We start from the raw sequence: 144,179 nt of genomic DNA on the forward strand, positions 1-144,179 counted from the left end.
GGAAGGGAGAGAAGTGGACCCTATCCTTGGACCCTCCCCTGGTGGGGCCCACTATTATTGCCCGGTCCTCTTCTACTCATGGCTACTGTGGAAAGAGCGTGGGACCCTCTGTAGTGTGTCTCTGTAGGCTTGCTGACCTATAGCATTACTTTCTGTCCTTGCCTTTCATTTTAGGGGATAATCTCCCTCTTGGACTTGTGCCGGAGTCCTTTTATCATCCCTCCCCCTTCCCACACTGCTGCCTGAGCAATCTCTACAACTTGGTGCTTTGGGAAGGGCCCGATTCTCCATTTTCCCTTTATAAGACTGGCTGAAACCCCTTTGGTTACCAATCCTCACCTGTGGTCACACTGAACAACGAGCGTTTGATATTTGACTGTTCCAGAGCTTTCCGTAAACCAAGTAAGTTGGCCCCAAGCTCTGCCAGCCCCGTGAACCCTTTCTCCTGCTTGTATCATCAACACCTTCTGCTAGGGGCCTTCAGTTGGGAGAAGGAAGGTGGCTTATCTGGACCTGCCTCTTCCATCGTCCCTCCTGGCCCCTACTGATACCGGCCAAGTTCCCTGGTCGGGCGGCAACGCTTTCTGTGATGTCTGGCTTAGGCCACGGCACTGGGCCTTACCGAATGCTGCTCCTCAAGCTTCGGATGCGCTGCCGGAGCTTGAGCAGCCGTGGAGTCTTTATCGCAGACAACCTGCGTGCTGCAAGCTGAGATCCAGGCTGTGCTGCGCTGAGGCTCGCAGCTCTGGCCGTCGGGAGGTCGCAGACACGGCTAAAATTGTTCTCCAATGAGCAAGGGAAATTAAGGAGGTAATCAAGATGCATCTGCACATTGCAACCAGTCCTGCCATCCCTTTCTGGTTTTTACCTCCATTGTGAGGAGGGAAAAAAAACCCAAAACCAACAAACCTGTTTCAGAAGCTGGACTTGGACACAGTGGCTGCTCACTTACAGACTTCTTTAGGATGCAGCTGCAGAAGTAGAAGCCTTCTTGCATTTAGGAGCTCTCGGCATGATCAGAAAAATAGGAATATTGTGTACAGAAGGGGTAAATTTGGGGGAATCGGTAAAAACACTTGAACAGAATGGAATCCCTTTAATGTAATAATTTTCAGTAAAAGGCAGGAGGAAGCTAGAGTAAGATTGCCTTTCAGTGAATACCCTTTGAGGTCATTTAGCTTTTCTATTGTCATTGTAAAAAAAAAAAAAAAAAAAAATATCTGAAGAGCATCAAAATGTGACATTAACTAAATGAGAGAGACCTTTGTCCTTGATTTCTTACTGTGAAAATTTCCAAAGAATGCAGTCCAGGTTTCATCCTTTCTGGATCTAAGTCAGCCAGAGTTGCATTTATTTTCTTAGCACTGTTTTCATTCCCAAAATGAGTGTTTATTAGAAATAGGTAACAGAAAGCAAGGTCATCTTGTGCCAAAAGATTCTTCTAAATCTGATGTGTTTTTGCTTCAGGAACTTTAGATGTACAAATATTTCTGTGGGTTTGGGAAGGGAACTATCTGTTTCCTTTGAGGTATGAATACGAGCATTTTGGGGCTAAATCCTTGTCTCTGCTGGGACACTGGAACAGGTTTCTAAGGCCCTTATGTAATTTAGGGCTTACGCCAGTGTTGATGAATGGACTCTAAAAACTGTCAGGCTTTGTAGAAAGCCTGGCTAGGATATTGGTGAGCTTGGCACTTGAAGCCCAGTTCCTGACCATATAGACTGCACATAGGGAGACCAGGCCAGGCGAACAGCGGAACAAATTACTAATGACACCTAAAGGGGGAAAAAGAATTTGGAAAACATTGAGGATTTGGTGTTCATGGTTCGACTGCCACAATTATAAAACTCCATCAGTTTTCATCAGGTTTTCACTGACTGTGTGACTAAGCTGGATCCTATCCTAAAGTATAGGGACTGTGCTTTTGATCATTGGTATTGCAGTGAATTGAGGGGGAGAGGTAAGGAAAAAAAGACAGAAACTTAATTCTAACTAATAAGTGAGAGATTTTTATCACAGGAAAAAAAAAAAAGAACTTGCTCTGCAGAAGGGTGACCTCTTTTTGGTTCACCTGTTTTCATGTTGGGCCCTGAGCCTGTAGAAATTGAACTTTTCCAGCGAGGAGTGAGTGTGGCTAAGAGATGAGCACTCACTCTTCTCCTGAGAGCCCTGGGTTGGTAATAAATAACACTGCTTTTTCTTGCCCTATGCAAGCCAATGTTAACGGACCAGATTCTTCCCCTGGGGAGAAACGTGGTCTGCAGAACCATCAGAAAGCTGGTGACGTGGCTAGCAAAGACATACGATTTCCCAGTAAGATTTGTGGAACAATCCCACAGCATACAGCAAGGGTCTACAAGCAAGCGTGTGTGTCATCTTTGGCACCTACTCCCAGAGGATTTCCAGTTGTTTATTTGTTTGTTTTTCCTCCCTCTTCTCTTTCAAACTACCACATATCCCTCACATGTAAAAGGCGGCTTCCAGACTGATGGGAGATATAAATCCGACAGAAGGTAGATATTTATATAGTTAACCTTCCCTGTGTAGTAGCGCTTATCTTCATGTTGTTTGCTTTCAAAGAACTCATCAGAGAGTGGTTACAGTGATGGAAGGCTGGCTAGCCAAAGCTTTTTTCACAGGGAATTAAAAAAAAATATCCTCAGCACTGCAGCTGGATGGACTATGATGTTTAGAAGTAGGTATCTTTCCCTATGAGTTACCAATTCAAACTATATCTGAATGAACAGGGCCCATGGCTGATTAATGATCTACAGGAAATGGATCGATATTCTAGTTCAAGGGCGAATTCACATCCCAGCTGAAGCTCAGTAGTTTAGCTGTCAACAATCCCAGGAAAATGAAGCAAAAGAGTTTTATTCTGCTTGAGGACTGGGATACATGGGTAAGGGAATCTGAAGAAAATATTGCAACCAGCAGTGTTTCACTTCATTCACATACAAAAAAGAGGGTTTATTTCAGTGCTACCAAAACTGGCAATACAACAATTAGCTTTGCTAATATACAAGCTCCACACAAAAAAATCGTGTGCTTGCCTGTGAAACGTTTTGTGTCGTAATCCATCATTTTTGGCCGATATCTCTCCCTTGTACCGTTTTGTGACGTGATCTGATAGTCTTTGTTATGAACACATTACAGAAAACACGGACGCATAAAAGAACAAACCAACCAAGTAGGAAGACGCCAATCATATGGGATTTATAGATGGAAGAAAATGTTGCCCTTATTCGATCTGTTTCACGTGGTGCATATTTGTGGCCTTGAATAAGTATATAAACTCAGCTGTTTGCATCTGAAACAGATAAAAACTGTATGTGTTGATTTATGGTTTAAAAAGTCTTTTGAGAGGCATATATCAGATTGAATGCTTGGATTCTATTTTTAAATCAATTTAATGCTATGCCTGCATTGCAATAAATGTTTCACAGCAGAGCTCCTGATGTCATTCATGTGTAAGGTACCCAGTTTGGCACCTTATATAAGAGTTGCAATTATTCTCCTTGTTAGAGAAGCAGTAAGAACCGAGAAAGCTTTGCCATTGTAGCTGAATGCACAAATGGTCCTAGTTCATTTCAGGGAGTAAATTAAACAGTTTGGTTAAGTCTACCACAGAAAAAATTATTTGAGATGACCTGTAATTTTACTCTCCAAAATGAGGTAGAAGTAATGCTCTTATTTGTTAAAATTAAATCTTCTATATCATTTCAAAACCTTTCAAGGTCTATATGTAGAGGGAAGATACAAATTTATTTCAGGGAGGGAGAAAGGGGGTGTGTGGTTCTAGCTATAGGAAGAACTATGGAGAGTTGTATTCATATCAGGTCATTACTACTACATCCAAAACAAAACCTCCCAGCAAATATGGAAAGAATCCACACCAGTTCTTGTTAAGGGAAGCTACACGCCTCTCTGGCACTTCATTTTCATCCATTTATTTTCATGATACAAGTAAGAATTTGAAGCAGTAAATAATAGTTACATTGCATGTCCATGCTGAGGTGCTAAAAAGCAATTTTCTTTAAAAGCGTTGTGTGTATGATCTACCCCTTAGATTGCCAAAAATAGGAATGCACGCCCATGAGATGGGAAGACAGAAGTAGGACTAGGGACTGATAGTCCTGAGGCTTTTGGGCATGTCTGGTTTCACGGGATAAAGATCACTCCTCCATTGCCAAACCAAGAAAGCCAACCTATGCAGTTAGGAGAAGGAGCTGAGGTAAGTTCAATATAACATTTAAAAAATGTAAAATTTGGTCCTGCTTGGTTTTCAGAAGGGGAAAGACACTGGCAGATAAAGGGAAAGCTACAAAGTTGGTAATAAGAATTTCAAATTCTTGTGGCAACTGAACTACCTAAGGGTTTACAATTTTGGAAAAAAGATTGATGCATTGGTAGACTAAACATGCAGATTTTTGGATGCTGTTGAAGGAGGTCATGTGTGTCTCAGTGACATGTGACCACATTAAGGAACAGAATATATTTAAATGTTGCTGAAAAGGACCAAGATTTCTACACGGAGTAGGGTCACTAAACCATTTCCAAACAAAACAGAAGTGGGTCAAATAATCTACTGCTTCACTGCAAGAAAATTACTAACATTTTCTCTGATCTCTGAAGTTACAGAGAAATCATCACCACTGTGGCTAATTTTTCCGTAACAGTAGAACACTGACCAAGCTTGACTTTCGATGAGCCAGGGCCATCTGTCAGCAATGAGTAACAATGAACGAATCATCCACCCAGAGAGAGCGAGCAGGTCTTTCCAATGACTGCCAGTAACAAGGGATAGGAGGTCATTTTGGCCCAACACCTTTTATTTCAGATCTGAAGAACTTAGTTGTGATAGCTTTGAAGTTAGCTCCTATGTCCCTACTTTCAAACTTTTTACTCTTAGGGTTGCTCCAGTCAACACACTGGACTAACCATTAAGCAATTCCATTTTGGACTATATCCTTTAAGTGAAAAGAGAAGTGCTGCACTTTTTTCAACTCTAGTCATGGAGCTTTGTATGCATGGCAGTGTTGGCTCTGTAACTGAATGATAGCAGTGTTCCTATTATCTGAAGTACTGCTGTGCTTTGGGGAAAAAGCTATTTTACATTCCACTCAGATTGGTGTGTAAACCATCAGTGTTAGCAAAATTTTCTTCTCACAGAGGAAAGAAATATTGATTTGTATCACATAGCGTTATACTGGTAAGGGCACTTAAATCAAGTGGTGGTCTCCAGAGGTTTCTTTTCCTCATTCTGTTTCCTTTTTTTTATTGTTACTTTTCCTTTTTTAAAAGTGTCTAATTCTGAAAAACTAACGCACTAAATTAATCATTAATTCACAAAATATCCATCTAAATATTCTAAAACCTTTGAATTAAAACAAGCAAGCAAAGGGTTATTGTTTCAAACTGTGAATTAATTCTTAAGTGACAAGTATATGCAACCATTTGTAAGATTTGCCTACACTTCCTGAAAGACGGATGTTCCAGTTTTCCACAGATGAAGACCAAATTGCTTATTTTCTTCCTGAGAACAAGTACAGCACTTGAAACTCAGCCTTGTGCTGCTTTTACTTGCCTAAAGGGGAAGGTAGATTGCAATGAAGAATTGCCAGTCCAGAGGCAGGGAAGCTGGAGCTGCTGTGCCGGAGGCGCTGCCCCGCCAGCCAGCCCTGCCTGAGGCTTATTAACAAACAAGAGGCTAGAACAGTTCCAAAACTCCCTGGTCCTCCACGCAGCCACCTAAAACATTGATTAGCAACATGAATGCTGCTGGTACTATTTTACTTAAAAGACTCACTGAGCCAGGCATAACCTTTCCTTTAAGCACAGGCCTTTGAGGGACCTTTGCGGATGTGAAGGGCACAGTGACAGGCTATAAATTAAGCCTGCCAAAGAGCCAGCTTACTTTCAACATTGTTTGCCTCTAGATTAACCATGGAGACTTCTTGTACAACCTTCTACATTCCAAATTCCACAAGAGGTATTCAGGGAAAAGGGCCGTCTAACAAAAAGCAGCATGCCATAACTCGGGTTGTGTCAGAAGGGGAAGAAGTGCGATGATGAGCACGCTGTTACAGAGATAGAGAGGTAAATCTAAGGTTTTAATGGTAACAGAGAGCTTAGGACTGCCAGTATAACAAAGCCAGAAAACTAGCTTGGAGAGGAAAGAGAAGAATGTTTAAAGTACTAAACCCCTGTATTTACTAATTTTTTTAAAAAAACCAAACCCCAAATTGACCAGTGCATGTTCACACAACAGACCTGAAGATCCAGCTATAAAGCTGGGCACAAATGAAACCCGTCTCCAGAGGCAGTGTAAAGACTGCAAATTGAGTTTCTGAACACAGCCACCAAAGTAATTTCTGGTATCTTTACACAGTTTACTGAAACAGTAAATTCTGTAAGCTGTGCTCCTGGTTTAAATGGGCAGGGTCCATCGTATCACAGGCTCCCACAAGATCCAGACAGAAAGCAGTCAGCAGGTTTTTCAGAAGTCGATTGTCAGCTGCAAGGCTAAAACTCTTCACATAGGTAGCACAGTTTTCCTGGGGATGGATTACTTCAAGCTCCTGGAACAAACTCCCACAGGAAGCAATAAACACTTTAAATGTGATTTTCTTTTCCAAAAGCACTTTGACCTTGTTTTTACTAACAAATATAGTGTGTGTATATATAGGGAATTAGAATAATAAACTGCATTTGACACAGTGAGTCCTTGCTGACTGAAGTATGGGGCAGTGCTTGCATACAACTATAATTAATATTGCAATAAAGAAGTTTATTGACTTGGCAAAGTTAGAAGTTTATAGTAGTAGTGTGGAGTAGCTTACAACACTCAGCTGAGATAATTAAATAACATTATTACTTTTTGATAACATGGTCTAGATTATGTATATTTTTATTGTGATACTTTTAAGGAATGGATCAACTGCATTTCTTGTATAGATGTTCTGGAAAAAATCTAGAGAGGACGTTTCTAGAGACAGAGACCTACAGCTATGAAGAAATTTTGTTAGCTTCCTCAACTCCCATACGCACTCTCCAGAGCTATCATTACTGGCAAAATTTAATTATATAATGAGATTCTTTTAACTACTAAACTGCCCCTACCTAATGCAGTTGTTAGAAACTGTATTGTAAATATGTGCTTATAAACCAGTTTAGAGCTGCTCTGTGAGTATGACTTGGTTTCTTCCCAAACGTAACAGTCAAAGCAGTTACACTATAAAGTGCAGGAGAAAATTATTACAGATTTCACAGTTTTACAGTTTGAAACTGTGGCTGTGTAGGCAAACAAATTTTCTCTTAAGAGAAAAGCTAAATTACTGTATCAGAAACTTGTACTGAAGGTATCTTCAAGTACATCTTTGGACCATGAAGCAAAGACGGCACAAATCTAAGCACAAGTATAATGACTTTGGTAAAATAAAAGGTAAGAACTAGTAGTTCTCTTGCTCTAAGGCTGTTTGTCTGTGGTCCTAAAAGGCAGTTTTGTCCTTTTCAATTTTGTTAAATAGTCTGGCTTTCAAGAACACATTTCCTAAAGACAGAGTTGACCTCTTCTTCAAGGTATTGCTTTGTTTACTGCAACAGAAACTATACATAAGAACTTGAAAATGCTATGCTTTTCAGCCAGCTCTGTCACATGCTATAGCTAATACTGCATTTAGAATGTAATAATGTGAAACTGACCCCCACCAAAAATGTAGCAGGTTTTAAGGTTTATTTCTGAAATGTTGATATACACTGTATTAATTACAGATCTTTTTTAAAAGGTTATAATATTAATGAAATGGGTTTAAGTTTTAATATAATGACAAAATTATAGATATGAAGATATCCGAATATTGTAACAATTCTTTGTTGTCACGTTGCCATCCAGGTAATGGTGTTTCAGTCTTATTTCTGGCCAAGTTGGGACAGCTAAATGTGAAGAGACAGAAAACTATTAGGTTGTTCATCTTATTCTTTCAGTCCAACTAATATCCAGTTCATATGGTAAATATTTCTGTCCTATAAGCTTTGTTTGTCTCTTGCAACCAAAAGTATGCTGGTAATAGAATATTTAATGCATACCCTCACAGGAGAGGATCTGAGCTTCAAATCTTAAGATTTGGATAAATCTCAGAGGTGAAGGTGCAGTGTGCACAGTCAAGTCAACAAAAAAGTTAATTAAGCTGACTGAAGAGTTTTAAACTGCTAAGTACCATTTGTCTCTTTCAAATGCAACAAGAATTAATTCAGTTCTTTAAAATGTAGTTTTGAATAACAATTTATTCTCATCTGAGTAGGAAGCAAAACCATAGGTGGTGACAGTTACTGAAGGGCTGCTATTGGCTGACCACCATGAATAATTTTTATTTTGCATTTGTATTGGAATGAGGCATAGAGAAGTAATGGTGATGATGTTTTTAACAGCACTAAAAGATTGATTTTAGTACTGGTATGGACAACATCAAGCTCCCACTAGGCCAGCATTTATAAATAGCAAAATTTAGGACAAAGGTTTAAAGATCACAGTTCAATAGCAGTTTTAAACGTGTAAAAGTCGCTAGAATAGCCTGGAAAGACATGCTATTTGTGAAAGTATCAAGAACTGAGTCATTTTTTTCATTAGGATTTATGTTAAGGCAATTATTATGAAGTTGTTCACCTGCTTTACCTGTGAACTCGCATTGGCAATACAGGCCTTCAAAAGTTAATTAAAAATAATGACTCCAAACCCCCATTTCCATCAAGTGAAAACAGATAACAAGAACATGTATTAATCTTTCACAAATAGTTTTTCTCCATGGAGAGATGTAAAGGTAAGTAAGTCAACACACAATTACAGAAGTAATTAATATTATAGAGGTTATCAAAGGTACCTACCTGTTTTATAAACTGTGTAGCATTAAAAAGTTCACTGCAACCATACAGGACATGTTTGCCTTGTTTACCCTAAAAAAAAAAAAAAAAAAAAAAAGGGACAGGAAGAAATCAAGTGTTTAACAGGACAGAATAGCAGAATTGGCTTAAACTAATTGTATACAAAAAAAATAATCTTGATGATGTTGAAGTCTTACACTTTTGGCTGGAAAAAGAATAGCTGTTCCACCAGAGCAAAAAAACCTGTAATTAAATTGAAGTGGAAAATGCAAGACCAGAGGCAGAATGTGGAAATTATGGGGCATTTTACACATTTAAACTCACTAGAATGCTAAGTTCTCTGATGAATCTATGAATGGCTTGGGAAGTTAACAACCTTACTTGAGCAAATCCTAAAATAATGGCACTGCGCTAAGAATAACAACATATTTACCATTTCTGTTGTGTCAGAGCCAGAAAACTTCAATCTGTAATTCATTTCCATGTGATGTTGTAAAAAACAGCACTTTTTTTGGTAAAGGGATTCTGAAACAGTTATGTTGATTTCAATTGGCTGTATGTGAAACCTAGTTTGCAATTTAACTGCATTTGCTTGATAGGCTACCAAAGTGCTATGTTAGCAGTTTGGAAGTGAAAATTAGTTTAAGTAATACATAGTTTCAGACTGAGTTTATTTCCAGTTTTGGGCTAATAATCCCATGGTTCCTCAAAGTTCAAGCATAGGCTTGAGAAATCTGTTTTACTGTTAAATTATTTTGCATTTTCCTGTATTAGTTAGGTAAAACTTGCTTATCAAAGAGCAATATAGGAACACAAGCCTTGAAAAAATGATTTTGTTTCATATGTATTACTAATTGTGCTGTTTCAGCAGAAAGTAACAGAAGCAGATTCGAACAGTTCTTAGCTGGTGGTCACATGCTAATTGGGCAGATGGTAATACTGGTTCAAGTCCTCATCTTTATTAATTTTGAGTGGTTTGTGGCAATAAGTGATTCTTGTCACTGAGCAGGATCTTGAGCTTGCATCTTCCCACTTTTCAGGCCCGTTTTTTTAGTCTTGATGCCTGAACAGGTCTGGTTTTGATCTAAACTGGTATTTTGAAAGATCCGCTTCCGTAGCGTGACTGAACAGCATTTGTTTCTGCCTAGTACGCCCCAAAGTTTTAAACGATACAAATATTTGTGAAATGGGACTGTTGCCTTTCAGGCAGCTCTAAAATTCATGAACATACACTTCCAGTCTGTCATATATATTCTTCTAAAAAAAGTAATTTTTAAAATTTTTTTTTGAAGTTAAAGCTTATTTAAAGTTAATTACTTAGTCCATTAAAACAAAGAGCTACATCTCCAAGTAATTATTGGAGTCAAGTTGAAACTGCTTAACATCTAAAAAACACCCCAAACCTCAGTACTCTTCCAAAGTCCAGTGTCATTTAATGACTGAGAAACTTATGCTGAGAAACTTCTTGTGATAAATGATAACGTCTATCCCAGGTAGATTGGAACAGATTATCAAGCAGTATCTTTCTAACCATCTACAAAAGAAAATTAAAGGACATGCTAAATTCTTTTGCACAAAACAGTATGCTAGTCTCCTCTTGGAGGCTCCCTATGGCTTGCAATTTTGATTACACATTTTCAGCATGTTGAACTGAACTTGGCCAATGTATTTATTTTAAGGCACAATCTGCCTTACTGACATTGTAAATATTTGCTTTTTGACAATATGAAATAGTCTATTCTAGCATAGAACTGCTAATAATTGGATTTGAGGGCTCCTCTTAATTGTCCTACAGAAAAAACGCAGAATGTCAAAGCTGAATGAACATTGCTTCCTGTTTTAGAAAATTTTAAATACTTTCCCTGTGCTTTCCAAGGCAAACTGGCAAAACAGATAGTACTTAGAAAAATAAAGCAGTGAATAAAAGCTTTGTGGTATCTGCTTGCAAGAACAGAGCTGTTGATTTTTCTCTTTTTATTCTGGAGGAAGACTGATTGAATATTAGAATAATTAATAAGCTACATCTGTTGAAACAACAGATGCTGGAAGTGTACCACATGGAAAAGCAAATTTTATTGGATAAGCCTGTAAGTCACCTGGGAGAGGCAGACAAGTCTCTGGGGGGTGGGAGGTGGAATTAAGGCTTTCATTGACCTTTCTTGTTTTTTCAAGAGCGAGCAGCTAAATGGAATAAAGGTGAGGGAGTCTTCCCCCTTGGGGAGGTCATCTCCCACTGACTAAGTATGCAGTCTGAAGAAACATACAGCACCCTTCAGCCGTGACAACTGATGAAGAAACCTCTGTCCATGGGTTCCAGAAGAATAACTATGTCCAACTCCTGACTCTCCGTAAGATCTAACACTATGGTTCCTGTAGTTTTCAGCTCCTTCTGTCCTCTCCATCTACCAAATGACCTGCTGATTGCCCTCTTATTCCTCATAAACTTCAGCTTCCTGTCACACTGTATGAAGTGCTGAGTGTTTAACTTGTCCTTATTCAAAGGCTCTGTGTATATACCTATAAGCATACACCACAAACCTTGGCTCTGTCAGTATGCAGCTACATATCAGAGAAATGTATTAGCCTCTAGGGGATTCAGACTTTGATTTTAGTAGGAAGTGATGAATATGTGTCACTAATACACATGTTGCTGGGCATTCTTTTGAATTGATATGGCATCTGAAGCGGCTTTGGGTAAACTGAGGAGCAAGCCAAAAGTTTGACAGTGCACTCTGCTCCAGGCAGATGCCCCAACAATGAATGCTACAATTCGTTATCCAGAATAGTGGAAAGTGCTAAGCTGAGCCTGAACAATTTCTTTAACTTACATTCCCCTTCCTCTCCCTTCCCCTATCCAGACCAGCTCTGTTCCAAAATGGCTGCCTGTTGGGGGTGGGGGGAAACAACTCTGCGCACACGATCTGACTTTACGTTCTTCAAGGTTTACCTGGACATAAAACTTTCATGTACTTGTTTTGTGGAAGAAGTGTTTTTCAGTGACTAATGCTCCATATTTGTTCTTTTGTGTGAAAAGCCTCAATCCAGTCCACCACAGGACAGGACGATCGTACCATGAACAAGGTCATGATCTGGAAGGAGGAATGGTATGCTGCTGCTCTTAAATAATTTATTACCTACTTCAAAATTTTATCAAGGTTCCTTTTGTATTTTTTTTATGCCTGGAAAGTGCTTGAGTCCCACACCCCTGCCTTCCAAGAACTGTAATGATGTAGTTACTTTTCTCCATCCGCTGATTTTTGGTATACGTGTGTTCTGCTAGGCTGGCCAGCTGGAACCAGAGAACTTAAATCTGTTACACCAGCATTACATAGTTGGTTATGTATTTTCTGCTTTGTGCATATGACACCTCTTATGATTTCTACACAGAATCAAATGATGCAGCATATCAAGAATAAGCTTCTGTTAACTCATTAGCAAAAACTTCTAAATGTGGATAAATAATAAATGCTCAGATATTGATGTTGATCTGATCTTTGCTCTGACAGATAGCATAGTATTTGCATTATGTTGGCTTCTGAAACAAACATTATGCTCAAGTAAGATTGTTGTAAAATAAGATACTGTTATCTGTAGGCCTTGTTTTGAGCTGACTTCATGTTGTGAAGTTGCATATGAAAAAGCACTGTAGTATCTCTTCTGTGGTATTCATGAAAACTAGAGAATTCTGAGCAGTTCCTTACTTTCAAGGCTATGATATGCTACAGCAGCAAATGAAAACTAGTAACAGGACTCCAAAACACTATGAACAACCAAACTGACAGCATTTGCTGTGCCGGTACAGAAGACAGGTTAATTCAGTTAGCTACATCTGCTGACAGTTTCCAACCATGTTAGTGTGTATGAAGACAAAATAAAGCAGAACGCAGTTTTACTCAATTAAAAACTGCAACATGAGCAAAAATACTGGAAACAGTAACTCTTTGTTGGTCTGAATTAATACTCCACATTTTCTACTGATTTTGTACATACTTTTTTCCCACAGTCTGTAATAAGGATGCTAAGGCTAGTTTCATAGACTTAATCTTCTAAATACTAAATGTTACACAAACCCTGCTAAAACTGGTTTCTATCAGTAAGTTATGGACTACAACCGACAGAAGTGCACATACCTTTATGTAGTCAATAAGATTTTGATATTCAATATAGTTGCCTCCTCCAACTACAAACACTATTGCCTAAAAGGCAACACACATATAATCAGAGTACGCATTCAAATTCTTAACATTTCAGTGGTAAAATATACAACAAATCATTAAACCTACAGTAAAAATCATCCTAATCATGCTGCAGTCTAATAAGAACTGGGTACAGAACCACTAGCTTCCTGCCCTAAAGAAGATAATAGAAGAGTTTTTAGTAGGATGCAGAACAGCAAGCTGAGAGCTTTTAACATGTCACTATCTTCTACTAAGAAATATTTGAAAGATATGCAGTTTCAACATGTTACTTCTTTGAGTGGAGATGTCTCCAGTGGCCATAGGAACAGTTAAAATATTTCCATGGATGCTTAAGAATTGATTTGGGACACAAATAAAATACTTCTGTTTTATAAAGGAATATACTTTTTCATTATTTCCCCCCCCTCCCACTTACCACTGGTAGTAATCTATAACATTACAGACCACCAGTATTTTCTGGGCTATGTTTAAAAAAGAACACTTAATGAACAGAAAAAGGAGACTTAAGAGTTGCATCATTTTTGTTAACATTCACTATCCAAAATTGTTTGACTACACTATATGAATTTTATATAGACATTTTTGCTAGCCATATATATATATATGACATCACGTCTATTTCTTTTGTTCAGGAGGATAACGAAGACATTTCAAGAGAAATCTGAGACATTTGTATATTGCCAAGGCAAAGATTTTGCTTATGAAACTTGGTAGTAAGATCATCAGGTAAGACTTTTACTATTTGCAAATGCTTATGTTGAAAATTACTGAAAGTTACTGGCATTAGTATAAAATTACATTTGTTGTTTTGCTTTTTTCCTTTAATTGCAGAGACTGTTTAAATTACTGTCACTTAAATCAGTGGTCAACACTGCTGTTTAAAGCCAGGCAAAGGATTAAATCTAGAGAACATTCTAAAGATCTGGTATAAAAATGAGGGTTTTAAATTGCTGAGTACCCAATTATGATATTAATAAATCCCTGTAATTACCTCCAGAAGAATTTTCTATATTTTTTTTTTCCTCTGGTATTAGTTAATGTTTGCATAGTCCTTTGAAGATGAAAAGACTTCTTTAGAATAACAGCTAATTATAATTAATACTAGGTATAATTAGTCTAAGTGGTTTTTGCAAACAAGACCTCTTGTTTTCTTAATTGTGATCATCAAAAATGACTGGTACATCAGGATTTATTTTTTTTTTTTAACACATGAACATTGAAAAAAAATTTCTATGTGACTTACCTCCTGGAATGGATTTTTGTTTCTTGGAACTGAGCTAAAAAAAGAAACACAAACTACAATTTAAATTTTATTAGACATTAATATAAATACGCAAAATAAGTATCATGCACGCATCATGTTTATGGAATACTATGTAATATTAGACATATAAAATAGAACAATAATTGCCTTTCTGCATTCATTCTGTAAGTATTTTATTTAAATGATTTGTTACGGAAAATCATTCATTCTACATGAGTAGAATACATGAGTAAACAGGAGTTTTACTTCATCAGTTTAAAGGTTGCTGTTTGAATCATAAGCTTTGTGTCAACACTTCTTGTCGAGCTTAAAAGCTCTAACTATAGTGCTGCTAGCTAGAAGCAAATACAATGAGCAAAAAATTTCATCAGTATTAGCACTGTTCATGACACTTACAACTAGGTAAGCCAGTCAGTGTGCAGTGCCTGCATGTGTACTTATTGATGCTTCAGAAATCTCAAAAACTACTATAGGCAGCAGGAATGTGTTCTGCTGTCAGGTGTCACAGCAACAACATTAGGATTAAAATGATTTAAGGAGGAAGATGTAAGTTACAGTTTGGCTGGTATAGACTCTTCTTCTCCATTTGAATAGACAGTCCCAGCCACAGGGAAGTAGCAGGGAGAGGGGGAGAAACTTCTTTTCCTGCATCACTTCGCATCTTCAGGAGGAAGGGAAAAAGCTCTGAAGGGTCAGTCTGCTCTCCTGCCCTTTGCTCACTACCTTCCTGCCCTGTACGGGCCTGCAGCCCCAGGTAGTCAAATACATCTTCTGTTCTAAGACAGATTAAAAGCATTGCATTTTGCCCTTCAACTTACCTTTTGCCTTATTTCGAGAAGTTTTCTCTGAGTGACCAACAACAATTGACCCAACACGGAGTCCAGTGTACCAGAAAAATAGGTTTTGAGAGGGAATGGCTATCTCTAACGTGTTGTTTTGATCTGGCATGAGTACTACAGACTGCCCATAAGTGGAACCGTTAGCCCAATTCTCTCGTCGTTTGAATATGATATGACAAATCCACATATATTTTATGTTATCCTTTCAGAGGGCAAGGCCTGTTTATACTTGATGTAGGCTTTACACAGGATATAAAGATACTGTTTTGTTAAGACTAAACTGCAGTAATATAGATCCTACTCTATTAAAAAATAATAGGTAGAAATGCCAGTATTAAAACAGGAGTATGTTAGAAAAAATTAGTCACTTTTTAATATCATTCCATTAATGATACTAATTGATATTGTTATTTTAAACTAGTAATATTTTGTCAAGCCAGCCAAGCTATGGTTTTTTTATCATCTACATAAATAGTTGAAGGGAGAATTAGAAGAAACCCTTATATAGCTATACTAGAGTTTTGTTGTCATGCTCAAATATGATTTAAGGAATATAACTTCAGTTTATGTACAAAACCCAAACAAACCCCAAACTAGAAATTAAGTTTTTCCCCATGATGATTATTGTAGCTATACAGAATGGCACATTAATGAACTGGTGTAAATGCATATCTTTACATTGTTTAAAGCAATGTAAGAACTACATGGAGTGGGTAAAAATGCACATTTACATGAGAAAAACCCTTCAGCTTTAATAAAACAAATCTTTGCACTTCTGCACAAAATCCTCCAAAAATGCTATAAAAAGCATAACAAAACAACGAAAGTTGCAATTAAAATGAAACCTAAAATACTGGCAATTTTCTTTTTTGATGCTTTGAAAATCTGCTTATCTTTGAAATTATATAGTCTGTAATAATACTTTCTAATGAAACATACACATTATCTGAAATGTGTTTCCTATTACTACTTATGCTGTCAGAAATATACTTTCCATGTTTCAAGAATAGAGGAGGCAGAGACAGATTTTTATGTAAATAACTAAAACCAATTCTGGACCTATTTTATCCATAGTCATCCTGTAATAAATCCCTGCAATTAAACAAGCTGATTGTTTTCCCACAGGTTTGGTGAAAACTATTTTTAGAAGGTATGTTAAAATTAAGTATCTTCTCTGTTTCTAGGGTATTAGAGGTGAGATTATCAGCCACAGTTATTGGTCAAAGAGATAAAGCAAAAGATACAAATTTATAAACTTCTAGTGTAATTCCACTTCCTCTCTTTTATTGGCAAAATAAACTATATCCACCTCTCCCTTGACATGCACATGAATATAAAATGTGCATCAGCCTATACAAGAGCAAATGCAGTCAATTTTTTGTGATTTTTTTGCAAGTTTATTAACAAATTACTAAATAAGAGTTGTATTCAAATGAAAATTTTAACTGTTTAAAAAGTGATAAAGAATTTTGTGCACTATCCAATGACTTTTTAATTTAACAGTGAAAACCTACAAATTTTCAAAGAAACCAAGCAGTACACCTATAAAGAATTCTAACATTTATTATTGCTAAATATTAGTACACATTCCTGTGACTAAACCAATGTACATGTTAGCAGCATGTTCAGTCACTGGAACAAAAGATTTTTTTTTTTTTGCAGAGTTATAAAAATTTATCTGGTTGATCCACTTCCTGTTGTGAATTCTTTCAACAGCAACTGTTGTAACTTAGAATTAATGACTACAAGTAGTTAATTGTAGTCAGCATGTAAAATAAACTTGGATTTCTTAAGTTAGCCTTTTCACAGGGTATGAGGAAAGAAGCAAAACTCATAGTAAACTCACCTGTCACTGCCTCGTAGCATCTTGGGGTCAAAATACCGGTAGTCATCTGTCTCCTATTAAAAACATACTTTTTATCTCACAAGATTGGAATTTTGGCTTATGAATTTCTGCTTGTATCTATTACATTAAACATCATTCAAACCAATGTCATTTTGCACTTAGCAGTCACATCTCTCAAAATTAATTGTGGTGTCTACTAATACTTATGGTGTTTGTACATAACTGAACCAGTACAGAATAAACAACAGTGAGAGAGCTGTGAAGGGTGCTATTGAGATTTTTGTTTCTGGTTCATCTAAAATTGACTATTACACACTTTCCAAAAAATACACTGGTTGCATAATAAATCCCAATAGAAAGGCAGTAGGCAGAAAGAAAAATTAAGGTGCTACCAGCTTTAGAGGAACATCACAGGGTTAGTTATAAATGCTAAAATTTTCCAGGTTAGAGATCTGCTATTGATTTAATATTATAAAACAAAACACTTCTGTGGCAATGAATGCTAAATACAAGATAGATCAAAATCTGCTACTGTTATGTAACTTACCCTTTTCATTTCATGATTTATGACTACTATTAAACCAAAATTAAGCTCTTGAAGAAATGAGTTCCACAAGAATTTGACAACTCTGACTGTCTAAACTATATAAAAAAAAAATGTTCTTCACACAAAACACTGAGGCACTTCCAATATTTTTGTTGGCAACAAGCAGGATTTTTGCCAATTATTACGGATGAAAAACAAAACTTCTTAGTAACTCCTTCTGACAACTACTTGGCTTTCTTCTGTTTCTATACTACATTTTCATCCAGGTACTGTGAAGTTTAGTTTGTGGATAAACTGCGGGCAGGACTACAGTTGATTTCATCTGGGTGCTTACATGCAAAATCTGTGTGTTTTGATGATTCTGTAGAGCAGAAATAATTCTTCTTGAGCAGTAGCCATTTTCTGGGGAGTTTATTGGAGCTCACAAAGCATAACTACCTCTAATACTACAAAATATTTAGCATATGTGTGGTGGTTACACACACAGAAAAAAAATCTATTTGATATTAAGGACTTAGATGTAATTATATAAAATATGTCTCTCATCCTCTTTTTTTTAAAAAAAATTAATTTAGATCTAATTTCACACTGAAGCCCTGTAAAATGCTTTTATATGCTCCACCAGGAATTTCAACTGCATTTGTAAAGGCTGCCAGCTTTATGATTTTGGCAGCCTTGTACATAAAGATGGTATAGTAGCAACTTGGAAGTAATGAGAGAGCTGGGAAAGGATAGATATTGCTACTAAAACTGAGAGGTATTTGAGAAACCTTTAACTTGGATAAAGAGCTGCAGCTTCCCCGCTTGTTAGAATGAATTACAGATCAATGCCAGAACTAAAATCAGAGTTAAAAAACCAGTATTACAAACATTTCCTCCTGAATGTGTTACTGCTGTGTTTCACTGTGGGCTTGTGTAAGTAGACACACAAAAAGTGGTAAAGTAATAGAAATGTGATAAGCTAGTTTATTTTTTTGTTGTTGTTTTAAATACACCATTCCTGCTGAAATCAGTTCTGAGGGTGCAGGGAAAGAAACCCTACTAGACTTTGTTTACTTTAAGAAATAGCTAGTCTGCCAATAAAAACAACTGTATAGCAGTTTCCTTAGAACAAACTGAATCTGTGACTTCCTAAGCAATTCCAGACTAAAATTCATAGTTTTGAAATTATAAACTTAATTTTCAAGATTTCAAATAAAAATGGAAAAAGACCCATGGCAATATGCTTGACTTTCAGTCTGTACTGGTCTTCTGCAGAAGCTAACATGACTAGTTTGGATTAAGGAAGTCCTCCATTTTTAGAGGAGGACTTTTTTGTTGTAATGCATGAAAGGTAATCATACGGTAGGTATAACCTAAGCCTGAAAGATGCTATATTCACTGGAAGGGATGATATTAACCAAAATGCAGCTCCATTCACAAATAAGATTTACCTACCTCTTAAGTGAATACAAATGCACATACTATATTGGCAGAGGCTAAACCCCTTTGGGACTTTGTCATAAAAATATTAAAGGTTTACTTATCAAAGATAAGAATCAAAGCATTTTGTGGAAGATACTTAAAAGAATCTCGATAATTCTGTAGTAAGTGGTGGTCAATTTCACAACTATGGGTTAAAATTTATGCATACTTGACAATACGATTTATTATTTTTTTTGTTAGGACGATTTAAAGTTTTAATCAATCCTCATTTAGCGATACCAAAACAAAGCAACTATGTTAGATTTATGAAAAGAACATTCCTTTATGAAAACATAATCCAAAAGCAATTGCTTAAAAACCTGTTTCAACCAATAAATGCTAATACTACATAAAAAACCCCAAGTAACGGATTCCTTTAAGGTCATCAATGAATGTTTCTGAATAAGTATTTCAAGAAAAAGTGTAACTATAGTTAAACAATCTAGACAAATTAAAAAAAATTACAGGATGGTATTATTGCCCATAAGAACTGTTCTATCTGTTCCTGCTTTTGAAAAACTTGGAAAACACAGGTGTAGACTCATTTGTGCTTCCTGGCAGCTGTGAAACAAAACAAGCAGCAGGGACAAGTAATACACAGTGATTTACAGATAACCCTACAGAGCTTTGCACAACATATCATTCTAAATAGGTTTAAAATTGCAACTGACAGTAATACTTGCAGATGTTGGCGATACAAGTTGTATATTTCATATATTTACTTTATTGTTGCATTTTATACTTAGAAAGTAATTTATTTACCTTCTTTGTAATAATTGTTGGACTTCTCAATAATCTGTTCTAATTTTGCATTACAACTTTTATCTGTATGTACATTTCATACAGTGATCACTGTAGTTAGTAAGATTCAATTAATTATAAAGGGATTTTTTTTCTATTTTGTAAAAAAAAAAACCAAACAACCACACCCAACCCCCCCCCCCACTTAAGCTTCCCCCCCCCCCCCCCCCTTTGTATTTTGCCTGCAGTGCAAAAAATTCTGGGAAATAGAAAAGGACCTCAAACATCAGAAGATGAAGAGAGGCCACAGTGGTGTATTTCTACACATTGACCTTTTCCAGATACAATTTCATTTCTGCTGATGGTATAGCAAGTCTAAACATATTCCAGAATGACTCTCTGGCTTGCTTCTGTTAGCTGAAACTTACTCAAAAAGTTGCTGTCAAATTTCCTGCAGGTTAGCAGAATCATTCTTTAGGGCTTGCCTGGTCTCTTATGACTTGAAAAGTAGGACTCCCTGTTTTGGGCCATGAATATCAGTCTCTGACATGGCAGTGAAACATGAAGCTGCTGTCTGACTGGCTCAATCTCTGCGTTTTCAAGTGAGAAGATCAATGTTTTCTCCAAATTATCAAAGTGATCATAGCTGTTTTCTACTAAGTGAACTGTAACAATATCACATCAGCAAAAAAACCCCGTGTGATGTGTGCACTTTTCCAAATCAATTCCTAAACTTGTAGCCTGAGAAAGCTAGTGTTTATCTAAGAAAAATTGTTTTCTTTTTTCCACCTGCTTGTAGGTTATCTGTAGTTTTTAATTTTGGATTTCTGTATTAAGTGTTCTGAGTGACCTCTACTGGTTGACTAGATAAAAGTAGCTGCGCACCTATTTTCTAGGTCTTGCAAATAGGGACAACAATCCACTGCCACTGAAAAGAAGTGTCAATTTCTTTGTTTAAGAGAGAGCGAATTTTCTGCTAACAATCATGACAATATACTATCTATGAAATACAGTTTAAGAAAAGACAGGATTACTTGCATGTTGATCATTTTCATATTTTACCATTATTTATCTCCGTTTACATATAGTTAATACCTGAAGTTGAAAGTGGACTAAGAAGAATGTTTTAAACCTACTAACCAGTGTGAAATATAACAATTGCATCTCTCTGACACTGATGACATTAAAACAGGACGACTGATAAAATGTGGCAAACATATTAAAGCTGTCTAAATTACTTTTAACAGGTGATTTTTTCAGAACAAGTTTGTGCACAGGATGGTTTTCTGTAAGAGTGCTGAAGGAACGAAGTACATAGTAAGAAAAGATTGTTTTGACTATACACTACGTATAAAAAGACAGGGCTATTTTTAGCTGTAAATTCTAGCAAATGTCTTGACTATCTAGCTAACATTTAAGCATTTCAAAAGTTTGTAACTTATGTAAGCCTGAACAAATTTTCACAGAAACAAAGGGAAAAGAGGACTTTTCTGACAGAAAACCAACTCTGATTGCAAACTGAAACACTGCATGAGTACTAAAATATTTTCCTCTGAATAGTAAAGCTTTAAAGATGTGGGAAACAAAATTTTCTTTAACATACCTCTCTGTAACTACTTTGCTTCTGAAATAGTACTCTTAAAAAAAAATAAAAAAAATCCTCTTGTTGCAAAGAAAATTTCGGCCCACTGTTCAACTTTTAGAAATTTCAGAGCAGCAGAAACTCAGTATAGCACAAGAGTAACAGAAGCTCAGAATTGGAAAAAAACCCTCAAAAACATTAGTTCCAATGAGACACAATAAGTAGTCATTATTTAGAAACTATTTTTATGCAAAAAATCTTATGAAATAGTTATGAAAATGGATCTATTCTTGAGATACAGCATGATTAGATTTAACTGCATTACCATAAAAAAAATAGCCATGGCATATTACATCTCACAGCCTCAAGATTTCATTTGTTCCACCTCTTTCCATCTGAAGGCATTTATACTCACGGGGTTTGACTTCATCTCCATAAGGTTGTCCAATATACGTGTGACTGGTAGATTCTGTAAAACATAATATGAAATTAATGGAATGCTGAAATGCTTACTAACAATTATTCACAGGCATGCTATTATTTACAGAATAGTTTACAGAGCATTTGAAACACTACTTTAAACAGGTTTTTTTCTTATATTTTGTAAAGGTTGAGCATTTTTATCATCACCTAAATTAACTTTCTGTACAGAAAATGCACATCTGAGGAGCATCTAGCTAGGGGATGAACAGAAAGTGTAAAAAGAAGTGTGAAGACAAGAACGGAGTTGTATTTAGGTATTACCAATATATGCAGACATGTGATGATGTATGCATTCTTATTAAAAAAATACTTGCAGTTTAAGGAACGAATTTTAAAGCTGAAGATGAGAGTTAAGGCTGTGATTCTAAAAAAGAACTAATGTTGTCAAAGAAATGGGTAAAAAAAAGCAATCCTGGCAACAAATGTTTGGATGAACTGGAAAGGAATGAACTGTGAGATTCAAGATGATTTTTCCTTATTTAAGATGGGAAATGTTAGCTTGGACAAAGGATCTGAAGTACTAAACAGTCAAACCACTTTAGTTATAATAAACTGAGGGAGAGTTTACATAGCAACAGAATTGGAAAAGTGTCTTGTTGACAGAATATATCAAAAAAGGATATTCCAAAAGATGATCTACAAATAGCACTGAAAAATGCTTAGTAAAAACCCAATATAAATCCCCAAATGACTGAATGAGGAATAAAAAGTTAACTTTAATAGAAATACCACAGACCTACATCAGGCTAAAAAATATGAGGAAGAATAGTGTTTTATTTGGCTACCCCAAAACACCTGGAGAAGGAATTAAAAGCCAGAAAAAATTATCCTGAAAACATTGGCATCGTGGCTTCTTACTCACTCAGAACCCCCCAAAAAAGTTAGCCATTTTGTCAAGAATGCTACTAACTTTTTAAAGCCACACGTTAGAAGAAATGACAAAATGTTTAATTCACAAAAAACAGGAAGTCTTATTTAGAATTATTATTTATTGTTACAAGTAACAGTTTATCTGAATAGCTCTATAAAATACAATATATAGGCAAGCTGCATATTTATAAGAGTTTTCTCAACTATATTTCATGACATGCCACTGATTTGTAACTGTGCAATGTGACATCATACCTAGTCATAGTGAAGTTCCCACAGAATAAATTTCATTGACTTCCCTACAAAAGCCACGGGCACAATCTTTTAAAACCTTTATGTGATAGCTGACATTTTTCATGCATTAATTATGGTATAATAGGACAACTAAACAAACAACTGCTATGATAAGATTAACTATGTCAAAAAGATGCATCTTTAATTAGAGGTAAGATTTCATTTTATTTAGTTCTGATATGCTGTATTTCTCAGTTAAATTCTGATTCTTCCACTAAGAATTATAATACGACGAATGATCTTTTTCTTGGAAATCTTGATGTCAAAATATTACAGAATTAAGATTTTTAACAGTAAATATTTATTTATTGCCACATGATGAAAGTGCAGTTTGGAGAAAATAATGTGTCCTCTACAGGCAAGCAGGGTTCTGGGAACCACAATTCAAAATTTCAGCTACAACAAGTTATACAACCAATGTGTCTTTTTTTTTGTTGTTTGTTTTCTTTTGGGGGGATGTACATTGGAATCTAATTCCTTACAAATGGAGGTATTAAAAGAAAATTTGAACGTTAGTTGTTACTTCTCTAAAAATGAGAAGCTACAAAGTGATAGACCTATCCACCAGCAGAGGTTGATGTTTGTTTTTTACTGTACAACTAATTTTATTAATATGACAGAGGTACTGAAAGTTGTTTTTCTACGTGTTCACAATGCTCATGTGATACTTTTCTTTTAATTGGTTTTTAAACTTACTTGTTGCTTCAGTACCAAGTTCTTCACTCCTTCCATTACAAACTGTGATCCTGTATTCATAACACGTGAAAACAGACTAAAAAACAAAATAACAATGATGTGTAAGATTCTTAAGTTTTATGCTGACATCCAATTCCCATTAAAGTTAATGGGACTTATGTATCAAGTCATTCAATCTGTCATGAAATATAGTCTTCAAACCACATGGCACCAAGTATATGGGAATACACCTATAATCTAGCAGTTAGATCCTCACCTATCACAATAGGAGTCTTGAATTCTAGTCTATAATCCATTGAACAGTTTGTTTTACAACTTCAGTAATGCAAGGATTTGAGTGCTCCTTTCAAGTGGGTGTCCTAATGACCAGAGTTAACAGAGATGCTCAGTGTCTCCAACCAACCAACCAGTAATTTTTCTAAGTGAGACAGCACTGGAATTCTCTCTAACCATACTGCACCACAGCTTCCTTATGTCAGTGTCAGTGCATTTCTGAAAGTAAAGTTGGTAATGAGGATTCAAATCCTCTCAAGCACGGGAGGACCCAAGTCCCATATCCTGTATCCTGTATGGGATATATGTACCCTTAGCCCAGTCATTATCTTTTCTTTTCATGTCTTGAAATAAATAATTACACCTTTCAACAAGCAGACAGATACCCAGTCCAGGACATCGTAATGAAAAAGCAGTGTGTTCTTGCATCCCTGACAGTCTCCAAGCCCTGGAGAGAACCAGTTTCGAATACACAGGGCTGTTCTTATCTTCTGCCATTGATTAAATAAGGTTCAAAATGATGGCTGTCATAGATCCATTTCCTGGTGCTTAATTCTTCTCCTGTGAGAGTACATTTAATGTGCAGGTGCAGATATCACTATATTAAGTTACTTTGTGGATTTAGTCACAGATGCTTTTATTTTCTTGTGTGTAAGTCCTATGCACTGTTAAGGGGAGATGAGTGCTTGTAATTGTCTGTAACTTAAAACTTTTTACAAATAGAGAAATGTTTTATTCTGGGCCTTGTATAGCACTAATCACACTTTCAGTACTACTAAAGTAGGTTAAAAGAACCCAAAGGCTTACAGAAAAATAATCAGAAGCATACCCCAAAGGTTTAGGTGTAGTGTTTCCATAGCTGGTTGGAGCTGAAGCCATCTTAGTAAAAGCCCTGTGAAAGCAGGGATAGAAATCAAATGCTTATCTCATGGCACATACTGCTGTAAAATGTTCCATTCTGGTCATCTGAAAGTGAAAAAACTTCTGCTTCTCAAACTCTTTCAGGAAGTAACTATTTATTACATGCACCCCACTTGTCTAGAAAGACAATAGTTAAGGAACTGTAAGGAATTAGATTTTATACTTAAAAGACAAAGAATTTATTTTGATACCACATATAACTAGAATAACTGAAAGGCAGCATGGCCTTCTGGTATGAACCAAAAAAATTTGGAGTCTGAGCTAGCACAACTTTTCATTTAATTCAGTAAGTTGTTTCTGTCTTGGCTGATTAAGTACGCTATTATGTGTCATGTTCAGTAGTGTTCTGGCATTACTGGAGTTTAGTTTTAAAATAAGATTTGCATGTATTACCATAACAGTGACAGCAAAAAATTATGCCAGAGTAAATGTTTAAGGATAATTTACGATGTATGAGAAGTAACACATAATTCTTTGGTAACAATGCCGAGTTCTGTAAAATTACCCAGTTATAGCCTCATGTAGGAGAAAAAAGAAATTACTTACTTCCATTGTTTTATGTAGCTCAAAGGAGCAAGATTACAACCTGCATCCATCAACGCTTTTTTATACTGCTCCAAATCAATCTGAAATTATGAAGTGGAGAATTGCAAAAGGTTGAAACTACTCTTAACTCTCTTTACGCAGAAAGACAAGATATCCTTATCTAAATATTAAATAAGCAGTGTAAAGTTATAGCATTAACCAAAGTTAAGAAGTAATTATGAGTCTTAATCCCATTTCCTACCAACTATGAAAACAGAACTTAGAATGCAATTTGCTCTAAGCAGCTCTCATTAAACTGAACAGTATTTGTGGAATTAAATCCTGTGCACTTTCAGATATGGGAACAGTCTTTTATATCAGCATCTTTAAAAAACTTATCAGAATAGTGGTTTCTGTAAAATGTCACAACAGCAAATAATAAAAATGAAGAGGAGTTAATATACATTTATGAGAATACTTTCTTTTTGCCTAACCCAATGTATTTTTTCTACCACATAATGTTTCTACAGTATAATAAAAATCTTCCTTGAAATTAATCAGCATAAGTTCAAAAGAAATATTAAGAAATAGTTTCCCAAATTCAGATATTGGCACAAGAAGCATTTCTCCTTTATTCTTCTGCTAGTCAACTGACCCAATTATGCTTGAATATACAAGGATAGAGTGAAGAGAGTCATATTAATATTTTGTTTTATCTGCTTCTATTGAGCAGTAGAGCAGAATAATAGAAAGCATGCCAAGATGTGTCTTGCAGTAACTCTGAACTAAATATTTCAAAAGATAATCTTCCTTCTTACTACTCATTCATATCCTTTGAAATGGTGGCTAAAGCTTTGTGAGCAGATTCCCTGATAATACTACAAAATTTATTTGAAGTTTTAATATTTCCTGGGCATTTCATACGTTGCTTCAAAAAGAAGTAGAAATACCTATTCAGTGCTAAAAAGACACAGAAAAATCCTGTGTGGTAGAATTTGGTGTTCAAAGCTGTAAGGAACATACATACCTCTGAAGGTGCCTGAGCTGAGCTTATGTAATAGATAAGAAATAATCGCATTTTGTCTTCTGGAGTTCCCGCTGCAGTGAAAAAAAAAACCCCAAACCCAAAAAACAAAAAAACAAAGAAAAAAAAATTAGAAAACTACAATTGTAAATACGCTGTTATGTTAATTGCTCTTTAGTAATAATATATATGTACATTCAGACCTTCAGTTATGACAATAATTGTTATCTATTACCATGGCTGCCTTCAGTGTATAAAAAGATAGACATTTAGCACTTTTAATAAAAGTTGGGTTAGACTGGCTCACTGTTCCTGAAAGTTTACTTACACTTCCCCCTTTTGCTTGTAGCAAATATTAATCTTCAAATAACATATTAAAAAAATTATGTAGTGGCATTATGTCTTATTTTATGCAGGGATTAGCAGGGAGTAGATCCATGAAAGAGAAGACTAAAGAAAAATCACAAAAGTAAAAGCCACAACACATTATTTTTTAGCTCTACAATTTGTTTATGCAGCCTTATGGTTGACTGTACTGAAACACTTGAGAGCTGCAAAAGCACTTATGTGAACTTTTGTTCAGGAACAAAATCCTGAACTTCCAACTTGCCTTCAGGAAGGATTTAACTTCCTGAATCATCTTCTGTCACACCACTCGTTAGAAAAAAAAACCCCACTGCTACAAACTCTTGTTAAGCATTACCAATGGCAATCAAAATTCTTCTCTACCAGATCAAAACAATGGTGTGGCCAACCCTGTGTTACTTGGACTATAACCTACTACAGCAGATTTGGAATGCCATCTATTTTTTTCTAAAAGACAATCACTATTAGTAAAGACCATAGTGTCAAATGGAGATTTCAGAAGTATAGCTTTTCAAAACATTTCAAATTTGTAATCCAATACTTCGTTAAAAAAGCTTGCTACCTTTAGATATAGTACAACATTTTATAAAAAGGCACTTTATTGTACTCGTGGGTAAGAAAATAGATTTTTTCTGGGTTTTTGTTTCACCGCCCCCGCCCCCCGGCCCCGGCCCTCGGAATGTGGATCATGTCAGCAGGGGATCATCTAATCTAATGTGCAACTTTTGTTTATATGTGAGCACGTATTTAGCTTGGCAGAATTTAAGAGTAAGAGCTGTCATAATGATCATTTATGACCTGGTAGAATTTTTTCTGCGAAATAAGTTTTATTAAACTTTACTAAATACCAGTAAACCAGAAGATCCAAGAACTGAAGAAACGTACTATCAATCTAAACCAAAAGCCAGTTTTCAAGGTAGACACCCACTTGGAGTTCATTTGGGTAAAAAAACCACTTTAAACATTCTAAATATACAGTGTAACTGACTTGAAAACTTGTTTCTAGCTTGACAGTTATAACTCGTTTCAGTAGTTTGCTGATCACTACGTTTTAGTTTCAACTGGAATACACTGGCACTCAATATTATATTATTTCCTCGCTGGGCCTATTTACCATGTCTACAAAACTAGAAGAGTGTAAGTGGTCTCACACATTAGTGTAAGTGATATTTTGTCTTACTAAAAGATAATAATTTTTTTAAAAAATCTGTGATTGTATTGTGTACACTTTACTAAATCTTAGGAAAACCACTTTGTTTGGCAAAAGTACTTTACTCTTGACATACTACTGATGTAAATCATAGCTGTGATAAACAGCTATAAAACCCAGGTCAGCTGCCTGTAAAATGTTCACTATTTTTTTCTAGGCTATGCTCTGTAACAGCATAGAGCGGGGGAGTACTAAACGTTTTGAACAAAACTTACCTTTGTAAACCTAGAACAGAACAATTTTATTTTCCACTCAAAAACTAGCAGGCAGCCTTTAGCGCTACGGATTAACTACTAGAGGAAAGCAAAACCAGTAACTCTCATTTTATCACCACTCTAGGATATAATATCCACTGAAGTGGGAGACAGCTAATAGCCCTGAGTGGTAGATTAGTACAACATAGTAAGAAATGGGAGGCTGAAGCCTGAAGCTGTTAATTGTGTTTTCATTAAGACCTCTGCAGATATCATTGTCCACAAGACAAGTATCCCCACAGATAATGCAAACAAATTGTTTACCACTAAAGGCATTAGAAGACTTGATGCATCACTCCTTCAAAATGTTTTCTGCTGGTATTTCTCAGTGAAACACACAACAGGAAGCTGGCCAGTTTTACAATATAGCATGCCCAGAAATCCTTTTGTTATATAAACTTATCTTAAACCCAGGGAATGCATAGGAAATGCTAATGTGCTACTGTGAACACCTGAATACTTAGCTTATGAAGGAAAACTCCAGCTTGGAAATCTAATCTTTCTCTTGTGTAAAACCCAAGAACTTTGCTAATAGGAATGCTGATATGATACATCAGGCTTGGAAAACAATTTGCTTTATACTGCTATCTAAAAACGCATAGAAAATGTGGATTCAGGTAAAAAGTAATTGACCCGGTAGGAAATACTAGCAAGCATAATAATTTCTGTTTTCATATCTAAGTTCACACAAACATAAAAGCTGAAATCAAAATAGTACACGAACAATTAATTCTGAACATGGAAAAGGACTAGTTTGGATTAAGGCTGAATAGAAGTACAGATTACACATTCTTATTAGCTTCATATTAACAAAGATAGCCCGTACTGAATTACTGATTGATGCCTGACATCAGATTTCCTGAAAGTCTGTTAGTTTCTAGACCTGATCCAATATGGGATCTGTAAAATTTTAACTCAGACTTCTACTACCCATATACTATTCCTTCTACTACCTTTTGATTCCATAGCACAGACACTAATAAAAGATTTTTTAAAAATTTCAGCAGGATTTACATATACTCTTTCTATAAATATGAATCATTATACAAACTCTAAGCAGACATTATGTCCAGTATGTAGCTACAAGACTACACATATAAGCATGCAGTAACAAAACACTGCCTTAAAGAGCATACTGGGAAAAGATCAGGAACCCTCAGTCTGTAAATGCTTGAGGTTTGCAATATACTTGCCAATACGCAGACAAGCCAGTGGTCATAACTTAAGTTTTACAATCTTGCTCTGCAGGTTATTTTGTTCCAGCCAACTGGTATCAGATCATATTGAAATCTGTCAGAGGGTTGTGACATACCTCAGGTTGTGAGAGGCTGAAATGAGAGTTGATGCTATGATACTATGAAAAGCTGAGAACCCATTCTGGACTCAGCCTCCTACAGAAAGATCTGTAGTGACTACTGCTAACAGAGACTCTGAGTATCACCCAGTGTGTAAAGCTTTGTTATGCATGAACCATGTATGAACGAGAAACTGGGATGCATTGCTCTCACAGCGATGAAAACAGACATTCCACAGCTGGGTCAATGCATGCAAAATTTCAGGCATGTCTCTCAGTGAACTGGCCAATTTATGTCTTGCTTCCCTTCTCCCATCCATTTTTTCTTCCTCACACAAGCAAGAGCTACCTACATTACAACCCCTTGATCTAACCAAATTCTATGAAATGCCTTTTTTCATTCTGTTTGTGAGGTCTGTATGCGTTATAAAACATGCAGTAGGATTTTAAAGAATCAGTATTGTTCAGACCACACACAATTCCATGCTCTACTAATAAACACTGGAGAAGTACAAGAGTTAAAATATTTTGACCTTCAGAAACAAGGAGTTAGGAAAGGATTTTAGGGGATCTTCAAAAGTTGCCAATATTTTGGATATTACTCAACCGAAATACTAAACTCTCTAGACTGCTACTAAAAATCAATAAAAAGCTGTTTTCTTTACAAGTATTGCACAGCCTGCACATAAGCTCTTTACCAATGCCCTGAAGACTCAGCAGGTACAGATTTATTGTACATCTCAACAAATTTTATACCAAGTTCATATTTAAAGTACTTACCATCTGGGTCAGAAATCATGTCCAGAAGTGATTTATCCAGAGTGGATTTACTCATTATTTTTTCCTCATATTCAAAATACACATCCAGCTTTCGACTCTGTTTAAAAGTAATAAGTGTTAGGGTTAACATCTATAACACTGTGAAAGAGTATTTATTTCCTCTTTAAAAAGGTACATAGATTTAGTTATCTAGACTGTTTTTAAAAATTTATTTTAAAATAAATTTTCAGTAAAAATAACTAAAGCTGTAATATACTTTTATTAACTCTCAGAAAACTGATGGTTATGTAATTCTCATATTAGAAGTGAAAATGCAAGTTAAGTAAGGGATGTCTGACATGCATATATTAAACCAGAAGAGGAGCTTTTGTTTTCAACTATGGTTTTGCCATAGCTGAACACTACATGCTATCATACATAATGTTATGCTGTAACAGGAAAAAATAATGGTCAAGTGAATACTATGTCAAATTTATGCTAAACCTCAAGTCTCTCAGTCAACAAGGCAATTACTCAATGCAGATAAATGTGGTAAATTCCTAAATATGACAAGGCATCATCCCAGAGAAAAGTTGGCAACTGCCGACTTGAGCTAGTACTGAAGTAACTACGTCAGATCAAAAGCTTGCAGTAATTCATTCACACCAAAGATGGAGAAGACTTCATAATTAGATTATCTTGCTAACACTGGAAAAGAAGTCTCTCGTTATACAATGACACATGTAGATGAAATTGTGAAAACCATTTTTTGAGGAGGATGGCACAGGGACTGCACAAAATTAATGAGGCACAAGCTTTATGGAAGACATCACATGGCCATGCAACTCATGTCTGCATTGCAATGCATCTGCACCAATACCCAAGCTTTGCACTTCTCGACCATCATATCATGAACTTACAATCTAAAGACAGACAAATGCATTCCAAAACTTACTTAAAAAACTTCTGTTACATCACAGATCTTTATGACCATTTGAACATTAAAATGTAGCATCACAACAAATGTTACAACTCCCCAGCTTACAAAACCTTAATATCTGGTAACTAACTAAATCCTGGTGTTTGGACACATTCAGCTATGTATTGGCTCAAAGAGGAGGCTGGCAGAGTGGATCTCCATCTTGTTGCCTTGGAAGTGTTTCAGCTCCATATCGTACCCATTGGGAGACTGAAATTATATCGCCAGAGTGAGGCAAGAGCCACTGGGGCTTTTCTTGGGTTAAGAGATTCAGGTAATTTTGCCTGACAATGCCAAGGCATGCAAAAGTGCTATGGCACCTTCTAACCCAGTGCAGCGGTGGTTGTAACAACAGCAACGTAAAAACTTCCTAAGTCTGGTTTTCACATGGTTTTTAATTTTATTAAAATTATTCCTGAGATCACAAATAAGGAAATGGAATTTTAAACCCCAGTTATTTCACCACCACCCCAAAAAAAAAGGAAAAAAAAAAAAAGGTACTTCTCTAGCCTAAGGTTATTAGGATATTTCACCTTTTGAGTATTGCAAGTTCATCAAAAAAAGAGCTGGAGATGAGAATACAAAATAAAAGAAGAGGTACGTCACAAGAATATTTTAATATTGAAAGCCTTTGGCAATCAGCTTATGATGCAGTTAGCTATATAACACTTGCATTTCTCATTCACCATCTACTGAACTTATTGAGAGGAGCAGTTGCTTGCAGAACAGCAACTTAACTTAAAGCCTTTGTGGAAGATTGCAATTACAGCTTAGAAAGTAAATTACCACAAAGAGTGCTCAAAAAATGACCACTTGGTACTTCGAGGGGCAGAAGGATGTCTTCTGCTGTTTGTCATAGCAACTACAACTACGTATAAGGTGTATGAAGTGACCAAAAAAAACCCCAAAAGGGCTAAAGCTTCTTTCAAGCTATATTTACCTTGAGCTCATGTCAGAAGAGTAGTCACAGCCAAATTTTGGTAGTTACGCTACTGTAAAACCTTGGATTAATCTTGTATTTAGCCAAAGTTAAAGGGATTATCAGTGGTTATGTTATACTAGTTTACAGTCTGAATAGAACTGAACTACCAGCCTTTTTCCAAGTCCTTACTTCAGATGCAATTTGGTATCCGGCACGTCAGACGTTCTGTGACTTCAATTCTACAGCATCTTGGAGACTATCTGTGTTATAGTTTCCTTAATTCTCTCTAGAGAGAGAAAACTATTGCAAAGAAACTACTACAATTTTTCTAGTTTTTTCCATTACATTCGCTTGGTTTTTGTATTTTAACTACATTTGTATCTCCTTACATGGAGCTAAATTCAATGGTTTTAAGTTTAAAATATTTTTCCCAGACAAAAGGCATCCAACAAACAAAGGATTGTCTTGAAATGTGGAAACTTAATCCTATTAAGATAAATATATTATTGTTGAATTTGGCAATGCCCGTATTATCTTAGCTGGTGATCTGTTTAAGACAAATTTATTCGGATGGCATCTAAAAATGTACTACATAAAAAAAAATTCATTAATTCATTATATTTGTCTATAGATCAATTTTTAAATAAAATTATGTAATTCAAACATGAGATACTTTCAATTGTAAGAACAGATTTACAGTTGTTAACTTATTTGGAGCACAAACTAGATAAAATTCTTCTCAACCACGTGCAACTTTATGACTCTGACTAAGACTGCTGAGCAAAACAGGCTAACTGCAGCAAAGAAAACTCACTGGTTGCATATACTTGCTATATACTTTGAGCCTAAACTGAAACATTAATGGTACATGTACACTCACCCTCTTAAAAAATTTTGGACAATTACTTTTCAAGTGTGAACTTGACACTCTTTGGCGGAAAAAAGAAACCCAAACTGAAAATCCTAAAACTCCAGGTCCTTTATTTCTATCCACAATACAGACATCAAAGGTAAGCAGCAATGTAAAATTTTTGAGACTCTTTTTGACGCAACAAAAGCACGAACTAAAGATGGATCAATACGGTGAGTCTATTCAGCTGCTTCTTCACTAGATAACTAATGAAGGCCACTAGCAAAGATCTTAATTGGGGCAATATTTTTCTAATACTAGTTCACTAGGAATTAGATGGACATCTCATAAAATTTAATACAGATTACTGAATACCCTTAAACACTACTAGTTACCTTTTCACAGATTTCCCAGATATGTCACATCAATGAGACAGTTACTTGCCGAAGAGCCAGCTTGTCTAAGAAGTGCTGATAAGAAGCAGATGTCCCATTTAATTTAAGTAAGTACAATTTTTCTCACTCAATTGCAAACTCACAGACAAGCCAAGAGGAAAAGCTGGGGAATAGGAGCTAAACAATCCTGTAGATTCATAAAAAAAGACAGCAAAGAAGAGGTTCTTATGGGTGCTAGACTGGCAAGCAAGGTGAAAAAAAAAATAATAAAAACAATAATAAAATCAAGATGCATTTACAGTTATTCCCTTTCTGCCTCCTGCTCTTGATTTTCTAGTATGATATCTTGTTCTACAACAACCTCATTCAGATCTTTCTAGCTGCCAATTCAGGGACAGGAACTGTATTGCAGTTGAAGTGCTACACTTCAGCTTGCTTTGTCTTTTTTTTAAAATATATTTGTGAAAGCTTTCAACTTAGTATCTTTAGAAACAGGCTGTTTGTAAGCCAAAACAAATTTGGGAAATTTGGGAAAATTTTAGGAAATTTTAGGGAAATTACTGAAGTGCTTGGGAGTCTCTCCCTGAGCACTGTACTTCAAGATGAACACAAAATTCCTTCTTTTTTAAGCAGAGAAGTGGAAGCAGGACCCGTTGAAATCTCTTACAGGGTCATTTTTGTAAGGACTTGTTGGAGACTCTCCTATTGTCTTTACAGTACAAAGGCTCTTCCTTTTAGAGAGAGAGAGAACATGCAGAAGAGAAAAGAAATTTTCTAAGAATTTACTGGGAGGAATTTCTCAAAGATACTGACAGAAAGCAACCAGAAATAACAGCCCCCAAAATAACAGCCCCCAGAATGAGTGAGGTTGGTCAGGTAATTATAGTGTGCTCCTATCAAGAGGAAGAGAAACTCTGGGAGAAGGCTGAAAGTGGCAGCTACAGCCAGCTCCCTTCGACTGAACTGCACAGAATGATGCCAGAAAGGTCACTGTAACTGAACTCAGAAAAAGCTGTTGTTTACTGGAAAGTCACTCAGTTATCAGTTCCCAACTACAGAAAAACAGCCTGGACCACTGTGACATACACATTTCACAAACACATACCACTTCTGTTCACACGGTAAGACAAAAATGTAACCTCATTTAAAACAGAGTAGTTAAAACAGTGGAATTCCTTTACAAAACACAAATTTAATAATTTGAAAGACTACTGGAAATCCCAATAATGGAGTCAATCAAAGTATCAGGCCTTGAGATCAAGCAAAATGGGAGATACATGATAAAAAAAACTATGTAGGAATTAAAAAATAAAACCTTAAACCAAACAAGTGTAAGTAATCTAAGACAGATAATAATTCACGTCTGCCACTTAAATTCCTGTATAGAATTCTAGCAAGATGTTATCTAATCTATCCCCTTCTCCAATTAATCATTTTAGAAAAGTGTATGTGTACACCTTTTCATATGCCATGATTTAACATTCTTCAGTAATCCTAGTATTCATATTAGAATGACATGCAAAGATGAGCATTACTTGAAGCTCTAAAGCAGTTAGAAAGACACATAGAATTCTAGTCCTAAATCTGTTATTTGTGGGGTACAGTCCTTCAGTCACCAGCTTCTTCAGAGAAAAACAATCAATGCAAAATAAGCATGCATTTGTTCTAAGCACTGACAATAAATACTTGATGGTTCACTTGGTGAAAAAAGTGATGCATTCTTTCCATTATTTCACTAAACACTTAGATATGCCAGAAAACTGCCAGGACCCCTGAGTATGTGATTAATTTCTGGTTTCCTCTTGCTGTGTCTTAGAAAATGATCCAAGAGAATGTGGAAAGCAGCTGTAAACTGAACACTAAAATATGACCGCAAGAAAAATTAAATTCACTTAGTATATCTAAAGCAGGTGTCGTAGCATTGCTTGTACTGATTCTCATATATGTATCGAAGAAAAATGCTCTAATACTTCATGTAACAAAAAAACCCATAATGGACAATGCAAACAGTCTATTTTAAAGTACAAATGTGCCTCCAGATTATTTTAAAAATGAAAATACAGTAACCTGAAGAAGAGCATGGTGTCTCACTAGCTCCTCAGGACCAGGCATGTGCCAAAAAAAATTCTCTTTTACCCTAATCTGGTTTAATTATTTAACTGTATAAAAACCCCTATTAACCACAGCCTCATGGTGCCATCAGAATGCCTTTAAAAAGTACTGGCTGAGATATTGGCCTTTTTGAGGGTATTTTTGAGAAATCCATTAGGTATCATATCATCCTGCATGTTAAAATTCCACAGCTCCAGATAGAAAGATACTTTTTGTAACACTGGAGAGTGAAAAGAAGGGGGAAAATGGACAGGACAAAGCAGTTGGAAGAAACTTTACATTCATTCAGTGAAATGTTTTTAACGTAGGTAAATTCCAACAGAAAAGTATGTGCTTCTCCATTAGTTTGAGTTTAAGATATTTTCCTAAATATCTGGAGATGAAGGAAGTTACTCGTTCTAAATTAAAAGATGATACAGATGCACATATCATTGATATATTGAAGAAACTCCATGCCCATTTGTCTCACAATCTTCTTTTACAGCTGTACAATATGAAGGTAAGGAGCCTGAGCACTGCACAATACCAGAATTCAGAATCATTTATGGAGAAATGGATCACCACTCCCCTGGGAACTCTCTAATAGCAGGCTCCCTGTCAGAGGAAAGAGCCTAAGGGCTAGTAGAGTGCTATAGCAGAGGGACCCTAAGGTAATCCCTTCCACCTCGAAGTAAGAGAAGACTGTGTCACTATCACCTAGCGGACAACGAACAAGTGCATATGACTCCAGTCCATTGCCAAGAGGACACTGGCAATCAAAACTGATGTTATTGCCATTCCACATCCTGCTCTGAAACCTGGCATCCGTCCAACAAATAATATATAAACTACTACTGCTGTAGGCCTGCCATTACTGTCTCAGTATCTTTTTCAGAAAAGTGAATTTGCAGACAAGGCATCAAATAAAATATTGACGTTGTCAGCTTCTATTTTTTTTTCAATGGTATTAATGCACTACTTTTAAATTGCCAGATACAAAAATTGACATGCCTAATGCTGCAAAAGCGCATAAACTAGCCCCTACAGTAATGAGCCAAACAGACACACTTATAAATCTGCCCCAATTTTATACATATGCAAAATTGATTTATTAATCAAAATTCAGAATGAATCCTTTGTTCATTTATAATACTTAGTTTAAAAAAATTCAGTAGCAGTAATAACTGAGGACAGATCTTATGCACTTTACAAATGTTAGCTTCAAAACACATTGCCTTCCATGAGTAATAAATAGCATGGGGTAAAATTTTCTACCTGCTGATTTTCAGTGAGACTTGGTGCTTGAATCACTTTCAAAAACAGAACTTCAGTGTTTCTGAAAGTCTCATCTATAATTTCTGTTCTCATACTGTGAAAGCAGATCCATCTTCCAAGTTATCCTAGTAGTAACCACAGTCTTTACTTGATACTGAAACTGTTTGCAAGTTCTCTGATACAAGAGCAGCAGACTTAAGCTGAAAAGGGCACAAGCATCCTTCTGAAGTGCTTGAATTATGCACAAGACATCTAACACTGGCCCTGCAAAAAAGACCAGTTTAGTAACTTGCATCATTATTGCCACACCTGTGGGTATCATTTTCGTTGCTGAACAGTAAACAGTACCCTTCCGATAAACACACACAGAACAGAAAATTGCTTAGACTGAAGTCACAGCATTTTCTGTAAAAGGTAGCACAACTGAGAAGGCTCACTTTCTTATCTTACTTCATGTGCTCAAATATATTTCTCCAGGTAAGGAGCATTACTGATAGAAAACTGAAGTTGGATAGCAATCATACCTTTATATGCTCCAAAACGGCTGTTGCAACATTTGTATGAAGATCAATGAGCCTCTTCTTTTCCAGAAGTTCTGGAAGAGAGCTGAAGAGATTAAATACAAACTAACCTGCTGAGTTGCAGTTAGTTGAATTGTGTATTGTATACAGTCGGCACAAAAAAATTACAGAATCATAGAACAGTTTGGGTTGGAAGGGACCTTTAAAGATTATTAAAATCTAAGATTATAGAATACAATAGGACTGGAACTAAATATTAAGTATAGATGTAATGATTCTCATAACAGAAGGATGTTATCCACATGTAATAAAATAGGTTTTTACCTTGACTAGCAAAAAATACACATAATGTGGGTAATTTCATATTCTTATTGAAAGCTTGTGATCAACAACAGATATATGCCCTGCTTACCTAAACAAATAATCTACTAGAATTATGGCTTATATAAGCAACATTTAGTTAATGTCTGATACATATAAAAGTGTCAATATCTGCTAAATAATAGTATCTGTCAAATAATATAAAATAATACTAAATAATAATATCTGTCAAATAAAAACAGAACATCTGGATGTCCTGGAATTTGTCACAGGTGCTTCTGCATAGAACACAATTCTCTATGCAGGATTCATGATGGAAATCTTTTCTTTTGTAAAATGGGAAACTGAATGGTTAAGTTTACTTCGTAGAAAATGTGTTACTTAAGGTGTTGTGATCTACATGATTTTCATTGCTGGCACTTGGGCATCACATGTATAGAAGACTGCTCAGGGTCTATACACTTTCACTTTCAAAAGCACTCCAAACAGTCAGTGTCTTACTCAGTTGAATAATAAGCAGATGAGAAGGCACTTAATGACATTGACTACATGGCCTGAAGAACCATGCAGTTAGGTAACCATACTTTCTTTCCTCCTTTAAGCAATTATAAAATCAATGTTACCTATGATGATTGGCCATTAATGACCTTATAGCTGGAAGGTGATTAGTACTGACTTTGTAAAAGACTGCATTTAAAAAAAAGAATGAAAAAAAAAGACAGGAGATCCTCTATGTTAGAACCTCCGTTTTTTAATTGCTAATAGATTTCCCAAAGTTTTCTAGAAATTGTAAAGCCTAAGACAACTCTGAAGGGTATCTTAATCCTGCTAGCAGATGATGGACAACAAAACAGCAAAGCCTAGTTTAATTCTTCCAAATCCAGATCTTCTAAATGGAAGATCTTAACAGTATTTGGACTTCTCAGCATAATTCTAAAGCTTAGAGCTGAAATGTTTCAAGAGTTTACTGTGTTACACACTTTTCTGAAGAGGGACAAGATCTTCCTTAATAATGCCAGATTACAGAAAACAGTCATATAGAGACTAACTGAACAGTAAAATTTCCTGATGAAGCTTTAGTCATATGATTTTATTTTTTTGTCTATCAGTTTAAAGCTTTTGATGCTTGTCACTTTCATACCTTGCTGCCTTAACCTGAAAACCAGCATCTTGAGAATATCTACAGAACTTTAAAACTTTGTAGGGGGAGCTTGGAAACATCTGCTCACTTTTTTTAAACTGTCTGATCCATCACACATCCTTTCTAAATCCAGTTAAATTCTAACCAGGGCACAGCATACAGAACAACTTTTGAAACTCATAGAGACAACTAACTAATGCAGACACATGCTAGATTTCACAAGACACTGGGCATATCACCCCATTTATCCTCAGCATAATTATTGTTCCTTCTTTCTTCTGATTGGGGTGTTAGTGAAAAGCAGCAAACTGAACAACTCCCTTCTCCAAGGCATCAGTGGAATGAAAAACAGATTTATAATGAGGAACAAATCTAAATCTCAGACTTGCAGTTTCATCCATGGTGGCTAGGTCTCCAAAAGCAGGAGCGTAAATTTCCCATGCAGAGTTCTTGATGACTATAACCTTGCCAACAGATGTTACAATAACTACATTAATCAAAATGTAATTAATTACACACTGTACAAAGCAAGCAGATGCCTGAGGAAGTGGATTTCACTAACAATTTTTTTAAGGAAGGAATGCAGAGGTAGGTAGTTGGGTTTTTCTGGTGGAAGCATGTAAGCAAATCTATGATGCACTCAGATTATTCAGGTTTGCTGAGGAAACACTCCAAAGCCATGTACAGAAGGCTCACGGACACATGCTGTGGAAGTCACAAGTGCAAGTACTTGTCTAGGACATTGCATTAAACTCTACCAGAATTATGAAGCATTTAAACTCTACTATTGAGCTGAATAGCTTACTTTAAAGCTATTTATTTCAAAGGATATTAGAAGTGAAATGACAGAAAGAATTAGAAATGGTTCCCAGTTAAACAATAATGCATTATTGATTACTTACCTGACAGCTGATGTTAGCTTAGCTGTATTATCAGAAAGCATACTTATTGCTCCTTCATCCTCACCTTCTATACCCTGTGTTTTGGGGAAGCGTTTGGAAAGAAGAATAAAAACAGTCATAATAAATACAAAGATCACACATGCAAATACAGTCAGTGCATTTAGAACCTATTTTCTCATAATGACATTAATGCCTGGATCGTGCTTTACAGTTATTATGGAAGTTATATAAATGTAATGCCAATAAACACAAGAAATTGAACCTTCTCATGAAATAGGGTACTCCTATTATGCCTAAAATTCAGCATATGCTGATAATTTTTGTGTGTGGGGTGACAGAGTGCGCTAAGCATCTCTACAAGTCCTATTATATTTTACATAAAGCACATATAGGTGATAAAACTTACCATGATACTTTTAAGTCTTTTGACTTCATCTTCTTGGGCTCTGTAGGATTCCAGTTCTTGCTGAACAGACTCAGCTACCTCTGGAAAAGGACTAACACAATACTCTGCATTAGGCTCAGTCAAATCAAGAAATAGAAACACTAGAACCAGATAGCTTGCATGATCAAGAAGATCATGAAATATCAACATACAAATCATGCAGGAGTATCAAATCAGTGAAAATAATGACATCTTACTGTAGGTTTATTTAAACTTTCTAAGATATATTCACTGTTTTCGATATTTTTATATCATTTTAATAAGAACAATTTTGTGCTCTGTAACAAAAAGCTAATATACAATTAACATGGACAACGAATATTGAGAATGATCATTCCTTAAAAAAAACCCCAAACTTCAAAAATATTTTCGAAGAAGCTTAAAAATAGAACTACTATAATATGAAGAATACTTAGAATTTATATTGACTAAATTAATATAAACTCTGTACCTATACAGCTTACCTGCCCTTATGCTTTTGCCAGAATTTATCAGAGGCAGTTAAATCATAGGACTTCTTATTTTTTTTCTTAGGTCTAGCACCTGCTGGAGAACTTTCCATTCCTGGTGATTCTTCCAAGTTAACTCTATTCAAATGGAAATCCTAAAAAAAGAGGAATCATGTAAATATTTGACAGTTTTTAATTATTTAATCAGTCTTTTATAGTCAAGCAAATATCTTCCAGAATATTTTCTAAAAAATATTAACACAGCTATTTATCAGAACTTCATAGGAGGGCAGGAAAAAATTTACTAACTAACTAGAAAACAACAGCAGCAATATAAGAACTCCAAAATTACTCACACTTACTGAAAAAATACCAAAAAACCCAACAAATGTTAAGCAAAGACACCTGACTGTCTCACATGCAAGCAATCTTCTGACACTGAACTCTGAACACCGTTTTCTGTACAAAAAATAAATTCTTTAGGAATAACTGAGGTTTAACAACTGACCAAAACTTTAAAGTAACAGAAGTGTCTGTGTTGCAGACAAAAAGTGTTTCTAAGGCTGAATTTCACTTCCACAACTACAGCACATGTATCAAAGCTGCAAAGAAGCTCATGACATCAGCAACAGGTATATGCACTGCGAGGACTATTTAGCTACACCTTCACGGCTCTTACACTATTTTTTCCAAACACTAGTAAAATAGTGAGTGCATGATAAAGCAACAGTTTGCAACAAAGCTGCTATTTCTCCATATAGCTTTTCTTCCTCCAGAAATGCATGAACCTAGCAACTACAGCTTTTTGCTAGATGTCACAGTTATGGTCACGTAATATGTCACCGCACTGCTCCCTATATGTCTTCTGGCTGTTTCCCCCATTACTTTTGCCAAGCACAGCTCTGTATTTTCTGCAGCACACATATTCCCTCCGGTTTTCAACAAAGATTAACAAGTACTCCACTTGCTGACTGTGTTCTAACCCTCTTCAAGAACATTTAAAATTTCAAAGGTGCTCTCTGCTTGGCAAATAATGATAGTCAAATCTTCAACTATACAGAATCTGCCACGAATTTTTTAGACTAGATTTTTTTTCCAGAAATAAAACTCCACTTTATTATGTTCATTTCAATATACAGAACTAGATCACCGTAAGTGAAATAGTCAAACAAAATTTTTTAATGTTTCTAGTTACCCCTTGGCAGAGTTTACATTTAAAATGAAATACTATAAATGATCCATGCCAGAATAGAAACAAAATCAAGTAGCTACTCAAAGGAACCACATGCAGTCAATGAGCACAAACTTCATCTTACAAGACATGTTTAATGTTTCAGCAAAGATTTTTCAAGTACATATGTACAATAAAAAATGAAAACAAAATCATTTGATTGCAAATTCAGCTGTAATTTTTAATGGAGATCTATGTTTTGCCTCAATGTAACTCACCAGTGACCTGAGTTTCCATGTCAGTTCTGGCATTAACAGGGAGTTTTACCAAAATGATCCTTATTGATTAGTGTTCTTCCTTTCACCTTCCCATTTTGTCTTTATAAGGCTTTCCATCCATGCCTCCCATTTTTCTGTATCTACTCCTGAAAGGTTTTTTATTCAGAAATGGGAATCTCCTCACACAAGCCTGTTTATGTGTAGAAAGACCATGATTATAATCCAAACGGATGCAGCACACAACTTTGTGGCTGGGTTAGCATTTAGTTCAGCACCCCACAGAATTCCTGGACTATTGTAACTGACAGCTTAAATGAAAAACAATTGATTTGAAAGTACAGTTTACATAATCATCAACTTGGTAACACATTCAGAGTTAAAGTTTATGGCCTTTTAAAAGGCTACTGTGGTTATTTCATGAAATATTATGCTCAGTACATGAAGAACCTGGCATGCTTGCCTTTAAGGTGAATAACTTGACTGTTTTGGAAATTAAACTTTTGCCCTTGACATGGAATCACAGGCCACTAGGTTGCAATTTCACCAGACAAATTCATAATCCTATCAACTCAGTCAAAAATTAGATGCAACATGCAACATTTAACAAGTAGTTCCAGAGAAACTACTGAAGCCTGATGCAGTACAGATAAATATCCAATGATCCTCAAGTCATTCTTCTAGTGTTATTCTAATACCCCTACATATTTGTACCACTAGTTGCCCTCAGGTTCCACTACATCTTTGATCCTTCTGCATCTTGACGCACCAAAGTCCTACCCCAACACATGCCTGAGGCCACCAGACACTACCTTCTCTACCTGGCAGCTGAGTAGGAGGCAAGTACATGGAGCTTTGCATAGATTTACTTTCTAGTAAGTGAGCATTTGCTGATTAAATGGTTAGCAGGTAACAAACTGAAACAGGTGTAGACCTTGTGCAATTGCATTTACACCTGTAAAAATTCTAATTTAGGTTCCCATCCCCTACTCTTTCAGTGATTTTCAAAAGAAACCTGTAGAAATTCAGTACTTCTATTTGCAAGTCTCTAGCCGGTTTGACAGTTATTGGAGAAAACACAATGCAAGCTGTGTTGTTTTCATATATGCCTTTCCTAAAGAAACCAGGCCAAAAATTGTTTACTTGTAAAAAGCACCCTTTAAACTTAAGAGGAAGGGACTTCTCATAAGGAACAAATTACATAAAAGTAATGAAGTGTCCTAAAACAATCCATTAGTGGTAAAATATTTTCATCCTAGCAATGCCAAGTTTCTGGACAACACTGTATGTATGACTATACAGTTCACGGTCAACTTTGTATATACATACATGTGTGCATGAGCATGTTTTACATATTCCTCTAACAGTCTCAACAATAAAACCAAAATATTTCTCAAAGCTAGATATTGAAATGATTTGCTTGACTAACTCTACAGTATAAAAAAGCCTCCAGATAGTAATTATTCTTACTCATATTATCTTTTATTATTTGCTCTGTAACTATATATGAAATGCATAAATCTTAAGTAAATAGTATCTAGTTTCATTCAAGTACATATCTACTACTGGTTTTATAAAATAAACTTGAGGAAATAAAAGTGGTTTAAGGCTAACTGAAAAAAATTTAACAAATCGATTTTAGATTCCTCACAGTAGGGTCATATACCACTCTCTATCTCTATACTGAACACCTACGCCACCTTGTGGAGAAAACCAGAAACAGGTATTTTTAGAAATTCAAATATACTAAAATTGGATTAAAAACTCATTAAAATAATCTATTTTTCAAAACTGAATTGTGCTTAATCGAGTTTGGAGTTTACATAACACAAAAGATCATGAACTACTGAATAAAAAACTAGGACTGCTGAATCATCTATCTTTTGCTAATATCAAGATTTCAACTTTTTAACCATTTTAGAAGTTATTGCTAAATAAACCTTCTAGAGAAAGTCTTCCAAGTTGTTTTTTACTAAACAACTTCCAAATAAAACAGACAAAACAGACTTTGGATTAAGAGAGAATCTGGCATCAAGTTTAATAACAAACTAAGTGAAAAAATAGTTTTGGTAACAAAATCAGATTTATTCTTACCAGAACATCATGCACTAAAGCTTGGTATGTCCAAGTATGATGTAGAGGAGTTGCTAAATCTATGTTTCTGTCAACAAGGACTAATAGGGGCCTTTGGAAGCTGGAAAAGATGACACTGTATTAGTATTTCTTTAAACATGTTTAGAACACCTCAGTAACATCCTGAGTGGTATAAGCCACCTTCTACATCGTATTTTAAGTTAAAAGCCAAACTGCCTACTGCAGAGTTCTTCCAGCCTTCCCCAAAGCATCTGGGGCTGATCACTGCCAGAAATTCCATGAACCGCTGTCTTAGTAATGATAAAAAGATTATTTTATTTTGTACTAAGTGAAATTACCAATGCATACATACTGAGCAGAAGTCAAAACCCTAAACAGTAACTAGTCTTCCAGATATTAACTAATACCTCCTTGTGTGGATGCACATTTGAGTTCCAAGCAACTGTTTGAGTGGGTAATATCCCATGTTAATCCCCATTATGAACCTCAAATATAAAATCTCTCTTTCAAGGGTTTTTAATTTCATTTTTCTCTTTGCTTGTATATGAAGTCCATAAAGAAAAATTAAGAACTTTTGAGATGCATTGTGGTAATTCCATCAATAGTCAATTTTGTAGAAAAAGAATGCAGACATGCCTAAATGTCTTGGTTTATAGCTACAGGAAAAATTTATAGTGAAGATAGGAAGGCTGTGAATTGACAGAACATTACTGCAACCATTTCCCTCAAGCATATTAACCCTACAGTAAATGTGATGGCTAAATTACAGTGTATTTGAACAGAGTAAAAGGATGTTAATTCCATGCTCTGGATTTCCTTACAGTAAGTATTTTCACATATATATATAATCTCAAGAGCCTTAGTCACCTGATTCTGAAAACCAAACTAAAGATCTGAAGCCATTTAACTGGTTACAGGTTCCCATGTTTCCTTTTCCCTGCATTTTGATTTTCTGAGGGTAACGATGCTATACTGTCAGGAGAACAAGCCACCTCCTGAAGGAAAAACAATGGTTGCAGTTCCGTTCCCATGAAAATGAGGGAACCGGTATTTCACAGCTATTCTCTCTCTTAATACCTTTCAATCTTATTCCATTTTGCCACCTTTAATGTTTTTTGTGTCTTTTATCCAAGATATGCTCTTAATTTGAGATAAAAATATGACTATTTTATATCCAGTTAGGAGATCATAACTGTTTCCTTCAGCTACAGTCTTTCTAATACGTCTCCTCACCTTTTCCATGTACAGTGTGAACTCCTGTAATAGTTTCCTAAGGCAGCCTGTGGAGTATTCCAACTATCTGGGGGCAATGGTATACACCAGAGGCTACTGAGCAGACATCAGATGCATACAAACATCCACAAACTCTTTTCTCACCTCTCTTTCCCCTCAAAGGATTCAAATGGTCATGACTTAAAAGTCCTTAACTATCTAATTATCCAAGTGGTAGTCCTTAAGCAGTCCTTTTCTGGCAGATATAGGGATCAGCTGACAAACACTTGCTTTTGACATAACTGCAACTGGTAACAGTGCTCACAAGTGAGAACACAGGTATTTCTTTTTAATGGACTAACGTTGTGAAGATACGTTCAGACATCCAACTGCATATCGTGGTCCTGTCAACTGAGTGTATTTGCAGGAGCATGGTTCTTGCCAGGTTTAGAGGGTTAACAAAATCACCTGGTTCGTTAAATAATTTTTGTCTCACTGTTGTAGGACTGCACACTTATTAGCTAGAAAAGTTTTCAAACTGGTTATGCTAAGAGATTGGAAAACTCCCTTAAGAGAACATAAATTCTTTTAATATAGAATTTGAACCAAATTCTTGTAAATACAGTTTTCAGTACAGTGGTGACTTATCCTAATGAAATATTTCAGACAACTGAAATATGAAAAATAAAAATACATAGTTATTACTAACACCATACCTGAACTGGCCAGCTCCAAGCGTGTCACCTGTAAAAAGACTGTTTCTGGCATCTCTTAGATTCTCTCTGAGCTTCTTATCCAATTTCTAAGCAGGGGGGGGAAACAAAACAGCTTTTAACAAACAAACGGTTTCCAAACCTCTTTATATGGTCAACATTTAAAGATTTATTGTACTGATTTTGTAGTTTATAAATGTGACAGCTGCAGGAAATCTAGGTCCACTGCACGTGGGAAAGGAAGAAATCTCTTCCTTCTATTTTCTTCCTGCAGCATTTATATCTTTATGCAGGACTACAGAGAAGGTGTTTCCTTTATGTCCACTAATCCCCTCCAGGCAATTAGCACCCTCTCCCTAAACATGCAAATAGAAAATACCAGTAGGAAGCACCAAGAGGGAACCACAGCAGAAGCAGCAAATTGGGCTGTCAGACACTACCCACACTAAGTGTTTCATAAAAATGAGATTACTCTCAACATGAATGTATGCGTACTGAATGCTTAGGTTTAGTCAGTATTAAGGCTTCACTGACAAACAAAATGTGAGGAAGATGGAAGAAATGAAGCACAGTGCCTCCCAATGAAGACAGTGCTGTAGAGATTTTTAATTGTGATTTAGTTTGGTAATTTCATCCCTACTTAATGATCAAGTTGAATGTCAGTTTAGTTTGATATCATAAAAATGTCTTGTACTTACAGGGTCTCCCAGTAAGACAGATAAACATTTCTTACTAAGACATACAGAAAAACCCAGGCCAGACAGCCACTTTTTAAACAGTGTAGATGTAGCTTAATGGTTGTAATTATGCCTGTCAGAAAATCTTGATAAACTCTAGATTAGGAATGATTGTTCATGTTCAAGTTTCTCATAGCTGATTCCATAATATAATAATTTCTATAGATGAGTTGCATGGACCTGAAGTCAGAAAGGAGAACCAGTGTATCTCCTTTCCAGTTTTATTTCCTTCATAAGGGAAAGGATACAATGACACTAGATCTCTGCCTAGTATTGAGAAAAGGAAACAAGGTGTTAGGAAAGTTTTAAAACAATGGTACTTGTTTAGAAAATAGTTTCTTACCACTGCCACCATTTCAGCTGCAGTTCCTCTTGAGCATCTGATTATAGGAATAGCTCCTAATAAAAGATATATTGACTTCTACTCGCATTATAATTTTCAGATTATAAATTAGTGTACTTTTCATGAAACAAATTTTTAAGTAACATTCTGCAATTAAATTTTTCAAGTGGACAATACAAACTTATATTAAATTTGTCTCCTGCAGTCTTCATCTATAAAACAAAAATACTATACAGAATATTAAATAACATTTCACAAAAGTGAATACCTCACACAGGAATTTGTGAGAAGTATAGTGTACACTAGAAAGATAGCTAATGTACTGTGAAGGGGACAAACAATCTCATATAGAAGCATTAAAAGTTAGTTTCAAAAGGTTATAAGTCCCTTGAAAACAATAATAATAAGTGCTATAACACCACCACCACCACAATATACCAGTTACAACTCACTGAAGGGTAATGTTATCTTCAAAAGCACATTTTCCATTGGCTTTCAGGTTTCAAAATCTTTAGCTACAGTTTCTCACTTACCCATATAAATATGAAAATTCCAATACCATAGAGTTTAAGTGACTGAGTAAAAGAGAATTAATTTGTATCAAACTAACACTTGAAAGAACTCAATAGGTCCAAGGGAATCTCTCTTGAATACTGTCCCATAGCGATCCCCAGCTCCCCTTGTAGGAATGCTATCTCAGACTGACTGACTTCAGTGAGAACTTAGATGAAATGTCATCACTATGAAAAATGTATGAGCTAAGAATCAAGAAAACTCACTGTAAAATAAGTAAATTTCATATACCTTCCTAATTCTTGAGTTATTTCAGTTAGATCTTTGCAGGGTTTGTGTGTTTTTGAGAACTACAAATCCAAACTCAAAGCACTATTGATCTTCATTGCAAACTAGGATTTTCTAAAAACAGTGAATCCAAACCTGTGCATTTCACTATTCTTCTCCCATTGATACTGAAGACTAAGACTCAACTCCCACATAGGACAACCTTTATTGTCTTTTGCAGTGATGTACAGCAATGATTTGAGCAAGATCATTAACCCATCCAGCGAACTATTAAGATTTTTGTCACAGATCTAATTCTGCCTTTAATTTGCTATATGAAGACGCTAAAGTTCTAGGTATCTCACTGAATATTGATCTTCTCTAAAAGGAAAGCACAAAGAAAATATGCTAGAATTTGAACACTTACCAAGTGTAACAAAAAAACAGAAGAGACTATCAACAATAGTATCCATTATAGTTTCCATTTCTGTGTCCGTTATATCTGGTCGGTTAATGGCTAAAACAGTGTGGAAAAGAGTTAAGAATAGGGTTAAAGAAGTTTATGCCACTTTAATACTGAGAAAGGGATCCTTTTCTTACCTAATGGCTGTTAATATCCAACAGCTTTTGTTGCAGAAGAGATCAAATCATGAAATGCCCCTCTTAGCACATCCATTCCCACCCCACCCTTTTTTTGAGAAAAAGAATGGGAGAACTTCAATTATTGCTCACTGTATAAGGTCAAACACTACACAATCTTTTCCAATTATCTCTGACAATGTATACTGTAACTTCTGGATTGTGTTAATATGACATTATTACAAACCTCTTATGAAACCACGTTATGAAACAAAAATGGCCATCCACTTGGAAACCATTTTTCAGATATAAAATCTCCAAGTATTACTTGTGTAATTTAAAGAGAATTACAGTATGCAGTTATCTATATTTAAAGATTCTAAATCCCACCTCTTGTAATGGAGATTCCTTTTCCTTTTTCCCTTTTTTAAAAAAAATAAATAAATTTACTGTCAATCTCTAGGTTAGGGATAATTCCCAAGTTCTAAAACATTTCACACTACAGATAGAAAGATTTCTTTCACATATTTAGATCAGAACAAGACACATGTAGCAACATTTCCATTAAATAACTAACATTGACAAGAATATAATAGCAAACAGGAAACATCAAACCTAATCTTATCACAGGTCTCAAGTCAAGCACTGTCTCAGGACTCATGCCATAGATCCCATCCTTGTTTGTTTTATTTTACTTTAAAAAATTTCTCACATAATTACTTGTCTGATATTCTTTCTTAAAAAATGAACTTCAAAGCTCTGAACATTAATAAGCCTTCCATCCCAAATTTGTGCATGGCCATCCATAATCATTCTCTAACTTTAAAGGTGCTTTTTTTCCCCAGCTTTTGTCCTCTAAGAACTTTAGAGAGATGGATTATATTAGCAATTTCTACCAGCAGCTATACTTAGTAAGTCCAACTTTTTACTAGGCTGCTAGGATAACAGCAGCAACAGAAGCACCCCCATCAGCACTTTTAAATTCTGAGTTCAAGTTTCTGAAATATCAGCACCAAGAAAGGCAGACTGTTCCCAATATCTGTATTCTTCTGTAATGACAAAGCTTTGAAATTAACTGGGGATATCGTTCTGCAGTTATCTCGAACTAATGGTCTCCCAGTTTACAGGGGGGGAAATAATCTTATTTTTTACTCCCTTGCTTTTCTCAATTTTAAAATTTAATTCCCCCCCCTTTTATTATGTTTAAGGTCCTCATTTATGATGTTCCAGTAATCTGCATACTGTCAGTGCCTACTAATTTTGCATAACATGCACATTTTATGAGCACACTCCTTTTTTTGTACCATAGCACTCAACACAAACATTCAATATTACTGCTCCTTAGGTCAACCTTTGAGAAACTTCATTAATAATCTTTCAGTAAAATGTTCTATCATGTTTTCTATATAATCCTTTCTCTCCACTGTAACAAGCTTATGGGGAATGCATCTATTACAGAAAAGTAAGCTTAGGTCTCCTACGTTTTCTTGCTGTTTTACAAAATTGATCCAAATTTGGTAAAGAAGCATTCAAATAGCATCAAACAGGATGCCAGGAAGATCGACTTTATACCAATATTAACTATTTACTCTTCCTTCTACAGAGTCATAGAATAACAGAACCAGAGGGAGCCTGGGGAATTATCTAGCCAGTCCTCTTGCCCAAAGATGAGTTAAACCCTTGTTATTTTGGTGTCTAAACCAATTCCCAAAGCCTCCCAGTCATGAAAATGCCATAATCTTTATAGGTAATCTATTCTAGTATTTCACTATCTTTAATGTTAGAAAGTGCTTCTAATATCTGTTAAGAAACATTTTTGTTGCAATTTATGCTCATCACTTCTTGTCCATTACTACATGGACCAAGAGAATGTCTTATCACTGTTCTGTCTGTGAAAACCTTTTATATAATTGAAGAATGTTATCAAGCTTATTTGTCCTGACATTACCTCTCTGTAAACGCAGTCATACAGCCAGGAAATCAGGAAACTGAAATTTAACCTTTTTTTGTTATATTTGTTCTTAGTTCACTCATTCAGCTATATGTGTGGCCATACATGGCAGTGCTGCTGCAAGAATAGCAGCAGTCTTTCATCACTATCAGACTTACACTGACTTATGTAGATTATGAAACTATACACAAACTGGCAGTTTCCTGCTAGTGTAACTCTCTAAAGGCAAAAAAGACCACTTCTTCTTTGCCCCTGTACTCCTACTGCCTGCCTGTGTCAGATCTAGAACTCACACAGCGAGATGGATTGGCTCAGTGCTCTAATGGAAAACCAATCACTCTCTATGGGAGATTAGATTTCTGTTCGATCAGCTTTTGGAAACAGCCCACTTCTAGATTGGTTTAAACATAGTGTGAAGCCACATGTCATGTGGCAAATGTCAGGGGCCCAAGAGAGGAAAAAAACCAACGTAGAAACTGATGGGTGCAAAACGGTTTCAGTCATTTTAATTCAAATTCCTTGTTAGCTAGCAGGAATCTTATGAGAGCCGGTCAAGTATCTCTACATACACACAAACACATCACAAAACAATTATTACTAAAACTCTTAACAGCAAGTTTTTAAAAAAAGGAAAAAGTCTGCTTTTGAAACAAAAATGCCCTTCATTCTGACAATGGAATCGATCCCTAGTGTGAGACAGAACTCAGTATTATGCATCCAGTTTCAAAGAAAGGTACTGACTTTGGAATAGGGCAAATGAGGAGAAAAATCTCAGTGCTAAATGTTAGGCATATGGAGACTTCTCATCTCCATCTGGTCACTAGTTAGTGTTCTGTGCATCCAAATAAATTGGGAATTAACTGTGTGACACTGCACGTAGACACTGTGACTACACTAAAGTAATGAGGAGCTGCTGCTAAAACAGGGCTATCTTGCCTCTGACTTACACACTTGTGCTGACTCCCTTGCATTGGATTTGTAGATCACACAAATGAGCTGGTATTTTCTACAGAGCGAGTCAAATGAACAAACACTCTGCAGCTCCAAGATTACTGGTTCTGATGTAAAAGGAGGAGAAGATGAGGGAAACTACAGTGGGGGAACAAGACAACCCACCCTGTAATAGCCATTTGAGTAAGAGGAGTAGGAGAGGTCGAGTGATAGTCTCTGTTGATTTAGCATATTGAATGGGTCAGGGAAGCACAGAAATCAGATCAAAGGAGGGAGGAAAACCACGTGGACAATTATGACAACTAGTATATATATTGACTTGAGCTGCTGTAGCACCATAGCTGTAGAGGTAACTGACCTAAGGCAGCCACTTGGTTTTCCTGCTAGGTTCCAAAACAGGTCCAACAGAAGTCCCAATAAAAATAAAAAGAGTTCCATGTGGCTGACTTCACTTGCAACTCTTGAGACTTTATGGAGAAGCTGACATGCTTGGCTCACATGCTTGCAGAAGCAATCAGCATTTCTTATTTTCTAGAATGCACTTTCCCAGATTATTCCCTGTGCTACTCCAGCCCCTGATCCTAATCATTTCCCCTTGCACAGCCCCACGTTTTCATGTCTTGCATAAGAAAAGCAGGTACTGACTGCTCACTATCTAGAAGATACAAGAAACTCTATCAGTTAGTCATCTTTCTTGCTTTGCATTCCTTACAGTAACTTTCCAACTGACCATTCACACAGAAACAAAATATTTAATTCCTTAAGAACTGCAGAAATGGTTATGACTAAATAGTGGTGCCTAAACACAGCAGCCACCCAGTGTCTACCTACATGTGTAAACAATATGAAATTTTTCCTGTATTATTCCATATATAAACCCCCCTACTATCCATGTCTATACTGCAGTTTTGCTTTATTAAATTTGTTATTTAAAAATACATGATTATTTTTCAATATTACAGTATCTGTGTAGTCAAGATGCTGAAATTAGTATCTAAGAACTGCTTCCTTCATGAATTTAAACTACACATCTAACAGATTATCCTGAATTCCAAGCAGATCAAAGCAAAATAAAATCAAACTTCAAAAGTAAATTTCAACTTTAGATGTTCCAGTATAATTTCTATACAAATTTTACTTACCACGATATGAAACAAGTTCTTTGTTTTGATTACACAATACGAACATGTCATCTTCTAAAGTAATAAAATTAAGATATTGATCGAACACCTAGAAATCAAGGAATATTGGTCAGAGCAGTGCAGAATGAAGCATAAAAAACCCTCTGTGATTTATTGCTACTTCTTTTTGAATCTTTTACAGAACTATCTATTAAAAGAAAGAAACGCAAGATATAATGTATGAATTAAAAAGCCTGTATAAGGATTGAGTGATAATACAAAAAATTAGAGCACCTGTAAAGTGCTAAAAGAAAACAGTCCAACTTGGAAGTATTCTGTGGACAAATTTTTAGTAGCCAACTGTCAATGAAAAAAACACATATAGAGGACATTATAATACTACAGTTTTTTTTTTTATTAATAAATAAAGGACTACAACATGAACAGTGCTCAGCACTCAGGCAGAATAGAGGAAAGAGGGCACTTTTTACACAAAGAGAGAATATAGCTCATGAATTCCAATTTTTCTGTAACATACCTGTACATTCAGGAAAAAAAATAAACCTCTCTATAGCATAAACTTTTAATGGGACATCACAACAGAAAAATAGATTTAAGAAAGTTAGTTCACAGTGCTACACCAACTTACTCCTGCTGAAGACCTAAGGCTTAAACAATACTAGTAGTTTTCATTTCATTTCACAACAGCTTCTTTCTCTCATACCAGTAGTACTCCCTAACAGGAGTGAGAAAAAGTGAATGTATTTACATATATATGAAAATAATTAGTTAAAAATTTGCAGGTTTTGGTACATGCATTCAACAAAAATAAGAGGGTACATACCTGATACCTGCCTTTAAATCATAAGGGTATAGGAGTATACTGAATAATAGTGTGTATGTAAGAAACATCCACCTCTACAGTACACTTCCTAGTTAAAACGACAACTGCACTCATACTGCACTTTTTGTGTATTTAGGAGCTAAAATCTCCACCCCATTATATATGCACTGCATGCACTTATCGAACTTATGAGATCAGGAATACTCTGAAACCACTGTATTTCCCCTCTTACCATTTAGCACAAAGGTCTTGCAGTGCTTGGACTTTTGACTAAGTTGAAGTATAGTATTAAGCTGCATTACTGAGATGACTGTAAATTTCCTTCTCCCTTCCCAGTAAATCTATGCCTGAGATTGAATCTAGCTAAATGATTCAGTCAGAAAAGCTGTGTATGGCACTGAAGTAGCCACGTAAGAATGCAATAACAACTGTAACAGTAGTATCTCTTAACATTAGAGACTGGAGGATTTTCTTACCTTAGCCACTTGAGTTACTGCATTAGCACCTATGGCAGCATTTGCAATATCTTCCAGTTTACTTCTTGAAATGGCAGAAATAAAGTTTAAATAATAAGATTCATAAAGCTGGTTTCGAAGATCCTAAAAGGTAGGAAAATCACATTTTTCCTGGATATGTACTAATATATTTCTGACTAATTAAAAAACATTCTTAATTCTACTATGACTGTAGATAATTGGAACATCACAAACTAAACTTTTGAAACTGCTTAGCTGTCTATTCATATGGCCCTGTATGCAGTGTTTTGACTACATTACTAGATATAATTAACCTAACACAGAACTGCCAAAACCAGGAAATGAAATTTAAGCTACCAGACAGCAACTACTACTCCATACCTTACCACTGACCAAAAGTACCCTTTGGTCTGATGTCAACCTTCCATCAATTCCTGCCAGAGAATGTGAAAAACTGAGGTTAGCCTAGTCCAACCCCCTCCCCACTCAAAGCAGAGTCATAGAGAACAGATGGCTCAAGATTGTGTCCAGCCGAGTTTTTAACATCTCCAAGGATGGAGACTCCACAAACTCTCCAGGTAATCTGTTCCAGCATTCAGCCACCCTCATTAAAATAGCTTTTTGTTATGTTTAAATGGAATTGTCTGATTTCCATTTGTGCCCACTGCCTCTTGTCTTTTCACTCTCTGAATTCTCTCTCCGAAACACAGAGGACATATTTACCCTTTGACTTCCTGGGAAACTGAAGGTTTTTGTGTAAAAATGTTGGGTAATGTTTTTATGACAAATATGTGCTAATACAGAAAAAATGCAAGCAAAGGTGTCCAGACACACACAAGAACTAGATACAGAATGGTCACACTCTGGTGAGTGAGTGCTTCACACACACTGCCTCTGTTGTGTCCACTCATTTGAAACATTAAGCATGCAAGTCACCTGGCACATTCTGTCAATATTTTCTTCTGTTGGCATTACAAAGTAAACAGCTGGAACATCTGGAATAGCATCCCGATCTGAATGCAAAAGCCTGAAAGGAATCAAAAATAGATCTCTAATGTGTTCCTCCTCTGATTTATGTAAAATTATAAAAATTAAAGAAATTATTTATTTATACAGACACATTAAATTTCCTACAATTTCTCCCTATATTTAGCTAGATTTTAGCAAGAACAAAACATGAAAAAATAGCAAAATCGTATTTGTATAATTTTTGGCTGAATATATTAATAGAGGGCTCAGAATGTTACTCAAAGCTTGAGAAAAGGCTTTGCAAATCTTCAAAAATAGATTAATCCATTCAGAGGAAGGTAAAATACTGCATCCATGAAGTTCATATACCAATTATTAATTGTTGACATGATAACAAAAACCCCTGCCTATCTCATATTATTAAACTTGCCTTTCCTGCTCATTACAATAAAGACAGGCAAGGTGCTTACACGTTTCTCTCACATTTCTGCTGATACGTCAACATGTTAAACTGTGCTTCCATTTCTAGCCCTCACTTAGTAAAAGTTAACAAACTTTTGGAAAAAAAAAAAAAAGTATCTTCAAAGATCCTCCGTGACTATTACCACAGCTAAGGAATGACACTGAACTAAATAAATGTAATCTGGAGAAAGAGAAATAGAAATCTCTTAAAATAGTATCTTTGACAAGAGACAATTAAAATCTATGTGCAAAAGAGACAAGCAGACAATATGCACAGTCCCATGAAACAGCTTGTGCCAAAAAAATTTGAAGATATATGAATACAAAGGGAATTGTACAGACAGATTCTCCCCAAAACACCTACTGGATAATTCTTATTTTTGAGCAGGGGCCTCCTCTACTTAGTAAGAAATCCTACTGAACAGTGTTTGGAATGACCTTTCCACTCCCCTATTCTGAGTAATACCACCTGATTTTAGAAACAAGTTAGGGTATAATCTTTATTTTAGTAGTTATTCATCAAATGATTTTCAATGTTTTGTTTGTAATTTTGGGGGAATATTAAATAAAGTTCCTTTTAGAAAAAAAAACCCAACCAAACTGCTTTTTTACTTACAGATGCAAAGTGATCCCCATATCTCTCAGCTCTTTCACTGACAGCAAAGGTGAGATTATATCTTGTCCAAATCTGTCATAAATGAGAACCTGAAAGAGATACACATCTTTGTAAAAAGTGGTGTAAAAAGTGGATACAGTAGAATACAGGATACAGCGTATACAGGAATTCAGGTTTAAGGAACTACTGTCCTAACCTGAAAAGTGCTAAACATTTACCAATTTATAATTCATCATTAATTTGCCATGGACTTCCATTTGTGCTTATTAATTTAAAAAAAAAAAAAAAAAAGAAATGAAACTCAGTGATAAAGGAAAATAAATTAATCACTTCCATCTCTTGAAAAGTGTCAGTCAAACAGGAATCTGCTGTCAGAAATTTGTTACGGTAAGTGCAGAATTTCTCTGAGTGCCTTTGGAAGGAAATAAAAGGAGACGCAAAGAGGATAAAAAAGGAAATGGCAAAAAAAAAAAAAGACAACTGAATAGACGAAGAGACATAATATATGCTTTGTAGTAGCAAAAACTTCTCACAAATTACTTACTTTTTAAAGCTAATAAAGGTAGCCTTGAGCTCAGTTGTCCTAAATTTAAGGCTATCAATAGCTCTTCCCTTTCTATGGACTTCTTTCTGACTTTGTGAGTTCACCTGTAAGGTATCATGTAAGTTTCTCCAACAGGTATCAATGAGACCCAAGTATATTTAAAAAATGTCCTTCCCAGTTGCTTATTAAAATCTTGCTTAAAGAATCAGTCATTGGGTCTTCAACGAGCCAATATCTCAGATAAATATTTTTCTCAGCAATTCTGATATTCAAGTCTGTATATTCACACCACACAGGAAAAATTATTTTGCACAAGTTGAGAAGATATTCGAGTTAGTTACCACTTGAAAATCTGAACTTTTTTGAACACTCTAAAATTCTCCTATTCCTGTTCAAATGGTTCTTACCTTCCATACTGGTTCTCCTGTGCTGTTTTTAACAGGAGGAACATTGAAGTTCAGCATACGTTTCAAAGCCACTGGAAAATAAAGCAGAATAATGCTTTGCTCTCTTTACACTTCAACAACAGAGATTAAACCAGGGTTTTATTACACATTTCATTTGAGAGGAAAACCATCATAAAATATAAATGCAACAAGTCACATTTTCATTATTTTTGTGCAGCTTTGACTGACAAGTGGCACACTTCAGCTAGAATTTATGGGCTCTGGAAGATGCTGCAAAAGGAAAAGAAGCATGTCCTAAAACACGAAGAAAGAATCTCTCTCCTTAGTTATATGGACTATATTCTATTGCAGTTTGCCTTAAAAATAATTCCAGTATGTTCCTGAAGGGGCATTCTGTACAGCAGGAACTAGTTTTGTTTTATTTCCCTGATCTGCTTTTCCTACCCCACAGGAACAACAGCATACACACAAGCAAAAAATACCTTTTCACCTGACTAAAACTGACACGCATTTTGAAACGTTTTTAGAACTCACAGGAAGAAATTGCTGCTTTAAGGGGTACAAAACCCACCCCTAATTTGCAGCAGAAAAACGCTTTGAAACAGGAATGAGCTTTCATTTAACTTCACATGCAACACAGAAAGCAAAGCAGATTCCTTCACCTACCTCTAAGTTATAAATCTATTAAGTAAGGAGTCCTTCCTCATTTATCTGATTAAACAATACACTATGTGCTGTTCTCTCATCTTTGACTAGCAGCAGAAGCCTATTTGCATCAGTAGAAGTTAGTGGCTATTCTCTTCAAACTCATAAACAAAGTCATCACAAAGCTTTGCAGAGAGGAAAAACTTCCAGAAATCAAAGCAATGTATACCACTTTGCTCACATAAATGGAAAGCAGCAGAAACAGTTAACTTCTGGCTCTTCAGCTGAACAAAGCTTGTGAGCATACTCAAGTGCTGTTCCCTGGGGTTTACAGTATCACAGGACAGCTCAGGCTGGAAAGGACCTCGGGAGATCTCTACTCCAACCTCCTGCTCAGGCACGGTCAGCTGTGAGTCCAGGCCAGGCTGCTCAGGGCTTTATCCAGTCAGGCCTCCAGGGATGGAGATGCCACAACCACACTGCGCAACGTGTGGCACTGACCATCCTTGAGATGAAAAAGTTTTTCCTTATATCCAGTTTGAACACCTTGTTTCAATGTATGTCTGTTGTCCCTCACGCTCCTGCTCCACACCACCACAAGGAGCCTGGCTCCATCTTCTCAATGCCCCCTCCATAGCTACTGGGGAGCTGCTGTTAGGTCCCCCTTCAAGCGTCCTTTTCTCCCCGCAGAACAAGCCCTAGTCCTGCAGCCTCACCTCATAGTGCTTCAGCCCCTGACCGTCTTGGTAGTCCTTTGCTGAACTCCCTCCAACATGAACACGTTTCCTGTACTGGTAGCCACAAACTGGACATGGTATCTAGATGTGGTCTCCTGAGGCTGAGTGGGGGGGATAGTCACTCCCCTTGATCTACTGGCTGTGCTCCTGTGAATATGGCCCGGGATGCTGCTATGTGGGGGCACACTGTGGGCTCACGTTCAGCTTGCTGTCTACTGAGAGCCCTCGCAGGCCTTTTCGGCAGAGCTGCTCTTCAGTCTGCCAGTCCCCTGCACTGTCGCCTGTACATTGCAAGGGGTTCTTCCTTTCCAGGTGCAGGAATTTATATTTGCCGTTGCTGAATTTCAAGAGATCCCTGTTGGCCCATTCCTCTTGCCCATCTAAGTCCCTCTGAGTGGCAGCTCTGCTCTCGAGTACATTAACTGATTCCCCTAGTTCGCTGTCACCCACACCCTTAATGAGAGTGCACTTTGACACTTCCTCAACGTCACTGATAGAGATTTTAAACAGGACAGGTGACAGGATAGACCCACGTGGTGCTCCAGTTGTTACCAGCCTCCACGTATAGTGTGTCTGATTAACTGCAATCCCCTGAGCCTGACCATCCAACCATTTTTTTACTTATCTAGCTGTCCATCCCTCCAGCCCATACCATCCTCACTTGGATATAAGAATACAATGCCAAAAGCCTTGCTAAAGTCAAAGTAAATGACGTACTCTGCTCCCCTGTTACCTACAAATCCAGTCATTTTATCACTGAAGGCAATCAGGCTGGTCAGGCGTGATTTACCACACATAAATTCATGCTTGCCTTCTCCTTCACGTAATGATGGAAAATATTTTCCAAGAAGATTCACTCCATGATTGACTCCAAAGTGACACAAAGGCCTGCAAGAATTTGTTGGTGAAGACTGAGGCAAAGAAGGCATTGGGTACCTCAGCCTTATCTGTGTCCATCACCACTAAATGACCGGCTCCATTTAGCAATGATCAAACATTTTTCCTTATTCATATTTTCACTACTAATGTCGCAGCAGAAGCTCTTCTCATTGCTTTTGACACCCGCTGCAAGTCTCAACTCCAGTTGAACTTCGGCTTTCCATCCATGCCCAGGCAATGTTTCTGACAGTCCTCCTTCACAGTCTGTCCCTGCTTCCTCCTCCTGTGTACTGCCTTTTCAAATCACATTACCAGAAGTGAAACTTGACCATGGGAGGAAGAAAGCTAGCAGTGAGTGCTGGGTCTCCCTGGAATCCAGTGTTCCACTTGCTTAACACTTTTTTCCTCTTTTTTTTTTTTTTTTTTCCTCTTTTTTTTTTTATTAAACACCACAGAACAATCCTGAAAGCTAATTACAGACCGCTCCTGGAGCCTTCACTCCCTCACTGCCAGTGACACCTTCCATACATTTCAGCCATATGAACAATTTTGTATAAAGCTACAAGGTTATGTATTTTGGTACTATTGGATCTGAAGCAGCTGCTTTGTAGAGTTCACCATTTAAATTAAAACTCGGCATAAGCTCTCTACTAAAGGAAGACACCAATCAGACTAGTGGTGTGTTATAACAATCATGACAAACATTCAGCATGTCTCTGGGTTTCTTTTTGGTATTTATATCACCATTTCATTTACTTTCAGGCTGAATACTCTCTGGGGCAAGGATCAGGTTTTTACTGTGCTTGCACAACAATATGCTTTGACTGGTTATGAACCTGGATAAAGGTCACAACAACAGATGGTGCACATACATGGTAATACAAATACTAAATGATAATAAATCTTTTCCTTTTTCTGAGTATCTTTCAATTATTCAATCTACCTCCTTGCAAATGACCTCCCCAGTGGAAGACAACATGGGTTCAGTGCTAAAGGTTGACTGAAATAATCAAGTAACAAGATGAAGCACAGTAGGAAAGAATAAAGCTGTATGGAATAGGGGCTCAAAGACAATGAGCTCTATCAGAAAGGTAGCAAAGAGAAAAAAAGTGAAGGATTGCAAAGGAACATCAAACAGCACTATTAATGGTAGACAGCCACAGGAACGAGGTTACGGAAAGTAGACTTCTGGTACAAAAAGAAGATGGAGAATACTAGTAAATATTTAAGGCCCACACAGAGACTCAGACTGAGATTTTTCAGCAGATGACTTTAGACATTTCTTGTTAAATAAACGCACCCAGAATCCTCTAAACCACCAGAAAGATACTGCAGTTGTCAAGGAGAAGGTTAGAAGATTACAGCTCAAAACTACTTGACAAAAACTTCGGCAAGCAAGGGAAGTAAAGGACTATGGAGTTGACACGCTCTACGCTTTAGGAGTGTGTTCAAATGGGTGGTTCAACGCTCCACAAAGCAACATCAAGCCAGAGAAGAAAAGAGGGACTGAATAACTAACCTCCTACATAATTACTCGTAGTCGTTAATCTCGCATTCTCAATTTCTTGAGGGTCAGTATGCGCTCCGAGACCTCTGTATTGTCTTAACAGGAGCACCACAACAGCAGCTTTATTTCCACAGCATTAAACGATACTTCCCATTGATCCTTGCTAGGGGTAGAAAGGAAGCCGAAACGGAGGGAAAGCACACCCGCTCCCCACGGCCACGGGAGAAGGGCACCGCTCAAGCCCCGGGCCCAGGCAAGCCCCTCCCTGGGAGCCCGGGCCCGCCGCCGCCCGGGCAGAGCGCACGCCCGGCCCTGTGCCCCACAGCGGGGCCGGGCCCCCTCGGCAAGAGCAGCGGCCAGAGGGCCCCGGAGCCCCGGGCCCGCCGCTGCAGAGGCAGCTGAGGAGGAAGAGAGGGAGGAGGAGGAGGAGGAGGAGGAGGAGGGAGGCCGCCGTCCCACTGCCGGGAGACCCAAGCCGGGTGCGAGGGCGCGAATCCCCCGGGGGAGGCTAAGGGGCTCGCAGACGCCCACGTCCCGCCCCGCGGCGGGGGAAAGGACGGGGGGGACGGCAGGCAGGAGCCCCCGGCCGCAGCGCGAGGCTGACCTCGGTCCCTCCCTCCCCGGAGCCCCGGGGAAGGCAGCTGCGCCGCCGCGGCGACGGACACCGCGGGAAGCCGCTTACCTGTCTGCTTCTCCCGGATACCGGCCGCCATCTTCCCGACCCGCCAGCCCGGCCGCGCCGCGGCGCCCCGCCCACCGCCGCGTACGCAGCCGCCGCCGGACGACGTGGCGGCCCGCAGGGCTCCCGCCGCCCCTCCTCCGCCGCAGCCCGGGCGCCGGCAGGTGCCGTGCCCCCCCCGGCGGCTGGAGGGGCCGGGCCGGGCCGGGCCGTACCCCACCGCCGACCCCCGACCCCCTCCCCCGGCGGCAGCCGCGGCACAGCTGTGCGCTCTCCCCGCCCCGGCGGGCCGCAGCGCGGGGGAAGGTGGTGCCTCCCGCCCGGAGGCAGCCCCCGGGAGCCCCTGAACCAGCCCCCGTTCGTGATGGAGCTGTAATTAAGAAAGTGCATCTCGGGATTTAAGATTCGGGCCTCTGCTTTGCCTCAGCTGCGAACAAAAGAACAGGTTGAGTTCTTTCGGACAACAGGCTGGTGCTCTTTCCCACCTTTTTTTTTTTTTTTTTCCCGAGTAAAAAGTCGCATTAACCGTTTTCGCTCTACTCGCAGACCGAATGAAAGAAGAGCTAACAGAAACGCTCTCTGGAAAATAGCTTAAATGCAACCAGGGCAGGTTAACTACATGAAAAGGACTGATGTTTCAAAAACAGGCAGCTGGCTACGAGTAAAGTCGTCAAGTTTTAGTGAGCCATTGAAAAGGAAAATAGTTACAGTGTGCCTGTCTCTGCCTCAGGTAGCACACGCCAACCCGCCGCCTTCCTTCTGGGTTCTCCATGCCCTTGCAGCTGTGCCCTTCCTTACACAAATCCTACAGCGGCAGGAGTCCCACTCACCCCAACTCAGTCACAAAGGTATCCATCTGGGTAAACATGCTACAGACGTATGTACAGCTGGATGTAGGTACACCCAATGAAGCTACAGAAAATAGCGATAATGCTTCTACAGCTACACCCCATTAAATCACCAAAATAAAAAGACTTAAGTTACATATTTATTCCAACAGAAATTTAACCCTTTATTGCACTTTGAACATACACGACAGTTATTTCCCACAATTACCTATTATTTCAACACTGATGCTACACCTGTCAAGTATAATGTTGCTTGAAGATGCAACATTTTAGACACTGATCCTGAAGTTCAAGTTAGAGCTAAAATTATTCACAAAATTATACTTTCCTGCATGATAGTCTAATTACCATAAGTTTAAAATGAACATTGTTTATGCAATACAAAATCAGGTGCATCGGGTTTTTTTACAAACATTAATATTTTGACAATGATTTTCTGTATACATGATTTGACATTTCAGAAGTTTTTGCATTTTAATTTTTCTTTCAGCAATTCCCTTAAGTAAAAAAGAGTAAAGCTTGAGCTTTAAAATGCTTTGCTGTACTACAGAATCAAGATAAACTTTAAAAGCGTATTTTGTAGCCTCCAGAATTGGATTTCCTTCTATTTGAATGAGAATCTTTTAATGTTATTTTCAAAATACACACACAGAATGTGTGAATTAATGACCAATACTCTACATTTTAAATATACCTCTCAAAATCCTCAAGTCTTCCAATCCCAAGACTGAACATCTTCATAAAAAAGTCAAATACTTTTGACTAGATACTAATAATAGACACTAATTTATTCTCCTTTTGAGTATATTTCACTCATAAACCAGTTAAAAATGCCAACACCTTTTTCTAGTAAGCTTCCTTTGCGTGGGTGAAAGCAAGCCACAGAACTTTCTTATCCCCTGGTTTTTCAAACAGAGACCTAAAATATTTGAGTTTGGGTTTTGTTGGGTTTTTTTTTCCTAAATTATATGTGCTTTAAGGACACCATACTAAACCCACTAATACTAATCTACTATCATTTACTAGAAAATGATCATTCTAGAAAATAAACAGCTTATTTGATGTGCTAATTACAGCTCAGGATTTGATGCAGAAACTGTGGGGTGAAGTTCTTTGGCCAAACACAAAGAGGACTGCAACAGTTCTCTTGTGGCCCTGGCAAATGTTGTAAAAGATGCAACTTCTATAAAAATATATTTAATACACAACAGCTAATGCATATGCAGTTATTCTCCCTGTGTTACAGAAATACTGAAAGTAAGCAATGTCCCTAATTTCCAGATGTACCTCAGGTTAAAGTTTATGTAAAATGAAAACTACCCAATAATATTGCACTTCAGTGACCTACTATAGCAATTAAAAACCTGATGGTCATTATAGCTACAGAAATTGCTCTTATGGTTTCCAGACAGAAGAGACCTTTCTGTGTTTTGATGGATTGGAAGTCAGCTTATTCAATGGAATTTTAATGAACAGGTAGAGTAAATTTAAGATTGGTCTATATAAATAAATGCTGAAAATGAGCAGGAGAGAGGAAGTTCCTCTCTGTAGTAGCATTTAGGAATACAACCTACATGTATCAACGATTGTATTAGAATGTCTAGATAGTGCTGATCAAACTGACAAGAAAGGAAAGACAACTTGTCCTGAACGTGCACACATCAGTATTAGAAAATGGGGACAAGTTCTGTGTAAGAAAAATCTTTTCAAGCAATATTAGAGACTAGAGGATTTTACAAATACCATGCCTTGATATAGCATTGTGTAGCACTTTTAAAGTAACTTAAGATTTCTTAAAGCTGACAGACAGGTTAGTTCTACCTTTATATAAAACATACCAACTGCTGAATTCAAAACTAATAAGCAATAAAAGGTGTGAACACTATTTTTATCTCAGATACTTTTTGAAGCCTTATATTCACATTACCTTATTATTTCTTTCTCCATTGAAGGTTTTAAAATGCAGTTCATTTAGTTCCAAGTTCTAAACCATCTCCCTTGGCACTGCAAGTACCAAAAGTCCAAGAACTGTCCTTTAAAATTATCCACGCTCTGCTTGCTACTTCTGTAAGTTCTGTACTCCCCATACAGAAAAATAACATAATATTACAGAAGACATTTATCTCTAACTAGGTAAGAAAAAGGAATACTGCAGTGGGTACACCACTCATTTTTAAAGTATAATATTCTCTCTGCAGGAGACTGCTATATTTTAAAAATATGAACATGCAACATGAATCCTTATTAAACAAATAAATTTGCAACAAACCAATTTCCTTATAATGGTAACAGACCATTCTGAAGGATAAGAATATGAACAAGTTATTGGCAGTATGACCTTCAAAAATTATGCAAAGACAAACATGGAATATTATTGGAGAAAACAATCAGAAGATAATGAGAAATTGCTTCTTATATAAACAAGTCAAATGACATTCTTCAAGAGTACATACATTTAATTTTAAAGGGGACTTTAATATGCTTTTGGCTCAGAACCAGAAAAACACCACTAGCCCTATCTTAATTTCAAATATTCTTAAATTTATAATGACAGGACTTTGATGAGATTAGATTGTTTTAGCTATTTGAAAGTAGTGAGAAATGACTGATCTAAGCCTTGTAGCAATCTACTTAGACTCTGAAATAAACCAACATTTTTTAAGTGGCATGCACACTTTTGTTACCCAGTGATGGAAATAGGTCTGTATAAAAAAAGATTAGTGATGTCTCCCAAGATCAGGAGAGAAGCTGTAGCGGTTTAAGAAAAATTTCAAAATACCTGCATATTGTTAATTGAACTGTGTAATTTAAATACCCACCTGCCTCTTTAACACTTTATAGCATGGTCTCAAATTTAGTGAGTCTTGACTACCACTTCCACAGTTCTTGAATTGCAATACAGTGCTATGTAATTAGCATTTAGTAATACAATTTGTTAATAAGAACCTGAAACCAGATTAGTTTGCCTTTTTTTTCGAAGCACCTATCCATTTATAGTTTACTGTGGACGTACTTCCTTGACAAGGCATTCAAAAGTAAAGCAATCTTGCTTGTATTTTCAATTAAAACCAAGCTATATTAATAAAAAAAGTGTATGATTACTTTGCAATATTTTGAAGAATGTGGATATATATAGATAGATACATTTCTATATACATCTATAGCACAACCTATGTTTGGGACATAATATAAGTGTTCAAACTTACAGGGGGGAAAATAGTAATTTTAAGAGACACCTGCATACATTTAAAAACCTGTACTTAAAAACGCCCTTTTAGTTTCATAGTTTTAGTATTAGTAATATTAAAGTGTTACCATGTAGGAATTTCACTACTTTTATGGCTTAATACAAATACTGCAGAATTGAAGTATATTTTATGCAGTTGAAGTTGCTCAGAATGCACCTACAATTGAACAGAAAGAGTTTAGACTAAAAGGTAGAAAAGTGTCAGGCACTGACAAGCTTGATGTTAGATTAACAAATAGTTTTAGTGCATATTCCTATGAAAATACTGACTTCCACAGAAGACGAAGTAACATGTTCTAACAAGCAACAAGTTCTTATACTTTCATACTCAACAACATTAAGTCTAACTCTTATATTTCATTTTGAAAGACCACTTATTGTTGCATATTTAAGGTTTACTTCTAGTTTTTACTATTTTGGCTATATGTGTAATTAAAAACTAATGTATAACAGTAGAATGCAGAAATGTGTGCAAATGTCAAAGATTTTGTTTAACAACAGACACTCAAGTTCAACCAGATATTGTTCTTGTGCCTTATTATTTTGCCTAGTTTTCTCCAGACCTTAATATTTTAATGCACTAACCACAATGACCTTAAAATTACCAAGTTTCTAACTTTCATAGGTTTTTATCAATCATCAAGATGTAAATGAATCATCAATATAAAAACAATTACTGAAAAAATATACATGGAACAACTGAAGAACTGCATCACAGTTTTACTTGAGACAAAGCTCTACAGCAGTTATCTTCTAAATGTACCTGATTTGACTTTGATAAGTAAGTTACTGAAGTATGTAATACAATCAACATACTTACCTGTGGGAAATAGCTAGAATGTTACAGTTTGGTAACATTTCATACATGCCTACAGCAAAAGTAGACATTTAAAGTACTTCTGCAAGAGATTTCTGACTCAAAGCCAACTTCAAACAGGAAGATGATTCAAGAGATAAAGTGTATTTTCATTTGAAAATTGTCTTCCATCTTACAAGATTACTACTATTAGCATATCTTTGGGGGAAAAGTGGGAAAAGGCTGAGAGCATGCTGTCCAAATATACAGTAGCGATTTGCAAGCAGACGTTCCTGCAGAAAATTGAAGTTTCCAACATCCAGTTTAGTAGGAAAAATATTATTCTCTTTCGACTCTTAGGGTGTTTCTGATGGTGAACTCCATTTTATTTTTAAACTGCTCGTATGTCTTTGTTATAGGGAGTTCTAAGCAATGAAGGAGTCTGTTTCTAACAGGATACACTATATGCAAAAATTTAATAGTAGGTTCAGGATCAAAACCAACAGGCGGTATAGAAAAAGAGCCTGTTACAAAGAACAGAATATCCTCCAATGTCACTACAGACTCGCCACCTAAAAAATAGGATTAGATTGTATCGTTTATTGCTTATTACCCATAAACCACTACCCTGCATGTTAAGTGTTAGAGGAAGAAAACCCTAAAATCAGGAAACCCCAGATCAATATGAATGAACATGCAGTTATATGGCCAAATAAGAAAAATTTTAACAAGAAAATCCCACTTGGGTTAGTTCCAAAAAATCTTAATTAAAAAAACTAACCAAACAAAAACAAACCCAACAACTATTCTGCAAGAAAAGACCACTTTTTTCTAATTTTTTTGAGACATACACTAAGAAGAGTAAGTTCACAGCAAAACTGACAAGAGGGGCTTAAAGGATTTTTCTGTACCACTCAGGTTGTTTTTTTGTTGGGTTGTTTTTGTTTTTTAAAACTCACAGGAGTTCTAGCACCAATATTTACCTTCTCAAGTTTGATCCTGATTGGGCAACAGTTTCAGAAATTATAATTAGTAAGGAAGAGGGGGGAGAAGGAACAATTAGGAAGTGACAGTGACCTCAAAACCTTCATTTATTTACCCCACTGAACTCTAAAAACCAAACCCTGTATGTATACCAGTGACTAAATACCCTGAACGGGGCGGGGGGGAAGGGGAGAAAAAAAATATTACTTACTTTCCACATCTTGTAAATAACTCATCCAATAATCAGCACCTTCAACTTTATTTACATCTGATGAGGAATGGATTGCAAAGAGATCACAAATAGTTTCTGCTGAAAGTCTTTCAGGTTTGTGGCACAATATACTAGAGAACGCATCCGGATGCATTTGCATTTTCTCTAGCACACCAAGAGTTTTCAAACCTTGCCTAAAACTAGCAGGTGGGGAAAAAAAAAAAAGCAAGCATGCAATCAGAAAGCCAGTAACTAATTGTGCTCTATATTTTATAAAGCTGTAAGTCTGGACATAATAAAGTTTCCCCACCTGTGGCCTCCAAGTCTTGTCAATAAGGTACATATAGTAGTCCCATTTTGTTTTCACCTTGGAAAATGTGTTTAATTCTCATTTTAACAATCTACATGGTTCTGTGGAGCTTTTGGGGCAGATGAAAGAAATACCAGTGATATGCAGAAATTAACTTTATTTCCTGGTACTTGACTATTTACTTTGCATAGTTTACTTAATTTTATGTAAGAACATACTGAATTTCTTTGTTACAAATATCTCTTTAGAAAGCACAGTTTAAATTCCTTGTTCCTAGGCAAAATGAGGTGTTTTAAGAGATAGTCTTCACTTGGCTTCTGCAGTCTGCATGTGTTTACATGCTATTTCTCCCTAGGGCAAATGCATATAACAGTATCCTAGGCTGCCTTAGGAACCATGGTGCCAGCAGGCCAAGGGAGATGATCCTTTCCCTCCGCTCAGCACTCAAAGCCACACTTGGAGTGCTGTGTCCAGTTCTGGGCTCCCCAGTACAAGAGAGATATGGACATACTGGAGAGAATCCAGCAGAGGGCCATTAGGATGATTAAGGAACTGGAATGTAACCCTACAAAGTAAGGCTGAAAGGGCTGGGACTGTTCAGTCTGGAGAAGTCTCAGGTAGAATCTCAATCTGTAGAAGTATCTGAAGGGAGCATGCAAAGAAGTCAGAGCCAGGCTCTCTTCAGCAGTGCCCAGTGACAGGACCGGAGGCAGTGGGCACAAACTAAAACACAGGAGGTTCTGCCTGAACATCAGGAAACACTTTTTTTACTGCGAGGGTGACCGAGCACTGGTGTAGGTTGCCCACAGAGGATGTAGAGTCTCCCATTGATGGAGATATTCAAAAGCTGTCTGGACAAAGTCCTGGGCAACTGATTCTAGGAGACCCGGCTTGAGTAGGGGGTGGTAGACAAGATGACTTCCAGAAGTCCCTTCCAACCTACACACCAATTTGATTCTGTGATTTAACCAATTTTTTATTATTGTTTTTTTGTTTTTTTAAACAGCTCTGCAGGTTGAAAAAATTTCACTAGTTACTATGTACTGGGTAAGAACATTTCAAGCAACTGGCTTTACAATTTAACCGCTACGATAAATCAGAAATAAAATTTTACTTGTTTACTTACTACTTAGATATCGATAAGCTCAATCAGTAAAATTCAGAACAAACATGTTGAAAGTGCTCAGTCAGTGGTGTAGAACATTAACAGCTAAAGTAACTAATTCTTCACTCACTCTCAGTCCTTGATATTGACAAGCAAAATCTTGCTTTACTCATATTTTTCTCATTTTAAGCCCATCTCCAAAAATGCACAAACCCACATTTTCCCATAACCAAACCAGCTACTTAGTACCTTTCACTTTTTAACTAACTAGTGTGAAAATATGATATAGATTGATCAAATATGCTACAGAGGGCCTTGACTGAAACACTTAATTACTCTCAACTTCGTTAAAAAAACTGTCACATTCAAAATTAGTTTTCATAAATCTTGGAGATTCAGTTGATTCAAATTTGTCAAAGATAACACCATAAACGTGTTAAGTATAAATCCAGCTATATTTGTTGGAAAAATTAACATCCAATGCCTTTTTGCTGATCAGATAAAGAATGCAAATTGGAAGCAAAGTCGGAGACCAATCAAAAAAGTCAACAGCTGCAACTTTCCCAGCTATTTGAAGTCATCACTAACTCATGGAAACACCAATACAATGCTTACATTCTAAGCAGGCCAACTTATGCTTATGCACATTGTCCTCCTAATGGCACACACAAACTCCCTAATTAGAACTTTGGAAAACTCATTTAAACTCTAAACATATGTTTAACACTCCTAAAATTTAAAAGATTCTAAATTCAAACAATTCTGAATTAAAAATGAACATAAGCTAGAGAAATTTTGTAGTGCAAAGGTCTTTGTCATGCTATAGTTTACAACTGTGAATCTGCCCTCTTCATAAGCCTAAAAAAGGGATATGACTAAGGAGAAGTGGAATGGAGTGGATATGTAGAAAAATAAATTCAGTCTTTCAGTTTAACTAACTAGTTAACAGTTGCTACTTAATCCACTGAAAATTACAGCACATTTCATTGGTTTAAATAGAGAATAAGTAAGAACATTATGAAAGTTAGTTTTAGCAACATGTTATTTAGTATTTCAGTAAGGAAAAAAATTCCAGGAAGTTTGAAAATTCAAATAAAACAAACCTTTCTAAGGGTGAAGTAATTCTCTTGATTACATGATGGATCAATATGTCATTCACCAGCATATTCTTATCACACAAAGCTGTTATAGGTCTTAAACATCCAGCAGCAGCAAGGAATTCATAACAGTCATGTATTGTAGACTGTAGGCTGGACAGACTATCTGCATATTTTATCTGTATCAGAAGATAAAAGTTAGGAATTTGATCACTACGTGTGTGTATATATATAAAATAAGCTTTTTAATTTGAACTAAAGTTATATTCAATAAGCCCTTCTTTAACTCCAAATATAGTCTTGAACAAGAATTTGCCAATAAGTTTAGTTTTATTTACCATTTTTATTGTTTGTGCTACATCAACATCAGCAACATCTTCCAAAGCTGGCTTCACATTCTCTGGACCATAGACAAGACAATTGAACAGCGTTTTAGAAAAGAAACCAGGAGATGGACCACCGTGAACCAGAGAAACTGCAATCATTTTACCAGCTTCAAAATAAAGATTCTCTTTTACAGCTGCAAATGAAAAAAAATTAATTCATTATTATATGCATAACAATCATTTGCGATCATCACTATTTTTATAGAAAAATCTCATAATACATTCCTTCTTACTTTAGGAGACGCAACAAGTGAGGTTTGCCATCTCCTGCTGGTTGAAACAATAAGACCGGTATTTTTTACACAGGAGTACCATATTCTTTTACTCCATCTCTTCAGCCACTATCAAGGTTTGGGAGGCGACGTAACTTCCTATTCTACTTTGTACACAATGCACATTTAATTCTGAAGCACAAGAACTCAAAGAAGCTAACTTTGGGTCTTTAGGGAGTATGCTATCAGAGATAATGTTCTAGAAATTTTAGGAAAGGAAAATAAGTAACAGAGAAAGTGAGTCAGGAAGACAGAAATTCACTTGTAGAGAACAAATACATTAAATAAAAAGTTCCAAGTCTAATTATATGCTCTATTTTTTGCTTGGTTGTCATCAACTTTTCCAACTAAACCAAATTTTTTTGTTATTATAAATCCACACCCCACAGCCCTTTAGAATTGAAAAGGAAAAACATTCAAAAAACAATTTCTATCTATCAGGACTACAATTGTGAACTGACAATCATACTGGCTGAAGATTTAAAAACCTTTCAAGTTACATAGTTCTTAATGTATTTTTGAACAAAGCATTTAATTACCTTGAAAATCAAGGGACAAGTTCTTTGCAGAAGAGCCCTCAAACAATGATGAATTCTGAAGGTGAAGCATTAATAATTGGAAAAAACAGTGTTTTGATGCAGGAGAAGTATCTGCCTTTGATCTGTTTTTGCAGTTTGTGAACTTTATTTCAATGGTGTTTGTAGCACTGAAGTTGCGCTGTCTAAATCCTTTTAAAGCACTATTCCAGATATTTTCTGCATTGACGTTAAGCCTTGTAGTTTTTGTATTAACTTGTAGCTTTAACTCCTTCAGTATATTAGAAACTTCCCTTCTTTGCTTTCTTAAATGCCTAAAGAAAGTTGCATGTATTTTTAGATGAAATCTGTGATTCATAATTAGCAACATTTATACAGGAAACATCCTAAAATCTATTAAGAAAAAAACCTCTTTGAACACTTTGGTACACTTAGGTATTGCCTAAATTATGTATCAGTAAAATATTTGGTGTAGATTCTTCAAATTTTAACTCCGTAGTAGCAAATTTTAAAGTACCTCTGAGAACTAGAAAAAAGGAGGTAGAAGTAATTACCTTGACATAAAATGAACAGTTATTTTCTTAATTCAATTACACCAACATCATGCCAAACAATTCTCTCACCATCATTCTACATTTGAACAATGTGAAACAAGTGAGAAATTGAAGCTCTTACCATGTTTGGGTTAAAGAGATGTTTTGCAACCAAATTAGAATACACCGTCAACTATTCACTAATATTTTATCTTTACCACTATAATAAAAAATACATTTGAGTAGGGAGAAATGTTGCAGTTCTTCTTTTAAAAAAAAACAGAACGCCAGACTAAATAAGACCCCTTCTTTGTTTTCTAACGTGCAACCAAAACTATTTCAAATACCATACTTACTAGAAGTAGCCAATTCCCTTATCAGAATTTTTAGCACGTTATGGGTAGAATTCATAAATTAAGTACTCAAGACAATTTTATATCCTTAAACTGAATATTCTATATTAAACCACATTATTTTACCACTGATTTTAGCATAATCACAAACTATTCCTATGGTACAAATGCAAAAACCATTGAAAATTCAGGAAAAGTCTAAAAAGAAAGTAATTGGGATTCTTTTTATTCCCCCTTTTCTAAATAAGGAATGGCTAGCCATGCTTCAGTATGGACAAATATGCATTTCTGGGTTTTGATCCCCTCACTACCTAACCTAAAAATTCTCAATAGGTATTCATTTCTCCTCACCCCCCTCTAGCATCTAGAAACAGCAGAACCCTGTATTAAGTTATGACTTCAGCTCTTCAGCATACTCACTCTATTTTTCCAGTGACTATATATACACCCACACAAATATATATAGCCACTATATATATATACACACACACACACCCCCTCCCACCATGTTCTGTAGGAAATATGGTATAAAGCCATGTGCTAGATTACTCTTCAAGAAAAATAGAAGAAAATACTTTTTCCTCAGGGACCAGTTCCCGTTTGACATCAGTGGAGATAAGGACATCGTCACTCTGTTGGATGCTGGAAGTTCTAGGTGTGAGCAGGGTGACAAATTGTTCTGGCACATTATCTTTGGTGATCTATAAGTCAAAACAGTATTTTAAGAAGAAATACATTTAAAGAATGCATAAACACTTCCTATTTGAAGGCAACAATATAATTTCCCCCTATTTCAGTACTGAATCTCATTTGTATGTTCATTTACATGAAGTCCATAAGTTCCTGAACTACAATTTTAAAAATAATCATTCAACATTTTATTATGTGGTGGTTTTATAATCCGTTTTTAGTTGCATGTCCCTATACATGAGATGGAAGTCCTGACTGATACAATAAGTAAAAACTAAAAAAATATTAGTTTCTACAGACTTGAAAAGTTTTTATTACAGCAGAGGAAAACACTATTTATATAAACATCTCTATATGCTAGATTTCTAGCACACTATTAACATGTAAGAAAATGCTAATAAGCAACCTTAGCTTTAAGTTTTGCCATTTGTACATTGGAAGTTACCTTTAAATTGTTAAGATTCCTTTTACAAGGATCTAATTTTATCAAACTAAAAACTGGTTTACAGGCCACCTAACGCGAATAACTATAGTAAATTTACAGAGTTCACTGCTTTCTCAGAAAACTTCAATCACTAAACTTTACTCCAATTTTATTCAATTTGCAATTTAGTGTAAGAAGTTTCTCCTATGGAATAAGCCATCATCTCCTCATGTTTAAATGCTGTTTTATGTTATAATCAGTTTCTGCTTGAAAACAGAAAGTTACACACTGGAGAAGAAAATCGCGTTGAGATTCACGTGACTGCCGAGGGCACTTTGGAGATGGCTCTTCCAGCCAACAAGTTGTCCCGTCTGTCTTTTCAGAGGTAGCCAAAGAACGCTTCTTCTGTTTGCTATAGTTCCCTGTATAATTAAATTATATTAATTTAGTGAATTTGGTAGCTGTAAAATACATAGTATTAAAATTTATCATTTTAAGAAGTCACTGTCACATCCATAACTTTACCTGATTTTGCAAAGATACTTCTGCATTCCATGCACTCCCAGTTTTGCTCCCATGACTTCATAGATGAACAGGCCAAATGAGTTCCACGGGAACCACAACACTGACAACGCTTTATTTCCCATTTACTAAAATTAAAAACTTGTGTATTTAGAATTAGACAGAAGAATGAGGCTAGTTAAAACAAAGAATATTCAACAGTAAGTGTAATCTAGACACTAAACTAACAAAGCATAATTTTATCAATCTGGTAGGACTGTATATAATCAAGGGGAACTTTCTTCAGACAAGATGTACTCGAAATTCCTAGCAGCAACAAGGGAAGAAAAACAAAAAACTACCCATGTTCCAGCACATTATATTGAAAGAGGCTGAGTTAGTGTGCTCCCCTGCCTTAAAGTCAATAGCTTGCAGCCAGTATTTTCTCCTCATGTTGCTAGCCAGCAACATTCTCTGTATTTTATGGGTATCCACGACTGAGCTTTTCCAAATGGCAAATTTTTCAAAGAAGCATATCTGATTATTCTTACACATTCTGAATAAGACTCTTCATTAATGACAGCGTTTAAGTATCTGTTGGGTTTTTGTCTAGATTTCTTCAATTTCGCTTAAACATACAATGGAACAACATGACTGATACTAGTTCAAATATTGGAAGCCTAAGGTCCAACTCTTAAAGACAAAGTAAATCCTGAGGTGCACACATACCATGAATGAACCAAACAATGTTTGGTCAAATCTACACAAAGCAAAGTTAATGTCTCCGGGGAGTAACCTACCACAGTACTACAGAAACAAGTCTTTGCAGTAGAGGGTCTGACAGCTTTGTGTATACTCATGCCAATGGAAGACATACATTTCAGAAGCACACAAATAAAGCAAGAAAGAATGTAGAAAATTAACTTGTTAATTGAAAATCAGGCAAGTGGTAGAGCAGAATAAAGCCTTTTACATGATCACTCAAGCCTCTCATTAAGCTATCAGCAATATTCTAGCTGCCATTTGCATGCGGAGGGATAGCTTGCAGCTACGTTGATTTTAGATTGATTTTACATAGCTAATTAGTTTTCATCGTAGTCTAGTACTTTAATGAATTTCTCGTAAAGGTATTAATTACTCTAACAATTACTAAATTGTTGAATTAAGCTTTGAATGAAAGCTACACAACAATAGTTTAAGCACATGCTGTTCTACATGTTATGCAGATGTACAAATTCTACTTCAGCTCTGTATCAAATGAGAACAAGGACAAGGTAACTGATAATTGATTGGTTTGGTTTTCTCGGCTTTTATAACCTGATTAAATTAGAGAAAGTCAGTATTGAACTATTATGGTTATAGTGAGTAAAACAAACATTTTACTTGGACACTGTGTCTTGGCTTGACATTAAAACCTGATGCTGAAAAGTATTAAAGCATGTAAACAAAAAATAATTAAAAACCCACCAAAGATCTATTCCACCCTAGGTTATATCTTCCTACAAAAGTGTCATACCTATCAGGTTCATTATAGTCTCTTCCTTTCTTGCAGAGGCATCTTTTAACATCACAGTGTTGATAACATTGCAGTAACTCTTGATACGCATTCTCTTCAAGTTCCCAAGATGCATCTCTATAAACAAGGCAGAAGATCTGTTACTATATTTCTGATTGTTTAAATGGGTCAGTCTGTCTTTGGAAAAGATGTATGTAATAACCACGTGAAGATATTTCAATCATGTAATGTTCTAGGCAACATCTAGACAACTGAGAGGAGGAAGAAAAAATACACAGACTTTTTCTTGCATACAGTTGATGGAAGCATTTATTATTTTTTGCATGACCTCAGTGCATGTTTGCTCTGTTTCATATTATTCCGCTTTCTTTCTCACAGCAGATATGGATATTTGTTTTGGCGGTCTACTCAAGTTACCACTGAAAATGGTCTCATGAAAAGTAACTCAAAATTTTTGAGGCCAGTATGGCAAAGTTCACCAAGTATTTTGACTCTTCTTCCTCTTCAAAATCTTGAGCCTCTGTCTCTGGAGAGAATTAATGGTAGTCTCTGAAGAGACTAACAGTTATTAAAGAATACTATTTCTAACAAAGAAACATCATTCTGATCACTTTCTGTCTTATTTTGAGCTCCATCAAATGGTGGAAAGTTATGAAAACCAGCTCAGAATTTTAGAAGCAGTTGTTATACTAAACATATGTATTGGGTTTGTGTGGCAAGGTTGTGGTAGTGGGAGGGGTTACAGGGGTGGCTTCTGTGAGAAGCTGCTAGAAGCTTCCCCTGTGTCCGACAGAGCCAATACCAGCCAGCTCTAAGATGGACCCACCACTGGCCAAGACCAAGCCCAACAGCAATAATGGTAGCACCTCTGTGATAACATATTTAAGAAGGAAAAAAAATTGCTGGGGCACAGAAATGGCAGCTGGAGAGAGGAGTGAAAACATGTGAGAGAAACAACCCTGCAGACCCCCAGGTCAGTGAAGAAGGAGCGGGAGGAGGTGCTCCAGGCACCGGAGCAGAGATTCCCCTGCAGCCTGTGTGGAAGACCATGGTGAGGCAGGCTTCCCCCTGCAGCCCAGGGAGGTCCATGGTGGAGCAGATATCCACCTGCAGCCCATGGAGCACCCATGCTGGAGCAAGTGGGTGCCCAAAGGAGGCTGTGACCTTGTGGGAAGACCGCGCTGGAGCAGGGTCCTGGCAGGACCTGTGGATCTGTGGAAAGAAGAGCCCACATTGGAGCAGGTTTTCTGGCAGGACTTGTGACCCATGGGGGATCCATGCTGGAGCGGTGTGCTCCTGGGTGTGCTCCTGAAGGACTGCACACCATGGAAGGGACCCATGCTGGAGCAGTTTATGAAGAACTTGCAGCCCATGAGAAGGACCCACGTTGGAGAAGTTCGTGGGGGACTGCCTCCCATGGGAGAGACCCCATGCTGGAGAAGGGTAAGAGTGTGATGAGTCCTGACCCTGAAGAGGATGAAGTGGCAGAGATAACGTGTGATGAACTGACCACAAACCCCATTCCCCATCCCCCTGTGCCAGTTGGGGGGGTAGAGAATCCAGGACTGAAGCTGTGCCCAGGAAGAAGGGAGGGGTGGAGAGAAGGTGTCTGGTTTGGGTGGAGTCTGTTTTGCCCATGACAGTAATTGGTGAGTGATCTCTCCCTGTCCTTATCTTGACCCCCAAGCCCTTTGTTATATTTTCTCTCCCCTGTCCAGCTGGGGGGGCGAAGTGATAGAATGGCTTTGGTGGGCACCTGGCATCCAGCCAGGGTCAACCCACCACAACATATCCTTAGCAATCCTATGGGAGAAGATGGAAGCTGTATGGATGAGTAATCAGTTGATTATAATACTGTCTGGGAAGAAATTCCAGGTAATTTAAAGACTTAGGCACAGAAAATACACTTCTCAGCAATGTCTATGTTAAAAGAGAAATTATTGTATTTAAGAAGCGTTTTAATCTTCTAAATAGGTCCCTGGTTGAATCATGGCATTAAAAATGACTTTTCAGAACTTCCTGCTTTATGTTTGAGGTGACTAATTTGGCCTTTGACAATTTTATGCATAACTAAAAGGAAACAGGCTACTCCTTACCAAACCAAACATTTCTACCGTTGAAGGTAGAACTGAGGTTTCACGTTTTAATAGATGCAGTTCTATAGAAGAAATTAAAAATTGTTTTAACACCCTATCAAAGTTTTATAGAAGAGTGATTATTTACAAAATTACTTACTTTTCTGGAATGTGTATGCCCATTCTCAACATTTCTTTTTGAAATTTGTCCTTGTTATTACATACTGTGCACCTAAAGAAAAATATCCCAGCACTCAAAGCTTGATACTGTGTGAAGAAAAAAAACACACAAAAAAACACACAACAAAAACCAAAACCAATTATTGAATTACTATCACCTTTAGGATGCCAACAAATATGCCTTAATATCTATAACCATTACATTCATACATACTGTCCTGACATGGATGTTAAAGCTGACATCAATCATGACATCACTTAACATTGAAGCAAACAGCAAGCATTTTCTCTTCCTTTAAAGGACAAGAGCTCACATGCTAGAATCAGATTCATAAACAAAAGCACAGTCCTTTTCAGTCAACCTCTCCAGTTCTAGAATGAGTATACAAACTTCTAAGTTATAACTTATTCCAGTTCTGGACTTAGGCTAAGAGAACTGATGATGGATGAATGACATTTTTAGCACTTAGATTCTGCACATAATGACTTGCAAGAAGGGAATTACCTAGGCCGGACTTCAGTTCCTAAAAATAACTAAAGGCATGAAATGTATCACACATGCAGAAACATGGGGTGGAGAGAGGAGTTAATAGCATTTAACCAACCAAACAACAACAAAAAAACCAACTTACTTGTAAGACACTGGTCTCCAGAACACAATTTTAGTATTGTCCTTCAAACTAGGATATTTCCATACCTACTGCCTACATTAACCCCAAGCAGTTTTACACAATTTTAAGCAACTCTTCCATTATTTTTAAGCACAACACAGAAACGTGATCTCCATGCATGCAGAGAGAAAAGAAAGAGAGAATCTGTGTTACCTGCAAGCATTCTCGATGAAACCAAGCATTTTTACAGCAGGGACTTTTCAATACAGTGTATATTGGAAGCTGTTCAACCAAATCCAGGCATATTGTACACTGTGAAGTTCCTCTACATTCTTTATCTGGAAACTTTTGGACTGGCTTATGTTCCCAACAGTAGGATCTAAAAATAATAATTTAAGGTTCCCTTATCAAAACAACATTTTAAGAACCTTCCTCATAAAATTTGAAGATAGCAAAATGAATTCCCTATTATATCTCTTTTTCAAGAATAAACACTGTGCAACAAGGTAAAAAGGCAGACACATAGTGGTTTTGGCTGGGATAGTTAATTTTCTTCATAGTAGCTTGTATGGTGCTGTATTTTGGATTTGTGATGAAAACTGTTGATAACACAGGGATGTTTTAGTTACTGCTGAGCAGTGCTTACACAGAGTCAAGGCCTTTTCTGCTCCTCACCCCACCAGCGAGCAGGCTGGGGGTGCACAAGAAATTGGGAGGGGACAGCCAACCCCAACTGACCCAAGGGGTATTCCAGACCATGATGTCAGGCTCAGCAATAAAACTGGGGGAAAGAAAGAGGAAGGGGAGACATTCAGAGTTATGGCATTTGTCTTCCCAAGTGACCGTTACGTATGATGGAGCCCTGCTTTCCTGGAGATGGCTGAACACCTGCCTGCCCATGGGAAGTAGTAAATGAATTCCTTGTTCTGCTTTGCTTGCGCATGCAGCTGTTGCTTTACCTATTAAACTGTCTTTATCTCAACCCACGAGTTTTCTCACTTCTACCCTTCCAATTCTCTTCCCATCCCGCTGGGGGTAGTGAGCAAGCGGCTGTGTGGTGCTCTGCTGCCTATCAGGGTTAAACCACAACAGATATAAACAAATTATATATCTAACAGAGCAAGTAAACAGAACAATAGTAAGGAAGAAGCATGTTGCCAACTGATGCTCTGTAAATTACAGATATCATATACCCCCTTTCTCTCAAAACTTCTTTTGGTCCAAATAATACATTTCCTGTCCTCAGAACTTTAAGTTCCTCCTGTATTTCAATGTTACCATAATGTTAAAGCAGCAATTTTGAGCTTGCATATTGATTCTGCAGAATCTAGTTAGTGTGATGAATTTTATAATTTAGCATATTTTCAAAGAAATAAGACACACAAGAAATGCAGCTCTAGAAGAAAAAAATAATGCATTTGCAGAAAGGTTATGTGTGCTTGACTTAATATAAGTTGTTTATTTAGGAAGTTGAAGTACCCACCAGACTTCAATCCACCCACCCTACAAACTCAGCTTACAGTAGGCAGAATAAAGCTGATATCAAATGCACTCGAGTATTTTGATGACAGCCAAGCTGCTGGACAGATGACAGTAAAAGAAAATAAAATGTTTCTTTAGACATTTGATGTTAAGCCCACTTCTCCTGCAATCCATCTCTAATAAGCAGATCTAGAAGCCTTGCAGTTTGAAACATGACAGAACGGCATAGTGTGTTTTCACTACAGAGAGAGATAGGCAGCCAAACCTTTGCCACTTCAATAAAGGCACAGGAGGCAGACAAACAAAAAACTAAACCCAACCATTTTGCAGGTATTTCAGAGTTTAGGATTTAATGCTCAATTGTTTATAAACAATTTAACTACTTGTAGAAGCGTTAAATTATATCTTTAAAAGGGTTGAGAATTTAGCTTATAGGTACTAGGTATGCAATATAACTGCTTGGCCTTCAAGTTTTCCACAAATCAGATATTTTTTCTTAGAAAACCCAGATGACGTTTATAATTAACAGCCTATCCAATGACAACCCATGAAAAAAAAATCACCTCCTGTATAAATATAATGAATTGAAAATGAAAAAGCAACAAAACACCAGAACTTACCTGAAGTCTTCCATGAACTGGAAAATGCATTCCTTTTGCACCCCACAAGGAAAATGGTAACTTCGTTTGCATTTGGGAGCTACACATCCAATTGAAGCACCCTTTTTCTTACAGATATTACATTTCTAGGAATAATTTGTTTCAGATATAACAGAATATTAGCATCTAAAGTCCAAGTAAAATTACAGAATTAAACCAACAGAAAAATTATAAAGTGTGTAAGAAAGAATATCAGCCAATAGATTTTAACAGTGCAAGACTATAGTGTTTTAGCTCTATTTCAAAGAGTAAAGGTACATAGTTATTTCACAGACTTTGATTATGTATTGTTTTATACGCATGTTGACTTGTGACACATAAGCCAAAATACAAGTTATTTTACCAGTACCTATAGTTTAGTTGCATCTATAAAATTATATAACGCCAGCCTGAGGCTCAGCATAATGTCATGAGGTATTATGCACGTGTAATTTGCTCTTATTCATTTATCTGCAACATACCCAGGAAATAAAAATATTCGCAAACTTCTACAAGTTTTATTGTCCCTTGTGGGTTCCACAAACCCAATATACTTGTTACTTAAATGTAAAATTCAGATGCTTGAATGGGCTCAGCACACTGCCCATTGGAGAAAGAAAAGAAAACAAACCCCACGGGTGATACCAAGTGCGCTTAAAAGTTACTTTTTCTTTTCCTTGTAAATACCAAAGATTTAATTCTTACCAGTTTTGCAGCTCTATTTACTTCTTTTCTAATATCTGTGATTAAGAATCCATCTACACCTTCACCTTCTTCCCCTCTCTGCCAAATGCCACTTGACATCAACTGTGAAAACAAATTAAGTATTTTAAAAAATTTACCTAAAGATTTAAAATTACTTACACTGCATTTGTCAAGTAAGAGAGAAGTTTAGTGTAACAAAGCTTGTGTACAAACATTTTAATGATTAAAAAAATTATCCAAAACACCTATGTATTTTTTGCCCGATATGACACAATAGGGAATAGTAACAAGTAACATGAAAATAAGTATTTCATAACATCAAAGTCTTATTTAATACTGTAGACCCCAAGATGGTGTGTTTTACCTTCCTTTTTGAAGTATACAGACTATTCAGATAATTGTCAAACAACTACTTTCAGCATATAAAGCTTCAGAGGAAGTAAAATTAAATTAGTTTAGTTAACATGAATGACAATTGGGCTGTGGAGCTAATGAAGCACAGTAGGAAGTATCTGTGCTGAAGTGCAACCCAAGAGGAAAAGTAATTCACTTTAGAGGAAAATTAAATAAAAACAGAGTCAAGTAAATAGGCAAGTCAGAAGAGCCTAATGATAATTTAGATTAAAGTTACTTAGTAAGGCAGTTACTTCACAGACTTCAACTAACTAAATAGTTTCACACCCTGATGACTCCTATATTCTTCACAATCTCATTTTATAGTTCTCATTTTACTATTTCAACACAGCACCATTTTCTAACTAGAGTTTTATCAATATTTTAGTCAAATAAATGTAAAGTTTTATATGAAAACCAAATATGAATATATTTTTTCCCAATTGTGAGATATTTGGCAAAGAAAAATGAAACTGCACCACTAACTGGTCTCTTTCTAGAAGAACTCTTTTCTTATATAATATTCACTGTATTTAAATCACAGGGTTTTGTTTGTTTTTAAAAAGAAGCAGGGACCAAAACCTAAAAGATGACTGCAGGAAGCTCATCACAGTAAAGTATCCTATAAATCATAAGGCTCAGTGTTGCAAGCATGCCCTTTCCTAGCTGTTCTGCTCCATCAGGAAAGGACTTTTTCCTATTATTTCATATGGCCTTATGCATGAGACAAAATTATCACAAACAGACCTAAATTTCCTTCCAGCTGCTTAAAAATTATTTAAGAAAAAAAAATTCTATCTTTATGTAACTTCAGAAAACATCCACTCTGACTAGTCTTTAAAGGATTCAATATCCAACCTATTACACCATCTGCAATCAACACAGTCTTTTAAGAACTGATTGAGAAAACAAACAAAAATGCCAAATTGTTCCTGATATTCTTGAGACTTTTTTTTTTTTTAAATTTGGGGAAAAAAATTCAAACTGTTATTTATTAACAAAAAAACCAAACCCAATTTTTTTTTTAAAAGCAGTCATATTATTTTAAAGACCTGCAAAAATTTAGAGTTTGAAAGGTAGTCTGAGTATACCTTTAAGAATATGAATATTGGAAAATATCAAGTGTAATAACGAAATATACTCAACTGTAGTTTATATCCATAGCTTTGTTCAAATTATAAGCTTCTAATTACTGATACTGTAGCTCTATATGATCAGTATTACTAACCTGAAAAGTAGGGACTATTTCTTAAGTGTTACAATGTCCTATATATTGTCAGAGAATAACTCACAGCCAAACAAAAACTAATGAGAAATAAGGAAAAAAACACTTTTCTCTACGTTTTTCACAAGGGGTGGAATTTTCACATTCTAAATTTTGAAACTACACTTCTCTTATAGAAGCTAATACATAGGTGCAATCTGTTCCCTTTCTCTTAACATGTACCTTCATTCCTATGATAGGTTGGGAAAATTAACTAAGTAATTCATTTAAATGGATCGTGAACAGAATTTAATTTTGAATAAAGTCTTGTTGGGATTTATTTATTTCATCTGCTGCGTGTGACAAGTACAAGCCTTCAAGGCTACAAGTTGAAGCTGACAGTTCAAGCTTTACAACAACAAAACTGTTACAACAACTGTTTGGACAGGTTATTACTATTTAATACTTGTTGCATTTACTCTTTTTTTTTTTTCAGTTAAAACAGACAAGCTCCAAGATCAATACCATATACTTACCAAACAGTAATAATGAACAGTGAGATCGTATTCCACATAGGTCCTTTTTTCTCCATACTTTTCAGGGCAGTCATCTGTCCGTCCACAGAGAACACAGACTAAAATATAGAATCATGTTTATAATCACAGTAAATGTACTGGAATTACGAGGGATCAGCTGTAGAGCAGTAACTTTCATCTTTTTTAATCACATGCATCTTGAAATAGATTACTGGTTAAAAGGACAGTAGATACCCCTCTCTCCTTAATGTTGAATTCCATGGTAAATACAGAAGAGGGTACTATTCGTTCCTGCTCTAGTTCCTGAGAAAAAAATACTTCAGCAGTTCCACCTGCCTGCTGATTCAGGAGAGGGCTATCACCCAAGCTAAATTCACAAGCCGATTGTGCTCCCAACTGAAACATTCTTCCCAAAACACCCGAAGATAATTATCAAATGGTCATCAATGTCCAGATGCATGTGAAATATGCCATCTAATCGGTTTTAGTATTGTACATAAAGACATCACCATATAAGAATCCATGAAGCAACTTAACTGCTTCTTTGTATACCTATGTAATAATCTTTGTGAAAAGCCTATGAATGGTATCCCGACTGTATCGTCATATGCTACCAGTCCTTTTAAGATGTATGCGAGTTTCAAAACGTTCAAGGATTTGAGACAACATTGGAGTTAACTAAAACCTTGAGGATTTCTCCATTTCTGCAGTTCCTAGCTCACTAACATACTTCCACAGACATTTAATATCTTCCCTTCAATTCTCAATAGCTATATAAGATACATTTTCAATATTCTAACATCAGGAACAGTCATAGTAGTGATGAGAATAGAGGTACTGCTTCAGCCTAAGAAAGTCTTGAATGATACATCTCAAACACAGCCGTGTGTGATTTGGCAGCTGAATTCCCAAGGTTACTTTCTTAAAACATCTGCAAAAAAGACTATTTTAAAATATTCCAATTACAGCAAACAAATCCAAGGAAGTTTACAAGTTATTTCTTTTTCATTCCCTGAGACAAGGGATTCCGACACAATTTGACTACTGAAAATCCACCTGTTCTTTGAGCCCAAATAAAGTAAGTTATAATTGGTATTATATATGCAGATTAAAGATTTCTATAACTATTTAATGAAAACCTTACTTACATGCACTTTGAATGTCAAAATTATTGTTTTTACTCATCCTGAGTTCTTCTGGCTGTCTATCATGGAAAAGAAATGAGGTGTTACATAGATCTAGTGCATTAACAATGACCATTATATACCACTTTTACATTTTATTTTATTTTAAATTGATAAAACCCCCAAACTCAGTAGTTAAAGAAAAAAAGAATATTAGAATTCAACTATTGTTGTGAGAAATAAGGGTTCAGAAAGCAGGATGCAAATGTTCAGAAAAAATATTCAAAAAACCAATGAAACATGTAGCAACATTTAGCTACTTCCCCAAACTATCAAACAAGATATTTTACTTTCAAAAGAGAAAATAAAGACCAATGCAACACGTAGTTATGTATAGACTTAATTGTACAGAAGAGTTTGTAGCTTTTTTACACATCAAAAATAATGATTCATGGACAACCAAGGAAGTGGCAGTGACTTGTGCTCAAAGATTGTATTAACAGGAGGAACTTGGAAGAAAAAGATTAACTGGGTAGGATAGTGACATAACTATGAAGATAGTCTCCATTGTTTGGAGAAAATGCAGGATCCTGGCCTAGTCAAAGAAATCCTGGCCTAAGACCAAAAAAAACCCATTGCAAGGAATCCAAAACAGGGACATGCATACAGGGGAATTTACACCATTTAGAACTATGTATTTTACATTCTGAAGTGGGGAGTAATTTATTTACATTCATCTAACCCACATTTCTTTCAAACATTACACGCCCCTAAGAATTAGATCCCCAAGATACATGAACATGGATATACCGGCAGCTGGCCTTTACTGTGTGCCACAGCACGCACCCTAGGCCACCTTGGAAAAGAATTTTAAAAATACTTATTTCTTCATTGCAGCACTAAGATGATTTATTCTTTCTCTAGTGCAAAGTATAACCCTTTTAGGAACATATCTGGACATCTTGACTTGCCTTCTCTTAGGAAGCTGAAGCATTACTTAAGTTTTGCAAGACAAGAATCACGGGTCATTGCCTGCAGATCCACCCACACTTGACCTCACAGGTAGGCAGACAATTTCCTTCACACACACACCAAAGTGAGCAGAGACAGCCAGTAAAAAAAATCCAACGTCCAAACCAGAAGCCTGACAGACTCTGAGGTATCGGAGTTTTAGTATTTACAGTTTAGATGACTGCCAGGTGGGCTTCAGGAACAAACCTCAGGCTAATCCAAACTACTGCAAATAAAGTACTGCTGCCATTTTACTGGAGTTTTAGAAAAGGAGTTGTATTGAAAAAGAAAAAAAAAAAAGGAAGGCAAAAATCTCAGGCATGAGGCAACTGCTCTACGCCATTGCACTTTGTTAGAGAACAAACGTAGTTGTACACAAAAGACCTTTGCCAGATGTCCTGGTTTCAGCTGGGATAGTTAATTGTCTTCCTAGTAGCTGGTACAGTGCTATGTTTTGAGTTAGGTGTGAGAAGAATGTTGATAACACACTGATGTTTTCAGTTGTTGCTAAGTAGTGTTTAGTCTAAAGTCAAGGATTTTTCAGCTTCTCATGCCCAGCCAGCGAGAAAGCTGGAGGGGCACAAGGAGTTGTCACAGGACACAGCCAGGGCAGCTGACCCAAACTGGCAACGGGGTATTCCATACCATGGGACATCCCATCTAGTATAGGAACTATAGGAACTGGGGGGAGTGGGGGCAGGGGGATCGTCTCTCGGGGACTAACTGGGCATCGATCGGCAGGTGGTGAACAATTACACTGTGCATCATTTGTATATTCCAATCCTTTTATTATTCCTGCTGTCATTTTATTAGTGTTATTGTTATTAGTTTCTTCTTTTCTGTTCTATTAAATCGTTCTTATCTCAATGCACAATTTTTACTTCTTTTCCCGATTTTCTCCCCCATCCCACTGGGTGGCGGGGGGAAGTGAGTGAGCAGCTGTGTGTTGCTTAGGTGCTGGCTGGGGTTAAACCATGACACCAGAAAATGGTCTAAAAGGAAAACAAAAAAATAAACAATGCCGGAACCAAATTAGGTCAAGGGGCTCTTAAGAACACACATGGCACCGACAGTCAGATGAAATAATTGGTTCCATGTTCCAGTTTTCCCAGAAACTCACTTCTCTCTTTCTAAATTACAAAAATAAAATATACTTCATCAGGTACACGGGGAACAAGAGACAAGCACACAGGTCACACACGTTCCCTTCTCTTCAGTATTTCCCAAGAATGGTCACTGTCAGCTTCACAGTCCTGAATCTACTAAGGTTAATACAACAAAGAAATAATCTGTGTATAACCACACAAGACCGGATTTTCACCTCAGTGTGTTGTAAAAACCCCTACCAGGTGGGGAAAGCCGATATGTGGCTGGAAACAAGAGCACCTTCGTACCTTTCCCTGGCTCCAGCAAAACAAAACAAAAAATCGTTTCCTTCCCCGCCCCTTCCTTCAGGGTTCAAATTAGCAAGTTAAAAGACATGGGAGAACAACCATTGAGGCTCCACGCACAAGTCGTACCGGCTTTCTACAGGAACAAAATAATTCTTTATCAGTCTACCTGCAAGGCAAGAACACCTACCTTATCACCCAGTGTTTATAAAAACCTAAGTGTAAACAAAATGTATCTACTTTGCCTAAATAGGCTAAAAAAATCCTCAGAGTGGATATTTAGGTTTTGCCAAGTTCTAGAACTCTTTACTGCTCCAGAACGTACGGTGTTTTTAAGATTTGTTTTTAAGCAGATGATGGGAAAAGAAAAAGCAAGAAAAACAACCCCAAGAGGGAAGGTTTCAGGTACACGTTTTCTCTAAGCATACGAGCAAAAGAACCCTCCGAGATCCCACCCGTTCATGCTGTGTATCCTGAACGTACACGGAACTGTACTCGGCCACTTACTGCCCGAGTCTCACAGGGGTTCAGCCACGAAACCTGACCGCCGTCCTTTTAAGAGGCACAAGGGCCGTGGCAGGGTTTGTGGGAAGAGCCACCCGCCCCCGTCCCGCCTCCCTCCCTCCCGCGGCCGCACTGGGCGAGCCTCCCCGCGCCGCTGGTCGTCCCCTGCCAGTTTTCCTCCCAGAAGCGTGACGGGAGGGAGGGAGAGGTACCTCTCAGGTCAGTTGTTCCGCTATTTTCTGCCTCCAGACAAGCGGCGGGAGGCAGGCGCCGCTTGCGCCCCAAAGCGCGGGCTGGAAGCTGTTGCCCGTTGCTGCCCGGCTCGGCTCGGCTCCCCTCACGGGGAAGCGGGGGCCTCCCGCCCGTCCGGCGCCCGCCCTCCCCCCCGCCCCTCCTCGCCCCTCCTCGCCCTTCGTAGGGCGGCACTCGCCCCCTTACCCCCCGGCCCAGCCAACCCCGAGGCCAGAGGCGGCAGGGCGAAGCCTCAGCCCACCGAAGGCGTTACTCACCCCGAAGGCAGCCCCGCCACCGCGACGCTCCGGCGGCCGCCCCGACGCCGAGCCGCCTGCGCTAACTGACAGGCAATTCAAACCCCAACATCCGCCGCCCTTCCGGAAGCGGGGAAGCCAGGGCTCTCGCTCCGCCCACCGCCGCGCCCGCCATCCGTTGCATCGGCGCTCGGCCGCCTTCGCCGGGCACGCCGGCTCAGCGGGAGGGGACCGGCGATCCTGGAGATCGGTACTCGGCCGGGGGGCCTGGCGGGCGCGGTGAGGGGTCGGCGGAGCCGGAGCCGGGGCCGGGGCCGGGGCCGGGGCGGCCCCGGGTCCGCCCCGCTCCTGCCGGGGGGGCAGCGCTGCCGGTGCCGGCGGGTGTTCTACGGGACTGCCTGGCCGTTGGGGACGGCGGGGAGAGGGGCGGTCCGCGGGGAGGGGAAACCCTGCTAAACGGCGGTGGCCGGGGGCTAACGCGTCGTCAGCCTGGCCTGTCGTCATCAGTAACCTCTGCCACGGGAAGGAGCAGGGTCTCCACAGACTGCTCACCCTCAGCCCTTGCGAACGGCGTTAACACCAGGCAGGCTTTTCCAGAAAGCCTGCTTTGCGGTACCTACCTAAGGAAACGGGATGGTTTTTTTTCTGAAAGTCCGCTTTGCCTGTTTGCTTGCTTGTTTTTAAATTGCTGTCTTTCACAGCCTGTTCTCAAGGGGCCTGAGCTATCCCGCTGTGAGGCCGCAGCACTGACTTGTGTTTCCCATAGCTGATGGGAAACCCACTTGGATGCAATGATGCTTGCTACAGTAAAAGGGAGTTTCTCTACTGAAGCTCTGTATTTGATGTTTATGCTGATGTTTTGCCGTCTGAATGCTGCTGTAATGGTGGACTGCGTGAAAAGGAAGCGCAGTCCAGTGGGCTTTGGGACGTAGGCGAGCTCTCCTTCCCTGTCCGGTACAGCCGGGCTGCTGCAGCCCCTCGGCCCGAGGTCCAGCCGGTGGGAATGCTGAGCAGGTGTCCTCAGCACGGCACCCACCCACCCACCAGACACTGTTGGTAGCAGATCTCCCACTTAACCAGGTGGGTCTCTCCGATAGCTGGTCCAGACCTATATTCCCCCCAGTAACTTGACTGTCAGACCTGGAGTCTCTGCAGTACCTGACATCCAGACCCACACTTTCTCCAGTAGCTAGATCCCAGACCACTGACCTTGTTTGCTAGCTACCCTGGCTTGAAGTTCTTTAGCGGCACACACAGACAGAACAGGGAGCTTACCTGGGAATGCGGTTAGGACTTGTCTAGGCAAGTGTGCTGACCAGCAGCTTGTTTTCACATGGCTGGCCCTTGTTGTCCCGCTGCCTCTCTGTTTTCCTGTGCTTGTTCATCCTCAATGTACCTTCATCCCACCCTTTCCCCATCTTTGGCCTTTCCCCTAAAAATCCCATAGTGCATTTTGCACAATCATATAAATGCCCTAAAATATACCATAATGAGTTTGTTCTGTCCTGAGAGACTTGTGATAATCTTCCTTCCCCCTCATCAGTTAGAAAGTTCCAGTTGAATCTCCTCAAGATTTTGAGTGGTTCCTTCAATGGCCCATCAGTAGCCCAGGATTTCTGGTCTGGTCTTTGGTATTCGTTGTCTTCTGGGTTTGTGTATCTGAGGCCTAGTTGCTTCTCCTGTCTGTTTTCCAAGTCTTGTATGTTAAACAGCTGTTAATCAGATATTCTCAATAAAAAAATTATTATTCCACATATCCTTACAGTGTGTACTTCTGAAAAAGAAGGGCATCTCTGGAATGAAAGAAGGGCATCTCTGGATGTGAAACAGGGCAAAAGGTAGACATAGACAGTTATAGGTAATTATTGGTTTGCTTAAAAAAAAAAAAAAAAAATATTTTTAACATATTACGCTGGTTTTCCTAAATGTGCTTCAGTATGGTGGGTGTCCCATTTTATCCAATAACTGAGCATCTACCTGCTATATGAAAAATCCGGAATAGATTCCATCCTCCTATGTGGATTTGAATCTACATTTTCAAGAAGTGTAGAGTATCATTCTTGCCTGTACTCTCTCTGGCTTGCTGACTATTCTAATATATAAAAGGAAGTGTTACACTGTCAATGGGAATGACAAGCTTTAATGTTGTCTTTTGAGAGTTGGGGGTTAAACCCCAGTCTCCCACATTCTGGATAAACGTCCCAAGTAATAGTCTACTGAATAAAGAAAGGATGTTATTATTACACTACCTCCGGCTTTTGTAATATATACCATTTCCCTTGCTGTATGCTAATAATTTCCAAGTACAGAATATTCCATTTTAGGGTCAGCTGGTATGTTCTGTTAGGTTTTTTTTATTATTTTCAGTCAGAAAAAGCCTGAACATTTTTGTTTTCTTTTAGTCTTTATCAGTCATTCAGGTAGTCCTACCCAGCAGGGAGAAAAAGCTTTAAAGGAAGAATTAACGTTTGAATGTATCATGTGTTCTGCTGGTTTTTATGGATTTTTTATGTTTTTTATGAGACAGCCTCACACATTTTTCTATATTTATGTAGAATTCAGACAAGCAATAGCATCCTCCTCTAAACATCTGAAGTATGTTAGGTTGTCTAGAACTCCAAATCACATATGGAGATGCTCAGCCATGGCATCGCTTGTTAAGTTTTTAGGACCTAACCACTGATACCCAAAAGCCGGTCAAAGAAACTCTCTAAGACTCGTTTTGGAAAGCAGGCATTCTTTATTGCAGCGCTGGATGCACGGGGGATCATTCCACCTAGTGTGCATGCCACAGCTTCAGCACAAACAGGTTATATGGGGTAACAATTACAGATTAGTATACATACACCTAAAAATTATTGTAACTGATTATCATAGTACTGCCTACATCAGATCATGCACAATGAAGAATTCATTTGAGTTGAAGGGCTGCTTTTATGACCACTGACCCATTTGAGATTCTGTTGGCTGTCCTTGAAGTCTTTGTTCTTGTCCTTGTTTTCGAAGCTTAATGCAGTTTCAATCCCATGTGGTCAGTTTCAAGATTGTTCTCATCTAGTGTACAGGAACATCTAGTCATAAGAGCAAAGAACTGCAAAACTTAGGAGTAACTACCTCTACTAGTTGATTACTTGGCTATACTTCTGCCTATTGTTTCAATCATAGTGTTAGTATAAGATTTCTAATAATTATTTACCGAATCTCGCTTTTAAAATCATCTAGCAGCAAAACAGTTTCCATGGCTGGTACAAAATATTAAAACCATCAAAATGTTTAGACATACCATACAGAATGTATGGAAATACGCTGTCACCACGATGGCAGCATTTTATGCTCAATTTGCATGGTTATATATTAATACAATTAAAATAATAACTAATCAGGTCCTTATTCTTTAATTGTTTTTAGGAGAAAGGTGGCCAGCTTACCTTAATTTTTTTTATTTATTTATTTTTTTTAATCATGGACTCTCTTGGTTCCTTTGTTTTCACATAATCCTTTGAAAAGTACTAGCTCACTATTTACCAAAAAAACACAAGTTTTTTTTCCCTAGTTCTCCCCTATTATCTTTTCTGGTCCTCGTTTGAATGTTTTGATCTGAAATCACTTCTGGCTGTTCTTGGTATCTTTTGAACTCAAACATACCACCTCTTGGCAGCACAAATTCCCTCACAAAACAGCAATTTCAGGTCTCCTGGTACCAAGTTGCTCAGATAATAAGCAGGTATGTGAGCAGCAGTGGTTAGGGGTGATATTTGTCCTGCTGCGAGATGGTGTGGCTTCACCTGGCAGAGCTCATCTGCTGCCTGCATTGCTGTGTTCGTTATGGGTCAGGAGCTTAATGTGTCTATACAAATGCAATACCACTCTGTTACACTCCTTGGCCTTTCAGACAGGACATAAGCTAAATTGCATATAATTTTTCCTTCCTGAGCTAAAAGTTTAAACGGTGCTTCTCTTTTGATGTACTTGTGATCCGCAGCCAGCACTCAGCCCAGGGCAAGGCAATGGCGTTGCATAGGTGAACCCTGGGGAAACAACCGGGATATGGAGGTGAAAGTGATTACACACATTGTATCTGTTACCCTTCCTGAAGTTGAGAAAGTGCTTAAAATTACCTTTCTACATGTGATGACCAGTTGTAGTTGATGTAGCTATGGTTCTTTACTTGCTTGCTTACTGAGATTTTTAGGTTCACTAAAAAAATTAGAAAGTTTTTCCTTTTTCATCCTGTAAATAAGAGGCAGGAAAACTTCCACTTACCATCTGCCAATCCAAATGAACAAACTCTAGCCTGTGTGTGTAAACGTGCTGTTTTGCTTGAATAGTTTGTTTTGGTTTATGTTTGAAAGTTATATTTAAATGTCAGTTAATACTTGCCTTGCAGAAAGCATTTTGTAGAGTCATTAATTGCAGATTGTGAGTGATGCTGATAATACTTTGTGAAGTATTTAAGATGCAAACAGCCAGCCACAATCTTTTCAAAGAGCAAGATACATCCTGTTTTTTAAAGGGTGGGAGAACAGGTCTTAAAGAGAAGTGGTCTTATATAGCTTCTTCAGCACTCTGAATTCATTTCTGTAAAGAGAAGTACTTTTGGTTCAGAGACTTATAAAATAGTCCAAAAGAAAATTGTATCTTTTTTGTACAGTAAGTAGCTTTAAGGAAAGGTAGTTGGGAAAATGTTTGATATTCTACTGCCACTTAGTTCTTTGAACATTGAAGTCTTTCAGTATTTCTTAAAACAGGTTAAGGTTTCTTGAGATGTTCATTTGAGCATACAAATATTTTACATAATTTGGGAGATAGGTAGCCTTGCTTATGAAATATTCCTAACCTACCTCAGGCAAGAATCTTGTCTATACATAGTTAAGTAGAATATAAAACATATTCTTCGAGCATTTAAATAAAATACTTATTTTAAAGGTGGGCAGGGGTAGTTGCTTTAAGAGCTGGTGTTTTCTGTTTAGCTTTCTATGGAGGTCTTAAATTTTTTATAAATAAGCAGAAGCAAACTTAGCTGAAATCTGTTGAACCAAAGTACTTCAGTCAGACTGTAGTCAGCTTACTTACTGAGTAATAACTAAACAAGTCCATGTCAGCGGAGTGAAACAGGTTACCTTACACCACTCAAGAAGACTCAGATGAGGGAGCAGTCGGTGGATGCAGAAAGAGAAACTTCTCAAACATCTCGAAATCAACCAAAGGTGTACATCAGATTATGGCTTTTTTATTTGAAGAAGGTTTCTGTCTGTTCCCCCCTTAGCATGTTACTTCTGCTAAAAGCTCATTGAGAACCCTGCTGGAGAGGTGATGAGTGCTAGTTTTTCTTTCTTAATAAATGGGGCTTGTTATTGTTTTGCTGATCTTTGACGATAATGTCAGAAAGAGCCCCAGATTTTGGAAACCATGAGAACACACCCCTGAATTGTCATTGAAGGTTGACCATCGCTTAGAGTTGACTTTAAATTCCTTTTACCTAATATGCAGTCAATCATATTTTCTTTTCCCTTGATACTGATGCTCTGAACTTTATTCGCAAGTAAGATGGATCAGACCCTTATAATTTGCACAGATACAGTGACAAAACTTCACACACTGCAAAGGAAGCTTCCCTGACGAAAGTAGGTTGTTTGGTTTTTTTTTTTTTAAATACATGTTTTTTAAAGACCTTTGGGTTTAACCGTGACAATCAAGATGCTAATTTTGTCTTCTCAGACAATGGTAGATCATCCTTCAGTGCTCCCTGCAAGCCCTTTGTTTTCATCAGACCCAGACAAGACAGATACACTCCCATGTGAAACCAGTGGTATACCCTGAGGGAGTAGGTAATTGTCACAAATGCCTCTGAATTACATATGAATGAAGATCCCAGCTCCAAGATCCAGAATGCCTGTTGCAATTTTGTTGGTTTGTAACACTTAATCTCTTTTCAAAAGATTTAGATGCTAATATAGGGATTTCACCATGAAAGTTTAGTTCTGAAGTCTGACAAAAGCAGAAGAAAAATGGCGGTGACCTCAGTAAGCTCTCTGCTGATGTACTTCCCTTAAGTAAAAAGCAGGAAGGTATCAGGGGGTTATCTACATACGGATACCTACATTTTGTTTGCCACAACAGAGCCTGGGAGGGAAGGGTCTATGCCGTGCTCTCATGAAGGTGGAGGATAGATGTAAGGAAAATACCAGATGAGCTAACAGCAGCCAAGGAAGCATTATTCACTGGTGACAAATGAGTCTTGATTTCTGCATTTGTTACCAAGGATTTCTTTTGTATTTACAGAGGAAGGAAATTTGATCTTAAACCTCTTTATTATTTCTTCTCAAGCACTGAGCTGAGGTTAAGTTCCCAGCTCTGAAATGGCTAGATGACCTGAAATCTTGTTTTAATGATTATGATATATTCTGCACCTGAATTCAGCTGTGACACCCTTACATAAGAATTCTGTGTTTAATTTACTATCGTCCCATCCTACCGAGGAAGACCTTCTTTAGAGAACACAAATAAATTGAGATGTCTCAAGTGTTATCTCATTGCAGAAATTTAGAGCTGAAACTCACTACCACAATCCACAATTATCCAGACTTCTCACATTCTGCAAATTGCCCAAGATCTGAAAGTTGGCTAGACAAAAGATTAAAAATAGCAGGAGATTATTTAGTTCCTTGAATACATTCTTTTATTGGATCATTATCAAGGGAGTACAGCCTTTATTCATTTCAATTATGCAAATAGTTACAAATAAAGAATTTTATTATAAAGTTAATAGTTTTTAAACTAGAAGCATGGAAAATTATTCCTATTAAAAAGCCTGTTCTTCTGTTTAGGCATTTTTCCTTTTTCTAAGGTATGAGTGTAATAGGAGAAGAAGGTTCTAATATACAGCTATAAGACCAGAGTGTTAGAACTGTGCATGGGGGACCAGCTCTGGGGCATAATTTAAAAGGCAAATAGACAAGTGCCAGTACCTGACATTGGTCTTTTTAATACGTTAATAAAGCTGTGTTTCTTCCAACTCTGTTTGCTGCATCGCTTACCATGAAAAATATAGTTCTGTATTTGTTTCAACTGCATTTATTGTGTTGATCTACCTCTTATTTATGAACGGTCAGAAGAGAAGGGAACTTATATCAAACTACTCATACCAAATTATTAGTTAGATGTTGTAGAGGATGTAATGTACCCTAAATGGCTGATCTCCTGTTAGGCTGCAGTTGGCTCTTACATGAAGACAGCCATCCGGTACCTCTGTCACTTGAAAATTGGAAAAGAAGAACTTTTCCTCAATTTTTGTTTTGATAATCATGTCTGAGAGACAAGTATCCTATGAAATTCCAGGATTTTTTAACTGTTTAGCTACGGAGTCACTCTCAGTTCTCTAGAGAATTATTTAAAGATGCTCTATTCATCCACAGGTGTTGACAAGGACAGCATGTAGAATACTACTTTGTCCTGGAAGCAGTGTGCTGAACACATGTAATAGCTTGGGAGAATGAGTGCTGGTAGCCAAGAATTCCTTCAATCCAGTGAATTTTCATTAGTACTCTTGTCAAAGGAAGATAGGTTTGAGTGGGAGAGGGCTTAGCTGTACAAACTCTGTGAATCAACTGTGGTTGATTAAAACTAACAGAGGCTAAGTGAGCTTCTTTATTGACATGTACTATTTATACTGCTTTTAGGAGAACACTCTGTTTGCCAAGTTTACCTACTCAAAATAATCCTTGGATAATTTCACCAGTGAATGCTTTCAACATTCAAATTTTAGCTCTGAAGGGACAGTTCACTGCAGTGCTAATCCTTTGCTCAGTTCCTGGGTGTGCAGACTGTGACTGACAAGGTAGTCAGAACAAGCTAGAGTTGAACCCCAATTGTCCTGCTTATGGAATGATGTTTATTTATATCAGTAATTGATATTTTTCTCATAGCTGTGGACCAGTTCACAATTCGTTGATAGCTTTCCAAATCATTAATTGGGAAATGTTATTTATTTGACTTTACATAGAATAGAACAGTATTTGGGACATTTTTATTGCCCTATCATGGCCACGCCTCCTTCCTGAGGTCCACCATATCGCTTGAACAGTACTGTTGTAAAAATAGAAATAAAAATTAACCTTGTTTGATGTCCACACTCCCCCAAGCCTCAAAGCTTCACAATGTTAAAATCACCTTTGTCTCTAGTTCCTTTGATTCTGATCACTAATGGACTTAATTTTCCTTTCAATGACCCTGAAAAAACATATGGCAGCCTAGTGCATACTGCTTTCCAAGTCTCTCAAACTTCGCAAGCAGACTTATATTTCAGTTGTTAGATGAACAAGAATATCCTAAATGACTTCATCGGGATTAAATGCTTTTGAAAAATGACAGTTATTTCCCTGGGGACTTGACCTGTTTTTTTTCTATGGAATAAGGTAGATCATTGGGGAGTGGCAGCGTAAATTTCTTCATGCCATGCTGCCACTCTGATTCAATTATACGGTCGTGGGGACTGAGTAAGCAGATCACGTTCTGAGGTCTGAGTCTTTATATTGTCTCAGCAGGCTGCAAACGTGGTTACTTGTAAGGGCTAAAGCGTTGGCTGCAGTGATATGGCTCCCTCCTCTAAGTTATAAAAAGAAGAAATACCACTTCATTTCCTATGTCATTACAGAGTACCAGTCACCACTAGTCTGGTGTTGATCTGAGCCAAAGACATCCAAGGAGAACGACTGCCTCCCTCGTCCTGGTTCTCTGCGGGACAGCCCGGAGCCAAGAGGCTGGGGAGGCTAAGGTTCTTTTCCTCGTTCTGGCACTGGCCAAAATTGTCTCTTTTTCCCCTGTCTCAGCTTCCCAAGTTGTAGCTTATGAAAAATTATGTTGGCTTTCTTTGCAAGATATTTTGAGCACTATTCTTGGAAGAGATTTTGGCATTACTACCAATTGATTTTCCTAAGATTAAAATTTATATGCTTGAGCATAGGTTTTGAAAGCGATTTACTTCAATACTATAAAAATTCTAAAAGCGTTTCATATATCAATGAAGTGGATTGTGTTGTTATCTGTTGTTGTTTCTTGAAGTGTTACAAATTGAAATCAAAGCTTGGAATAGAGTTCCCTACTGAAGCAGAGTTGCAAGTGAAAATTACAGAAAATCACCACTAGATGGAGTCAATGATTTTTCTAAATTATTCTTCATAGCTCGATATAATAGAGTTGCAAAATGATTATGATCACTGAGTTGTTAAGTGGAATATGATAATTTAAGTAGCTCACCTGTATCTTGTTATAATTGCATTATCTGTTCTTTAAGCTTTACCATTCTATGATTTTTCACCTCATCTAAAAATATTTTTTACAATTTGATGCTGAATAACAATATTTTAATAGAATTCTTTATCAGACTTACAACATCCTGTATCAATGCTCACATTCCCTATTCAGGTCTCTAAGTTGTTCTTATGATTCTCTTCCATCCTGTAATTTCAAAGAGTAAGTTCAATTCTAGTGGTTTCATCCTTTTTAGTAATTATAAATTGATAAACAGGGTGAATTGCTATACTTATAATTTCTAGTTCATGTTTAAATAAAAATACTGTTATGCACTGTTCTGAAAAGCAACTTGGAATCATCAACAATCATGAAATCCCAGTTGTTAGAAGTAAGCTGTGCTAAATTTACAAGCACAAAGATTCTTCTGTCAGGATCTGCAATCTTCACCTTAGACCAGGAATTATTTTCATTTCAAGAGTCATCCAAGTGAAATTGCAATAATTTTTTCATGTTGCATTACTTAGTATAGTCTAGCTTCCTTATCTGAAGGTAGCTGGCCAGCCAAAAATTTCATTCATTTTTATTCCATAAAATATAATTTGTTTTCACCAAAGAGTTGTCCAGATGTGCCAGCTTTCTTCCCATGGGCCATTACAAATGTGTCACTTCTGAAGCTGTACAGAATATACAACCATTCTCAACTTCTTCATTTTCTGAGGTTTTTGCCCTGCAGGCAGACCTGTTGTGGTTGTCTTTTGTACAAAACAAAAAAAAAAGGAGAAAAGATTTCCCTTCAACAACACTGCTCTTCTTTGACTACAAGTACCAGGCAGATTTTTAGTAATTTGTTGAAAAAACCCACTTCATTTCGGCAAAACAAGCACGTGGCAGTACTTAAAGGAACTCTTTCACTATTTAGTGAATATAATCGCTATTTCAGAACTCTTTTACCAGTGCTGGATCTCTTCTAACACAGCTTTTACCTTATTTTCTTTCTTCAGTTAATAACAAGAAAAAAAGTAATAAAAAGAAAAATCTCATCTTACACTTAATGTTTCTGTTACTATGCAAATTTGTTAATGCTTTCAGGATATTGCTTTCACCCGGCTTCTTAGAATATTCATTTATACTAGTAAAGGAACTATTAATGATACTGGAAATAGAAGATAACAATTTTGGATATGTATACTACATAGTGAAAAACCCCACACAAACAGAGAGATATATTATTTTAAAACTATACGAAAAACAATAAGAAAAGTGTAACTTTAAATTCTATTGTTGGCTGTAACTATACAAAATTATAACTATTTAAAGAAAGTAGATAACTTGCATCTTATTTTTAGTTATTCTCATCAAAAAGTGATACTGAAAAGAAATTAAGAGATTTATGTGAATCCCTTAGTCGCTTGCTTTTTGTCACCTTGTGTTTAGTGAAAAACATAAAAACTGATGAGGAAGAAAAGAAAAACAGAATTTTTTTAGCCAAAAGCCTGTGCTTTGTTGTATATCTAAGATCTGAGCCCTATTATTTCTGTATAATATTAGTGTAGAACTCAAACAGTCATATTCAAGCCTATCTATAGGTAGCTTTTTTTATTCGGGTTGCTGAAAGCCAGATGGAGAATTTATCTGAATTCTGCTAATTATTTTTGGTCAAGTATTGTCCAAAGCACAATTATTCTGCAGATTAAATTCATGTTCTTTTAATCAACTACAGCTGCAGGGCTGTAAGTTTAAAAATACACAGTACAATTACTTTCATACATAATGATGTAACTAAGACTTTAATAGTTTGTGGTGTCTTTTCACGTCTAAACAAGTAAATGGGTTTATGCAACAATTGTGTTGAATAAAGGTCACACACACTAATAAATGACATGGAGCACGTTAGAATAAGCAATTTATATATAAGCTTAATTTTGTAAAGTTTACAAAGATTATTTTTAAACCACATGTAGGCTCAGAGTCAGCTATATTGTGTATCTGATGATATAGTCATCTCTGGGAATAGTTTGTTTCATTATCCAATTAATTTCAGAATTATACCGTATGGATTTGACGTGTTTGCTTTATGCATTCATAGCTGTTATCAGGAACTTAAATGGCTTAACCCCCCACCTATGAATAAAGCTTTTTCCTTTGTAAAACTGGAAGGATATGGCAGAATAGAAGCAAGAAGAGTTTTTACACCTCCTCTTGTCAGTCTGAATGATTCACTAGTCATGGTAGGCTGTATGCTCTATATCAATACAATTAAATAATCAGTACCTGTAAGTTAAATCACTTCTCACACCCACTAGTAAAAATATGACAATAAAGCTATTCCCATTATAGTTTTCTTTTTTCATTGAGAGTAATTACATATAGTTTAGAGACTACAGCTTCAAGACATAAAAAGATACTTAAAACTTCTTTTCTGTAGGTAATAAACTAAACAGAAGAAAAGATACATTTCTGTGGAAGTACACTATGTAATTTTTACAGGGACAAGACACTGAGAGATGGTAAAATATCTTTTGTTTATTTAACTGTAGGCCCTGTAAATGTCATTAGGATCCTGGACAAATAGTATTTTTGACTTGAGAATTAACTGCGTGATGCAGTAGTTATAAAATGAACATATTGTTATCAATTAATATGTATAATATGATTGAAATAACGAAGGAGCTGCTAAAGTCCTGTGTATAGCCCCCATCAGTTAACACTTAAAATAGGGACACAACAACTAGACACGATTTAGGGTTTAGGAACTAACTACTAGGCAACGGGGCTTTATGTTCATGTCAGAAAAGGTAATGGATTGTGGTCTGGTCAATAAACCTTGAAAAACCGCTTGGAACTGCCAAGACAGAGTAAGAAGTAGGTAAAAGGTAGTTCCTATAGGGAGAGATCGCGACCACTGGCTCATTGACCATCTACTCAGATGATACCACCTACTCAAAAGAAGACAATGAGGGAAGAAGGCAGAGTCTGCACACTAATTTACATGAGGGGTGAAGAAGAAAGAACCAATCATTAAGGAAAATGGCAAAGAATAAGTATTAGTTAAGTGTATAAATGTGACAAGTTTTGAGAGGAGGGTGTGCTGTCTTGAGACAGGCACCTATTCATGCACAGCAATGAAATTAATTTGCAAATACCTTGACTCTGGCTTGCACACCAGGTAGATGAACCCTGTTTGTGGGACAACACTATAATACATTTTTTTAAAAAGTGAAGCATTGGTTTAACACGTAAACTCATTCAGTAGGAAGAAGATGCTTATCCTTACTATGAGTTGCATGGCTAGATCTTCTAATAACCTTCATTGGGTCTTGACAGCATAAAAGCTCTGCTAATTCCATATTAAACCTGTGGTCCCTATATTAGATTTCCATTAGAAACAGAGGTGGCAATGAAAGTTTTTGCTAACCCTGTTGGCAGGGTTCTTCATCTAAAATGAAGTTGTTACCAATGTGGTAACTATAGTGTGAAAAATATCATTATGATTAATAAGAATTAGTATCTCTGAACTTGTGACTTTCTTAATCTACTCTGACCTATATCCAGGCGACATGAAAAGTTCAATTCACTGTCATTTTAATTTGATTTTAATAGTGCCTTAAAGAAATAGCGAGAAAACAATAAAGTTAATCCCTACAGGTTTATGTTCTACAATGATCCATGCTCTAGAGATGGACAAGCCAACCTTGGGCTCTCTACATCTTAGAAATGCAGATAAAAGGTAACTCCTACCTTTTGTTGTGTTTGAGTAATGAGTACCTAAATAATGTAGCTCAGCTCTTTTTGGCACCATCAACACCAGCTAACAAAACAAAGCATTTCAGGGAAGCTCTAGGTATGAAATTTAGATGTTCAGTCTAGACAGTACAATCAAGCGTTAGGATTTTGAGGCTGCATGTAGCATTCAACATGCATGAAAGGAGATTATATATATTATACATTGTCTTTTAGTAACTTAGGTGGTCATTTTAATGGAGGGAGGATAATGAAAACTTAGAAGGGATGCAACTGGCCATCAGTGAAGAAAGGCTAGAAGAGGAAGCATCTCAAGGCATTTTTTTTACGGGAAGGTTTCGTTTTGCCTTGTAAACTCTTGTATATACCTCTGTCACCCTGGAACTCTACCATTTTACTATGAGAAAAGATTTTAAAGCTACTTTAGGGAAAGAATTAAATTTTGGCCTTTTAGAATTTCTGACCCTTTGCCAGAGTTAGAATGAGCATAAATGTATAATTAAAAGGCAGATGACTTTCTGTCTCAGTAAGAATTCATACTGAAGTTTCTCAAGCAGGGAAAGTATTATATGACGAAGTTACAGGGCCGAGCAAGAAATTTTTAGGAATATGTCTTGACAGACTCATTTTGTTGGCTTGTAGTGAAATGGACTGCAGATTTTATGTACTGAAGTTTGAAAATAAACTTAATTTGGCATTTATGGACTTAACTTAAGCAAGTCACCTTTTTTTTATAGTATAATGCAACGCCATTTTAGAATGCACAATATGTCTTCTATTGACAGAGTCATAGGGAGGGGGTGGCCACACTGGAGGCTTTTGGGACAGACAGTGTTATTAGCATCAGTACATTATGGGAGATACACTTGGGCCGCAGGAAGCTTTTTTTTTTTTGGCTGGACACCTAAGGCAACAGCAAAAGTTAGTGCTGATGTTGAAACTGGCACTTTTATTACAGAGTTCACAGCTAATCTTAAATGAATAGGCAAAGTTAACACATGTGATAGATTACTGCTCGAGGATGCCTGCAGACTAGCCAGATAATGCAGCAGTGGTTACTCCAAGACTCCAAAATGCGCCCCCCCCCGGCCCTTGCCCCCCTCACATTTTCTGAAACAATTCTGTTATGTGTCTTTTAGCAAAGTATAGAGGGCTCAGCTAGCCTGCATCCATAATGCCTTCTGAGACTCGTTTAAAGGCCAAGCCATTCATACGCACACTGAAGGTCTTCAACATGCCCTCAAGCCCTTCCTAAGCCCTTAAGGTCCTGTGACACACCGTGCGAATACAGGTATGCTGAAGTGTCCTTTCTGTAGTAGAGGTCAGTGCAAGGGTGGTAGGAGAGGAACAGACGAGAAGGAGAATGCTGAGAATTTCTGTGCATGTCTATCACAAAAGATACCTGGTGGTATTTCAGATTTCTCTCTGCTGAGTTTCTCACGTGTGCTCCCAGGCTGGCAGTGAGATTCACAGGAGTTTTATGTCATTTGCTGTGCACTGACCATCCTAATTGGGATAAAAGGTCTTGCGATGAGCAGGCTCGTGAGAAAGTGAGGGATGGCCTGGGATGCCAGAGAGGCAGCTATTCCCACAGCTGAAAGCTGCTTCTGACTTTTTCTTCTCTTTTTTTTTTTTTTTTTTTTTTTTTTTTTTTTTTTGTGTGTGTGTGTAGAAAAGTGCTTTTCCTAAAATTGATACTGATGGCTAGGCTACCCTTTGACACACGCTGGGAGAGGGCAGGAAGAAGAGACCTGCTCAGTTCATCAGCTATTACCTTGCAGAGCAGCTGAACAGGTACAAATGGCACTCAAAACACGTGCGATTAACCCTGACTAATAAAGCCTATTGTGATTGGGCAGGGGTGTTAGATATGAGAGATCCTTAAAACAGGTTATGTAGAAATGCTGGCAGGATTTGCTGGAGCAGAGGCTCCAGAGGGCGGGGGACAGGGGCATGCTGCCTTTTGAAGCTGCAGGCTGGAGGAGGATACCGAGTCGCAGCTATGGTGGTCCATTCAGGTCATGCACGTGGAAGTTTGGCAGGCCCACCTCCAGGCCTGAGCGTACTTTTTTCTTTCCTTTGTGACAATGCTGCATTCTGCACTGATGCAGTGCATCCTCCCAGCCGGTATGTTACAGCTGTGACAGCACGGGTAGTCCAGCGAACCGGTCCTAAAAACCCAAACCAGGCAAGATAACGGACTGTAATTGGTGGGTTTTGTGAATGCAGTATTACAAGCTGGGCAAATGGCAGCAGGTATCTGTTTCTTTTATGTGGGCAGATCTCTGCAACGTCCCATTTCCTGCAGTGGCTTAAACTGAACTTTGGTCTTGGGACGGTTTTTTAAACATTTGTCATGATTTTTCCAGTATTGTGAGCCACATATATATCAGTATGTGACTCATATCGGTAGTTAGATCCTTACTCACACAGCTTAGTGAGTGCTCTGCTTATAATATTTAAGTCAACTATTTCCTTTCTGAGGCAGAAAAAAGTACTGTGAATAATTCTGCTATGCGATTTGTGATTCTGTTGTGTAGGTCTTTGAAGTAGTTCTTCCGATTTATTTACGTATCAGGTATTTCTCCTGATGCTTGCCAAAACTCAAGGTATGTCCCTATATGTTTGAGCCATATTTTGTATCTATCTCTTTGCCTTTTGTTTATTTGACAGTTAATATAAGCAGAAGGATACGAATTAAGTTTTTAGCTGGAGTGCTGACTGATTAGTTTTCCAAGAGAAAGACATCAATGACATTATACATGGTTTTAAGATGCACAGCACTGATGATATTTATGAACACATGGTAGGTGTGCATAAATGAGTATGTTTGTGTGCATGTAAAGTGGCATTTTATTGAAGAATCTGAGGTGGGTTGTCATGGAGATTAAAAGCTTTGAAATGCTATTCATTGGTATTGTGTTTGCTGGGCATAAGGATATTCATTCTGCTACTTTGAAACTTTCATTGTAAAAACAGTTACACTCTTACCTGTATTGCAAAGGCTATTCTAGCAGGCTAAATAAATGAAGACCCAATAAGCACATTCAACTTAAGGAAAATAAATGGTGATCTATTTTTGATCAACATTACAATTTTAGTTTCTAAGTTATTAAGATGCTTGTCTTTTAACTGTGTGGTGTTTCAGGCTATTATAAGGCTGCAGAAAATTGTCAATTCCCCCAAACCTTCCTACCTCCCTACCAAGAAAAAAATAAACTTCTGGTCACTGGTAAATGAAAAGATTTTCTCTAGATGGAAATGATAGAGAAATGAAAAGCATCCAATATGTTTTGCTAGCATTTGCTTTTACAGTATTATATAAATTTTCAGCATTCTCTGTATAAAAATCTCGGAAATTCCTGGTGCTTTTCCCCAACGTAGTTATAATAAAAACTTATGGACAAGTTTACTCTTGAAGAGCATTGTTTTCTGCATGAGATCATCGATGTGTTGCAGTTAGTATGGTTGTGTTTTTAATGAATAAATCAATGAAAATGCTGCAACAAATGCTGCATACGTATACAACATCACACACACTCTGAATGAGTAATACAGTTTTCATAACAGACTTGAAGTGATGATTATTAACTAGAATTATATATATTTATATTTAAACTGACACTACAGAATTCTTTTGAGTCTTGACAGATATGTGGAATATTTAAATGGAGTAATTGTAGTTACCAGACCTCCTGGGATTAACCTGCTGGAAAGAAAGTGACATTTTGCAAAGAGAAAAATGAATTTATAATGTGGAAAAAAGCTAAAAATGAGGTTATGGTGTGCCTGTTTATAACCATTCAGGAGGAAAATATGTTTACATGGAGTCACTAATATGCTGTAGCGATATACTTCACTTGCACTTAATTATAGAGGGGCTTTGAATATAACTTACTGGGTTCTACATTTCCTGAAATAGAACAAGACATACTGAAAGGAAACTTATCAGTTATTTTATTTTTGGTGCATTTGTGTTTAGGAGTTGATTCTGTGCTATTTATATTTTCATCAGGAATAACTCTTAAATTCTACATGCTCTTGCCAATATAGAAAAAATACATCCAAAAGGGAACAATACCAACCTCCCCCTCTGTGGCACAAGCTACTTTTGGATAAATCACACCCTTTCACTTATAAGGGGGACCTATTCTTTCAGGCAAACTCAGATTTTCAATTAGAGTAGTTTCTTCAATGACAAACACTGCCTGCTGAGCTCTCCTGAACTGGTGTTGAATAGAATCACAGAATCACCACATAATTTAGGTTGGAAGAGACCTTTTGAGGTCATCTGGCCCCACTCAAAGCAAAACCAACTTAAATAGGTTACTCAGTACCTTGCCTGATTGAGTTTTGAGTGGTGGTGATGCCACAACTTCTCTGGGAAACTTGTTCCACTGTTTGACTATGGTGAAAATATTTTTCCTAACATCGAATTGGAATTTCCCATGTTGCAATTTGTGTCCACCACCTCTCATCCTATCATTGTGCACCGTAGAAGGAGGGGTTCTCTGTTCTTCCATGGTCTCCTAGTAGGTAGTTGAAGACAGCAATAAGATCAATAAGAACTCCCCTTTGCTTATTCTTCTTAAGACTGAACAAACCCACTTCTTTCAGCCTCTTCTTGTACACCATGTGGCCTGGTGGCTGGCTAGTACAGACGGCCAGTGTCTGTGGAGATTGTGGTTAATTGCTAAGAGCAGAACTAGAAAAATTCAGAATGAAGTGGAAAGAGGTTGTTTCAGAAAAAGGAAGCGACTGAGTGGGAGAGAGATCAACTGTTCCTTTAGGGACTTGCGGAGACCCTAATGTCCAGCGTATGTCTGATGCAAAAGATAATGACATCCATGAGCTGGCAAGAAAAACTAAGCCATAAGAACCTATGAAATTACAATTTAAGAGAAACATTACATTCACAAGTATTGAAATGACCTTAACACCTTAACGCATGATCTACCTATGATATTATCTACAGCATAAATGAAAGTGAGGTATGGTGTATGACAACTCTATCTTCCTACATTATAGAATTTTAATTTCATCACAACTTTTGCATTATATACAATAAATAACATGTATTTTTAATTAAACATATTTATCATATTTTCTCACCATCCTTCAATCAGTCAGGACACCATAAGTAATTTTCCTTTCCTAAATGCTCCAGGCTAATAAATTGATGATGCATGACTAAAATGAAATGAAACTCACACATGATCCTCATTATCTTTGTTACATGCCATTTAGCAGCTAAGACCTGAAGTTACTACCGTTGCTTTTCCTGTAACTATGGTTAGTTAACTTCAGCTGCTATTACTAGGAAAAAATTTGCTGTCACTAGTCTCTTTTTAGCAGCAAAAATGTCTCCCGTTTTTCCCACAGCACAGTCATGCAGCCTTTACTGAAAGTTACACTTGCCCAGAAATAGTGCCTGCTGCTATGCTCTTTGGTGTCTTTCTCCCCTTGCCCAGGCAGCAAAAGAGGATTTCGAAAAATATATTTACCCTATAAATTGCTGCAATAAACCATGCAACTTGTTAATTAAATATAAGCATTTATTTGCAAAACATTGGGCCAAGTATTTCTTGAAGGTAATCACATACAATTCCAATGACAGAATGATTCCCCCTTCCCTGAGAACTAACCATGGTAAATGTAGAGTAAATAAAGGAAAATAACCCCAAATGTGTGAAGTCCCCTTTAAAATATTTTATTCTGTTCTTACACTATCTTCTGTCTTCATCAGGGTAGTGTCAGCACCTCGTTCGTAGTTGTGCATTAAGTTAAGTGTATAATGAGTGGTTCATTCTCTTTCTTAGCTTCTCCTCAGGGGGAGAATTAAATGTGCACTCACACTTCCTGTTTTGGTGGAGTTTTATTTTTTAATTTTTTAGAAGATATATGCGGAAGGCTCCTTAACTGCAGAAAGTTGTCAGAATGAAGGACTCAAGGGACAGAGAATTACAGAGCAGAACATTATTACATATCCTAGTAACTATTCTTTTAATCCTGTCTCAGCTTATATAACCACAGAGGGGCACAAGGAAGAACAAAGGCCTATTTCCCTTATTTTCTGAATCTGCATGTGATTCTACGAAGCAAGGCAAGCATTGAGATGCTTAACTGTTGGGAGCTCTGCTGGACAGTGGGGTCTTCTCGGGTGCGGGGAGGAAGGAAGACAGGGTCATCCCACTCGCAGGCTGTCCTAGGGGATTTCTTTTCAGGAGCTACACGCAGTAGAGCCAAGCCATTTGGAAGGGGGTCTGCAACATTGGTCTTTGCTGTTCGAGGGGAATGTATTACCTAGCAAACAAGAGGTGACAGGCATGTTTCTGAGATCTTCTTGTTTGAAGCCACTTTGCGCAGATATTAATTCTTCATTGGAGGTGAGAAGCTGGGTGAGTATGGGAGTCAAAGGCTGCATATGGTTCTGCAAAATGACTGACTGCCCAGCACCTATAGATTAAAGAAGTTTTAATAAGGTTTCTGTCTTTTTCTGTATTCGGTCTTTTTCTTTGTTTTTGTCTTTTGATTGTCACTGTGAAGGAAAGGTAACATTGTAGCAAAACTAAGTAAAATCTTTAGATAAAACTTAATAGATGTTTCCTTTTCCCCACTTCATTCTTTCACATTTTGCTGAATATTGGGAGAATAAAAAGACAAGGAAGAGAGGGAAATATTTGCCTAATATGAAAGAGAGAGTTACAAAATGAGCATTCAACTTGAAGAGAATGTCAGGGAACAACAGTACCTTATACTGCACTCTGAAAAATTGTAAAAAGTACAAAGGTTCGTAACATATTGTAAAGAAAATTCTTTAGAAATTGCTCTGTTATCTTGGAGGTAACAGACACACCATATGCTGTGTCTGGCAGTTGCTATGGCAACTACTTTTAAAATTTAAGCATGGGGAAACTATTGCCTAAAATCTCCATGACTTGGGGCCAAATCTTGCATGATGCTGAGCACCAAGGCAGAGTAAAAAAAGATGTAAAGGAAATCTTAAAATATCTTTTGCTGTTAGCTTTTGAAATTTTATCTTGAAATTCTTACATGTTTTGGGAGATTGCAAGCCCTGGACTCCTGAGAACATTGAAAAAGAGGTGAATGGGATGACTGCAATATCTTAAATTTAATACCCTGCAAACTATTTGCAATGAAAAATAGGAAAAACCTACTTGTTCATAGAGGCGTTCTACATAAAAATTGTGCTATTTATAAGAATGTCATCTTTTTGTCACTGTTTTATGTATTTGGGAGTTCTTGCTAGAATTCAAAGAATAGTAAAATTCTCAAAGGAAGTAGATGGGGAGGTAACACATCTTAATAATCTGCCAGTACTTATTAAAAATTAGCATATGCAAATTTGTTTCTGTGGAAAAGTACTTTCAAGCTTTGAATAACGTTTTCGCTATCCCACCAGCAGCCTGCATAATGCAATTCTGAGGCCAAAGAGGCTTAAACTATCAAATAATGATGCTTTTAAGGAAATATCAGTGCAAATAAAGTTAAGAAGATTTTATTCATCTTCACCTAAAAAGGTCTATTAGGCCATGGTACAGTGTATGCTGTTACAAACAAATTCAACGCCTCAGTAACTGGATTTCTGTGATCAAGCTGCACCATAAATTCTATCTTGCCCACATGCCTTCTACAGGGCATCCTAGAGGAGTCTGCAAAGGTGGGTCATAATTTAGCCAGAATACAGTAGTCGTGTACTGTAGCTCTTAACAAAACTACCCATACAAATTGCACAATGTGGCCTAGAGTCATTCAGTAACGGTCTGATCCAAAGTCACTGAAATTGTTGGGATTCTCTCCATCGATGCCCCCAGGCTTTGTTTGAGGCACTGCCCATGCTGCTAACCTTATATTGATACATACAGGATTACTCATTACCAAAAATGTCTCATGTTTTGAGCACACATCATGTACCACTGGCTTTTTAAAAGTAATTTCTTTTTTCTTTTAAATCATATTAAAAAGTCATAGATTATATGAGATCTTGAAAGAAAGTTTAATTGGTCTCAAGGGTATTTATCTCATGCTGTTAGGTGACACTGGGGTGAGAACTGTCTGTAAGTTCCCTCTCCAAAATAGCATATCCTGAGAGCTATTATCCTGTGATTCTGGCTCTCATAAGCTGTCACAAAATTGCCAGTGCTATTATTCGCCAGAGAAAGAGTTTCAACTTCAAACCTAGTGTAGGCACTAGTCCACTAAGGGCTCTTTGAATGAATTAAATTATTTGCATTGTAACGAAAAATATATGTTTCAAATGCACCCTGTTCAACTACATGGATCATTATTCTGTCTTCCTCATGTTGTTAATGTGACGGAAAAGGACTTAACGGCAAGGTTCAAGCAAACGACTTGAACTTCACTCACAGACTTAACTGCAAGGTTCAAGCAAATGATTTATTTGAACTTCACTTACAGACTTAACATGCCACTATCGCAGGTTTTACAGATACAATGGAGGAATGCACTATCGCAATTTTTTGAGGCAAGAATGGTACATTATTACAACCACAAGCAATTCACAGACAAACTCAAGCACACACGTGTTTACAAACTTAAAGCATAAACAATATTCACTTACCCCTCCTGGCAAGGGCTTTCAATCCCAGGGAAGTTACCTCGACTGGCGTCCTGATCAAGGTGGGGAAGAGTTTCCCTCACAAGCCAACTGTATACTTGGAGAAGTGACTCCCCCATTTCCAACCTGAATCTTAGAGTTTTTATCCCCTGACTTGTGGAATGGTGTGTATGACTATGTCTGAGTGGATTATGATATATGCCTAAGTGGATTATGTATATCTGAGTGGAGTTTCCCCTTATCTTTCCTTTGTTGGTCTGTGATTGTTTGAATACACAAGGTCGTCAGTTGAAGCTGAAGCTGAAACCCTCCAGGTTTTGGTGTTTTTTTTTTTTACCTTGCTTCCTCAGGCAACTGAATAGTGGTTGGATTGAGACTCAGGGCATACTATTTGTTAGGGGATTTCAAGGCTCAGTTCAGGTTTTGGTTCTTTGAATGGTACAGCCACCGCCCTGTTCAGCTTAGGGTTTATCAGACAACCCAGCGCTAAGCTGTCTACACAGCTCCCGCTGAGTTGTCTCTGCAGAGAGACAGGGCCTCATGGCAATCCAAGGCTGGGTCGCTTTTATAACCCCCCATGAGTGGCCTGTGTGCCATGGTGAAACTCGTTTGTGAACTATGAGCCGGACAATCCACACAATTGTCTGCTACTTATGAACGAAGGCACCTTAATTTAACTTTGTGAAAAAATCTTTAATGGACAGCAGCAATAGAAAAGGTTAAACTGACTTGCAAGTACTGTGACATTCACTAGATTATGAAAATGGCAAATACATTCCTTATCTGAGAAATTATTAATACGTAGGGATCTGAAATGAGTAGCAGAGGTTGGAAGAAAATGGCTACCAATCCCATTTAAGTTTTGGGCAGGTAACTGTAAAAGGATCATGACTGTACTGAAGGAGGTTGGATTTAGTCTGGCAGAACTGGCTGTTAAAATCACAGCTGGTTTCTGGACCTACTATTAAAAATAGTTTTAGCGTGTTTTGTTCTCTGCTGCTACGTCCTCTCTGGGGAAATGGTGACCAGCTCCTTCTCCTCTGTTCCCTGTCCACCCCGCTTTGGACCTGAAAGTCACTGCCACATCTGTGAGGGACAGTCCTTTCTGGCTCTTTGTTCCCCTCCCTGTCCTCTGGCTTTATCCCTGTACTGTCTGACCTTCTAGAAATGTCTAATATTTGCTTGGCAGCCCATTTCTGAAGGAAACATACATGATTTCACCACGGATTTGACAATTCTGGATGCCACGTTAAGGTATTTGCTTGCAAAAGCCAACCTGCTGCTGAGTATACATTAAGGCACTGATGTTCACAGTATAGCTGGTAGCTGGTGGAAATGAAATAATCTGTATTGACACATTTGGAAGTTTCACATCTTTTTCCACTTAACATGCTAACGTGATAATTGCTAGACTGATGATTTTTCCAGTGACACATCTCCTTTTGTCAATATTTAGACCTGTGTATAGAAAGCTTATCTATCACACCTGGCTAATTTTCACTTAATTTAAAAATAAATGGAACATGTTTAGTTTGCAGGGTTAGCAGAACAAAAAGAGGTTTTTATAAACATTTTTCTGGAAACATTCTTTGAAGGATAGGAAAAGATAATGACAAGAAGGATACAAAATCTGGCTCGAATGAAGCTAGATTCCATGAAACAGTCAATTATTTTAATGCTTAAATAAAACTAATTGAACATTGAAGTTGAGACTTCATTTTGCTTGCCATTTCATGAAAGTGAAAACAAAACATAATGCTAAATAAAAATAGCAATGAATGCCCAATAAAATCACTTCATAGCACGCTCTGGGAGACAGACAAATTTTTAGCCGAAGTGATTCTGTGTCTCATCGGACATTTGTTCATAGGATTTAAATATTGAGTCCCAGGGCTTTATTATCCAAACAATTCATTCAGCTAGGCTTCTATCATAGCTTTTGTTTGCTGTGTGTGCAGTGACCTTCACTATTAGTGATTAGGTGTCAGTGAAGGAACATAGGCAGTAGTTTTTTGAGTATCCCGAAAGAACTGAAAAACTGTATTAGCCTTAGTTTTTTTAGCTTTGGTGCTTTTTGAAGGACTGATCCTCAGGAATGAGTGTGACATGACTGATATGCAAGAATAGCTATCATGACCATGGAACAAATCACTTAACCATTAGTTTGAAAGGTTGAAGACACAACATTTCTTCTACATGCAATCATCATTTTTGCCATAGTTCTGTTTTCACACCAGTGTCTTGCGACAGTGTTCTACCTATTGGGGTGGAAGGTTTATTCTCTTATCTTTAATAGCAGTGCTTCTGTCGAGAGGAATTGTGTTCACCTACTTAAAGCTCTTATTCTGTAACACTTCTTAAATAGTTTTGCTTTATTGTGGTAAAAACTGATATTCCAGTCACATGACGGAGAATTCAATAATGGTCAGCTTTTACTTAGTCCTGAATGGTTATGAGATCTTACATGTAATACAGGTGTTTCACAGGGGTTTCACTATTATACCTATGATATATCATAACTTTTGGATGTCATTAAGTTAGTTAAGGGTTTTGTTTTTTTCACCTTTTTCTTCAGAAAGTGAGAACCTACCTTTGGGTTTTGTGTTTGGAAACTTTTGTCTCACAATTTGAAGGGTGGCTAGTGTTCTAGAAATATGCCACTGTGAATTTACAACATGCACCTACACAAAAAAGAGGCATAATTCATACTTTTTTCCACCAGGTCATCATCATTCCTAATCCTTCTCTAATGTTAATTTGTTTGCAAAATCACAAATATGTCATCTGAAAAAAAGTTTTATCTTGTACATTTTATGATATCCAAGAAAGAGTCTTTTTCTGCATGACAACAGCTTTGACTTCTAGCTACGTGCTTATTAATACACTTCTGCTTTTCTTTGTATTGTGTGGTGCAACTCATGCTGAAACATGGAAAGTGACTGCTTTCACTGTGTGCCTGACACAGTGCTTCTTTGGTGAAATTCTCTGAAGTTTTTTCCATGTGTCTTAGGAACAAAGCTGGTCTTTGCCCTTTGCCTATATTCATATTGTGTTTTAATGCCCATTTGTTATTTTTTATTTAACAGAAATTATTTCACGTATCATCTCTCAGTAGATGGTTTTAATTTAGCCTTCAAATAGTTGTGGTTGCTTATGAAATTTCTCAAATGGCTTGTCTTTGATCAGATATCGGGGATTCTGTATGCAGCTTTTACTGGTTTTTCAGCTCCATATACTTCACCATTATTGTGCAGGCCTTTAAAATCAGAAATGTGGGTAAGTGGAAAGAAAATGTGCTTTTGCAATCAATAGTCTTGTTAGAAATATTCTGAATTATTCTGTCTTGCAAGCTTTGCAAAGGACTTTGCAAGTAATTCTCATTCTGCTGACAGATTATGTCGTAGCTTTCTATAACCTGCAGACACAGCTGAATATCTGATTTCCTGAGTAGTAGTGCTTTTGTCCACAAAAATCTGGAAATATTGTCTTCATTTCTTTCAATTCTCAGGTTCCTATCCAGACTAAGAGATTCAGATGGCTTATTTTTTCCAGAAAAAAGGAAAATTCACCCAGTCCCATAAATTAGAAGTGTCAGAACATTTGCAGAATGCCAGTTACTTGAAAAGGGTCAAGATTACAATGGTTTTTGTACCCTTTCACGTGACATAAACTTCTGGAGCAATAAAACTAAACTGCAGCCCATGGATCCAACATTGCAATCTTTCAGATTTTATCATGGTCTTGTGTTACATGGTACATTTCTGCATGTTTCAGCTGCTAAAATTATTTGGATAGAGGGGAATCTAAGGATTTGTTTTAATAAAAACACAAATTCCTGGACTTCATGTTTCTCAAAAAAAAAATTTAACATATGATTTAGATTTTCACAAGAGTTTTAAAAATGAAAAGTAAATAAAATTCTAAAATGTATTATTAAATGCATGTTTTTAAATTATTATAATTTTGATGCCAAAGCAAAGGACAGGGAGTGGTTTATGATACTTGAATGTTTGTGGTTGATAATGTTGTGAATCAGGACACGATTTTGCCAAATCCATGCCATTTTTGGAACTACGAAATTTCTGTATGGGTTTGTTCTTCTGTAGGTATATTTGGATAGAAGGGGAACATTAGGACTCTGGTAGGAAAATACATAAAAACAGTGAAGACTAGCTTTGCCTTAAGACTGGACAGTGTTATAATCACCCTCCACAGCTTTGGGAAACAAGACTCTTGGTTTTGCATTTAAATCTGTTTGGCAATATGCACTATGTCTCCCAGCCACTTGGCTATTTGTAGAATTTGCTGTATTCAGGGCATTTGAAATACTTTAAAACAAATTGAGCTGAATGGGGATCTTAAACCATTTCCTGATTGGTGTGTCTTCTAGCCCCTAATGTGCCTTTCTAGGTCTTAGTTATTTCCTTTTCATAAAAAAATAATTGCTCTTAAAAATGTCTGGTTGGATTTCTTTTGTAAAGAGAGCTGCACTGAGGAGCTCTAGGCAGATTAACTGGACTGCTTCGTTTAGTAGGCTCTCTGAGCTTTGAAGAATGCTTCAAAAGTATGGAATAAAGCTCTTTTTCTTCCTATTTTTACATGGGCTAACAACTTCCCAGTCTTTTAATTTGCTGTCCTGTTGCATTAGAGTTCATTATCTTTGTGTTACAGTTTAGTAATTCTGTCTGAGTTTCTATCCTTTCTCTCTTCTGAGTCCCTGCTGAAAATGGCAATACAAGTAACACAGCAAAAGCTTGTATACAGACAGAAGATATAATGAGAATAGCACTTCTCGTGGGAATTAAATGCTGCATCACAGGGTTTCATTTGCAAATATCTGCAATGGAAAAACATGTTTAAAAGTGCATTCAGATTCAGTGTTTGGAGTCTCTTCTCTTCTGTACTATGCCTGCACTGTTCACATCATAAAACAAGGGATGCAGTTTGAGGTTGGTTGAGGGTTAGATATGTAAATTTGGAGGAAACAAAGTCAGAACATGGTCTTAAGGTACAGTAAAGACAAAAATTCTTTAAACTTATAACAGAAGCACAAAGCAATGTGCAAATATTGGTTGATAGTATCTTTACTTTACAAATGAGAAATTCAAAGAACAAAGATTTCAAGTGACTTTTCCAATGTTGTTTGGCTAGATGGTGGCAAAATAACGGTCTTCAAATGACAGTTCCCATGTGCTGACTTCTCAGAGACATTATCACATTGGCTTTGAACACACAGATTATGTTCTGAGTGGAAAACCTAACCAGTCTTGTATCAGTCCAGAAAAAGTCTTTAACAACATAACGAAAGGTGGGGAGAATGGGTATGGGTAGTTCACACATGGGACTGCTAATTCAGTGAAATGACTAGCTATTGCCATAACTCTATGTAGTTAGAGTTACTAACTGGCGAAAAAAAAAAAAGGATATACTGTGTGGAAAAATTTATCGTGATTCTTGTATGAAATTTGTTCCCTTTGGCCTTCGAAGGATCTTCCATCAACTCCTTTGCTTTTTTAATATGAAACTTTGGAAAAGCTTAAAATGTCAATGTAGGTATTTTTTCTTTTAATGACAAAGAATGCAAAATTTCCAGAAAGGTAATCTTGACTTTCAAAGAGATCTTGTCAGTTCTGTTGATGTCAGTGTCAAAAGAAGTTAATAATTATCTGAAGAAAACACATTTCTCTTAGTTGCTTTCTTTCTCATACAAAATTTCTCAGGTTAATCACAGCAGCAGATCTGCAGGGGTAGGTACAGTGCACTTTTGCAGCACATTGTCTAAATGCTACCAAGATTCATACAGGCAATTATAGCATTATACCTTCTCTGGCATGACTAAACTTATGTTTGATAGGCTGCAAAGAGGAAAACCTAGCAGTTATCTTAAATGTATATTTGTTGTACAGTATAATTATACCAAAGGAGTGGGTTGCCTTTTTGCTATCTATAGGTCACATGTTTGGCCATGTTGTATATCATTTAAAGGGGACTATAGCAGATGTTGAAGGTGAACAGGTACCTTATGGAAAATTGTGAGTGAATTTCACTTCTGTATGATTAGTGTTTATTTGCAACAAATAAACCTCAGCATTATTATTAAATGTCCTGAGTTCTTCAGCCAGAATGGGCTCTATTCTGTGGAGTATTGGTCCTGATTTTGATCTGTACCCCACTTCTAAAAGAGTGTTAACTTGTGAAGCCACTGGAAGACTTCTGACGAGAGTTTAATTTCTAACTGAATTGCCATCAAGATCAGTTCTGAAAATCATCTAGATGATGAAAGAAATAAAAATGCCTTACTGCAAACAGAGCAGTGATCATTCTTTCTTTTCTGTGAGGAGTACAAGAATCTTTGGATTCTCTTTAAAATTTCCTTTAGAATGCAGTAGGATAATCTTGTCTACAACTTCCTTTGGTTGAGGTCGTGCAGGATGATTCAGACAATGACATCTTCAATTCTGCTCAACAGGACTTCTCAGCAGAATAGTGCACAGCACCATTTATTAATTTATTTGTTTATTATGTTCCATTTTACAGATTTTTTTAAGGTCTTACAGCTTAAAAGGGCATGTCTTTTGCCCATTATGTTTCTTTCAAAGCTGCATACGTGAAAAGTAAAAAGAGCTTGGAAATGCTAGAAATTAAAAATTTCTTACATACTAATTTGCTCTCCTTTGGATTTTTCATAAAGACAAATCAGGCAGCGCATTTCTGTGCCTTAGTTTCCTCAGCTGGAGAAGGAGGGGAAAAAAAGAAGCTGTGCTAACTCCCACATATATTGGGAGGATAAATGCACTTGATAGGCTTGAATGGAAGGCTTTACATGAGGATATTTACAATAACCAATGCTTTATTTTGTCTGGCCTCTCATCAAAAGAAACACAGGGTTAATTCTGGAAGCTAATTCTTGGAGCTATGCTGTTGTATAAATCTAACCTTGGTATTATTCAGTGCTATGTTCTAAAAAACACTGCACTTTTTTTTCTCTGTCGCCTTTTTTTTTTCCAAATAGTACTGCACCATAATTACAATTGCCGTAGAGGCAGGAGCTAAGCAATTAAATTCCCCATAGGTGTCGCATGTAATTGTTCTTAGCGAATCAGAAGATTAAACATGGCAACAATGCACAGCACAAGATAGCCTAAACTCAGTTTTTCCTGCAGAACTGCAAATAGTAGCAAATCAAAAGACTGTTCTCCTTAATTACCACTGTATGAGGCATCAAGCTAAAAGCAGGCTCACTCTGTAATGTTTTCTATACAACTACAGTATGTACATACAATGCAAGCCTTTATGCACCACCTAATAGACAATATTATACACACAATTATTGCTAACTTTCATTTTACGGGGGGAAATCACTGGTGAGCCCAGGACATTGTCCTCTCAGCTTCCCCAGCAAGCAATGTGTTGACTAAACTAAGGGAACAGTTTTACTTCCTGAAGCCAGTAGAGCCTATTTATACTTAAACACATTTCTTCACAACTTACAGCATGTTGTATTAGGTGAGAGTTTGTGAGCTGGATGGGCTGCAATCTCTGTGAGGTTTGCAAGCTGGAGCTTGTGGACCACTTCACCAAGTTTACACATTTTCTCTCTCTTTATTCTGAAATAAGCTACCCTGCTGATCAGAAGTCTGTTTGGGACTTGAACTCAAGTCATCAAGAGTCAAAGAGCTGAAACAATAAAAACGATGTGGGGTTTGGGGGAAGAAATTGTCATTCTTGTACACTAAAGCAACATGTAGCAGTCTGATCGATATATTTTTTTGTTGTTCTGAGCCAAAATAAGTATTGGTGCAAGCTGAAATATATGTCATCACCCTTCCTTCCGCTTTTGCCAGGATTTTATATAGTTTCGCCTCATTAATTCTTTAATCAGCTTTTCAAGTGCTGTAAGGCATCAAGCTATCCCAGTAATGAGTTTCTTCCTATTGTAGGTTAACTGCTTGTTGAGATTTCCATTCAGTTGGAGAAACCATCTTGCTCTCTGACATGTTTTTACTGATTATCAGGGTTACTGGATACACAGTGCACTGAATTTTAATTGGCATCAAGCTATATATTTTTAGTGAGAAAAATGGGAAGTGCTTTTCATGAAATCCTTGGGAATTCAAGTTCTGTCTTTGAGGAGAAACTGATTCATAAGATTTACTGATTCACACATCAGAAGCAGATTATAAATCAACCTTCCCATTTATGAAAAGTTCACCTGAGGCATAAACAAAGGAAAGGAAATTGTGAATATCCTTATTTAAACATACAATTATTCATGTTGTCTTAGAAAGTATTATTTTAATTACTGTACAAGGTCATCAGCTGGCAAGTGGATTTTAACTTCCAGTATATTAACCTGTTTTTATCTATGAATTAACTCAATTATACTAAAAAATAACTCCAAACAGTTGCATTTTATAAGGGTTTCTTTTAGCAATATTAATACACCAAATAACAGTTATCTTTTTTTTTTTTTACATTAATTAAAGGCAATGTTGGAGAAACAAAAGTGGGAAAAATGAATTTATCAGTAAATTGCCTGAAGGATGGAAAGTGAAATAAGCGTAGGTAAGCAGATTTGCCTGATTTTTAATACCAGTAACCAGAGAGATGCACAGTTTTATATTTTATAACAAGTGATTCAGAAAGAAATACACTTAAGTTGGAGTGCATCAAACATTTGTCAATTATGGCACAATAGAAAATCTCATCCACCTAGGAAGCCTAGGTGCCATCTTTCCAGCTTGTAGTTAAGAAATCCATTACTTCATGTTCTTGAAAAGACAGAAAATATTGTGTATTCCCTCAAATCATCACAGTCCAGCCAACTGGGGGAAAAAATGAACTCTCTAAAGCAGCCTGTAATTCCACATATTTGCCACCAGCTAATTAAAAGGTAATGTCTGTAATCCATATTTTCATTAGTAAAAGGCAGGTAAAAGGATAAAGAGAATCATTAAGGAAAAGCGAATCATTACGAAATACTGTAGCCAAGGTAACACCATGTTTTTGTGGAAATGAGATACACACCTTTCGAGACCATTTTATTAATGATGATTGCTCTACACAAACCAAAAATTTTCATTATATATATTAGCAAAGAAGTTGCATCTATATACATTCCTTTAGAAATGTTTTAAACACTGCAGAATGAACCAGCCTAAAGTTGAAATGTAATGTAGATTTTTTTTTGATTTGCACGAGGTGATAAACCACTGTTAAGCTACAAATATTCGAAAGAGAGGAAAAGAAAAATATACTAATGAATATGTTGCAATGAAACTCTCTCAGTGTCTATTTTCCTTCAAACATGGCCTGATCTGTAGTTGTTTGCAGTTATTAATAGTTTAATTTTATTAGTTCACTGCAGAAAAACCTGATTTACATCTTGTGCAATTAAGTGATGAGTCAGACTCAATCACATACTAATCTCAATTACTCAAATGCAACATTGAAGGTGACCTCAATATGTTTTTGACACTGAACTTACAAAAACTGTTCTGAAAAATAAAATTTTATATTCTGTCTCGAGAAAAGTAGACCCCAAAAGACAGAACTTCAGTGCCTCTTTCAAAATTGATGAGGTGACTAAATTTTGATTCCAGTGACACTGTAATTAATGAACTTCTGGTTTTACTCTATTGTAAATTTGAGAAATGCAGCCTGTAGCCATCTGGCAAAAAAGGTAATCTTGCAAATACAGAAAGAAAATTTTAGGATGGGAAATAGTCTAACTTGTGTGCTGAATAGCTATGTGGGAATTTGCTGCAGTAATTACCCTCCTATCATTAGTGACAAGTAATTGCTATAGCAACCCCACTGCCACCTGTCTCACACACTCTTTCTCTTTCAAACAGACACACACACACACACACTCGCTCTCTCTCACACACTCTTACTACATATTCATAGTATTGAAACAAAAGCAAAGCCAGTAGCTTAATGTCATTTATTGAATCACTGTTTTTTCTAATCAACAAAATATAACCTCTTCCTCCCCTGCCAACTCCTCATAAATATTTATTAAAAATAAAATGTTTGTGTTGTAGAAAATAGTGCTGTTCAACCAAAGTATTTCTATTCAACACTAATTCTCTGAGGGAGAGAAAAAGAGAATTCTCACAGCTTGATTTCTTTTTTTACTTTATTGCATACACAGGGCCTGCGACTGATTTTGCAGATATGGATGTGAATTCTAACAAAGGCAATGATCTAACATATGTAAAACTGGTCTGATATTCACAGCCAGGGCAGCTGAGATTCATTCTCTTTCATTTAGACACATCTAAAACCTGTATCTTTTCTGCGGCTTTCTATCAGCACCAGGTATTGCTTTATTGCATAAAAGCACTTACAATTTGTACACAATATTTTTACCTTGTTGGCAGCAGGTAGCGACTGAAGAACAGGCTGGCTATCAAGATTTCACTATGGCATCATCTAATACTGGTTCTAGTCTTCTATTTTGCTACCACTCTTGACAATATCAGTGGAACCTGACTTTGAAATCTTAAAATAATCTACAAGAAAGTCAGTTCCTTTGTATGTGAAAGTACCAGAAGTTCCCTATGATTAGGCAGTGAAAGAAGAGGAGAGAACTGTTGCTGAGCCTTTTCTTCTGCAGCTTACGAAATGCCAGGCTTGCACTGTTACAAGCATTCTTCATAATGCAATGATCCTGCTACATCAGCATAGGACATAAAATTGGCTAACAGCTTTGTCACCACTAGATGTCATCAAAATACCAATAAACAGAGATTAGACATGCAAATTTTAAAACACTAGATTTCTCTAACCCTATCACTCAGCAGGTTCGAATGTGAAGATGAAATAAAACAGCATTTGAAATATGAAAGAACAATAAGGAAATGCAGGAACAGCACACCTTGACATAAGCCATTTGTGTCCCACATGCTTATACCACCTCTTTTGATCAATAGAGAGCATTCATATTTAGTTCTTAATATATGTATTTTTTCCTAAATAAGTCACAGATTTTCTCGCTCTGCTCACTCCGTCTAAAAATAACTCTGTCCTACAGTTTTTCATGCTGCTGAGGAAGAGAAGGGAGATGTCTAATGAAGTACAAGGGTATTCAATTGTTTCAGATGAACAAATTGTATGGAATATTATTCCGGATAAAAGCTTGGATGCAAAAAGTAAATCTATGTAACATTTTTATGGAAATGAACCCTACTATTTTCATTGGGTTTTTTTGAATAAAAAATTGATTAAAAAATTTCAGATCAACCAGGTAGTAGTTTCAATCTTAAAATGACCTTACAGAGTTTTATTAAGGGCCCTAAAAGCTATGTGCCTCCTTAAATCCACAGAACAACTCACTGCATCTACCAGCAATCTGAATGTTTTATTTATTTGGTTTACAAACTAACATGAAGAAACCCTCTTCCGACCAGCTCACTGTTTAGTGTGGAATGGTTGGCCAGTCATGTTAAGCATGGGTAGACTTCAGCTTTCAAGAAGGAAATCCATGTACTGTCCCTTATACTATTTGTCTCATCTATTTCTGATTAAATTATTCATTCTTCTTCTGATGTTCTATCTCAAGACAATATGGCCTGTCAAAATACAGGGTTTGCAGGCAGAAAGTAGTATTCATTTCCTAGACACGTGTAGTCCTTCTGTGCTAAATCTTTAAGCAGTATACATTAATCAGACGGATTTGTTGGTAAATTATTCCTATATTTTGTCACACATATGTCTTGAATTGTTCCACATATTTGAGGATTAAAGGGCCATATATATTGTTAATGGGAAATTTCTGCCTGTTAACAACTGGGAGTAATTTAAAGGCAAATTAACAACAACAAAAAAAAGAACTCTGCAAACATGTAAAAAATGAAATGCTGTCTCAAATACTTTATAGTAAGAGCTATCTAATAGCTTATGACGAAGAAGAGACAAACAGGGGTTTTTTATGTCCATCAGAAATAATACCGTGCTATAAATGAGTTGCAGGAGTTGCAGTGCTTTCTTCAAAAGTGTCAGGGGTGCATTCAGCCAATGCCCGATACAATGACATACTAACAGCTTGTAATTCTGTTCTACTGTACGTTGAGACTGTTTAATATTTTACAGAAAATACCAGTCTCATGGATTCGGGTGCCTATTTTGAGTCCTTCTAAAAAAAAGAATTCCAGAGATTTCCCTGAAGCTTATTCCTAGAAATGAACAATTCACTCCATTATTTCTGCGCTCAGTTCAGCCAAACAATTAAATTAATTTTATCTTCAGTGATGAAGAGGCGTTTATATAATTTACCTCCTGAAAATCAGTGCACAACTAAAGACAAAAACCTGTGATGGTGAGTATTAAAATCCAGTAACTGCTTGAGACTCAGGTGTTTAATAGCACATGAACTTCTTATTTTTGGCCCTTGAACTTACGAACCTGCTCTCTTCCTGATCCTACCCATGTAACAACTCCTCCCAGAGGAGGAGGCAGACCTTCCTGGGGGCTGTTCTGGGAGATTGTACGCTTGCAAGAAAACCCACAACAGTGCTTTCATATTTGCTGATGGAAATAGTATGCGCAGCTCTTAAGTCCATGGGCAGCAAGGCTGATTGTTTCTGTAATGGAAATAACAGAAGAAAATATCCAGTTCACACCTGACTGTGGGTTCTGCAGACCTAAGGATCATTCTATTAAAGTCAAAGCCCATTAGCAGTGTGTAAACAACATCTTAGACACTGACTGTTCATGTTGAATATATTTTTAAATGTTTTCAGTTCTCATTCAAGGCAGAAATGTCAACACTTTTGCCAGACAGTAAAGGGCAGACATTAAAGGGTGCTACAATCTTGAGGCTGCCATCTGGTATCCTTGAGTGCCAGTCCTGATGGAAAGGAGAGGTGATATTTAAGAAGGATGACAACGGAGAGGCAGTGGGAGGGATTGAAGTGGGGGGAGGCTTGTGAGGAATTTCTGTTGCTCTTTCACATTGACTTTTCACTAAATTCTTGCACATAAATGATTTTTTTTGTTGTTGTTCTGGAGATGAAGACTGCTGTCCTCTCAAAATCTGCTTGGTATCTTATGAAATCACAGTGCCTTATACATGTGATTCAAATACAAATAAAGGATTGATGGCATTTATAACGTCTTCTACAGAAGGCATATTGATGGGGATTCATGAGTCACAAACAAATTGCACATGTGAAAGCAAACTGTATTGGAACACATTGCACTTCCATCCAGAGGCTGTTTTAGGAAGCTAAATACTATGTCTTACTCATTATGGGGAAAACTGCATTTTAAATGGTAGTGGAATATATTCTCTGACACAAACGGATGAGGAAAGTTCTTTTCCTTTTCCTCTGTTGCCAAAAAGAGGGAGAAGCACCACCAGCCCAGTAGGATGGCAAGTGTTGGAGGATCCAAGAGAATGCATATTGTGTTGTTTCCTCCCCACTGGACCTATGCTGAAAGGGAATTCCCAAGTCATTCCCAGATACGTAGGGATGAGGAAGTCAGAATCTATTTTATATTTTCTGTCAAAGATCAATGGTTTTATTTCCCTTTCTAACCAACCTCTTCTATCCTTAAAACATCAAATCTACATTTACAACCAGAGACTTTTGGTGAGATTCTAGATTTCTAGCTGTGATGACAGATATTTGGAATCACTTTGCCTGCAAATCAGTAATTGTCAGCTAGGCATACTAAACATTCATTTAGCTAATGAAGGTGGATGATTACCAAAAGACTAACCACATTCTAGAAAGTCAGTGTGTATTTTGAATGCCTACTGTCCCTCATGAGATAATAGACCAAAATTTAGAATAAATTGTACTTCATTAGACCGAGACACTTAACTGAATACTAGTATATTTACATTGGTGTAGCTGAAAGCAAAGATAGCAAATATGAAAAGCATCCGACCAAGATGTTACTCAGATCAAGATTATGAGACTAGCTGGTGCTGCAAAATCAACCATTAAAGATCGAGGTTTCCATTTGGAAGCATCACTCACAATGTGAATTAAAATATCTCCCAAGATAGGTCATGTGGAAAATGATGCCAAAATAACTGGTAAGTCAGTAGCAATCTGCAGATTCTTTCTATCTCCTTGCAGACTGATCATATTTTTAAAGTGAAAAACTGGGGTGTTGTGTTCAGGGGTTCTCAGGGAAACATTCTGGCACAGGGAAAGGGAAGCTAGCCAGGAATTTAGAAAAAAAAAAGGGGGGGGGGGGATGGGACACTCTTCATCTCACTTTCAGTGTTAAAATAGAAAACTGTGACACTTTGTAGTAAGGACAGGTTGCGATAAATTTTGATCACTGTGTCACCTCTTCCCTGTCTCCACTCTCAATTTCATTCATTCAAATCTAGCTCAAGTCTTGCCCTCTTATGTCAACATGCACACCGCCAATTCTACACATGATTTATTTTACTTTTTCTGCAGTCAGTTTCGACAATGCAATTCAACCATTCTTAGCTCAGAATCTTCCATAATTTTCCAGTCATTAACTTAAGATCTCTAAGAGAGCTTAAGCTCTCTCTTCAGAAATACTCCCCCATTTCACGTTACAATTTCCTCTTCCTCCTGTTTGATCATTTTGCACTCAGGACCAGCACTTCACCACTTAAACTTCCATCACCTGACACTTTGAGGCTCAGGGTACTACTCTTCTCTGTTTCCTTTCCTACATTCCCTTCCAAGGTCAAGGCTTTTCCTTTGATTGAAAACTCACCTTCTTTCATTATAAATTTCACACCTCATCAGACCCCTTCACCTCACACACGCATACCCCCTGTCCTGCACTACTTCTTACTGACTGAACAGTCTACACATAGAACTATAAAGGTAATGATAAATTTTGTATGCAGGGAGATTACCTGTGTTAGTTACAAACAGACTTTGCTACCTCTTCATTCTCCCCAATCCTCTGCTGAACTATTGCAATATCTTTCACAGTATTTAATCAGAATCAATAATTCTCAGATTTATAGGAAGAAGAACATACAGTTTATTACCAAATTTCAATATGTTCTTGACAAAAGATAGTAAACAGTAACAAAAGAATTATCCTTCAGGAAACCTGCTTAGAGCAACAATGGAAGAGGAATGCCAAACAGTTTCCCCAACCATAACTTGGAAAATATATGAGACTTCAAAAAGAAAGCAACTGGCAACCCATCACAGTAACAAGAATACTATCAATTTATAAGTGGTCATACATTACAAGCTTGATTTTCAGGAAGAACAAATGATATTCAACAAAACTGCAGAAAATGTCGATTCTCAGACCACAAACACCAGCTATTCTACAATGGCAGAACAACCATGTGAAACATGGAAACTCTACAGCATGGCACACTTTAATGCTTTGGAATTCAATGGAGATAAAATCCATTAAGTTTAAGTATGCATTACATCTTTACAGGCTTAGCGCCTGAGTAGAAATGCAGACTATACAGTTTAAATATGTACAGTGGATGAAAAGGTGTAAAGGCAGGGACTGAATTCAGTAAAAATCATTGTGACTTTCATGCTATAAGTTTTTGATCTGCTTCTATTATTTGATAGGATTATCAGATTTGGAGGGTACTGTATTTAATTTGCATTCAATTTAAGAAAGTAGTTGTCCTAGAAGTAGATTAGAAGTTGATGAAAACTGATGACTATTCATGTTGTATTATAATGGTATAACCATTTAGCAGGGAGGACTTTTAGGCAATTCAAGAAGGAAATAAAATGTAGAAATAAGTATAAGCTAATTTGAATACAGGTATGTTAGTATAGTGAGGTTGTGGAGTCTCTGTCTGTGCAGATAATAAACACCTGACTTGACATGGTTCTGAGCAACCTGCTCTGGCTCACCCTGCCTGAGCAAGGAGTGGGACTAATGACCTTCCAACCTCAACCATTCTGTGATTCTATGATCATCCCAGGCTAATTTCTCCCACTAGCTAGAAATAGCCAAGTTTTCCTACTAAAACTCTGTTGTTGCAAAGTAGGATATACAGGATATATCCTGTTTATAAATATGATCTTGTTACCACCAGGAAATAAACTGTCAGTTAATTTAATTAATTAAAAAAAATAAAAACACTTATCAGATGAAAGCTAGCTTGGAAGTAGCCCAGAGGTCAGAAACTGAAATCTTTGATGTATGCTTGATTATCTCAGTCTTCAACATATGTCCTTGCATGATGCTGTCTGTAAGTTTCTGAAAATGATGAAGACACTCCACATTTCCAGTGGGTGTAGGAACAGTGAAAACAAGCAAGGAAATGAACTTCCTCAATAATGCAATGGAAATAGCACCTCTATGCCCATCTGAAACTTCATTTAACCAGCTACAGTTTACAGTCAGTCTAACATTACAGTGCTAAATTCATTCAGAGGCTAAATTGGCTTATTGCAAGTGGAAACAGTATTGCAAACATTAATGTAATTTCTGAATTTGACAGTAGGCATAGATACTTTGGTGGAATATAGGTCATTTGAGTCTGGGCATTTAAGTCTACCTATTTAAGGTACATCAAAACAACAAAAAATTCTGTATTAAAACCATGAGATTATTAAAAACTCAAGAACTTGTAAAATAATTCTGCCAGTATTAAGGAAGTCCGCACAAGAAATTACTGTTTTGAAAGAAATTAAAATGATCAAGTTTTCACTAATATTTTGCTAATTTGAAAGAGTTTGGGCCTGATTTTTCAGAGCATTTTAAATAACAAGCATAGATCCAACTCATTTCAGTCGCAGCTGTGATCACTTGGCACTTCTATGTATCTGCCAAGGATGACTCAAATAGGTACCCAGAAAATGTGGCCATTTTTAGCAGCCATTAGCAGCCATATGTGAAAATTTTGGTTTAAGTGTCTCGATTACCATCACATTAGAACTTTGTGGTAGATTCAGTTCTCACTGTCACAATTCAAATCTCTTATCCTTCACCTACCATTTGCAGACATAGTCTGCTTCTACAGACTTTCCTAGTTACATGATGGATTAATCAGTTTTCTTTTGGTCATTATTTTCCCTCACAGTTTATCCTTGATACGCTTCCAGAACATAGTGTAGTCTATTCAATTAGGCAAAATGTGAAAAAATTCTTGCAAGAACAGATAAATAAGGACTACAGCCTAATACATATGTGTGAAGGCTGAATTAACATTGCTGAATCAACCTGAATTCTTGGGTTTCCTAAGTTTTGAGTTTCTAAATTAGAAAATTAACATTCTTGCACTACAATAAGTACAATTTCTGATTCTTTTGCCATAAAACAAACAGCAAAAATTAGCTGCATAGTAACAATGTTGCATCTTATATATAATCACCAGCACAGAACTTTAGTAGTATATCTGGAAAAATAGCTAGTAAATAGTAGGCTACTGTCCTTAAGCTGGTGTTACAGCCATTTTCCCAGGATGCTTCACAGGTATTTTTTTCACAGCAGAATAATTCTGGAGCAATTAAGCAGGAAACAGTAGAGTTATGTTGGCAGATTGCTGCCCTGTGGCTCATGAGCCTGTGGCCTTAGCAGGTTTATTAGAATGGATGCGGTTTGATGCTGACATGCCTAAAACCCTTTTGGACTTGACATAGTCTCTTCAACTTGGAGTACATTGGACTGCATGGGCCTGTCAGCTGCTGGGTAGAGTTGAAGGATGCCTAGTGCACATACTGTCATGCACTATTGAGTTAAGCATGCCTAGTGTTCAGGAAATTATATTGCTCAATTCTAAAAGCTTCTTACTAAGATCTAGTATGTGATATTCCTTAGTACAGTATGAACTGTAATATCTAAAAGTTCGTAACTTGGCTGTATTTGGCTGGACAAAATTGAGGTTTCTGCTCCAAAGCCTTCACGGACTAAGAATTCCTTATGAAAGGCTTTCATAGTATTAGCAAATCTTTGAAAAATATTCAGCATCCAACACCAGACATGAGATTTTCAGTTCAGAGTTTGAAAATTTAGCAAATTTAAATGCAAGTCAAAATTGAATATTAAAATGGTAAAATGTTAGACAACATTAAGTCTAGACATTTTCTAAAATTAGTGTCTTTTATGTGTAGGAGCATGTGTAAAAATGATAACATAAATTTACTACCTTTTTTTTAGCCTACTCCTTATCTGCTTTCAAATAAATTAAAAAGCATGATGCAGCTTCTGTGATCCTAGATTATTTTCTCCCCCATATCTTTAAAGATGTGTAAGTTAGTTTTCATAAGGCCTCTTCAGAAGGAAAATGGATGTTTGCTTCTGTTTTCTGTGGTGGCATGTATGTGACTAAATATTGTCAAGGATGTATAAACTTGTATAAACAACTTCAACAAGATACTAAAGGAAAGATAATGTTTCAGATGGAATAGATACATATTCCTCATCAGAAGAACAATCTTCTGTGTTAGTAATCTCATTATTGTGACTTTCTCAAATGATGAGTAAACCAAAGACTGGGGACGAAGTTTGGTATGGTTGTCTTTCATGATATTACTAATATTTTATAATATATGGCAGTGATGCATAACCTTTCATGTATGTTTACAAAGTAATGACATAATTGTTCATGCTTGCATGATAATTAAATGTGTTGATGTTTACAATTAGATGTAATAACATAAAGATGGTCTGAACATTTGCCAATGTATCCTCTATCTGGATCTTTTAAAAAATAATATACAGTAGCAACTAATTAGGTGACTAATCTTTATGGCAATTTACAAATGGTCTATACGATACACACACAAGCAGACACACAGAGACACATTTACATTCTTACCTATCTAAACATAATTAGGTGGATAAAGTCAGCACATTTTTACTATAAGTGCCTTACTTCCGTCTAAGGCATATTATCCTTACAGAACACCTGACTGGATTTAAATTGAAATACAATATATGTAATTGTGAAGTATTTTATAATAAAGTTTACATTATCTGACATGAAAAGACATTTTTCTTAGTGCTGTGATTTGTATGTATATTTTAGACTAGTAGTATGAATCAGTCAACTCCTGTAGAGGAATGACAAAAAGGGTCATTTATATGTCTGACATAGAATTTGCATAAGAATAGGTGGTTTTTGTGTTTCGATAAAGGTGTTTCTTGTTCACTAAAACTGAAAACCTTGAATGATTTTTTTCTTGCAGTGACATTATAAAGGACAAAAGGCTTAAGTATTGCTGCTTCAGAAAAATGTACAACACAATCTTTAACCATTGCAATTAACCACAATTTCCTTACAGAAAAATGATAAATCATGGGCTATTTAAATATCTACAAATGAATACTAATATGTTTCTCTTTTCGAATGTTCTTTGGGAATGCTTGATTTAAGTTTTAAGTTTTCAAGGACTGGGGATTAATGTGGCCACTGTACATTTCTGAAGAAACAAACAGTTTATTAAAACTGACCTGTAGGAAACTTAAACACAGCAGGAGCTTAATAAACTTTGTTCACTGCAGCTTTATAGAACCTAGAAAAGGGGACAGTGCATAAGTACTACTTAACACATTTGATATGTTACAGTTGTAAAACTGTAACCATGAGCAGCTAATCTAATTTAAAAAAAAATCAGAAGTGATTATTAAGCTTCAAGGGAGCTGTGAACAAGTGTTAGCGATTGAAGAATATGTGGGACTTCCATTCAAACAGTCAAATTAAGTGATCAGCCCCTATTTAGGAGCCTTTTCAATATATTTTATACCCCAGGGAATCTAGATCCAACCAAGAGCCATGGCCTGTGGTTGTTCTGCCTACATTTGCAACAGCTTGAGGTATGCAATCTCACATGGCTTAGGGAAATTGCTGCCAGCATAAACCAAATAATTCCCTCCCTCTGGTCCTCAAGAATAGCTGGAAAGTGTAATCTCTCATTATCAAACCTTCTGCTTTATTCTGTCCTGCTGTAGCTCAGTGTCACTGGCCTTGTTCACAGTCATCTCATCTTTGTCACAGATACATTTTTTTAATGTGACAGAACTGCATTTAGTAATCATGAGCTTGACAGATATGTTTCTGTAAAAGGAAAAATATAGAGGGTAAATTTGGAAAGTTTTCATCAGCTTAATGCAAAAATGTATACATTTTTGGCCATGTAGGTTTACACATTTCTGTCGAACAGATAAAGCCTTGATTATGATGCAACCCTATATATTCTTTGTTTAAATAATAAAGATGGCACCCTACATGAAGATTCCTTGTATTCAGTGTTCATTCTCACCATTCCAATAATTCCTTCAAACATATTCATTTCAATAGCTTCAGATTTAACCTGTAAGATCAAACCTTGAATTCTAGATTTGTCAAGAGCATTACTCTATTGCTTTCCTATATGTAGGTAAGTCTATCCATGTAAACAGATTTCACTATGGATAAATAAGTGAGTGCTCATTTGCCACTGTCATAAACCAGCCCAAAGGTACGATCTTACCATTTATAGACTCTATCTATGGCATATTTTTCCCGCCAAGAACTTTCAGATATAATTACTTTACCTTACTCAAATTGCTTCACCTGACTCTAATTAGCAACAGGGATACTCTGTCTCACAACATCCGAGCAATCTGAAAACATTAGGCTTTAGTTTTTTTCTCCTGTCACATAATCCTATAATTCATCAATTTGTAGATGAGAATCTGGGTTATTCCTCTGGATTCACTGCAGACCAATTTAGGAGGTATCTTGTGGACTACATACAAAATTTTGTGGAATGATGGGGGTGAACGGTTTTTGTGAAGCTTCGTAAGGCTAGTATTAAGTAGAAAGGATGGACTGCTGAAGTGAAAGCATGAAGGCACTCTACTGAATATTTGAGAAACTTCTAAGGGCTGCTGCATATTTATAAGTGGTAAGTAATCTGCCCAATTTATGGCTGCCAGTACTGAATGATGATATTCAGTGCTGAACTTTCATTATTGCTCAAACTGACAAGGCAAGCCTACAAACAGCTGAAAGCCTTATGATCTTTTGTTGACTGCAAAAGCTCTTAAGCAGATCTTGTTCCCTTCTGGTCTGTAGGAATATACTATATTAGTTTAATCAGTAGAAATAGGATTTTGCTTTCTGAGTAGTAGGGGAAAAGGCAGAGGACGTGCTTCAACATCTCAAAACAGACTCATCAGAAAGGACAGAACCAAAATGCTATTACTGGAAAATCTGGGAAGAACGTTCTGTTCAACATTTTATAGCAAACCAGAGGCAGAATCAAGACTGAAGTAAAAGTGTTTTGAGAGCATTTCTATATCCAAACGCTAACAGTTCTACATAAGACAAATTACACATATTTCTTCTTTTCTAGTAACTTTTGTCTAGAAAGGTTATTGGATATTAGTGTCATGTAAGTATAATGCATAATGATGAGAAAAACAGGAGAATAAAAAAAGATATACCTGAATTTATATACCCCCAAATATACACTGAGAGTTGGCCCAAAGGGCCATTACAAGAAGTTGATCTCACTTACACAAACTCAGTGCTCTTGTCTTTGAAGTGTGATACGTTTTTTTGTAAGAAGATATCATATGAAGAAGAAACAGCAAAAGCTTTATGTATACAGTCTTATCACATCCCTTGAACACAGTGCTCTTTCCCAACCAGATTCTGAAATGTGAATTTATTTGTCCCATCATGGCTAGCTTCCAACTCTTGTTCTTCTCAACAAGCTCTTTTAATAATAATTGGGGAAAAGCGCCTCTCTCTCTCTGACTGATTTCCAATATACCCAGGCTTATTTTCCTCAAAAGAACAAAAATCAGCACTGCAGCTAGAAACAGTTTAAGATGAGTGGGGAAAAAAGAATGACTGGACCAGACTGTCTCCGACACTCCAACCATTGCACATTAACTCACTTATACTATGTATAGTATCTATCTGTTCCTTCTGCAGGTTAATGGCCACCTTACCTTGCACGCCCTAGTTTTTGGAATAATATTAAATTTCCTGGATGGTGGTTTTATATCCTCCAAGTTAATTTACTGGACTTATTCCACTCTTCACTAGTTTTACTGCAGGAAGAGATTAAGGCATGGGAATAGCTATATGATTGTCGCATGTTTATGTTGGGAATTCTTGAGAATACCAGCTACATTCTTTCTTGGGAATTCAGTGATCCATCACTATCAAAATCCCATGTTCTCATTTTTCTTCTTTTTTTTTATAAATTGCACACATGTAGACAAATATCATAAGGAAATGCCACCCATGTAGACAACATAATTAACGCACTGTGCCCAGTATTGCATTTGCCAACCATCAGATTAACTAGTGCTGTTCAAACCTTCCCTATTATGTCAGTCGTTTGAAAGCTGCTATTGCAGAAAGTTAGATATTTTATACCGAAAGTCATTTGACCAACACATTCACTTTCCTCAGCAACTGTGCAGAAATGTGTTGTGACATTTCATCAGTAATAAGAGTTAGTTCAGTAATAGAAAAAATGACAGACTCTGATTAACAAAGAAGATCACACAACTTGTTTTAATATTGGGTTTCAGGTTATGCCTGATTAAGCTGAAGTTTGCTGGTCCCTATAGCCTTTGACCATGCATATATCACTGGGTGAAGATACATGTAATCCAGAAATTAAGTCTAAATTATTCATCTCTTTTGTTCTAATGGTTTTGCCTTGCCAAGAGGAACTTGGTTTCCATCCTGCAAAGGGGGCATAGTACCCTTTGTCCCCATTATGTAGTTGCACAGCTCAGTAGATGATCTGTACAGACCACCAGACCACAAATCTGGCATAATATGTCACTGTGACACTTGTAATATAATTATATGATGCAATATTTTGCAATGATACCTGCTACATTTCCCAGATGGCTACATTTCTGTCAGAGAAGTTTAAGGTCTATCATGAGGTAAATTTTGCAATGTGAGAACATGGTTTATGAACAACTAACCCTGCAGATTACATGGACACTCACAAGTTCAGCTTTTGTATCCAGTTTTTCTACTTGAAGATATGTTTGATTTTATAGTTTTTAACATTTTTTGGACTTAGAGTTTTTGCATGTGTCTTTCAATGCAGGTGTTTTAAAGCAGATGCTGAAGCACTCAAAACCCCATCCAATCTTGGTTTAACAGTGCTTACTTACACTGACATTGCTTTAGATTAAAATATACTGAAATTTAATTTAAATTGATGATTTTGTAAAAATGGCTCGTTTCCATTAACATTGATAAAATAATTCTAAACTTAAAAAAATTCACTTTGCATCCTTTTATTTCAGTTTTTGTTGTGAGCCATATTTAAGGAGGAAGTTGGGTCAGTATTAAAAAAAAATCTATTTTTGTCATGTTACTTTTATCATCTAAGTGGTTATTATAAGCACCTCATCAGCTGTTAAGAACTCTTGAGTATTTCCTTTTGGAGATATGTAGAAGGTAAATAATGTCTAGAAGCAAATAAAGGAAACTGTTCTTCAGTGTGTCAAGTGATTAGAATGGCATAAGCTAGGTCTTAGCTACAGAGGCCTGCTTGATGTTGTGTGAGGGTGAGATATGAAATAAGAGAAAACAGGCATAGAAAACATATCAAAAGAGAATTCTGATGGGAAGTCAGCCAGCTTTGTTAGAGTCAGTGGTGGAAGCAGAAAAGAAAGAGAGATTGGTACAAAAATGCTGAGAGGGAATTTTCAGAGGTTCAAAATAGCAGGAAGTTATCTGACTCTTAAACCCATTGGAATTAAGGGTCATTTGTCACATGAAAAAGACAGGTAGGAGCACAAGGAGGTCCTTCACCCCTTGGGAAAAAATAGTGTTACTGAGCATCCTTGTTATTCATTCAAAACCTAGGAATGGAGAATTTCTTTTTCCAATCACCTATTTCAGCTCTTGTAACTAGATTTTGGGGTAGGGAACATGGGTTTGGGTGTTCAAACAATGTTGTTTCTCTTACTGAGATTGTAATTTCCTTATATGGAAATTTGAGTAGATGGCAACTTTTCTTTGTTTTACACTATACCAGTCTTGTCACAGGTACTCAGTAAGTGATGGTTATTGATTTCAGTGACTATTATAATATACATTTTATCCTCTTATACAGTCTTATTATTATTTTTTAAATCAAGCAATATAAGCCTATTCCAGTTGGGTTCTGGTTTCCATAAAGACTAAATTACAATTTGCTTTTTATGCAACCAGTCAGTAATGATTCTGTCCAAGGCAAATGATGAATAGCTATTTTGGCTTGGTTCTTAAAAATGCTGTTTTCACATTTCATAGTGAGCTGAACAGAGGAACTCTACAGGAATTGGACTGAAACTGGCATTTTCTACAAACTCATTCTATACTCAGGGGAAAGTATTATCCCAACAACCTTACTGTTACCAGATAATTTCATTAAAGACATATTCAAAAAGATCATGCCATACCTGTGTTCCATGTTTCTTTTTTGCTCTCAGATATGATATGTGGGCTAAATTTACACAGAACTATACATGTACATGCCTGAGTCTTTGCTAAACTATTTTTTTCCTAAGCAAGTGACTTTTTTAACCTTTATTCCTACTGTTTAATAGCACTTATTCTTTTCCATTACTATTTTTGCTTGCATACTTGAATGACAGAAAGCTGCACCCACTGTCACATGACCTAAATATTCACTTACAGTGAAATATTTTCAAAGCAGTGACCTTCCAGAGCAGGCTACAAATTTGATAGTAAAAGCCATTCTATTGATGCTTCTTCTTTCCTTTGTTCCTTTCTCCTAAGGAAAGTAGATTGGAAATACAGCAATTATTCTGCCTGAAAATTGAAAGGGATTTCTGAGCAACCTTGCTCAATTGAGCTGGCACATGTAAAAACTGTTTCTGACTCACTGAGCTGGCATATACTGCTAAATCAGCATTGGCAGGGCTCCAGACAGCCTGTCACCAACACTGGATATTGCAGTAAGTACCAGTTCTGAGTATTGTATCCAAATTGGTTTTATTGAGTTGTTTCGTTCAGTGCTGCAAGGTCTGGCTTAAGAAACTAAAGCCTTGGACTAAAAATAAAGAGACCACGGTGGAAGTAAATATATGTCAGCTGAGATATGGTAACTGAGTATGCTATTAATAAAAAGACTTTGCTTAAATTCCTTTCAGTGCCCCTATTGTCTTACACAGACAGACTTTTAAATCTTTTACAATGGTATAAATTAGTTAATCGATTATCTTTATGAAATAGTTCAGAAAATAAAAACATAGACCAAAACATACAAAGAGTGATTATAAAGTGCAATACCCATGATATTCTCAGCAATCTTTTTTCTGGGAATAAATGCTTTGTTACTTTTTAGTTGGGGACATAGGAGGGGATCCCTAAGGAACAGTTCTCTTTTATAGGTAACTAGGAAAATCTTGATATTATAGTCTATTAGTCAGTCAGTTTCTCATTTCAGTTTAAGCTTTGTCATATTTTCTTTCACTTTCTGCAGGCTAGGGACATCCACAGAGACAGCAAACACAGTTCAGCTAATCATGCAAATTTACTAATCTGTGATAATTCAGTTGAATCTGGGCTGTGTGCTTGGTATATAAAAAGTGACACCTGTAGACATTCGTCTGATCACCCCGTGGGACTCGGCACAGGGTCCACCATACCCTGGGCCACAGAGCACTGACACCAATATGAGGATGCTGCAAATGGCGTTTATTCAACTGCGTCACGCCCTTACATACTGTCTGTCGGTCATCCCGCCTCCTTTAACCCTTCTCTTTCCGTACATCGCGAGATCTTCCGAGCGCCAATCCCTACAGACACCCGCTTCGGACAAGATTTGTCCCATTTGAGTTTAGGCATATAGTAAGGACCTTCCGATATACTTGATTGTATTGGTCTTGCGTGGCAAGGTCTTGGTAGTGGGGCAGGGGGGGGTTACAGGGGTGGCTTCTGTGAGAAGCTGCTGGAAGCTTCCCCTGTGTCCCATAGAGCCAATACCAGCCGGCTCTAAGATGGACCCACAGCCGGCCAAGGCTGAGCCCATCAGCAACGGTGGTAGTGCCTCTGGGATAACATATTTAAGAAGAGGAAGAAAGTTGCAGGGGGCACAGAAATGGCAGCTGGAGACTGGAGTGAGTCCATGTGAGAGTAACAACCCTGCAGACCCCAAGGTCAGTGAAGAAAGAGGGGGAGGAGATGCTCCAGGCGCCGGAACAGAGATTCCCCTGCAGCCCGTGGGGAAGACCCTGGTGAGGCAGGCTGTCTCCCTGCAGCCCAGGGAGGTCCACAGTGGAGCAGATCTCCACCTGCAGCCTGGGGAGGACCCCATGCTGGAGCAAGTGGATGCCCAAAGGAGGCTGTGACCTCGTGGGAAGCCCGTGCTGGAGCAGGGCCCTGGCAGGACCTGTGGCCCCATGGAGACAGGACCCCACTCTGGAGCAGGTTTTCTGGCAGGACTTGTGACCCCATGGGGGATCCACGCTGGAGCAGTGTGCTCCTGAAGGACTGCACACCATGGAAGGGACCCATGCTGGAGCAGTTCGTGAAGAACTGCAGCCCGTGGGAAGGACTCATGTTGGAGAAGTTCGTGGAGGACTGTCTCCCGTGGGAGGGACCCCATGCTGGAGCAGGGGAAGAGTGTGATGAGTCCTGCCCCTGAAGAGGATGAAACGGCAGAGACAATGTGTGATGAACTGACCACAATCCCCATTCCCCATCCCCCTGTGCCACTGGGGGGGTAGGTAGAGAATCCGAGATTGAAGCTGTGCCAGTGAAGAAGGGAGGGGTGGAGGAAGGTGTTTTGAGATTTGGTTTTATTTCTCATTATCCTACTCTGCTTGATTGGTAATAAATTGCATTAATTTTCCCCAGGTTGGGTCTGTTTTGCCCGTGACAGTAATTGGTTGAGTGATCTCTCCCTGTCCTTATCTTGACCCATGAGCCCTTTGTTATATTTTCTCTCCCCTGTCCAGCTGAGGTGGAGGGAGTGATAGAATGGCTTTGGTGGGCACCTGACCACACCACATTAATGGAAAAAAATAGCTAGGTCTACAGGAAGGTTCATATATTGAATGTTGTTGACTTTAGAGAAAGATAACATGGTAGAGGTAAAATATCAGGAAATGGCACATTAGAATAATGGAGCCTGCGATCATACATCCTGGATGCCAGAAAGCCTGTACAGCTCTAAAAGGTCTGTGAGGTCTTCATTGCTCTTACTCTCTATGTTACCTGGATTAAAGGTAATCTCTCTCACCTATCTATGCTTCAATACCTTCTTTGATTGCATAACAGGCATACTCATAGGCTTTTGGAAAATAGGAATATCTAATCTACCCTCCTCTTGCAAAACAGAATGAACTGTATCTGAATTACTCCTGGTATATCTTACAAAATCTCGTCCTAAAAGGCTTCAGCAATGGATTTAAAGATGGTCTGACATATTCCAAATGTTTTGTTTAGTTGAAATCTAAAAACTTTTTAATTGTAGATGCCTACATTATCAGCCCTCCAGTTAGAGCAGAGACAATGTCAGCTTCTAATAATATGCTGGGAAATGCTAAAATGCTTGATTGTGCCTGTCTGAAGGTTTAGCACATACTTCAAAATGAAGTAAATCTTCTCTCATAGAATAACTAAATCCACCTGGCTTGAGGCAATGGTATTCGTTTACAAATAAAAACAAACAAAAAAGATAATACAGGTATTAAGCAAATAGGTACAGAAATGAAAAGATGCCTATACCTCTACCTAGTGCTTAGTAAGTTGCAGAAGTTTTTCTCACCCTATTTGTATCTAACTGTCAAGCTAAAATATACTTCATGGTTTCTGGCTGATGTACAACCCTGCAACTTCAAGTTGTACTAATGGAAAGGAATCTGTCAGTGGGGAGTCATACTTATTTTTATAGCAGATTATCTCTGAGAGCTATTCATATTCAAAACCCCCCTCCCTCCCACTCTTTCTGTTTTTCTTAATATTAACTCAGTGGTGAAAATTTCCTTTCATCACTCCATTGCCTTGCCTTCCCATCTTTGAAAATGCCAAGGTATTCTGGGCATGTTTAGATGCCATTATAGCCTGCTGAAATACCCAGTATTGCTCAGAGGTGAACCTCCTAAAGCAATGCTTAGTCATTGTTACCTTCATATTTATGAAGATAAATTGTACTTTACATTTCATGTAAATGTGTAAATTGACAATCAAACTTCTACAAATCTGATTAAATCTTGCTTTCGATTAAGATTGTGTTACTTTATTGGTTTTTGATTAAGACCGGGTAATAAAAACTGACTTTGGGGTGATATTAAGCTTGGGGTGCACTAAGCCACCAAACCTGTCTTTAAGGTTCATGTAGCTACTGGTGATCCTAAATCTGCTGAATCTATCTATGCCCATATATTATTATACTTCTTAATTACACCGTAGTTTGTAATGTCTAGTTTAAATTTTCTTTCCTGAAATTTTAGGCTATTCTTTCTCATCATATCAACATAGGCCAGGTTAATAACATATTCCCTTTCTTGCTGCCTTCTCTCAGCCTTTTTCAGCTACTTTCTTCCAACCTGTCATCATCTATCATGTTTCCCAGATCTCTGTCCACTTCAGTTCATCTTTTCTGGACTTTGTCCAGATGTGCACAACTTTCTTTAAGTATTGCTGTCCAAAACTGGATGGAGTTCTTCAGCTGATATCAAGCAGACCGAAAGGACAATTCAACATGCCTTGAACAAAAGGTATGAGAGTTGCAGAACTCCTCCCTCACCTGTTATTGTCCATACTGTGTCTGTATAGCTGATCATTGCTTCCTATATGTAAAACTTTGACATTGGTTCCTGTTGAGCAGCAGCCTCTTTTCAGCATCACCTTTTCAGTTTTTGAAGAATGTTTTGAATGCAATTATGGTTTCCATTATACTTGCAACTTCTCCTAAGTTGTCTTATCTTCAAATGTGATGTCTGTTTGCTATTCCATGATGCAAATCATTAACAAAATTACTGCACCAAACACAGGACAGATCCTTGTGGAACCTGTACTGAAGTATCATTTTAGTTAGATAATGTGGAAGGGTTTTCAGTTCACTTGGTAGTAACCCTGTCACTGTACCCTAATTTGCTTCTGAGGATGTTATGGTGGACAGTGCTAAAAGCCTTATGAGGTCAATATAAAGTACCTCTCTTACTATATTTACATACAAATAAGTTTACTCTTTTTTCAGCATTAGTGTGGATATATTCAGTCAATATATTTTAGCACACAAAAGTTACAGAATGTAAATGAATGCAACTATTTCAGATGAATGAGGACTATTTTAATTGAAAAATAAAGTCATATATATTTGCTGATACTAGAAATGTACTTTTCTAGGGCTTGTTCATGCAGCTTCTCCTGCAAACAAAAGGCTTCTCTGATAAAATGAGTATATGAAAATCTGCATTGAAATCAACTTCAGTGCCTTAACAGTCCATAGATAACCAAAGGAGTAGGCCTCAAGGTTTCTGAAAGAAAAATGCCAAGTTATTTAGTAGACTCCCCAGCTGTAGTCAGCTGGTTTTCTCTATGGCATGACTATTTTTTACACCTTCAGCTTCTGAAGATGTGCATGCTAAAATCCTTTGAATCAGTTGCTCTTCCTAGGACTAACTGACTTCAAGGGTTTTGGTGAGCAGGGCAGCAGCCTTTCAGTCCCTGCTGTAAGGAACCAGCTTCGGTTGCACTTTGACAAAAGTGGTTTCTACCCTTAATGGTTGTGTAATATATTGTATAGGGTGATTCATTGTAAGAGCTTTGCTAACAAATGATACATTTAAATAATAATCAAAACTAAAATATTTCAATTGTTTTGAACAGATACCTAAAGAACATATTCCTGTGTCCTTGAAAGAACACTAATGATGATCATATATAACATACTAAATAACTTTGCAAACCACTCTGCCCTGGATTAGCTTTATTCAGAACACAGACTGTGATTTTGCTTTGGAAATCTTTATAATTCCTATGACCTATACAGTTGAAAAAACCCACCAACCCACAGCTATACTTTTCCAAAAGCAGAACAAAGAGAAGAAATAACATACCTTTCACAAGGGACTTGGTATTATCTGAAACCCTATAATCCGAATCTCATTCTGTTTCTTCAATTGGTTGAATGATTTCAGTAGGCGTGCCTGCAATCCAATCAATTTTAAAACAGCTGTAAAAACAGATTTCATTCACTGAAGGACATCCTACTCATGGATTAACATCAAAGTTAGTAAACATAAAAGGGACTGTGATGAATTACAAATACCCCTATAGTACCATACAGCTTACCCCAAGATTGTGAGTTGTTGGTGATATTTGGGATAACTGCTCCTTTAGAACCCACCACTATCGCTGAGAAATAATATATATTAAAAAATCTTGCTTTATCTAGCAGCAGAGAGAGGTTTGTCTGCCAAGAAGATCTTGTGAAACACTATAATAACTGGTTAACACTCATCTGGAAGTTTTAAAAGGGTGTTTACAAAAATAAAATATCACGATCATTTTAGACATACAGAATATGTTATAGCTGAGATCAGCCATGGTAGCCTTGCTAATACTTTGATCTTATGTGTGCTTTCTTGAGAACAAAGGATGTTTTTGTTAGAGCTAGTTTTCAGAATATGAGATACATCTCTGAATGGTGACAGCAATCATTCATGGTGCCTTACTAAGAATACTGTGTCCAGTGACAATAAATTACATTTCTCTTCTTTAAAACATGGTAAATATGGAAGGGTTGAGAGTGGGGGAAGCATAATATGAAGCATCCTAAGAGAAACATTGAAGTATTTTGTAGTGCATTTCCTCCTGTTTTTCAATAAAAAAATATTAATATTACTCTGTGCATTGCAATGAAAACACAAAAGGACCATCTAAACAGGTAAAATTTACCAAGCAGGAAAACCCAGCAAATTTCTTGCTTTCATAATTCCAAAGGCAGGGGGATCAGAAACAGAAAGGATGCAATATATTGGTACAAAAATCAAGCTTCTGCTTAGCCATACTTCAGGAGAATATTTTGAGCTTTATTTAATAAAATACAGTCACGTGTATATTGTGAACCAGAAATTCTCTACACTTTCAGTCCAGTTCCTCTCTCTATAAATTGGCAGATACTTCAGGGAAAGTCACAAAGGGCTCCACAGTAAGCATACCTGAAATAATCTACCTAGAGGAAAAGTACTTTTTCTTAACTTTCTACATGCTGATTTATGTCCATTAGCATGAAAGTTTATATGACTTCCAAATCTAAAATTCATTAGGCATTAGTAGTATCTCATGGAAATGTGTTCCCTACGTTGAATATCTATAGGATGTATTCTCTTCTTTCAGCTTGTTCTGTGTATTTCACTCTATCCTTCACTCTAATGAAACTGCTGATTTTTCACATTACTCAAATTTGCCAAGCCATTTACATTTCCTCAGTAATGTTTTTTGAAACCCTTTTCTATTATTGATGTAATCTTTTTTGAGATAAGATGGTCAGGACTGAAATCAATTTAACGGGAGAGCATACTACTAATTCATATACATTCAGTATTATTTCTTTCTTACTCTTTATTTACAACAAACAATATTTATTTTCATCTTTGACTTACATAGAATGAACCCCCCCTAAACATTTAGTTCCATATTAATAGAGGTATTACAGACATTAATTTGATTCAGGATTTCCAAATGCTTCTTGTTTCCAGGTCATCTCATTTTAATGCCCTGTGCCAAATACTTGTTTCACTCATGCTAGCAGACTTCTAACAATATTTTAGTGTAATATCTGTGTTTTCTATTGATTTAATGTGATGATATTCAAGTAGTTCCCTGTGATAGTAGTTGAATGCTTAATATCTGTGGAAATATAGAAGCCTGTAAATTTTACTTTATCTCAGCAGCAGCAGATGTGAACTTATTTGAGACACTAAAAGGGAGTTGTGATATCCTTTAGCTCACCCTGTTAAATGTTATACCCATTCACATGCAGCCTGTGTCTTCTCTTAAACTATGTACAAAATTGTTTTCTAAAATCATTCCATACATTTTATAAAAGTAATTGAAATGGAGAATCCTGAGTCCTTTCTAATACCTGGTATGCGCTACACGTGAAAGGTACCCTTCAGGAGTAGCATTGTCCTTCGTACAGGGTTCTCTCCCACAATACTGTCTTGCATTCTTTTTTTAACGTATGGTTTTACCACACACAAAATCACTGAGAATTTAATCTGAAAAGTTCATTTGCTATCATTCTGCTACTGAAGATGACAAATGAGTGTTCTGCCTATTAATATTAATTAAAGTTCCAAACAGGTACAAAAATAAACAACAGCAGATTGAAATTACAAGAGTAAAAATTGCAGGAAACCACATGAACATGATCAATAGATTTGGTAGAATTGTCACAGAATTATCAGCGATGGCAAGGTGTAGTTTGGACACCTCTGTCCTAAATCCCCACTAGGTCTGGAAGGTCTATAACCTGACAGCTAAAACTCCACTGGAAGCAACACACCTTCTGTTTCCAGTTCAGTTTTACTACATAATGGTCAACAAGACTTTCACTTTGCAAGCAAATTACCTTGGACTAGAATGTTCTCTCCTGCTTCCTTAGACTAAATATGCACTAAGAGTTTATCTCTATTTACCCAGGTAAATAGAAGAAAAATTCTGCTTCTATTTGTGGTAGAACATAACAGATTTAGGAATCATTTACTGCAGCCAATGCTGTTCTACCCATAAGCATTACGAGCTACAAGGGGAGTTGACCTTACTTCTGCTACAAGGTAAGTTGCTGTTACTGCACAACCCAATACTGGAGGTCCAGCAACTTCTTGTCTGTGCTGTTTTGAGGATTATGTGTTTTGAGGATGTTTTGCCTGCTGAATCCTTTCTAATACAGCCTACCTGCAGAATGTGTTATGTTATGCTTGTCTCCAAAGGAGCATAGAGACACAATGGCAGGTGGGGAGGTTTCTTCCAGGCCCATCACAGGAGCTGTCCGCCCATCAAAGGCCCATCTCTATGTGACCAGAGGAGAACAGGAGCAAAAAAGCAGGTGAGGAATGCAAACTAAGGATCAAAAGGAAGGGACAGCCTATCAGACCTGTTCCAGGAGAGTGTGAGCCCCATTGTCCAGGTGCGAAACCCATCAAGATGAGTCAACGCTGGAGTACCTTTTGGACTGATGGGAGTTGCTGCTTAAGATTATGGGACACATTATGAGATGCAGGAGAAGAACATTTCAGGAATGCACAGGATTTACTATGGGATGTTTAGGGGAGGATCTAATGATAGGAAAAGGGAGGAATTCAGGTGATTTGGGGAGGAACAAGTGTGAGAAAAATAGAGGGATAAGGGGATAAAAAGGGCCTGTCACATGTGGATGTAAATAGATTGCTGGTGGATGTGCTTGTGTGGCCACGCCTTGCGCCTGATCAGCGCAGTCTGTCCTATCTTCTCACCAAATTCCTTCCCAACTCTTTCCTGGGTGAGAGACTCTCTGTTCTGTGTGCCTGTGTGTGTATGGGGCTCTGAGTGCACTGACTGGAGTCAGACTCGGGGTTGGAGCGTCCGTCAGTTTGTGGAGCCAGCAGCTGGAGCACGTGCAGACGTGTGAGTGAGCATGTGAGCATGAGTGTGTGTGTCAGGGGAGTCCCAAGCAGCTCTAGAGAAAGACCAGAAAGATCGTGGGGTCTGGGGGTCTCTAGAGGTGAGAGCTGATGGTGTTTTGGGGGGCTGGCTACTGGGGTCTTCTCTGCTCTCAGGCATTTGGATCCAACTGCATTTCCTCTTGCAGAATGAACAAATGTTTCAGTGTGGACAGTGTCATCACTGACTGAGACTCTTGTAAAGTATTCCACTGTGCCCTCTTCTGGCTTCCCCTCAACTGTACACAATGACAATTTCGCTTAAGAAATTCACTTTATATCTCTCCACTACAAAAAGCTGACAAGCATTAGTATCATTTCAAATCCCAGGCTAATGTAGAAAAAAATATTACAGGATATGTGCACAAGCATGCCTCTACCTCACAAAGGGAAACCAGATGCAATTCTGCTGAACTCAACATATAATAAATAAAAGGAATTTACAGACATATGTTATCAACTATATCCTATATATAATCTGTAGTTGGCTCATAATTCGGAGAATGCATTTTTTCTTCACAACTGTTTCTGCAAAGTTACAGTAGACTGAAGATCCAGTGAACTGTCAGTAGACTGGCTGTTGCTTTGGCAGACACTGAAGACCTTCATGTGTGAGGGTGATGATGGAAAAGCTAAACCTGTAGCCAATTACAGTATCATGTTTACATTCAAGGCTGTCTGCAAACAAATAGCTTTCACTTTATGCACTCTGCACGTTCAGTCATTCTTAGCATGAGGGTAATTAAAGTGATTAAAAAAGCTTGTTAAGAAGTCAGATCTTTTCAGATAACTTTCCAATAACTTAAAAATTATGTATTAATTTACAATATTTTTTTGTGGGTCATTTTCAAAGTCTTTGATACACATTTGTGTTGAGAGTCTTAGATTTCATTCAGGCTTTCAAATGACAGACTTGCCCAGCAACAGCAGTGGTTCAAAGTATGAATGTTTTCCTGGCAATGCTGATATCAGAGCATTAATGCTGTTTAAGACTCTGCCTGTGAGAGTAGCATATATTTTATATTTAGAAAGAAAATCCTACTGGGATTCCATAAATCTGCAAAATGGTCAGGCTTTCATGCTGTTAATGGTCCACTGCACAGCAACATTTTTGTGCGTGACTCAGGAATAAAAATGCTAGGTCAGCTTCATATTAAAAAGCCAGAACATTTATTTGAAATGTGGTTTTTTTCCTCATGATGAATGAAGTTTTAATTTTTTTGTACTGCTTATTGATCTATCCTCATTTATTCCTTGTTCTGCTAGTGACTTTAACACAATAATAAAGGAAAATCAGCCTGCTTTCCTTTTAATTAAAAGAAAATCTTTCTTCTTAGACATTCAGACTGAGAAGGCAGCTTCTTTTTAAGATTTGCAGAAAGGTGAGCTTTTGTATGATTTAATGGTACAGCAGCAGTGGCTGCAACTTTCATGTCAATACATATCTTTGTATAACTATCATGAGGTAATAGTAGAAAAGAATTGATCATTCCAGTTGTGGAGAAAGGCATAACTATGTTGCTACATATCTCTGCAGTCAAGTAGCAT

General features: G+C 37.1%; 2 protein-coding genes and 1 long non-coding RNA gene across 8 annotated transcripts; 1 reads left to right on the forward strand and 2 right to left on the reverse strand.

Annotated features, from left to right (window-relative positions):
• Window positions 1–7,717: 7,717 nt before the first annotated feature.
• SCFD1 (sec1 family domain containing 1) lies at window positions 7,718–61,383 on the reverse strand. 2 transcript variants are annotated; one of them, XM_049825925.1, is made up of 25 exons: window positions 61,319–61,383; window positions 56,869–56,939; window positions 55,918–56,006; window positions 54,807–54,897; window positions 53,871–53,993; window positions 52,572–52,659; window positions 48,376–48,465; window positions 47,169–47,224; window positions 46,092–46,177; window positions 44,164–44,263; window positions 40,639–40,778; window positions 40,136–40,226; window positions 39,730–39,803; window positions 37,369–37,450; window positions 30,354–30,450; window positions 26,453–26,523; window positions 25,447–25,526; window positions 24,809–24,871; window positions 23,707–23,782; window positions 21,779–21,832; window positions 17,030–17,082; window positions 14,324–14,357; window positions 13,012–13,077; window positions 8,885–8,953; window positions 7,718–7,936 (listed from the first exon to the last, which is right to left on the reverse strand). In XM_049825925.1, the coding sequence occupies exons 1-25, from the start codon at window positions 61,347–61,349 to the stop codon at window positions 7,913–7,915; spliced, it is 1,899 nt and encodes a 632-aa protein (XP_049681882.1). In that variant the 5' UTR covers window positions 61,350–61,383; the 3' UTR covers window positions 7,718–7,912. The 2 variants fall into 2 exon arrangements, with proteins under 2 accessions (XP_049681882.1, XP_049681883.1); XM_049825926.1 differs by lacking the exon at window positions 13,012–13,077.
• LOC126049471 (uncharacterized) lies at window positions 10,414–21,758 on the forward strand. Of its 2 annotated transcripts, XR_007509201.1 has the most exons (4): window positions 10,414–11,229; window positions 11,916–11,985; window positions 13,713–13,806; window positions 20,030–21,758. It is a non-coding gene; the product is annotated as an uncharacterized LOC126049471 (long non-coding RNA). The 2 variants fall into 2 exon arrangements; XR_007509200.1 differs by having other exon boundaries at window positions 10,414–11,985.
• Window positions 61,384–62,311: 928 nt separating the features above from the next.
• On the reverse strand, window positions 62,312–87,577 carry G2E3 (G2/M-phase specific E3 ubiquitin protein ligase). Of its 4 annotated transcripts, XR_007509198.1 has the most exons (17): window positions 87,488–87,577; window positions 84,097–84,152; window positions 82,949–83,046; window positions 80,816–80,917; window positions 80,093–80,217; window positions 78,204–78,369; window positions 77,360–77,466; window positions 75,125–75,241; window positions 73,633–73,757; window positions 73,397–73,529; window positions 72,569–72,694; window positions 71,111–71,421; window positions 70,252–70,433; window positions 69,920–70,092; window positions 67,402–67,601; window positions 66,231–66,778; window positions 62,312–65,567 (listed from the first exon to the last, which is right to left on the reverse strand). XR_007509198.1 is itself a non-coding variant. In XM_049825924.1 (16 exons), the coding sequence occupies exons 2-16, from the start codon at window positions 84,131–84,133 to the stop codon at window positions 65,557–65,559; spliced, it is 2,013 nt and encodes a 670-aa protein (XP_049681881.1). In that variant the 5' UTR covers window positions 84,134–84,152; window positions 87,488–87,577; the 3' UTR covers window positions 62,312–65,556. The 4 variants fall into 4 exon arrangements, 3 of the variants coding, with proteins under 3 accessions (XP_049681881.1, XP_049681878.1, XP_049681880.1); XM_049825924.1 differs by lacking the exon at window positions 66,231–66,778; XM_049825921.1 differs by having other exon boundaries at window positions 62,312–66,778.
• Between the last annotated feature and the right edge of the window lie 56,602 nt (window positions 87,578–144,179).

The sequence above is a fragment of the Accipiter gentilis genome, chromosome 22 (assembly GCF_929443795.1).
Source record: "Accipiter gentilis chromosome 22, bAccGen1.1, whole genome shotgun sequence".
NCBI lineage: Eukaryota > Metazoa > Chordata > Aves > Accipitriformes > Accipitridae > Astur > Astur gentilis.

Bases quoted from the DNA above. Each gene is read 5' to 3' on its own strand.
- SCFD1 (XM_049825925.1), bottom strand. From the start codon at position 61,349: ATGGCGGCCGGTATCCGGGAGAAGCAGACAG. The intron at 37,451-39,729 runs GTAAGTAATCAA...TAATCTCTTCAG, and splicing joins AAGCTAACATCAGCTGTCAG to CTCTCTTCCAGAACTTCTGG. The intron at 13,078-14,323 runs GTAAGTCACATA...GTTGCCTTTTAG, and splicing joins ACAAAAATCCATTCCAGGAG to GCAATAGTGTTTGTAGTTGG.
- G2E3 (XM_049825921.1), bottom strand. From the start codon at position 84,133: ATGAGTAAAAACAATAATTTTGACATTCAAAGTGCAT. The intron at 73,758-75,124 runs GTATGACACTTT...TTTTAATTTTAG, and splicing joins GACTATAATGAACCTGATAG to TAAATGGGAAATAAAGCGTT. The intron at 72,695-73,396 runs GTGTGTAACTTT...TTTGACTTATAG, and splicing joins CAACGCGATTTTCTTCTCCA to ATCACCAAAGATAATGTGCC.